Source organism: Carassius gibelio, chromosome B16 (genome assembly GCF_023724105.1).
Source record: "Carassius gibelio isolate Cgi1373 ecotype wild population from Czech Republic chromosome B16, carGib1.2-hapl.c, whole genome shotgun sequence".
In the NCBI taxonomy this organism is placed as follows: Eukaryota; Metazoa; Chordata; class Actinopteri; order Cypriniformes; family Cyprinidae; genus Carassius; species Carassius gibelio.
This window is the reverse complement of record NC_068411.1, coordinates 20,094,312-20,233,096: the sequence shown is the minus strand read 5'-3', so window position 1 is coordinate 20,233,096 and position 138,785 is coordinate 20,094,312. Positions and strand designations below refer to the sequence as shown.

The following is a 138,785-nucleotide window of genomic DNA, read 5'->3' as shown; positions in this document are numbered from 1 at the left end:
ATATTTGATAAATATGACACACCATCTAAAATGATATTTCAAAGTTGTGAATAAAACAACTATTAATGGAGTCTGTTTTTACAAGAAAATATTTTGTCAGTTTTTCTACTTCAAAATGTCATGTTTAATTCAATGTGTAACTTGCCATTTCTTTGTTAATATTTGTAAGATTTATTAGAGATTTCTGTTTATAAACTGATTTAAAGGAAAGGGGCATTCACACCAAAAATGATAACTATAAAGCAGCGCTATCCAAGGGACAGATTCGATGTTGTGGACACACCTGGGGGCCGGACACTATACAGTATATATAATATTTGAAACTAACATTTGAAACCAGTGGCACCAGCAATATTAATAACATTAAATGTGTTGTCTCTTGGACAGTAGCTTTAGTTGAAAGTAGCAGTAGCTTGAGTTGGGATGCAGATTTTGTCTTTTTTTTTTTTTTTCATTAATACATCTATTTAAAAAAAAAGTAACCTTTTTAAAGGGATAAATATGAATAATCTTACTGAGGCAGGACTCTAATATCATTAAAGGGGACATGAACTGTCTTTGTTTTTTATTTTGTACTGTTCTTTGAGGTGTGTTATCAAGATTTTAACATTTAAAAAACCCCATCATTTAGAAGTAATAAGCTATTTTCTGTCCTGTTTTTTAACCCTCTTATCAGAACGCTCTGTTTGAACAGGCGTGGTGGATTGTAGACTCAGAAGTATACACCCACTGATACGATTGGCTAACAGTCGTGTAAGTTTTGACAGCGTACATCCCTCACAGACATAAAACATATCAAACAATCTGTAATAACAGACTAAGCAAAAGTGACCAAATTATAAAACAGTTACACTTGTGTATTGCGACATTACTACTGGACCCAATATATTCAGCACAGCATCGTCTTTGAGTTTCAATCTTTTTGAAAATCTCGTGTTGAATTGTGCCTCGTTTGTAAACAAATCCGCTGTAAAATAAAGTGGACGAACGGCGATTTCTTGCTGACATGGTCTGGATCTTCATTAGAAATAAAGTTCATCCCCTCTTTCCTAAAGATGGGAGCAGAACGAAAGCAAAGCAAAGACTATTTTTTCGACAACTTGGCACTGCACAGCGTCTTCTTGTCTTTAGAGCCATCTTTATCATTTGGCTTCTGTGTAGACCCGCGTTCACCACTTTCTTTATTTACTTTACATGCGCAAATTGGTGGGCAGGGCTAAACAGACAGCGATGTAGAAGCAGGTGTTGATCTTCTTCTGCAGAAGCCCACTGCTCTGTGTTTTTGTGTTCACATTGAGTGTGTGTGTTCACTGCTGTGTGTGTGCACTTTGGATGGGTTAAATGCATAGCATGAATTCTGAGTATGGGTCACCATACTTGGCTGTATGTCCTTTCACTTTCACTTTAAAATTAACATTTGGTCTTCCACAGTATCATACACGTAGACCAGGGGTGTCAAACTCAATTCCTGGAGGGCCAGAGCCCTGCATAGTTTAGATTCAACCCTAATTAAACACACCTGATCCAACTAATCAGGTCTTTCAGGCTTATTTGAAATCTAAATGGTATATGTGTTGGAACAAAACTCTACAGGGCTCCAGCCCTCCAGGAATTGAGTTTGATACCCCTGACTTAGATCATGACAACCACGGGTAAAACCACACATGGTAAGAATACCAAAGTTGTTTCAGCTGTCTTTACATTAGTGTAACTCCCCATGACATTTGTGACATTTTTCAATTTAGGGCTAATTATACCTAAATCATTGTAGATCCATCCTTGGTATGAATAGGCCTTTTAAACACTACACAATTTTTTTCCCCCAGTGTAATGAATCGGCTGATGTTCATTGTAACCTCTCCAGAATCATATGACTCATGGTTCTTCCATTGAACTGAAACTTGCTGAGCAACTCAGCTGACAGCAAATAAAACGACTGCAATAAGTGAAATCTGTAATACCCTAACAACAGTGACAGCAGTCATTATTTTATTCTGACAACTTACTGTGTCTCTCCCTCCTGGCAGGTCTTCACAGCTGCTTGTTTGGACTGACTGATCAAGCTGTCCATCTTTTTCAGGTATTCCACTGGTGACAGATCAGCATTCGCTTCACATCTAGAGTCTACTTGGCTTTTGGGGATCTCATTAGAAATCTCAGTGTGTATTTGTGTTGGATCTGTCTCGTCCTTGGTCAATTCCACTCCATTTGTGAAAGACACAGACTCTGTTAGCACGGGGATGAAGAGGGACTCCTTTAGGAATATTGAATCATTTGTGTACAGTCTGTTTGCCCTTTTGATTTGCTCCATCTGTAAAGGCAGAAAAAAGGATTAGAACGTACATTATGTAATAATTAAGTAATTACCTCCACCTAAAGTTTTAAAAGGTCAAATTCCTTAAATGCCTTCTCTCTGTTTACTTACAGACACGCCATATTTCAGTGATAGTCCTTGCAAGGTCTCACCGGGCTGGACTTTATGCTCAATTCGTCTTTGTCTAACGGGTGATAATGAAGAGGACACCAGGCTGCCGTAGGACCGGGTGCGTTGGCCGCGTAGGAGGCCGTGACTCCCGGCCAGTGAGGCTGAGTGATCCGCAGACATGACCTGAGCTCCAGCGTTTATCTAATAATGACTTGAGATGAACTCCAGCTGACCATCTGCGGCTGCTGAACGCATGACGGCAGGACAAAACATAACAGCTTCGGTTATGAGTCGAATTAACGGGAGAAATAAAGTCTGCAGCAAAAAGTAAACAATCAATTTAATTATCACGTTCTTAGAATAATCTGCTCAGCGCACGACATTACGAACCGAACGAAACATTTTAACGCCATATAAACTGTAACGTTAGATAAATAACACTGCATACACATTGAGGTTTTAAAATATTGTACTCGTTAACTGCTCGAACGTCGTTAAAATAACAGTGGCGCCCCAAAACTGAACAATTCAGATATATAATAATATATCAATTATACAAATAGTAGAGAAATATTACCGGTGACCTTTACATTTTAAGTTCAGACGGTCTTAAAACTTATTTGGCCCAAGACCTTAACAGTTTAGCTTAGCCTACGTTGCCATGGCGTCAGCTAATGTAAGATCCGCCCATGTCCGACTCATTTCAGCGAATCGATTCTTTGATTCGATTTTAACAAATGAATTTGTTAAAAATTATTCATCAGTTCTTTTACGTAATTAAGTGTTTTCTGCGGTTTGACGTGCATTGAACACGAATAAATCGTATTTCAATACGAAACCAGGGAGAGAAAAAAGAGTGGTTTAGCTTTAAATGGATCAGTCCGATCTTCAGACTCGATTCGTTCATGAATCAGACATCACTACCCATAATTCCAGAGACCAAAACAGGAAGAAAGGGATGTCTTTAGTAAGCCTGCTTATCGGTGAGAGTGAAATAAGAAATTATTTGCGTTAATACCTGAAAGAAGAAAAACTGCAAGTGGCCAACCATGTCTTTCAAAAGGGAGGGTAATGATCAAAGTCAGCTAAATGTATTGAAGGTATAATAAAACGACAAGCAAACTAACGTATGTTTTTTGTACACGCGCACAAGTAAATTTTACCTTTTCTCACTGTTTTTTTTCTCTCGTTCTCTTACAAGAAACGACGCGTTGCAGATCTTCTGTCGAACTTCATCCCAGATGATGAAGCCACTCTGATGAAAAACGGAAGGTGGTTATTTAATTGAATTGTTTGGATTGCAGAAAGAAGTCCGTGTCTGACCCATTTCCCATTCACTAAGGACCATGTGTTCTCCCCACTGTAGATATAGCTGCCTTGTGTGTTCTCACCGTCCTGTGTTTGACACTGTTGATATGCTCATGGTGCACAGGAAGGGAAAGAGACACCTCGAAGGTCAGATTCTGCCTATGCATTTACTCAGCTTCTCTATAAACCAGAATTCAGTTAAGTCCTCTTTGGTCTATTAATTTGTAGGAATGAAATGGTTCTATGGCAAAAAGAATCAACTTAAACATGAAATTGATAAAAGGCGACATCAAGATTATGTGAAAGCAGAAGATGAGCGACAGGTAAGTGGATTTGTTTTCTTCAACCAGTTTATTAATCAGTAAAATTGTTTTTTCATTGCTGCATCTTATCATATCATATGATTTATATAACAAAGAAAGTGAGAAATGTTAACTTATTTGGCCAAAAATTTCAGCATATTAAATATTACTACTTCATTTTCCATCATAATATTTATTTTTCATTTTACATCATAATTGCATCTTTAGGATTTATTTTTATTTTAAATCAGTTTTAGTGCATTCTCACTTTAAAACCATGCAGCACATACATGTATAATTAGGTCATATTCTTTTTTTGATATATTATTACAATATTGCATTGTCACTTGTCCTCAGGAACCCTCCAGTTCAGCTCCTCTACTAAGTGAAACACGTAAAATTACCCATCATGCCCTACTCAGAACTGCTCCCTACAGTAGCTGCCACAGAAAGGCCAGGTAACGTCTGTGAACTGAACCATCTACTCTCACACGTCTGAATTATTTTATAAAGTCCTCGCTAGGCTGTTTGTGTCTTTTTAGTTTCATTGATTAATTAATACCTTTTTTTGCACATTTATTTGATCTATTTCTTCATTCATAAAGTGAACGATTGGAATCATCAGGATGTGGCCAAGAAGACAAAAAAGATCAAATCAACAATATCAACTCCTCAACTCATTTGTCCATTAGGACAGGAAGTATTGACTCCATATCAACAAGTAGCACAACAGGTACAACAAATATCTATTTACATGAAGGCAGTACACATGCTGTGCTTATGCTTTTAATTTTCCATATGCATTGTGTTAATTGTCATTTGTAGTGCATCAGGAACAGACTCAAGGGAAAGAAGAGAAAAAGAAGGGGAAGAAGGGATCCAGTATTGAGTGTGAGCCTATAACAGAGCAGAGACGCAAAGAACTGGAACACTACCTCAAATTAAAAAGGTATGACAACACTTGACACAGTGACTCACATTTATCTCACATTCTGATTATAGATCTGATGCTAACATCCAAATCAATATTAAACCAATAGTTCACCCAAAAATGAACATTTGCTGAAGATGACTTGCCCTCTCAGGCCATCCAAGTAGATGAGATTTGGAGAAATTTAGCATTACATCTCATTCTCGCAAATGGTTAAATAACTGTGTGCTTCTCGTAGATTATCTCTCAATCAATTATACCCCTTTTTTTCCTCACTTGTCCGTTCCAGTTCGGGATGGCTGCAGGACAGAAGTGGTAAATGGGTTAAAGATGAGAACGCTGAGTTCGACTCTGATGAAGAAGAACCGGATCAGTTACCTCCTAGCAGTGAATCTTCATAGCAGACTCCATACTGTTCAGCAACTGCCAGTGCTTCAGGATGCATTTAAACTGAACTGCATAGGAGATGATATTGTCTTGATAGGCACAGCTCTCACATGACACCTTTTATGTCCATGTCTCTGTGACATACTTTATATACAATAAGGTGAAAACTTCAAGACATCCTTTCTGGAAAAGAGTTTGCAAATTGTATTAGTACCATGTACTACTTGGCATCTTGTTGAAACAGTTTCTGAACTAACATTGTCATATTTATATGTGAATAAAGTGAGGAGGTTGTGACCTCATTGTGTTGAATCAAGTGGAATATTTTCACAAATGTCTCTATCATTTTACATTTGTATGATGAATATCTGTTCCACAGAATGTGGAATGGATGCTTCGTTCTGTGGATCCTTTGCCAAATGCCATTAGTTTTCCACATTCTGAAGCATGCCTGTAGAGTTAAAGACAGCCACCAAAATCTTCTTAATTAACTTCTACACCTGTCACACATCTGTAAAATATATGGTGGTATATTTGGAGCTTTGTAACACACAAACCCATGAGACTGGGTTTCATGACCGAGTGGTTTGTGTTTAAGAAAAAATTGAATAGTTCCATTTGTTTTGTTCCTCTGGTTTTGGGTCATCATATAATTAAAGTTATAACATGAATCATACATTATTTCTATTAATTCAATAATGCATCACCTAAATCCAATCTAAACTGTTACAGAGTCCAGATATACAAATTAAAATGAAGCAGTTTTGTACTGTCAGTCTGCTGAGAGCATCTGCTTTGAAATGACAGTACTGTTCAAAAATATGGGGCAGGTAAGACTTTTTAAAAGTTGCTGAAAGAAGCCCTCAGCAAAGCTGTATTTATTTAAGAAAAATGGTACAGTAAAAATGTTAATTTTGTGTGTGTCGGGGGGTATTCCAGTGATGGTAGAGCTGAATCTTCAGGAATCATTCAGTGTCATATGATCCTTCAGTAAACATTTTAATATGCAGATTTGGATTTTAAGAAAGCATTTCTTCTTTTTATCAAGGTTGAACATTAGCACTGCTTACTATTTTGTGGAAACTGTGATGCGTTTTTCTGTTTGATGAATAGAATGTTCAAAAGAACAGAATTTATTTGCAACATTAGTTTTCTGTAACAATATTTAAAAATGTATTTGCTGTTGTTTTTGATCAGTATAATGCATCCTTGCTGAATTAAATTACCTTAAAAAAAGTAGTGTATGTCAGTGTTTTGATAGTACAAACCTGTATTAAATGATGATATTGTAATTTTATGAAACTTTGAAGTCTGATTAGACAATATAGAATGTAATATTTTATTTCAAATATTTACAAAAAAAAACCTTTACGGGAGCACCATATTACCAGAAAATGAACTGAGCAACTGGTGTCTTTTTCAAGTTTGCAAACTGAGGTATTAAGGAGCAGGTCAATTTTATTAGATCAGAGCTTTTGATTTGATGAAATCCACAGAAAGCAATGAAGTCTTATCAAGCTGGCAGTGATGAGATCCACAGTGGCCGATGGCGAATGGTAAAAGCATATCTGTAGAGTTTGTCCTGGCTGTTACTGGAGCGTCTGTAGGACTCCAACTCTGAACATGGAGAACTCTGATATCTCCTAAATGAAATAAACTCCATCCTCTTTTCAACTTACTCTCTGCTGACGAACTGGAGATGAGATATACACAAAAAAATATCAAGTTTAATGTAGCAACAAACACCAAAATGAATGATTTTTTTTTTCCTTTTTCAGCTACAGAAAAAGACAAGCTGCAATATTTGAGAAAAAAATAGGAGAATCCACTCACGGATATCATTGTTTCTGGTGATGGCCACTGCAGCTCTTGCACGTGGACCCTGCTGAGTGAAGTGATAACCAATTTTTATGATGCTAGGGTTGTTCTCCAACATGGTTGCAATCTCCATCTCAACTGAGTCGCCCAGTGTCTGCCTCTGTAAGAAAACACACAATTTCATTATTAGTTTTTTTAGTTTTCATTTTTTTTAGTCTAAACGCATGCCATCCGATTGTTCTAGCAGGAGAGTTTTTGTCTCTTACTTGGTTGTCGATCTTAATCTCAGTCAGAGTGGAGTTTTGTCGCAGTGCCTTGACGATGGCCATCATGCCTTGTGCAGTAATGAAGTTGGACTCAATGTTGAGGCTCTGTAGGGTAGTGTTGGACTGTAACATCTCAGCTATAGCCTAACTCAGAGCAAGAGAAACAACTGACATCAGCTCTCCATCATTACCACAATACATATAGAGGAAAACGGTTGAAAAATTATTTTTTGAAGAATATTTAGAATAACTATTGATTAGTCAAAAGTTTGGGGTCAATTCTGTCTCTTATGCTCACCAAGCCTGCATCACTCAAAAATACAGTAATATATAGTGTGTACGGAAAGTATTCAGACCCCCTTACATTTTCACTCTTTGTTGAATTGCAGCCATTTGCTAAAATCATTTATGTTCTTTTCTTTTTCTCATAAATGTACACACAGCTCCCCATATTGACAGATATATATATATATATATATATATATATATATATATATATATATATATATATATATATATATATATATATATAAAACCTCCATGGTTTGAATCTATAAAATATATATTTTACTATTATTTACAGGATTTACTAAACTTACCATAGGATAAGATTTTAGATTTTATTTGACCTAGACACACTTCTTCAGATTTGCATGCAGAAATATATGAAACTGAAGCAAAGAAGCAATGAATGAATGAAATATCAAAAGCACAGGCTTCAGGTCTTACATAGGCCACGGGGTCATTACTGCGTGTCCCAGCAATGCTGAGGATTAACACGTGTGTGTTACGCTTCATAGCCTCAAAAATCCCTTTCAGGGTCGGGATGGGAATGTCCTACAGCAACACAAACAGTCATTACTACCCCATTCTGCTCATGCACAGAAATGCATCAATTCCTGTGATGCTTGAAAGAAAACAAATACTAGAAAGTGTAATTATGTCATCTGTTTAGAATATTGTGTCTAGTCTGTAATGTGATCATAATTACGCTGATTGAGGTGTGAGTACAGTTGTCATGTTTACCGGGATGTTGTTGAGGTTGACCTCTGTCAGCTTATTGTCATTTTTCTGGATGCAGCGAAGAGTATCCTCCACATCTGTGTCATTAGGAGGCTCGTCGGGATAGATCTTATACACATCTGGTTTCACTACACCTAAAAGAGTATAGAGCAACTTATGACATGGAACAATTGTATATGCTGAATTGACATTCAGTAAATTCAACAAAAATGGAGAAATCTGGAAAAATGGAAATTGTGTGGTTTAAATGTGCTGTATGTATACATACTGTTGATGCCTTCTGTGTTGGCAATCTTGCCAGTGGTGTTCAGGGCATCATAATATTGCTTGTTGCTCATGAGTGTGTACATTCCCAGGATGGCTGTGAGGATACAAGAACCTCATTAGTTAACGACATAGCAATTATCACTTTTGGACTAATCTTAATGGGATGCCAGTGTATTAATAAAAACATATTAACAACTATACAAATATAAAACCCTTTATTAATTTTAATGAATGAATAAATGATTAAAATAATAACAATTACAATAACAAGAAATATGAAATAGTTATAAAATAATTAATATTAATGCATTTTAATTTAACAAATAAAAGTAATAATTATTCATGTAAATACATGTATAGATATTTATAAGAATCTAAAAGACAAACTAAATATTATTTTATAATTTATATTAGTAATATTACAAATAGTTTAAAATAAAAATATCCTATTAATGACTAATATGTATTATAATGAATTTATAATGAATTAATAGTTAATACATTTTAATACTGATACGTTTCTACTTATACATCGAAATATATTACTATTTAATATATATACAGTTAAATAATATGTCAATTGACAATTAATAATTCAATTAATTAATTAATATTGATAAAACAATAAACAATCTAATGTTATACATGTAAATATAATGTTTTTTAATGAATCATTGTTTAATTATTGAGAAAAACTGTTAAACTGTAAACTTGCATTTGAACAGCAGGTGGAGCTGACTAACCAGTAAATCCACTATGAACGCCCCCTCCAAGTTTCAATTAACAGTGGCTGGACTGGTGAAAAAATACAATAGGGCAACAGTGGATAAACTGGGGATTGGGATAGACGAGTTCTTACCTTTGTCCAACAGCGTGAATCCCATATTCAGACAATAACTAGATTTAAACCCCCAGCACCCTTTAGAAATCCATTTAGCTACCCTGCATCTCAGCAAAAGCAGACTCATCCATTAAATCACCAACGGCAAACCCCTATTGACAGTTTAATCCAGAACTGGATGTGTTCCAGAGGTAAAACTGTGTTCTGAATGAGGGGCTCTGCTGGGAAATCTGCAGCTAGTGACACACTCCAAAACTCTACAGCTTTAAATGTCCTTAAGGGCAAAAGCTTGCTATTAAGTGCTCAAGGACAATTAGACTATTGACCGGTTTCCATCACTTTAGAGTGCTAAATCAAGAATAATATGAATTCTTTGTGTCACATGTTGCATTTTTAATTGAAGCCGTAAGATAAGTGATATTTATGTTTGGCTAAATGTTATATATATATATATATATATATATATATATATATATATATATATTTTTTTTTTTTTTTTTTTTTTTAAGTTGTGAATATAGATTACATTAGAAAGGGTTTGACTGGCAAATGTTATGCCCAAGGTATTGTGATCTGCTGTTTACAATAGCAAACAGAGGATTAGTCCTTAGTCAAGTATCAAAATTGGCTTTACAGTCAGAGCTGTTTACAGGACATTACAGGTTTAAAGTGAGGCTTTGGTTTGGAAGAGTTTAATGCAAATCTCTAGAGCATTCCCAAACGGATATCATAAGTTCCTTTATATCATGTGAAAAGAAACAACAGGAACTGAGCAGAAATGTGATGCCCACCTGCAATGTCACACATTTCAGCATCTGTTGCGTTCTTTAATGCTTCCTCAAGCTCAGGTTCCAGAGTGATCTGTTCCTCCACTGGGATTTGTCCTGATCCTGGTTTAGGGACAAAGGTCTTTCCTACAGACAGTGGAGGGAAAGAGAAATGTTCACTTTACTCACAGCTATTATACAAACACAAGAAAGAAACAAATGAACAAATTATACAATTAGAATTAGAAAATGATATATAGTATAATAATGCATGAATAATTTTGAATTCTATAAAAGTTCAGAATAATGGCTAATAAGTGGCAAATCTGCCTTTAGCTGAATATTTCAAAACACATTTGTTTACAAAGGCTTTTCAGATTTTAGATTTTAGAAGCGGTATGTTTAAAAGAATCCAGTGTTGGTGTCACCTCTCTTCTCCCCTGTAAAGGGCACCAGGTCTTCTCTGTCCTTTTGTTCCATGGCCTGCTTCTCCAGGAAATCCATCAGGGCAAAGCGATCAAAGTGGCCTGTGGGACTTTTCTTGGTCTGGTCACGCTGACGGAAACCGGCTGGAAGGATGGCATTCTGAAAGGTCATGAAAATCATTATGCTTAAAATGATTTCTGCAATCAGAAATCTCCCATTCACACACACACACACACATTTGATAGCATCATTCTCATAAAATCATGTTTTAAACAAAAAAAAAATCTGTCATAGTTCTTTTTTTTTTTTTTTTTTTCAATGGGACATAAGAGTTACAGAGTAGTCAGAACTGCTTTTTCTGTGAAAACAAAATGCATTCTGAGCACTGCCAAGTACAGCAGCAATTATGCTTATTTATAACACAGCTCTCTGGAATACTTGGTCAATCAGAGCATTCAGCTGTCATATATTTTCAAATATTTGCTGTCGTCCATGGCTATGCTTTGTATCCACTCCACTACTTTCATGTCTCTCACATCATATTCATACATCATTCATAGAAATAATATTGATGCCATCTTGTGTCTAGACTGAAATGAAACTGGCTTCAGACGGACTTTTATTTTGCAATAATTGACCAGCTTACTGTACATTATTATAATTTTTTTCATGTTTTGCATCACACACTTGCCGACTTTGCAAATGGCTACAGATAAAAACTAGCAATATACCCCAAACGACTGAAGATCACACACTATCATACTTTGAAGCTGTTCTGGACAATAGAAACTCACATGTTAACATGTCCCTCATAAATAAAAAAAGTCCTGGCTCTTTATAATGTCAGTGAATGGGGGTTAAGATTTTGAAGGCCAAAAAAGTGCATCCATCAATATTAAAAAGGATTTCATATGTATGATCACAAGAGAGTTGCATTCCAGTGGATGATGCAGGCTCCGGTGAGAAGTGGCGAATGCAGAACAATTATAGTTTATAAAGTTTTAAATATGGATATTTTGTCTTACACAAACGCATCGCTTTACTTTAGAATGGCTGTACTTTCCATGATGGATGCATTCACTTTTTTGGGCTTTGAAATGTCAACTATCATTCAGTGCTTGAAAGTGAGTAAATCATGGGGTAATTCAGATTTTTGGGTGAACCAAAAGTTGTGTAGTGTATTCCAGCCTTAAATTGACTACTACTGCTGTCTCCTTAAATGAAAGTGCATTTCAAAGTCTACTCAAGTGTAACCTATCCATGATTTAGTTTCAGACAGTTATACGGCATAGTACCTCAGGGTCCATCTCCTGTAGTTCATACTCCAGCTGGTCCAGCTCTTCGGCGCTGAGGCCCCTGAGGATGGCATCCTCGTCGATGTCTCGGGGATCGCTCTTAGACATGCTTGCTGCACCGTGGTACTCTCAATTCACACAGCTCGCCCAGAGACAGCGGGCCCTGAGAGAGAGATACATTTTAAGCCAATAACTTGTACAAAAAAATCTTGTCTTTTGGACAAAATAATGGCTGCTTGCTTTATTCGGTCGCTCAATGCTTTCTGTAGAAGTTGGGAATGAATGGGGAAACCTTTCAAGCTTTCCAGTCCAAGTCACTTTCAGCCTGGCCAAAAGAGCCAGCCACTGAAAGGGCACGATAGAGAACTGCTTACATTGTTAAATGCCACAAAGCCCAGTTGAATTAAAAGGACAAGGCTAGCATTTGTGTACAGGAAGAGCTTTTGGGGGTCTGAAGGTACAGTGTACTTGGGAACAGAGATAGGGCTTTCTGACAACACAATGTAATTACAGTAGACTTGCTGATTATATGGGACATCTTTCATTCCAAGGCAGAGAAACAGAGAATCTTGTCTATTTTTAGTCTTTGAACAGTAACGCTTGGGTTTTGGGTTACAGTACGGAAGAGAAGGTTAGAACTGTGAGGAGTTATCACTGGCTCACACACATGTGAAGGTGGCCCATGCTGCCGCCCGCCCGCCTTGTGAGACAGACTGATAGAGTCATGGGCTAGTCACCAGTTTCAGTCCACCACACCCAAACCGGATCTACAACACAAACTCCAAACAATCCAACCTGACATGTTGTGTAACTGACCTCAACTCATCCGTCTGCAACTACATGTTGGAACATTATCTTATGTAATATCTTAGATACTTTTACAGAGAAAAAAAGACTACTGATACTGAAAGATTTTTGCATGTTTGCACATACAACTTTAAAGAGTTTGAATTGCATCTACCACATATGCTTTCAATCAAACTGAGATGGCTTTCCATAACACAAAGCTAAAGCTCTCCAAAAATGTCTGATTGTAATCTTTCAGATGCCTTTGATGTGTATTTCAAATCAAAGAACTATTCGATTTTGAGTCAAACTTCAACTTTGTAAGATGGGTGATCAAGATTTCAATAAATATCAATAAATAAATAAATCATGTGGTAAAACCATTTGGAGACCAGTAATGGTCTATTAATATATGCTAATGAACTTTACTGCTACATATCACCGAATGAATCACAAGCGTCTGTCATGCTCTGCACTCTTCATATACTCCTGATGCTTGCAAAATAAATCATTAAAATAAATCAAATGAAATGTAATCGAATAATGCTGATTATTAGAGTTAGCGCTGACTGGTTTTACATGATGTGTGTTTGGTTTGGGTGTGTATTTGTGTTGTGCACATATCCCAGGAAAGAGCGGCTGTCTGCCCGTTCTTAACACCTACTCTCACAGCTCCCAAAGGACACCAACTCAAGCTTTTAAAAAGTATTAGCTAAGTTTCACCTGTTCAGCATTATTAGTTGTGAAAGGGTTCTTAAATTAGTCCTTCAACAAGGAATCCTTGTTATTTCACTGTTGCAAGGCAGCAGCCAACATCTGACCTTTTCAAATTGAGAAAATATTTTTTTAACTAAATTTTTTTAGTCAGAATTTTTTGTATATTGAACAGATCATTTTAATAATTTTATATTTATTTGATCATTTTAATCAGAATAATTAAAAAAAAGTCTAATACATTATTCTGACTTTAATAATTATAATGACTGAACTGCAAAAAAAAAAACGAAAAGAAAAACACTGCATATAAAATATAAAATACTGACAGAACTAGGCAGAAATTCCACACTCTTAAAAATAGAGGTTCCAAAGAAGAACGTTCATCAGTAAACCATATTTAAAATAATAAACATATTTTTTTAGTGTGAAGAACATCCAAAGAAAGTTACTCCACTATAAAGGAGCTTTTGTCAACTGGAAAAGTTCCATGGAAGTTAAAGGTTCTTCATGGAACCAAAGATGACAATAAAGAATCTTTATTTTTAAGAGTGTAATGGTCTTTTACATCCATGGAAACTTCCCATAAAGTGGAAAAAGATCTTCAGATTCTTAAAACCTTCTTTACTCTAATCAAAATAATTATGTGAACCCAACATGGTCTTCTATGGCATGTCTGCGAGAAAATAAAACATTTGGAACCTTTATTTTTACTTTATTTTTCTTCTGGTACTTCAGAAGGACATTGAACAAATATTGGGCAACAACACATCAGATACCGTATCATTCACCAGAAACTGACTTTGCCAAGTGTCCAGAAATCTCCTAATGTGCAGCAGGAACCAAAAAAACAACCTTTTTATTCAGATCCATAGCTCAGTTATTGAGTTTGATCATTGGGAGCATTTTCCAGCTGACACACAGCTCATAAGACTTCACACTATTTGTAGGTGGACTTCAGCAAGTCTAACCACCCAAGTGTACAATTCCAAATCAACCCTCAGATTAATTTTAGCTTCACAAGTCAGCTACTTCCAGCTGCGTAAATCCTCTCTGCTTGCAAAGCTGCAGTGTGCAGCACTACTGCAAGCAAGACTGGCTGGCTGGGAAAATAATGGCTGTTTTGATAAGAACATTATGCCAGCAAAAAAGGATGACAATCAGCAGGTATAAAAAAAAAAACTGTCATTTGAAATAAAAGAAAGATTATTTAAAGATTGTTGTTTTGACAAGCACTCATATCAACAGGTGCATCTGCAGGCAGACTCTGCAAAACAATGTTCTCCATAAAGCCTTACTCTAAAATAATAATAATACATCCTGGTCCTGGTGCTAAAAGATACACACAGACAGATTACAGAAAGAGAGTGAGTGTGTTACCTACCCTCACTAGGACTCAGAGCTGCTGGGATCTTCTGTACAGCAACTCTATGTTTGAAATCAGAGAATATCCCCTCACTCGCCCCCCTCCCCGGTAGTGGTTCCCCCCTTAAGCCCTCCCTTCTTAGCTTGCTATCTGGGTTGAGCTGAGACAGGGACAAGCTATTCTTCATGAGGTCAGCATTTCATTATTTTGGCTTTGAGAGATTAAGGACTATGAAACAGAGGGACACAGAGAGAAGGCTGACACTGACACTGCAGAGAAGGTCCATGTAGTCATATGTTTGAGTAACTCATGTTTACTCATTAAACACCTCATTCTAATTTTAGTAGAGAGGAGTGACCTCTAGGGTATAGAGGTGGTACTGCAAGTCAGAGAGACCCCTTAATAAAGATCCGTTTCGAATTTAATGTCGATGTTTATACATTGGCTGCATTGAGTACTAAGTGGGTTCTTTCCAAAACAAAACAACTTTATAGATGGCCCACTTTATATATATATATATATATATATATATATATATATATATATATATATATATATATATTAAAAAAAAGGCATTTAAAAGGCTACACCACAGCAATCTTTAATGCTGTTTTAAATAATACGGACACATTATAAATAAATACACATCACTACATAATCAATTACATAAAACAGTGCTTTAAAAACACAATAAATAAAGTTACATTAAGCATTTATGCAAAAATCACATTCAACTATGAAGCTTATTGCACTTACAAATACACTAGACAGATTCGCCAGTAAACATTATTATCCAGTTGTACTGTAATGTCACCAGGTAGATAGATAGATAGACAGATAGATAGATTCCATCTTGTGTATTGTTCTACATGCCTTGTTTAATAATGATCTTCTGGCGCAGATTCTTTGCAGTGGTGTCAGCTGGAGTCGCTGTGCCAGTGGAGGGCAGGCCGTGGGCCGCCACATACTTTTTATAGGCTTCCCGGATGATCCGAAAGGCTTGTACATTAGCGTAGGGAATGTCTGTGATGGGGTCTCGGTAGAGCGCTGGCTTATGGGTAACAGGGCAGATCTCCTGGACAGGAATTCGAGGAGGTGGGGACTGGGGAAAGAAACGCTGGAAGGATTCATCATCACTGAATGTGATGTAGGTGCGGGAGCATTTGGCAGGCCCTGAGGACAGGAGAGGGTTTACAGCAGCTGTGTTAGCGGATATGACACTAGGTGGCGCAGCTAGGGTTGATTCTGACTGGGAAAGAGCTTGTGGAGGGCGAGGCCCTGGATTCTGTTGGGCGTCTTGGTCCAAACTGTTAATGAGATGTGAAGATAAAATATATATAAAGATAAAAATATACAGATGCACTTATTTTTTTCTCATTAAAATTTTACACAATTTTGAAAAGATGTGAATTAATTGTAAAAAAAAAAAATCTATATATAATAATAATAATAATAATAATAATAATAATATATATATATATATATATATATATATATATATATATATATATATATATATATATATATATATATATATATATATATATATATATTATAAATAAATTAACATTTAACGTAATTAATAAATAAGTTTCATTTATTTTTGAACGAACTGCAATGGTAACCTGAGATTGTAAACTTAAGTAGTAAAGCCAAAATAATTATTTATTAATAATAATATTTATTTTATTGAGAAATGTGTTTTTAATTGTTAATTCTATTTATATTATACTTAAAGCATGTTTAAATACATAAAAAAAAAACAGTTGTTTTAAAAAATGCTTAAAATTATGTCTGTACACATAAGATTACTCAAAACAAAATGGCTCTAAATAGAAAAAAACATTTGATTTTGTATTTTTAAGTCAAATTAATTAAATCAAATATTTGTAAACATGAGAGCACTTCAGAGACTTTATCGATATATTTTTAAGTGCCATGCAATATAAAGGTTGTCAAAGACAATAAAAGCCTAAAAAGCAAGAGAAGTAAAAAGTAAACATTGAGTAAGAGATGAGGAACCAGATGAAATACCCCTCTACATCCACATTTTCCTCTTTAAGAGTGACGTCAGACACCAGTGGCATGAGCACGGAGTGATATCGGATAACAGATCCCACACACTGACGCTTCATATGAACCTGACGTTTCTTATCTGCCTCCAAACGCTCATAGTTTTCTGTCAAAAATAAATAAACAAATCACAAACAGCTAAAGTAGTAGCATTCAAGTTTAATAGACAGAACAATTAGCAGTTATCAGGTATCAATTCCTCACCCAGTGATCGAAGGTTAATCTGTGCTGTGACCTTGGCCTCTGCTAAAAGTTCAGCCTGGGTCAAAGGTCGCTCATGTCTCGTACCCTTTCTTCGACGCGGAGCAACCTGCCTCTCCTGCAGCCTCAAGTACGTCAGCCGCGTGTGTTCTGTTGTTGACTGACGCACCGACTTCCTGTCTAAGACAAAAACAATTTCAAAGTTTACTAACAATTACTATAACACCCTCCACAGTTTATGATGTAGTCGCCACATGCTTAAATTTTGGCCGTTCAAGGAAGAGATCTAAACTTGACTCATTGACTGCTTACCAAACAAACACATTTTATTGCACTGGAAATCAATTAACGTGAAGAAGAAAGAATAACTTTAGAACCTGATGTTGTTTTCTTTGTGGTTTATGAGTCTATTGTAAAATTGTAATCAAAGGTTAACAGGACTTGTTATTAGTTTTGTAAATCTCTGTTATCATGAACATCTACTTTTGCTATGTCAACTTCCTGTTGGATAATGTTGTTGATACAATACTGTTTGCTTATTTTTAATTCCTTAGAAAGAGGATGGGTAAAAAATGAAAAAATAAAAGATAATAATACTGTTTGTGTGTCATTGCGTAAAAATAATAAGGAAAACTAGTCAGATTTGACAGATTTAACTAAAAATAACAAACTAAAAAAAAAATGTAAATCAGAAATACTAATATATTTCCGCATATACATTAAATTATTTGAAAATATGAAAATATACAGAATAATATATTGCATTAATACAATATTAGCACTGAATCTATCAAGCTAAACATGTAAAATCTAATTTTCCGCCCACCGTGTTGCCATGATTTAACAAGATATCCAACTTTCTTATCAGTAAACACTTTATTTCTGATATACCATTACTTATATTTCCATATATGACGTGTAACTATGCAAACAATAAAATGAGACAAAAGTTCATAAATATATAACGCAAGAAAGATAAATTAATTAATTTAATGTTTCAATTAAGATACTACATGCACTAAAATGTAGTACATTATATTTTTTATATGTATCAATATATAGCAAAACAATATATGGCAATATTGTGGTATAAGCAAAAGTTTTCATATATGGAAATGTATTATTTTATATTTTCCATTTTTTTCCCATATACTTTTGCTTCTTAAGGTTACACAAATTACAAACTTCAAAACTTAACCTTTATGTATGCTTGGTTATGTCACATGTGCATGTGTAAATAAAGTGTGAACGTCTCACTCTTGTTGATGTCCTCCTGCAGTTCTGGAGGGTTGTATTTGTTGATCTTTGTCTTGACTGTCCTCCTGGGCAGTTCAGCCAGTTTCCGTTGTTTTGGTTTTTGCCGCACCACTTTAACTGGCTCCTGCACACAAACAAGGTTCTGGGATTACAAGTGGCATAAATATGAAAATTCTGTCATTATTTGCTTTCTGTACAGAATGTCCTGGTCAATATTTTTCACGATACAAATCGTTGCAAAGTACAGCTTTACAGAAAACTAAGTTTCTACAATATATTTTGTAGTAGCTTAGCAGTGGCAACAGCAATTATTATAATAATTAAAATAGATTGTAATAAATAAGGATTATAAAAGAAGGATAATAGAATAAGGACTGAAACTTCAAAAAGGATGCAAAAGTACCATAAATGAATCATAAAACTAGTCCATACGACTCATGCACTATATTAACAGTCATCTGAAGTTATTTATGGTAGCTTTTTATGATGGTTTTAAGGCTCTTTTTCTTAGCAACCCTCCTGTACCTTGTAAGCTTTGGTCACCACTCTGCTCTTGCGACGCGGCCCATCCTCCTCCTGCTCGCTGTCGGGTTCATCCCCTTCATCAATGTCAAAGTCACTGTCCACCTCATCCTCCGTTTCAGACAGGTCACCCTTATATTCGTCATCACCTGATTCCTGCAGAAATCACGTTTTCAGGACTCAAAGTCACAGAGGAGACACTAGACAAAAGCATATCATTTTCATAATCCATTGATTTCATTCAGTTATTAGTTATCAGATTATATAATGTATACAATTTGTGAACCTGGACCACAAAACCAGTCAAAAGTAGCACTGATATATTTGTAGCAATATCCAAAAATACATTGTATGGGTCAAAAGGTTAGATTTTTCTTTTATACCAAAAATCATTTGGATATTAAGTAAAGACCATGTTACATGAAGATATTTTGTAAATGTCCTATCATGAATCAAACAAGTATATTTTTTTTATTAGTAATATGCATTGCTAAGAACTTCATTTTGGAAGTTAAGCATTTTTCTCTTTTCTTTTTGTTTTTCAGGTTCCAGATTTTCAAATAGTTGTTATCTTGGCCAAATATGGTCCTATCCTAACAAACCATACATCAGTGGAAAGCCTGTTTATTCGAATAAATCTCAATTTATATATATATATATATAATTGACCCTTGTGGTTTTGAATAATGCATGTTTTAAATTAACATTATATTACCTTTTTGTATAAATCTATTAATGTTTTGTCTAAATTTGTTGAAATAAATGTCTGCCCTATTATTGTGTTCTTAATAGAGAGAGAGAGAGAGTAAAATACCATATGAGGATATTTCCACAAAAAAAAGGATGAGCAAATGAACAAATACAATATACGTAACCTTACACAAAAATACATTTCCATACATATTCCTTGTGTACTAATGTATATAATAATTATGTATTGAATATATTGTATTAAATATTAATTAACAAAAATATACAGAACAATATATATTCTGTTAATATATTACAACGTACTGAATAATACATTATTCAATTATGTATTGAATTGCAGCTTTACATGTATAGAAAATGTGGCTAAATCTATATATTTATAATGTGCATTCTGGTAGAATAAATAATTTATACAATATGTACTACTACATCTAATTTATTAGAATAATAGATTTGGAAAGCTGCTATACAACATGAATTGTCAAAATCTCTACACATTACATTGAGTTTAGCACATAACATACATCACAACTAAATGTGAAAATCAAAATGTAAAATAATATACAAACACACACACACACACACATATATATATATATATATATATATATATATATATAAACATACATATACATATATATACATATATACATACATATACATATATACATACATATATATATATATATATATATATATATATATATATATATATATATAATACAATATAATATAATATAAATATTGTATACTGTGTATACATTTGCACTAAATAAAAACACAATGACTCCATAAAGTCATGTGATAAAGATCTCCTGACAGTCTCAAGACAATAAAATCAGAGTGACTGGGCATATTCTTACAGGTTCAAGTCCAAACGTTCATGCTGAAGTATGCATGTATTACAGCTGCGGAAATGTGTCAACACAAGCCCATAACAAGCTGCACAGGTGATATTTCATCACTCACGTCGTGAAATCCTCCATAGGTGGTCTTGTAGAACTCATCCTCCTCCTCTGCATCCAGCAGTCTGGACATGCGGTTTCCCGCAGTCTTTCGAGGAGCCCTGCTGAAAGCTAAACTCATCCTGACTCCTAAATCTATTTCACAGATATGTAAAGACGATAAGATTGGTATTTATCATTTATAATGACATGACAAGTTAAAATAGAGCAGGGGACCAGATTTCAGGACAGGACGCAAATCTGTTGCGTAAAACAGAATATCACTGCATCATCAGGAGCGCATCTGGAGGTTTTTTAATTTTTTATCAGAACATACCAGCTTGACAGCTGAATAAATGTCAGCCTCACTAGCCTAATGTGGTGTTAAGAGAGTAATCGATGTACAGATCTAGCTCCAGACCAAACTAATAGAACGAGGATATTCATCCGCAGCCGCCAGGAGGAGACAGACTGCAGTGAAGTACGCTCGTGTCCGGAAATGGTTATTCAAGTTCATCTGCTGAACTCTCGCGTAACAACAGATGTAACGTAACGTAGCCAAGTAAAATGACAGAATGAAATTCTATGAAACAGGTTTTTCTCATTTTCACAAAATGATTTGATCTGAAAATCTTTCCATTATTTTTCCAGGCTTTTGGAGCAGTAGGCTACTGGATAAAGAGTTTTTAAAACTAATTTGATTAAAAAAAAATATATCCACTCACAAAAAGCAGCATTTACCAAATTAAATTATTTATTAGTGGACATAAACTGAAACATGTAAACTAAAATTGATTAAAAAATAATATTTTAGTTTATTCTTAAGTAAATTGTGAAAGCATGTGGCTGCTGTTCTTGTTGTTGTCATCTAGTTGTCATCATGGATCATTAGCATCCAAGTGTCAGCACTACGATGTTTCTATAAATAGTAGAAAAATAACCAAACACTATTTTAACTGTTTATGTTATACCATATGAATCTGGTGGAGCATAAAAAAACAAATTATGACTGCTAATTTAGAGTAGAACTTGGCAACCTTTGAACTTGGCTCTTCTGAAAACTGTGTAGTGCACTTCATCAAATGCTATAAACTCCTGTCATGGAATTACTCATATATATATATTTTTTGAAAATATTATTAAAATAAATATTATTAATTTTATCTTTTTAATGATTTGGCAATGCCATTTGTGCATAGCATTTAGTCAAAACGAAATTAAAACACTCAATGAAACCCTAAAATAAGTATTCACATATTTCAGATATGTATTATCTTAATCATAGATGTTGCCATCTATGATTAAGATAATACATATCTGAAATATGTGAATAATTTTTTTCCATGGTCATTGTTTTGCACGCTGTCTTGTCATGACGTCCAAAAATGCATGCAGACCATTTTTCCCAGGCCAGTCACTCTGAAAGAGACTGATTCTTGTGGAGATGGCCACTCATTTATCTAATCCCTACAGAGTAAATGAGAGACATACTTCAGATTAGCCAAGTAGCTCCATTTTTTATATATACACAAGGATTTGCTGCCAGTCAATTATTAAAGGCATGTGAAATTTTGAAGACCAGTATTTTAAGCATGAATGAATGTGAAAATTGGCTGTGGGCCATTGGTCGTTCAAATGCCTAGGGACTTACCTTTGTGGGTTTGAGGGGGGAAATGCCAAACGCAAACCAATTCAACGGTTAAAAAAAATTAGCAAAAGTACATGGGAAAAACCTTGAGACAGAGAACCACTCATTTTACAGGAAAGTCTAATTTACTACAAAACAACAACACTGTTTCAAACTGTAATTCTTTAAATGAGACAGGTACTCATTACAGGACTAAAAAGTTAAAGTCTACCTTAATTAATTGCATCTTGCCAATGATTAAAATATACCATTCTTTGGTTGTGAGAAGAATTCCCCAAGTGGTGAATTCCATGGTTCCGTATTTGCTTTGCCTTTCCCGGTCTGTGAAAGGTTAAAGTACACATCTATCGCCAACCCTGCAGTTCTCTCTTGTTCATCCAGCCACACATATCCAAATTTTCTTTTGATGACCATTATGCAGGGATTTCAAAACAATAAATAAAGTGTAATATACCAAAACGGTGCTCATTGTATTTTTAATCTCTGAAGTTACCATAGACAATATGCTTTTGCAATTTTTTTCTGGGAAAGTATTGCATGCAGCACTGACAGAACCCAATTGTCCTCGTAACAAAGCTGCAGTGTGTGTTTTAAGCAAACATTCAATGTCATTCCATCTCAAGCCATTTACATTCATTTGAAAACCAAAGGTAAAACATGTGCACACCCATAAACCCCATCCTACAAAGTTTACATACTTTATGCTCGCTGTGTTACTGAAAAAGCATTCAGATTTGTTTTGAAGGTTGTTAAAATGGTCTAAATTCCTACTCTGTCATGCATTCACTTCCTCCCACGCCAAAGGTTATTTACAGCAGAGGTGTGCTACAGCATTTAAGTAAGGAATAAGGAAGAGGTTGGTTCCAAGATATGGAGATGTAATGCTTCCCTCTGCCAGTTTAAAACCATTCTTTATTCAGAACTTGAAGTTCTAAAACAGCCCTAAAAATCATGTGAACCAGCTGATTCTAGAATGCCTGTGGAGACTGAGCGGGTTTCGGCATTTAAAATAATGCTTTTGTCCTCAATGAGCACTTTGGCATTTGGCTTCTTTTTTCTTTGATGTCTGGCTTTCATCTCCTTTTCTTTCTCTTTCTCTCTCTCTCTCCCTCCCTCCCTCCTGCAGTCTCTTTAGAATACAAAAACATTGGTGAAACTGAGAAGGGGTATGTTCATTCACAGAAGAAATTTAACCTCCCCCTAACTAATTTGAATTATACTGCACTGACAGTGCTATAGTGTTTACAGACTGGAGTCTGTTTATTGTTGTTGTTGTTGTTGTGCGGTATAGCGCTCAAAGGGTCTATCGTGGGTGGCACGATTGGTACCATATGAAGGATGGTGTTGTTTGGGGCTCTGAACACAGATATCATTCAGGAGAGAGCTGAATTGGAATATGATCTCACAACTCTGGAATGTGAAAAACATGCTGCTGCCGGGAAACAAGCTTTGTGGGGGTGTAACATATCCCCCTTTAGGCCAGTTTGGTACATAGACCACACACCACTGAAATGAGAGGCTAGATTAGATCAGCAGGAAATGATAAATAACAGGAATGTTAGACATCAGACAGAAATGGTGGATAAATGTTTCCTTATAAAGGTTTGTTATCCAGTGTTATCCAGTAATTAGTAAGTGTAGAGAAACACAGTGTACTGAGAACAAAAACTAGTCCAGTTTGACTTGTGCTTGACCCAGTTAGCAGTAATCGGTAGAGCAAATCTCAAAGAGACATGTATGTTTAAAGGTATTTCTGTTGTATAATGTTGTTGAGTTGATGAATTAGGTTTAGTTTACTTTTGTTTGGGCTGTCATTCCCTTCTGCATCATTGTGCATGGCAAAAGCATTCCATCGTAACATTACATAAGGCCACTGGTTCTGTTTGGGCATGTTCAGAGAACGGACTTGTATTTTGACCTGTTTTGTCTGAATCTATGTTGACGTAATGTCTCAGATGTCCAGCCCACCACTCACTCACATCATGACTTCGTTTTTCCTGAAGCAGAGAGAAGAATAGCAGATAAAGACTAAAGCATCCTTCCTCATGAGCATGCTTTTGAAACTTAATTTATCTGGCATGTTTTCACAAATAAGGAACAAAATAGGGCTGGAACTCTCAAAAATGATTTATGGTTTGCATAAGGAAATGTGCTCAACCCTCAGAAGGTTAAACTACCTACATTTTGTTTTTAGTTTTGCCATTTTTGTAAAACTGTTATCCATTTAGAGCATCTAAATGCAGCTTAAAACCCATTCAGCATTGATGTACTGTTGTGTAATAGTTAATTGTACCAATAAATATTAAATAAATAAAATTAAATAGAAAAATTCAGCAGGTAGCAGGGTTGAAAATTTTGCATAACTAAGCTGTCACTCAAGAGAAGCTATAGTTCAATGGTTAGTTTGTAGTTATCATGTAAGATTTAAAAATAATAATAATTCGCACCAAGGCTGTGATCATTTATTCAGAAATACAGGAAGCAGACTAATATTGTGAAATATTATTATACTTCAAAATAGCTATTTCCTATTTTAGTATATTTTAATTAATAAATTCTTGTAATGGCAAAGTTGAATTTTCAATAGCCATTGATTCAATTCAGGAATCTTTAATGAATAGAACGTTTAAAACAGCATTTACGTGAAATAACAGTCTTTACCGTCACTTTTGATCAGTTTGATGCATCCTGTGGGACAGGAAAAACTAAAGCTAAATGGCAGACACACGCTAACTATTATATTAACAATTATTAAAGGCCACTCTAAACTGAAAAGATTTGCACACTTATATATAATATAATACATATAACATCTCTGGAAAAGTTTATCAATGCAGATATTTGAAACTTCCAAGCAGGCAGTAAACTCATTTACCAACAGCATCACCTTTCTTGATTAAATCTACATTTAATGATATACCAAAGTGTGAAACTATGCCATAAATCTGTTTAAAAGTGTCCAGTATCAGAGTGCATACAGAAGTAAACACCACAGCAGGCACAGGTGACTGAAAGGTGGGTAGTTAAAATGACAAGGAATATCTCATCCAAACATACACTGATATACACACCCCTTACCGACAATACAGCTGCTGCATGTGTCAAGCACATGATGTTCTTAAATACCCAACCTGCCAGGCTATGTGTGAGGAACAGTGATGGGAATAACGGCAACGGCATTACTTTTTCCAGTAACGAGTAATCTAATTGATTACTCTTCTCATCTTAATAACGCCGTTACCGTTACTGCCAAAAAATGCAGCGCGTTACTATAACTGATGATGCTGTTTTTTTTTTTCTCATCAGACCAAATAGATCTCTGAGCGAGAGACACTTTTTTACTGTTCTACCTTGGTTAATGGGCAGAGCACGAGACAAGCGCATAAATGCTGACGATTGGCTGAGGTAGAGTAAAATTTCATTGTAAGCCAATCAGAGGTAGAGTTGGGCGGGTGTTCGAAAGCACGCATGATGGGTTTTCGTTTCTTTTGACTCAGCTCACTGGAAAGAGCCGGCTCTTTTTGCTCACAAACGGCTCTTTAAATGACTTTGACTATAATATTTCAATTTTTATTACATAATTATTTAATTTCTATAGGCTAAATTAGTAAAAATAGAGTCGGCTCTTCAGATATGCGAGCCAGCTCCCGACGTTCACCTAAAAGAGCCGGCTCTTAGAGTCGGCTCATTCGCGAATCGCGAACGACTCATCAAAAGCTCATTCGCAAACGACCCATCATCACTAACGCTCATGAATTGCGAACGACCCATAATAACGCATAGTTACGGACAGGACAGGACACACAAGGAGCAACACAAGCCAGTCATTCAACGAGAGACAGGTATGGCGACGAGCCCAAATAATTCAAAAGTAGCCTTCTCTTAATGGAAGTATAGACATTACTTTTTCCTTCAAGAAATGAAAGGAACAATAAAAGGAATTATCAAAAGTTCCAAAACATCTATTGTGTTATTTGCATTGATCCACTATATAAACATAATATTTACATACATGGCATTTGATTGGAGGCTAGTCTCACTTGTCCCACAGCAACATTTTTTTTTAGATGTTTACAATGTTTCATGTTTCTGTTAATGATGTATTGTATTAAGTGTCCATTTCATTATAATATTCAGATTTATCATAAATAATTGAACATGCACATGTATTTTAAGTTCCGTTAAAGAGGGGTAGAGGTGGGGTCACATTTGAGCATTTAAAATTTAATTTTACTTGAAAGTAACGCAATAGTTACTTTCTTAAGTAACTAGTTACTTTTAAAATTTGTAACTGAGTAACTAATTTAGTTACTTTTTGGAAGAAGTAACTAGTAACTGTAACTAATTACTTTTTAAAAGTAACTTGCCCAACACTGGTGAGGAAGCAGAACATTTTCAAAGTTGATTGTGCGAAGACACAAGCTAAAACTAACAGTGCAAATGTAGCTTTCCACCATGTACAAAAGTGATCAACTGACTCATTAACATTGTAGTGTTTATTTTGGTTAAAATGTGCATCAGTTCTTTTAAAAGAAAGAAGTCAACGTGTATTCTCCTTCAGGCACGTAGCCATCAAATCCAGATTCGTTTGAAGGGTGCGACACATACATACCAGTCATAGTACCTGGCTGAACACTCATGGTTAGAGGCATGTAGACTGTTCTGACTAACCTCATCAAATTACATCCACGTATCCTTCATCGCCCACACAACGAAACTATTAAAGTTATTAACAAGATAACCTTTACACAGGCCTCTACCTCCACTTATGAATCAGTTTGCTGTGTCTGTCACCTTTTGATATAAACAGTCTCTGAGATTCCTTAAAGCTTTGTGGTTGCCATTTGTCATGTCTACTGAAGATGCTGTTTGTTTTCACATAACATTGCCAATGAATGTGAATCAGAATGGATGTATTGATTTGGTAGGAAAACACAGAAGTGAAATGAACAGTCTTTTCTTTTCCTCTAATGAACAATGCCAAAATGTGTCCTTAATTGAAAAAAAAAAAAAGTAGGCCTGTACTAAAAGTAAATTACGCAGAAGACAATGACAAAGTATTCACAAGACTACGCAAACAATGACAATGAAAAAAAAATCAAGACAACAGATAGAATGAAGAGAATGTTGCAAGTCACACAGGAAGTACATACAGAAACTGTAAAAAAAAGCTATTTAGTTAAAGCAGATTTGGGTTTTGTGTTACATTTTATGTTGTTAAATGAATTCTTTTCTGGATCATTTTAGTCTTGTGTGTTACCATGATAGTGTTTTGTATTTGTTTGTACGAATTTCATATATTTACCTCAACTTGTGGGAAAGCTACAGTATGTATGATGCGCTTTGATTCTACTTGTGACTTCCTTATTTTACAACCTGTTTTTGGGTTGTTTCAGTGTAAAGGTACGAAACTGGTTTTAGTACTTCAGTAGGTATTTAACATTATATTGGTTAATAAAATCCTCTTTTTTTTTTGTACATCTAAGTTCAATCTGTAAAATCACAACGTTCTGGCAACCACAGCTACTAACTAAAACTCCAAGGTTGAAGCAGCCAGCTTTCATTTCCCAGAAAGGTGTGGGAAGAAGACCAATGAATGCCAAACAACAAGGACATCAAAACATCAGGCCGTCATTGCCAAACAGATCAGACTAGGCCAACCTGGTATCTTCAAACGAAACAGGACAAGTTGTGTCATGCTGTAGGTGACATCACAAGAACTGTACAGTGACAGAAGTTGTTTCACCACCGTGTACATGGTACATTTCTGTGAGGTTAGAGCAGCATTCGAAACTTCAGGTCTCCATTGCAATGAATGTACTGAGATATTGAAATGCTTCAGGTGAAAATGACAACAAAGCCCTGCTTGGAAATGTGTTTGTAAGTAACTAAACCCTGCATGGGAAAAAAGAAAAGGGATCAACTGAAATAAGAGTCGGTCGTGGGAAAAGAGCAATGACAAGCTCTCACGTGTTTACAGTTACTGTCAAGTTCTCGCTCAAGGTCAGAGTCCTGTTAGTGTATAAATAACATGAGCTCAATGTTGCTTGGGCGTAATTTTTGCAACATGCTGACAATTTTAAGCTTGATTACTTTGCAGACTGTAAAACATGAGAAAGCCACCTGAAAACTTCAAGGAACTATGCAACCTGATCTGATAAATTGAGGAATATGCAGACATAAAGCAGTCTATTCATTTGGGGTGAAATTATTATATAATTTTGCCTGTGTATTATCTTTGGGTCTGCATGAATTAGTTTACTTTGCTAGTGCATTTTACTACATTACTACTGTAGTCTTGTGGTAAACAATTGATCTATGAAAGTGAATCCACACACACACACACAAAAACAATATCTGAAAATTAGCTTATACCTACAGTACTTAAATGTTGTTTCTTTTCTAAAGAAATCAGCTTGAGCAGAACATCCTTAACCGTTTCATTTGGAAATACATCACAGTACTGAAGCTGGTCACAACTTCTGAATTGCATGAAGAAAACATGGTTTTACAATGTACAAGATAATATTTTGTGCAACACAGACATTTCAACAAAGTTATAAGTAACTTTCATGACAGTCAAATGGGATTTGATGGAGTTTATTCATCTGAAAATTTTGGAGAAATCTGCAATCTCATCACTGGCTCCTCTGCACTGGATGGGTGCCACCATCAGAATGAGAGGTCAAACAGCTGAATAGATATAAACAGCTGATAAAAACATCCCAGTAATCCACAAGACTCCAGTCTATCAATTAACATTTTCTGAAGCAAAAAGGCGCACCCTTGTAAGAAATAAATCCAAAATTAGGGTATTTTTACTTCAAACCATTGCTTTCGGCTAAAATATGAGTCCTCTATCCAAAATATTGCTTTCTCTAGTGATAAGGGCACCTCAGATGAATCAGGAGAGAAATATACACAGATCAAGCAAAGTCTGTGGGGTGTTATGACTGACCAATCAGAATCACACAATCCAGAGAGCTGTGTAATAAATTTGTATAGTTTCATTTACTATTAAATTGATATATTTGAGTCTCTAAACCTAACCATTCCTCAACAAAACAAGAAAAGTAAAAAAGCAATAGGCAAATAAGTTTACAATGAAGGCCATGTTAATTGGAATATACTAAAGATTTACCACCACACTTTACATACTGTAAATAATAGTGAGATCACGTTGCAGGATGAACATTTAACTTTTTTAATCCAGCAATGCATCTGAGACTCTAAGGTTATCGACCACCCCACTCAAGTTGATAAATTGCATAAGGGGAAAAAACTGTTTAAACCTGATAAAAAGACCATTTGGAATGTATTATTTATATATACATAGAATACTGTATATGCGTCTGATAATTCTCTTGAACACTGTTCTCTCATGAAACAAAAAAAATAATTTACACATATCTGAACCTGTAATAGCAACTTTTTTTAAAGTAAAACAAAGCCACGTTTGATTGGAGTACTTTTGCAACAGCAAAAAAGTAATAATAAAAATTAATTCAAAACTCTAAAAATTGTGCATAAAAGCAAGCTTTATATTGATTATATGTTCATATGTTGAGTAAAGAAACAAAGGCACCTGCATGCTGCTGACAACCTTTGGCCTATTCATAATATTGTGCAGCACATGCAAAACATCTGACGGGTGAAAAATGATCCCTTTATATTTATCATGCCTTGCATGTGTTTACATTTTATCATCTGCAACATAAAACTTCTGAGGATTTATTAGTTAGAGTGAAATGTTTCCTCATTTACATTTCTTCTCAGGCAGAGTTATCTTACACGCCCTAGAACAAACATGCTTCAGCAAGACACTCCTTGTCAACACCTTCTGCAGACACGACACTTTGCATTTAGGCTGCTTTTCAAGACATGCATTTTGACATTGGGAATATAATAAAAAACTGAATGCAGAACACAACAAACATAAAACTTTGCATCATGCAAAATAATGACAAATATAAGTAAAGGGGAATACTGGTTTACTATGACCTTCCTGGATGTAAATAGGTGTGGTTCGGCAGTTTCCTTGTACACATTCCCAAAGAAGAGTTTAATGATCTCTGTTTGTATACACTTGTATACATTAGATTTAATAGTGGGAAAGAAAGAAAAGAAAAGAAAAGAAAAGAAAAGAAAGAAAGAAAAGAAAGAAAGACAGAAAGAAAGAAAGACATAAAGTTTACCTAGTTCTCCACAAAAAATGACAACATCTATTTCTCGATTTTCATATGACAGACAGCATGTGACAAAAAATCCAGACATCACTATAATAATCAGCTTTTAAAATTCCAGAAAAGAGAACTCAGCTGAAAGAAGAAAAATTCCATAAAACTGTATTTGCAATTTCCCCTTGTCACATGATCTCAAAACAATACAAATCCATTACATAATGATTACCAAATTTTGATTGGATGACTTGTAATAATTGAAGAGTTTCAGTTTTAAACACCTCATTCTGGGAGACAGATAAATCTTACATATCAAAGTACAAGCCACATAAGAGTGTGTGTTCAGTCTATGGACCGATCTTGAACGTCATCCTTGACACGTGTCAAATTCCAGTCCTGTCCCGCAGATAGCTCCAACCAGCTGCAAAAAAACCAGCCTGCAAGCTTCTAGCAATCCTGAAGACACTGATTAGCTGCAGGTTTGATTAATTAGGGTTGGAACTAAACTCTGCAGGACAGTGGCCCTAAACAGAAACTGACAACAGCTGGCATGACCGTCTATCTGTATTTTATCTTCATTTGTCTGGAAGAGCTTTTATTTTATATATATTATTTGAAATGTTCAAATATTATAGTTAGTTATATTATAGTTATTTTATTGTATTATAATGCATAGACTACAGGACTGTTGTCCTTTCTTTGAGCATTTGAAGGTTTGTACCGAGAAGCTAATCTTACTAGAATCTTAAGCAAAAGTGAAAGTAAATGCTTCGTGAAATAATTTACCTACAAGCATTTAGGAAGAAAAGAGAAAAGACAGGATGGCAGCAGACTAAGCTTTTATTATATATGTGACCCTGGACAACAAAACCAGTCTTAAGTCGCTGGGGTATATATGTAGCAGTAGCCAAATAAAAATTTGGTCAAATTTATCAATTTTTATTTTATGCCAAAAATAATTAGAATATTAAGTAAAGATCATGTTACATGAAGATATTTTGTAAATTTCCTACCATAAATATACCAAAACCTAATATTTGATTAGTAATATACATTGCTAAGAAATTCATTTGGACAATTTTAGAGGAGATTTTCTCAGTATTTTGAGTTTTTTTTTTTTTTTTTTGCACCCTCAGATTCCAGGTATTCACATTGTATCTTGGGCAAATATTGTCCGATCCTAACAAACCACACCTAAATGGAATGCTTATTTATTCAGCTTTCTTGGGATGTATAAATCTCAATTTCGAGAAATTTCTCATTTCATAAATTGCGGTAATACATCACCAAAAAGCTGAAAAAAAAAATTTATTCCTCAAAAAAACTGAAATATATATGGTTAAAAGCTAGGCTATACATAAAAGCAGATTTTTTTTTTTTTAACAGTATTTAATTTCTTATGTCATGCTATAAACTCAAACCTGGTGGAAACCAAATTTCATACAGTTTCTAGAGGTATATAATAAACCATAACAAATACACACATTTTGACCACTACCTTTTTCCCAACAACAGTCAGTCTCATATGTTCTGAGTTTGAGTCAGTAAGTTATTTTGACAATGAATGTGTGTCATAGGTCAACAAACCTTTGTCCTTCTTCACCTCAAACATTTTACAGCCTGAACAGAATCAGACCAGCCCAAACTAGAGCAGACCAGACCACATTACCACTAAAGACTAGTAAAGACATGCTGCCTGTCAACCACACATCATAGAATAAAGTCAGCAGGTTTACAGTGATGATGAGGATTTAGAGGAAAATCTCTCCACAAACATGCTGGCGTCTAAAACTAAGAATTACTCCTCCATAATGGATAAACCTGGCACTTCTTCTATGTAAACAGTTCTTTTAACCCCTTGCTTGGAGTTCTATAACAATCAAAACACTGTTACATATAAGAACACATCATATATTTTAAACTCTTTTGCTTATTTAAAAGATTGCGTTTCATTGAAACCCCAGCATTGATGGCATAGTACAAAATGTCCAGTTGCCTCACCAATGTAACATAATTCAACATGTCGGATAAACCAAGCACATCCTTCCAAAAAAAAATCACATTCTTGGGCATCTGTATATCTGTTTGTATAAATACCTTGGTATAAAAGCTTTAACAATGGAAAGACATAATTTGTATGACATTTACATGTGCTTGGAATACATGACCCAGGACGGAAGTCTCCATAAGATAAAAAAAAACGTGATCAAGAGTCAGAATAAGGGAAATCAGATGAGATAAGATGAATATATTTACACCATGTATGCTGTTCGACAGCCTACCACATGTGCCTTGTGAGTTTTACCTCATGCGTTTGTGTACACAGTAAATAAACCAAGTAACACTTCAATCCAAGCATAAGTCAGGTGACTCAAAGTTAACAGTGAGTCAGAATAATATTTCATAGACCACTAGGAACTGTTTAACCATTTAACCAGAAGATTAAATATTGGAAATGTTTATTAAATACACAAATTACGCATAAAACCATCACCTGAGGGGTCAGAGGGTGGCACACTTTTTCTGATTTTAGAACGGTTATCTTTATGACAGCATGTGGAAATGACGTGTTTTCCGTGTGGAATAATGCTGTAGAGGAAAGGTCACAAATCTGATTATCCAGCAGTGGCCAATCATGATTATGAATTCTTCTATCAGCAAGATTACCAGAACATGAAAGCTAAATACTAGGAACTACATACAAAAAAGAAAATAACAAAAACTGGGATAAAGGTAAAAACGTCACTGTTTAAGCAGGCCAACCAACTTCCCTGCAAAACATGTGAGTTTGGCCAAAGCAGATAGTTTGGTATGATATTTAAAGATTAAAATAACTGTTATTTAGGAAACAGTGTGTTTCACACAACAAGCAATGCACGCAAGCAGAATTAAATAAAACAATTAATAAAATGTATGTTCCTTAAGATAACACAAGCTTGATTAAGCTTTTTAAACACCAAAGGTTTTCTACTAAGTGCTATTTATGTCTTTTCTGCCTGCTTTTCTCTTTACAAAATAGTGAATGTTCCTCCTCCTATTGTTCCACATTCAGTGAAATCAATAGACAATGCATCTAACAAAGTGGTTTCTAATATTACATGCAGTCCGGATATGCCCATTGTTTGTACACTCTTTACACTGGATTTTTTTCCCACACTAATTAGTCCATTGTATAACACAGTCTAGATTGCTTGTTTCTTATTGGCTGGAGGCTGTTCTAATGTTTTTCAATAACTGCACTGTTGAAGTAGTTCCAGTTTTGACCACATTACAGTTCCATATCGCTTCACAAATTTATTCAGCTTTAAATTTATTTATTTAAACTTTGATGAAGTTAAACAGCTCAATAATGGGTAAATGATCATGCAGGGCCACCGGAATTGTTTCATATCACTTTGCCAATTTATTTCAGTTATTTTAAAAAGCCTAAGAGCCTACAACTGCAAGAACACTGGCCAAGCAAGTAAATCAATCACAAATGGCTTTTAACCTATTACTGCAGATATCTGTTGTGTGATACTTGAAAATTAATAATAATTGAACAACACACCATAGATCAAGATTGTGCAGATTAGTACATTTGTTGTCACATGGCTTTACCTGTATTCCACTGAGTTTAACAGCCATGTGTCACCTGGCTCAGGTAACCACAGCAGGTGCTGCCGCAGTGAGCTGGAGGATCAGGTGAGGCCCTGCGTGTGCCATTACCATAGTCCTCATTAGACCCCACGGATGGCCTGTAACCAGACACAAAGCCAATCTGAGCAAACAAGAACACTTGCACAAATATTGTCAAGCTTAGCCTGAAAAAACAATACAGACTTCTTCCTAATGAAGGATTAAACTGTGTTCTGTCAGGAGATTCTTTTGCAAATCAGTTTTTTTTATTATTATTATAAAATAAAATACCAGTATAAGATGTTTTGATAGACAAATTTCCGGCTTCAAGAGTTAAATGGGCAATCCACCCAAAATTAAATTCTGTCATCATTGCTTCTGTCATATTTGATAGTCTTTCACAAAACAAGATTTTTTGGTTGAACTGTCCCTTTAGGGCATTCATTTAGCTTTTTTTTTTCTAGCATTAAGTTGTCAAACGTGAGAATGCTAATGAAACAGTTTAAGCCCAGTGAAACCCATGGAAAACTATTTCTACCACCAGCATTGGGCACAAGTATTATAAACCAGGAAACATACAATGTGTCTCAAGCACATCTCTTTTTCTATAAGCCTACACAGGCTGTATTCCTAATTAAATAGGTTCTCTGGTAGATGTTCATAGACTGGACCATCACTGGAGTCCTGCTGCCTTCATGATATTGCCTTCTTTACCTGCCCTTTCCTTATCAAGGGTATGAGGTACACGCATGCAAAGTATTTAAGATATCTCCAGAATGTCAATGCATTATGAATGCCATTCTACTATGGAGATATTTCCTGTGACCTCTAATAGGCAGTGGATGCCATTAACTAAGGAAGTGGACATTGCCATATAAGCCACAAACATCTGATTTCATTCACAGTAATTTTAAGCCAGAATTTTGACCCTGAGGTTTCTTTCAGCCTCATGTGATTTTAAAACTATGTCCATTCAGCGTTAAAAAGTGACTCACTGTACGAAAGCACAGAATCAGTTAAGTTAATCATGAAAACCATGTGACAGTCATGATGTTAGCAACCATTACTTCCACATAAAAAAAATAATCAAGCCAAACTGGCTACATTCAGCAGCTTCAGGCTAAAAGTAGAGCAAACAAATAGATTAAGAAATCAGTTGACGAACTTCCTCTGAATAAGAACACAATGACATACTGATGTCATATTTACAACGTCATGCTTCCTGCTAGACACTGAGCAGCTGGAAAGGAATTCATTTCTTGGGCTATTATTTTTTTCTCAGAAAAAAATAATTTAAGACAGATTATAGGTGACAAAAATATATTTTGAGCCAGGATTACAGTCAAGATACTCAGTCGTACAGATAATCATAACATCAGTGGCTGGTAGATTTGATTACAAATAATTTATGGCAAAAGCTAGAAAGATGGTAAGGGGGATGTATATTTAGTATTAAGATGCGTGGGTCCTACAGTTGGTACAGTGTGACTTAACAACATGACTAATCAAACAATATCAACTCTTTGAAATAAGATACAGGAATTCCCCTCCTCCCACCTTGAATTGTGTTCGAAGTGAGTTTCTTTGGGACTCTGATAAACTTCCTAAAATTTATCCACAGCACAGTGCAGCCTTTTTCACAAAGCCTCAATAAGAGCATACACAGAAACTGTAAACTCGTTAACCATTTGCACAAGTTACATAGCTACAGATGAAAAGCTAGCAAACCTTTGAAGCTACAGATGATTAGCTAAAAGCACATACAGTTTGGACTTTACCTAGCCCACATTTAACTGTGGTGAGGGATTCATTAACTAAGAATATTAAAACAAGGTTTAATTTGCAGTTAGGAAAACATTATTCACAGAAAAGGATCAATGATCATTCTCAAATCAATGGCCTTCTCAAACTTCAAGTGTATCTAAAATGTCTATCTGCAATGAAAACATTTAAAACATTTAGCAGCCTTGTGGTTGGCTATCATAGTCCTAAGCTTAGGACTCAAAAACAGAACCACCATAAGCTTTTAGAAAAAAAAGCTTTAAAGCTTACTTCAAGCCAAAGCCAGCACCTAAAATTATCTGTGCTATACATGTGCACTATAATCGCAAAAGAATATTCCTGAAACTAAGTGAAATTGTGAAGGTGTTGTACTAAAATGGCTCATTACACTTTTAAAGAATCGGTTGCATCAAATAATTGTGACTTTTAATGTACAGCTTTTTCAAAATTCCCGATTTAGCCAAGTATATCATTCTCTAGCATACAAAACACTGCTGGATGTGTAATGACAATTTAACATGTGATTCTGGTGTAAACTGCACAAAACAACTGGCTATAAATGTGTTACATGCACATCAGCAATTGTGATCTGAACATTTTAAAGTTTACGTTTTAATAAAAAAATAGTTTTTGATTTGAACCAGTTTTTATATACATTTGAGATCCAAAAAAAGACAAAATATTGAAACTAAAAAGCAAACTGATTTCTCTTCGATGTTTCCAAGAAAACCAAAAAAAAAAAAAGTTCACTTTGAGTCCTTTGTTTTTCAATATCGGTCACAAAGTCCTTTTGGATTCACCGTATTAAATAAGCAAGTGCAGCTCCTAATGTTGCAACACTTCCAATGGCCATCAATGTGTTTCTCACAGCTCCCTCTGTATCCGGGACATGAAAAAAATCCACAAAGCCATCCTAAGGGATAAAAATACATACACAAGGTCAGTACAGGTTACAAACAAAAGGAAAACTCAAAATAAGGGCATATGCAGTCCTGTCATTAAAAAAAAAAAACTCACCCATGCTTTGTTTTTGAGCAGCCAGTTCTGTTGGTCTGTGAGAAGATAGGAAGAGATCTCTTCCCCCACCAGAGTCACACACTTGCTAAGTCCTCTATCATTTTGAAACTTGGATACCAATGCCGCAAAAGTCAGCAGGCTGGCAATGCGACCCCAGTTTGTGATGCCATCGCTGAAGAGTTCTGTTGCCACGGTCTTGACAAAACTCACATCTTCTCCTTTCTGCTCCAGATTCAGCCGTGCAAACAAACCTGAAAGAGTGAAATGTTAAAGGCAACTGCTGGCTCACAAATGTAGAAATACGTGGCAAGAAGTGGCGCAACCTGCCAGGCCAGGTACGTGGGTTGAGGGTGAGGCTGCCATAAGACTCTTTAACAATATTTGCCTTGCTCTTATCAACCCATAAACATAATGGAACAAAGCGAAATGGAAGCCGTAGAGCGCTACTTGCTAAAAGGAAGTAACGTTACTTGTGAAATTACCTTTGTAAGCCAGTTCGTGCTTCACAACGAGACTGTCCACAACCCGCTTCATCGTAGACAGAACATGTTTTTTCCCATTTTTAGAATGAGGGAGTCCTGTAAAGCTTTTTAAGAAACTGTCAATAATCTGTCGCGTGTCCATTTCCAGAGCGGTGTAGCTGGAAGTGTAATCATTTATTTCCTCGCATTCCGTCTCAGGCGAGGATGGTACCGATCCCTGGAGAACATTCCCTGTCAACTGGTTCTGGGCTTTCGGTTCTGGTATTACCAGTGGCTTGCGACCAAACCCGCTCGAGCTGCTGTTGACGTTGAGAGCTGCTATTCCAATGCATGGCCAAAGGCCGTTGTCGTTTGATACTTTACTCCCAGAAAACATTTTCTCTAATTTTGTCTAATGTTTTTTATCCAATTTTTAAACGATGTGCTTAGAAATTGTAACTACACTCAAATCTACTAACGTTACATTTTACTTTGCAAGGCGGAAGCGTTTGGGAGAAGCTTCCACTATTTAAATATATATATGCCTAGAGGGGCGGGACTTGATGATTTGCTGTGTGTTGACCAATCATTGACGCAACACGTTCAGCACAGCCTGCGCTTTTGGGAACTTCTGGTACACGACTGTTTCTGCACGTAAAATGCACCCCGCTCGTAAAGCGGTCACAGTGAGAATGTTAACATTCTCTTCGTAAAACGCCACCGGGTTTGTATCAGCAGAAGCAATGATATGCTATTTAAAATGTATTTTGAATGTCAAAATGTTTCAAAGCTAGGTTTTTGGTAGGATTAAAGAGTATTCGGTTTATGAACGACCAGAGGTGTTCATGAAAACAAGAAAAACATAGGGTGGAATTTTTAAACCAAAACATAAGAATGTTTGGGTTTAAAAATGTCACCCTATGATCTGTATTCTTATGTTTGGGTTTAAAAACTCCACCCATGTTTTTTTCTCTCGCGCATTTCCGCTTTTAGAGTGTCTCCCCCTAGTGAGACATAGTTGTAGAAAAGAAAAGCAAATTGCAAGCAGCCAAAGCTTCAGACATTCGTTTTTATTTTACAAAGAGCCCCATTTAATTTTGCAAACAAGATAGGAATGGGCACATTGGCAACTAGTAGACACGATTTACTTACACTATAATATAAATTCATTTTAATGCCATAAAAGTACACATATGGACGTTTAAATTTCGTTAGAAAAATACAAAAGTACCACTCAGTGGTTTTGTTATTAATGTAAAACTTTATTTGAAGTTCAGACATAGCTCCAGTATTCATTTTAAACATCTAGCTTTACTGCGTCCTTCCATGTAAATATAATTGTAAGAGACCAGATGACTCTGGAAAGTTCCGGAAATCCACTTTGAAACACAAAGTAATTCAGGCAAAACAACTGAAACAATAAAGGATATATAAATGGGGCACAAAAATAAAATATTTAAACACCAAAAGCTCCATGAAGTATGCAAAGAATACATCTTTGTGTGTCTAATAGAGAGCCCCTTAAGTTGTAGATTTAGAGTTAATATGTAGTTACCATGAATATCACATTGCAGTATTGTGGAAAGGTTTTCAGTTCAGATTTGTCTGAATTAAGTCCACCCAATTAAAGTGGCTTTATTTAATTACAATACAAGCATCCTAATCCCCAATATTTACATTTCTCACACTAGAATTGATGATATTCTTGTCAATATGTCTCAACAAAAAGCAGAGAGATTCAGACACACAATATTAACAAATAAAAGATAAAACACAAACTTGGTGTATATTGGAAAGACAACCGACACAGATAATGCAAGACAAAATGCACAACTATGACACCAGATGCACAGTTTGACTATTTACAATTTGGCTGCAGCACAAAATAAGATTATCTCCTAGCATTGTGCAATAACGCATTCCTCAAAGGAAACATTGTACGTCCACACATACCATCAAGTGACAAAAACTAAGTCAAGACCATCATATTTCCCTGATGTATTGCCAACTGCCACCAGCTCCTCAACCATACATGAAAAAACACATTCAGTCCCTTACATGTAATTCACCTTTTAGTGAGATTTACATAGTGATAGTACAGTATTTTATTTTTACCAAGAATAATATGCATTAATATACATGTTTTTGTTTATTCACATGGCTTAACACACTTTCTTTTAAATCTTCAGGCCACATGTAGGAGAGTATGTGGTTTTAGAAGGGGCAACTTTATTAGACTATGCAAATCCTGATTTAGACACCTGGATTGACTGCCTAGGTTGAGTCTAGATTTGCTCTGTAAAGTATCTATCCTCAAACTAGGACTCTTTAAGGAGTGTACAAAGTTTTACAGCCTGGAATAAATTAGATGTTAAGATCCACTACAAAGTTTCCAATGATTTAAAACAGCCCTGCACAGACTTCCTCAGACTTTGAAGAAGCTACAGAGGTTAATCAATTCATGCCCTCTGAAGAAGGACACTTTGCTAAATAAAAGGAAAATTGAGGAAACAAATGGGTTACAGGATATAATATGCCCTAAAGTCATCTGTATAAATGCTTTTGATTTGAAACCTGGTAATAAGCGGCACGTCAAAGCAATCTATGGTTAATGTTTTCCAATACTTTTTATATGGTTTAAACATGTTACACTGTCCAAGTTTAACTATTGTACTGTTTAGATCTAAAATATTTTACAAAAGTGAACCAAGGGTGCTGCTTAATTCTGCAAATTTCCTTTAGTGTACATAAAAGCTGAATGACTCCAGATGCCCTAATTATTGAACACATATAGCCACTACTTTCTATGAACATACTTTATCTTTTAACGCATGCTTTGTGCGATGACGAGATCATTTTCTTTAGCCCCTTTTGTTATCATGCCACATTAAAAGACCATTTCTGCTCTTGGCTATTATCAGTGAATTACAACATTCTCGGTTTACACCCAAAAACTGCGATTGCAATAATCTAATCAGCCTGATTGGAACCGCTTGCTCAGATCCTAACATGGAAGGTGAAGGCTGAGAATAGTAAAACGATCCAGTCCTAAGCAGCCTTTATTTGGTTCAACGGAGCCATATTTAGAGAGTGAGAGGTAGAAGAGCGGACGAAGGCTACACAGCTACCAGCCACTCTTTACCAAAATTTGCTTTTTTCAAAGAAATTCTCATAAAACATTCATTCATTTGTCATTATGAATGAAAAAGAGGGCTGACAATGTACATCTGGGGCCAATGGCTATCAAGTATAATCTATTTAGGAAACAATGCCTTTTAAAACAATCTTAAATCATTTTCAAATAATTGGACACTTTTAAAAGCATCTTTTGAACAGCATTTTCTGAAGTCTTCAGGGTTTTGTTCATAATTTCACTGATGTACAGGGTACACAGAGTAAAGTGCATCATGCTCCACCGGGGCCTGAAGTACTGAGGGTTTTGTTTATTCCTACTCTATGTGGGACACTGAAGAGGGTAACAGAGCTGGGTTGGTTAGACCTGCTGAAGTGAAACAAAAATGACGGCAAAATTCTACACCCAAATGAAAACAAATAAAAACAAATAAGTCGATAACCAGTCCTGATGAAGCTGGTCTGGAGGGGCTGGGGAGTTTTTGGAAGTTTGGTAAGAGGGTTTAGTCAAAAACCTATGGGTGACGTTAGCCTGCCAGTTTACTTGTTACCAATGAGGATTTTCTCTGCGGAAGGTCTTGAGGGGTTGGAATGTGATCCCCGGTGACGATGTTCTTGTCTGGACCGGCTGCGGCAGGCAGCTGTTTGTTCTTCATCTTTGCCTTGGCCATGTTGTAATCTCCTGAGTCAAAATACTTTTGCTGAAGACAAAAAAATGCATTGAAATTGGATGAAATAATAAAAAGGTCTTGTTTGTTTTGGCTATGTTGCAAGCACCTGGAACTACAGAAATCTGTATGAATGAATGCCTTTAAAAACATGTTGTTGAAATGTTTGAACTTACCCCTTTCTGCAGTCTCTTCATCAGGAAGTCAGAGCCACCTGGCTTTTGACCCAAGCTGGGATACTTTGCTTTCAATTTGGCCTCCTCTGTCCGCACTGGGTTTGAGTTTGTGTCCTGGGATTCCTGAAAAAAAAAAAAAAAAAATGCGATTACATTTCAGGATTCTTTGAATGGAAAGTTCAAAATAACAGCATTTATTTGAAATGGATTTTGTTTTTTTTTTAACAATTTAATACCGTCACTTGATCAGTTACTGCATCCTTGCCATTTACAAGTATTTTTTTTAAAGAGGTATGAGATGATTTTGAATGTAAACAATCTTTATAAAACAGAAAAAGTTGTTTGCTTTCATTTAGTTTTACTGCCATGACTATAAAGAAGATTTATACGCTATTTCAGCATCAATGCTATTTTCATAGCGATCTCTGAAAAAATTATACATGGTATACAACTAACAAAAGGTTATAAAAGACATCTCAGGTGTACTACACTAGACAAAAATTCTAAACTACATTCAAGTACCGTATTTTTCGGACTATAAGTCGCACCTGAGTATAAGTCTGCACCAGTTCAAAAATACGTCATGATGAGGAAAAAACATATATAAGTCACACTGGACTATAAGTCACATTTATTTAGAAACAAGAACCAATAGAAAACATTACCGTCTACAGCCGCGAGAGGGCGCTCTATGTCTTCAGTGTAGACTACAGGAGCACTGAGCAGCATAGAGCGCCCTCTCACGGCTGTAGACGGTAATGTTTTCTATTGGTTCAAATCTCTTGGTTCATTTCTCTCGGTTCATGTCAAATTAATTTTGATAAATAAGTCGCACCTGACTATAAGTCGCAGGACCAGCCAAACTATGAAAAAAAGTGCGACTTATAGTCTGGAAAATATGGTAATACATTTTTAAATAAATCAGTTAGACACACCTCCGAATAAAAGCTTTGTCTATTTACATTAAAAAAACATTACAATCTAATAAAATATGTTTCACAGTCATTTTAGTTTGGCAAGTAAGGCATGATGGTGATTCTTCACCTTTTAAATAAATATCCACTATAAAGAGGAAGAAAGAGCAAACTAATAATCAACACTCAGCTAATAAATCTCACACCCACGATATAATAACACAACAATAAAACAAAACTGCTTTCATCATGTTATTGTTCCTTCAGTAATTCCCATAAGGTGCGGTCACCTTTAATCACATTTCAGGGCAAGGTCCAGCAAGACTGTTTAGCTTGGCTTTCAATTCCCAGGTGTTTTCAGACTTCCCTTTTTGATAGGGAAACGCAATTTTGGTTTCAATCTGAATGTCTGGAAATTCTGTCAATCGGGTTTAGACTATTTGTAAACATCTTCACATTTCTGTCTCGTGGTGTAAGATGAGATAATTGTTTTGAACAGTAAAACAGCCAAATTGGTCTTCAGGTCTTGCACAGGGCAGCAAAACATAGCAAGATTACAGGAGGTTACACAAAGACAAATATTTGAGGACCTCAGTTGTCTGGTTCCATTTTGAATCATCCTCTGTTTCGCCCTAAGCTTAGGAATCATGTGGGGGTGTGTTTAGACTGAGGCCTGGATCATTGTAAACAACAAAAAGCAGCTTTTACAGAAGACTAATGATATAGACTTCAGTATAGATGTTTGAGCATGCCTCCATTATGACTGCATGATAAATACCATTTTTGCAAATGACTAGCCTGTGTGTCAAGTGGGGCAGATCTTTAATTCTTGTTATGCTGGCTAAAAGACACATACATATGCATGCAGTTTTAGCAAAATGATGACTGAAGAAAAACAGGTTTGTAAATCATCTTGACAGTAACTAATTCTACATGCTACACCCTATGAGTCTCTGTGAGTCAAAAACAATTCATAAAACAGCAAATTAGAATGTTTCCTTTTTTTAATTTTTAGTTTATTTAACTCTACAAGGACCCAGAAGATAGCATTTTATTTTTCCCCCATGATATTGATCCAAGGTTTTTGATTGGGTCTAGGGAACAAAAAGAAAAGTAGTTTCTTGTAAAAGGTTAAAACTGTGGTTTATCATTATATTTTTTTTTCCTCCACTGACAGCAATTTTTACACAGTTTTGCATTAGTAAATAAAAAAGATCTGAAGAGGAAACATACTCTTCTGATAAAGTCAAAAATGCTGATTCACTAGGATCTATAACAAGTAATTTATGAGCTGCTATATTAAGCACCACCTGGAAAAAGCGCAAATAAGGCGATTATGTTCAAAACTACTCTTAAAAACTCCAAGTACATTACTGAGGAGTTGCGGTCGTGTCCCGAATCTCAATTTCTCATGTTTGCATGCCATTTTAGCACAATATTGTCAATAAACATTGAATTTTCTATGAAGGTTTTCTGATTTTTAAATAAACTGAATATGGCTTGTTCAAATACATAAAGATTAGAACCTGGTTATCATAGTTTTGCTTGACAACTTGACAACATTATGCGGAAACATGAAAAATGGGCGCCCCAGTTATTTTTGTTCACACAACCCAACTGACACCATCAGGTTAAAGTAGGCGTGACAACATCCAAAGTGACACAATGAACCAATCAAACGCTGTTATTTCGTGACGTCTGAGCTCCCTGGCCAATCAGAATGAGGCTCAATGCTTGTGAAATGTTCGTCTATCACCTTGTTCAACTCCTGCAGTTGACAGTTCAGAAATCAAATTACAAAGAGTCAGAAATATCTGTGATAAAGGTGTCAATGGTCAAGAAGCAAGCAGCCATTTCAATATAAAACTATTTAGGCGTAAATACATAATAGTGGATGAAACTGACAGACACCACAAGAGACTGAACCGAGCGAGGCGCAGCCCGAGTCTAATCCCCACCTGAGTCTCGTCCATCTGCTCCGATTGCGTCTCCGTGTCCTGGTTATCTGATGACATGGCTGCCCTGCGTTTGCTGATCAATTAATCAACGTGTTTTAGTGTAAATTTTGCAATATATTCGTGTCCGATCTGGTCCACCCACGGCGTTCTATTTCAAAATGGCGTTCGCTGCAGTGACGTCATTTTTGGAGGACGGACACGCAGCTGAAGAGCCAATAGGAATCTGGATTGATGTTTGAGAGACAGGAGAATCAGCCTGTAGATTTCCAATAGTCTCATCAAAATAAAAAAAGTGACCAATGGTAGGCTACAATGCCTTTGCTAGCTCACACAACAATAAACATTATGGGGCGATTTAAACTGTTAAATGTTAAATCTCCAAGAGACGTTGATAAAAATTCTCAATAAAATACAGGTTTTTAATATGGATCATGCCTGCGACAATACTGTTACATAGGAGATACCTTTTAATTACTATTTTTGAAATAGTAATTTTAAGGCCTAGGCCTAAATTGACCATTTACCATTAACTATTTACAATTTATCAGTCATGCAGTGAGGTTTAAATAAGTAAATCTGCAATCCCTTACTCTACATGTATTATATTTTCCCAAAGCTGTCATACCTTAGGTAACAATGACATTTATATAGACCAGAACCTTTAGTAATTTTAACAATGTGCTATTGATAAAATTATTGTATTTTTAAAAATGTTTTGTCTCCATTTCTAAGATTTTTTTAAAGGCTTTCTTATCACAAACGGTCAAAGTTTATAAAAATGCTTATGTCAATACACAAAAACAATTGAAAAAATGTATACAAAAATAAAAGAAAGAACATATAAAGAAAAGAGCAATATATACATAAGACACAAAAATACATCAAACCAAGTATTAGTCACGGTACAGGACAGATCTCATCAACTCCTCAAAAAAAGAAATACATTTTTGTTATAAATTAATCTTAGCGAATTAATTAAATGTTCTACTTCACATAAGAAATCTCTAAAAGTTTGTTTTCTTTAAAAAAAAAAGTGTGCATAATTATATGGTACTGTCAGCTTTTCGGCATGACGTCACGTAGGAGTTTATGGCGAGGGGGAGATTAGCGTACTCAATTTTTCCAAAAGAATGTAAGTTTATTTTTGCTCTTTTATGTATCAATAATACTATAATTTTATATGCAAATCCAGAATTTATTTATTTATTTATTTATTTATTTTGTGGAGTGTATTTATATCTCGCTTCCCTGTGTTTTTGTATGATTGTAAAAGTTTTCAATAAAAAAAAGAGAGACTCGCGACGCGTACTCGATCGTATGACGCGCGCGATCGACTGATTGACGGTTAAAAGTTGGTTGAGACGGTACAACGTAATTATCGCTTAATAGTATATTTGCCATTATTTTATGGTATAACCGTCCATCAGAGTCACCGAATATTTTTACTGTAAACTTTATCTGGTAAGAGAATTATATTATTTCACTATCTATGTGCTTTTGAGTGACTGAAAATCGACCGCCTTTGTTCGAAAACCAAAGGCAGTAACGTTAACTAAAATTGCTCATTATATTTGCTGTTGCTAATTTTAGGAGTTTGTTACAGTCATCATGCCTTGTGAACAGAAATTGCGCCCTGTTCAGGTAACATTAAATATTTGTTTGTTTGTTTTTTCACATCCAGCACAATACCACGTAACGTAACGTAACTGTGTGCCGTAAAATTACTTTACCTTTAGCTTGTCCAGGCGCTTACTAGCCTGTCCGTTAGCTGTAACATACATTTAACTGTATGTTTATTACTGAATGTGTGTGTGTGTGTGTGTGTGTGTGTGTGTGTGTGTGTGTGTGTGTGTGTGTGTGTGTGTTTGTGTGTGTTTCAGAGCTGTCAGATGCTGCCAGATGTGGTGTCCACCGAACAACAGTCACTGGTGCTTGTGAAGAAACTTTTAGCCATTGCGGTCTCAAGCATCACTTACCTCAGAGGTCTTTTCCCAGAAAAGGCCTATGGACACAAATATGTTGGAGGTAAAAGCGATTCATTAGAGTGGAAACAGGTAACAGAAATCCTGATCAACTTAATTTCTTTCTTTCTTTTCACAGAGCTGAAAGTCCTAATACTGCGAGAGCAAAGCTGTCCTGGTGCTCAGCAGATTGTGCAGTGGTAGTATTCCCTTAATAAAGTACATTTAGATCATTTGGGAGTATAATACGCTGCTTTGAGAGTATCTTACCTTTACTATTTCAGGTTGCAGGGATGTTTTGATGCACTTCAAAAAAGATACGTAAGTCTGTGCTCTTGCCATTTTCTGTATTTTTGTAGATTTTTTAAAATGGGAAATAACCAGTTTAGTAATCAGATATATACTGGTCATCACTCAGTAACCTTTAAACCTTTTGCATCTGCTTTACTTTATCAGCTGCGCATGGTTCTTCTATCAGTGAGTATTAACAAATGGATTTTAAAACAAACAGTAATCAATTTATAACCAGACTTTACATGCAGAAGTATAGTAGTTTATATGCTGTATAATATATATGTATAATAATATTTTTTAAATGAAAATGTTATTTTTACTTTTAGATTTACTGTGATCCAGACAATCCACAGGTGACCAGACACCATGCTTGAATGTTAATTACTGTTTGAATATAATACAATAATAATGAAATTAGTGCATGATAACATTGTTTATTTAAGACTCTGAATTTCCATTTTTACTTTTCTGTTTTTGCTTTTGTTGTAGAAAGTGACTGAATGCTACCAGTTTAAAATCAAGTACACAGAGAACGGACCTCAGATGGACTTTGAGAGGTGGCCTATCTGTCTGAGCAGTTATCAAAACTAGCCCAAAATACATAACTTGTATTTGTATGGAATGTCCTAATAACATTTTTTTACAGCATTATTTTTTAATACCATGTGTTTGCATATTGACTATATATTAATGTTGCACTTTTGAAAATTATTGTCCGTGTTTCCAGCAAAAATGGGCAGATTGAGAGTAAAATGGCCTGTGACAATACCCAGAAATCCAGTATGCTGCTGGTGCGCAAACTTTACGTGCTGATGCAACATCTCGGCCCGCTGCCTGACAACATCTGTCTCAACATGAAACTCTGCTACTATGATGAGGGTACATTTACGCTTGCTATGTGAGACAGACAATTTCAAGGAATGTTTTTTTTTTTTTTTTTTTGTATGTAATAAGTTATTATTGTTATTGATATTTATTCAAGTTATTTAAAAGCATGCGGATCTTCACACAACATACAGATGCACAAACAAGAGCCTGTAGCTCAAATTTGGTGCATGATGACCTTAAATTTGACCTGCCATATCATACCACGAGAGGAGGGGAAAAGTCCCTTGAAAAATATTTATTTTTCTAATTTATGTTTTTAGCATTTTTAATTTTTACAATTACCCTCAATATAATTTAGTTTTCACCTTTTCAGTGTGTATTTGTGTTTCAGTGACCCCTCAGGAGTATCAGCCCCCTAGCTTCAAGGACGATGACAACGAGACGCTGTTGTTCGAGAGGGAACCAGTAAATCTGACCATGGGAGAGGTGGTCACACCTTTTCATAGCCTCAGAATGAATGTCACCACTGAGCAAAGGAGAATCGAGACGGTGAGATAAAGAAGCTAGACATCTACTGATCTGTCTGGAAGAAAATATCAAATCAATGATGAAAAGCAGTGATCAATGTCTTTCATGTGTGTGAACAGTTTGATGAGGAGGAGGTAGTATGTGTGAGTACAAAATGGTCTTTGAACACATTTGAGGATGGAGTGATGTCTGAGACCTCAGTTCAGCAGGTGGGGCCTTTTGAATAAATAGCAGATATTTTCTCATTTCCTTTTTTGCCTTACCTTTACCAAATGTGAGGATTGATCTCAAAAGATGGATATTTTTGCTTGCAGGAGTGTACAACAAAGGCGAATGTAATCACTGATAGAGGCATTGAATACTCAGGTGAATATTAGACTCTGCTTTGCCAGTTTAATGAGGTCAACATGAATCTAAATGAAGGAAACTGCAACCAACTACCAGCAACTGTTGCTCATGGTCTGTCACATTTACAGAAACCCAGGAGAACTCACAACAGGGTCACAGAAGTAGCAAGGAGGATCTTAATCTAACAAATGCAAAGGTAGTGCTACACAACTCATCACACACACAAGTAAACTACTAGTCTACTTTAATGACTGTGGCTGAGAGGAAGTGGTTTTAAATTATGTGATGCATATTTTAGATGGACAGTCTGGTAAAGAAAACTGCTGACCTTAAGGTGGATGCAAGGAAGACCAGGAGCGGACGCATCCTTGACCCTCACGTAAGACATACACTGCCCATGATCCATATCTGTATCTTGTCATGTTGGTTGGATTTGTATCACGTATTTTGCCGGTATAATCACTAGAATTTTGTTTACAGTTTTAAAACTGTAAATACAATGTGTCATTCTGATGACTCTGTCATGCAATCCGAGCCAGCAACAAATGTAAAATAAACAAATGAGTCACATAAAAACAGGTTTTTCAAGGGATCTTGTTTTGATTAACTAATTTACCACAACTAAACACTTCCTCTGTCTCTGCAGATCTCTCAGTTAGAGTTCCCGCTGAGCCAAGATCCCCAGCCTTCAGCCCCGAAGAGGCGCAAAGTCAGTGTACCTAAAGAACATTGACTTGTACACTCACAGTATTTCTAATACAGCCACACAACAAGCATGCTGTTGATTTGTTTTCGTTTTTTGGATTACTATAGTTGCAGAAATGCATTGTTAAGTTTTATGGTTTAAGGGAATGTGATAACATGAGTGCATAAATTAATTTTGTATTTTGTAATTTATGTTAGTTTTCTAACAGATAAATTTGAAATAGTTATATTTTGCTTTTAGTGCCAGGAAATGTTAGTAGCATGGCAAGATTTAGTCACAACAGTTTACAGTACGTGCCGATGTAATGAGTCCACTAGATGGCAGCATACACTGTGCCTGATTTTTTTTGTATTAAAACAGTGATTCCATAAAAAATATATAACGTGCAGTTTTCTGTAGGAAAGCAGTTTTATGGATGTACTTGAACCTGAGTGATATAATTTAATGAGTAATGGGTTTTAGAGTTTATGTCTAGAGAAGTGCAAATATTAGACTACAGATGTTTGAACAGAAAACTAGATCTGGCTTTGTTTTCTAATGCCAATCTATACAGTTGAGCAACATTACATCTTCCAGCACGATTGGATATGTTGGTGAGTTGTTAAGATGTATATATAAAATTATTATTAGTATTATTAGTAAAATTATCATTAGCAGTAAATGTAGGCTTGTAAAGTCAAGGCCTGAATCTTACTGTATATTTGCACCTGCTGACAGTCAACTGTCAACAATCAGCTATTTAAAATATGAGAGATTCATTATTACTTGTAAATATCTTCTTTTCTTTTTTTTTATCTTAAGTCTACTTAAAAAAATGCACAGCAATGGTTTTTTGCAACCATATTCTAGAATTTCATTGCAACAATAGTGTGTAGTAGTCCCTGTTTACAGCTGCATTCACTTTATCTAGTTCCAAAATATTTGTTGGCTCATTGCCTGAGTGTTCTAAGTTGGCTAGAGACAAAAGCATCTAAAAAAAAAAAATCCAGATATGCAGTTTCAGGCTCGGCTGAAAAACACTGTCTTTGGGATTTGATTTGTCACTGATCAGAAACCTCAGAAGCCCCTTTGCCTATACACACAAAAGCTTTTAGTATTGACATCAGAGTTTCAACCATTTAGCATCTTCTCCACCTAATTTACAGCAGATGCTAGAAGTCACGTTTACCTCACACTGATGACGCAAACATATCTCAGTTTGGACCCGAAAGTACAATGTAAAAAGAGCTTTGGGGGGAGGGTAGCGGAGTGGAGTTTGGACCAAGCAATCGAACTAGTTAGCTGCTGTCAGGCTGTGTATCTGTGTGTGGGGGGTGATATTACCCCTCAGGGCATCAGAGAGGGGGGGCTTCAGACATTTAGCAGGGGACTGTGATCCCCTGACCTTGCCAGAAGGGTAGAAAATGTTTTGCTGCTGATTAGCAATTCTTCAGCTTAGCAGCTTGGCTAAACTTTTAGTGCAATTTAATTTTTTTCCTGTTGTAAAGAATGCTAACAAAAATGATATGTAAGTTTTCATCGTAATAAAAATACAGAAGATAGTTTCAGTTTGATTCAACCTAATACACATTGCATGTAGTTAGTGACCGTGTATTGTTTTTCCTTTCTTCATTCTCTAATCTCAAGTGTTTAAAAGAGTCTCATTTAATTAACTAGACTGTCCAAATTTTTTAGACCACACTCTCTCAGAAAAAAAGGTACAATGCTGTCGCTGGGGCTGTCCCCTAAGGTACTTTCTACTTTTGTACCTTCGAGAGGGTGGTATCTTGTATCTTTGTACCTTATTTACTCTTAAAAAGTTCATATTAGAATGTGTACATGTTAGCACCTTTTGAAAGCTGAGAAACCACTTATGAACTAAAATTGCACATTTATCTATGACCAAGCAAAACAGCATACAATCTTTTAGAGTGGCTTCCATTTTTACCGTATTGATTAGCATCCAAAACATAAAATGAAATGTGTCACAATCAAGCTGATTTCATGCTTGGCATCTCTCAACATGACAGAGTGTTTTACACGTGTGTTCCCTCTGAAATAGCAGTACCGTACACTTGACCTTGGGCTGGATATATGTGCCTGTGAGCTGCGGACCATCACTCCTGTCAGTGTGGAGTGTGTGTCCGACCTTGGGCTGTAGTTACACACTTGGCACTGACTAATTTCAGCACTGGACTTCATATCGACACTGCAATTGCTAATATGTTGGATGATAAATAACTATTGACTGTGAAGTGAATGGAGCTCTGGACAGGACAGAGTGGTTCGCTAACATGGACCTCGAATTGAATACAGAAACTGGACACCCATAGATTCAGGACCAGTGCTATCTGTCTTACATTTGACTACAAACAGAATTTAAAAAACAAAACTGATTTTGAGTCGGTATCTAATTTTCATTCTTTTTTTTGTGAAGGATTTCATCTGTAGTCTAGATGTTTAGGTAGATAATCAATAACTTCTGTTACAAAAACAAAACATATTTTTTAATAATAATTTGTATGTTGATCATATAATAATAGTAATTTAATAAATGATTAAAATTATATTACAAAAATGAAAATTATGTCATTTATTAAATTTAATTTTGGCTTTCTTTCAAACACCACTAGATCCCACTGACCACTCTATGGACAAATAACAGATTTTTTTTTATATATATATATATATATATATATATATATATATATATATATATATATATATATATATATATATATATCTTCTTTTGTGTCCACCGAAGATAGAAAGTCATACAGGTTTGGATTGACCTGAGGGTGAGTAAATACAAGAATTTAAGTATCTTTTAAATGTTAAAAGTGGTTATGTAAACATTTGGCACCTAAATTTACACTGTTTACCCAAATGTGTTCACCATCAACTATGATTAATCTGAGCGCTTTGAGAACAAAGCGAACCCAATGAGAAAGCGCTCTTTAAACAAAATGTAGGCGAGCAAAATCTTATATCGGCGAGCCAAGAATTAAAAAAAAAAAAAAATTTCAAGGCACAGCGTCTGAAAAATCTCAAGAATCCCATATCAAGACAGCTCATATTAGGATGCGGTGTGCATGTCTGCTCCATAAAGTTTTGAAGTGTGCTGCCAAGTTCACTGCAGGCTCTCACTCTCACAACATATGCAGAGCGCTCGAGGCAGAGAAAACTTTCCCTCCATCACTCCTCTCTCCCACATGCCTGGCCCCACCGCGCCTGACTTCTGCCCCGGTAGCCTCTGTGCCTCTCCGAGTGGATGGGTTTTCATCTCCCAGGGATGCGAGGGCAGCCACTCCGCTCCCCCTCACACTCCGTCCCCGTGGAGCACAGATTTACATTTGTACCGCTGCACAGAGCTCAGTACTGCAGGCGAGCAGCCAAATCCATGCAACACTGATAGAAACACAAAAACAGCTTGAGCGACTTCAATCGAGTCTCTAGAGATCAAGGACCTCTCAGCCTGGCATGACGGAAGTTTATGCATGTAAAAAAATTATCAGTGAATAACGCTCTTAGGAAACATATGGAGCTGGTTTTGCTTTAGCGCACATAGTGCTAATGGTTTGAATGTAGACTATGCAAAAACTTTTTTTTTTTTTTTTTTTTGCAATTTTATATGATAGTATTAGTCTATAAATAATTAATAATATATAACTAATTTTATACGTTCTCTCAAGAATCATCTTTAATGCTTCTTAAACTCACACTAGGGTGTTGCTGGGGAGGACAGAGGTAAAAAGAAAGATGTAACCGACATCTCAATCATTTGAGTAATTTTTCTGAGCAGTGGCCATAAGCAAGGAAAGGGCCTTTGTCCTAGACTGCCTTTCATTTCCAGCACTGCAGGAATTGTGATGGCTGTGCCTCGGGGCAACAGAGGCACCTTAAGGAGCCCCACCTTTAAATCCAGTACGCTGTGACTCCAACCGTGACCCCTAGCTGGAGGGATCCCTCAGGCCAGATTTAAACGAGCTCCCGCAGGTCCTTCTCCGTGCCTCGCTCTCCTTCACAAGCTCTTGCTGAACCGGAGCAGCCTGGTCTTCCTAGCCGTTCTGATTTGTGTAACAGTCAAAGCAATGGCAAGACTAAACGGCCTCACATTAGGTAAATGGCATGTGGCTGTTCGCATATGCAGACCGGCAAGATGTGCGGAAAAATCAGATGTGACATTTTCTGTGCTGGTGACACCGAATTCTGTGTGGGACGCAGTAAAGCGCATAAGCAAATAACACAGGTAAAGTGTCATGATGGCTATCTATTGTTTTTAAAAGCGTGCCTCTCAGTCCAAGAAGAAAGTGTTTTTTTTTCTTTGCATTTGTGACAAAATAGACCCAGCTGTCTTTTTACTATTGTTTCATTCTCCTTCCTTTTCTTTTTGCTTCCCTCTAACTATCATTACCACTATTATGGAAGCCATGAGAGACGCAAGGCAAAAGAGGCATACAATATCAGGTATTGATCCACACCCATCACCACACAGAGAAAAAAAGTGGGTTCAGGGGCTGCACAATTCAGACTGGACAGTGCGATCGATAGGATGCTCTATCAGCCGTTGCCATGGCAACTCACAGAGCAAGGACAGAGCCCCGGCGTTTATTTACACCTGTCTTTTACTCCCTGCCACCTTGTGCTAGTCCCTGGCAGCTTGTGTTGGTTTAAGTGCCCCCCAGAAATGTTATACACCGTTATACCTATTATCTATTGTATTTATGATTGTTTTTTTGTCATAGTGCAATTTGCGTTTGCTTCCTCAGAAAGCATACGGGATTTTTTAGGTGTGCATAATATCTGTGTCTCAATGGTCACTGTTTGTCTGCATTCTTTGCACAAGTGTAGAGGTCTTTACTTTGCGTTGACCCCAATTTGCAGGTCAAAGAACAGAAGAAGAACAGGTTAAGGCTGTTTTCAATGAGCGCAAGAGTGAGCAAAACACTGCAACAAAGAGCGGATCAACAGACAACTTAACACAAGAATCCTGTTAGACCCAATCTATGTGAATATGGATCGCATTTAAAGAAGTCATACGGTTAAACAAGTCATTACATAGAATGTTAGTTCATTTTTACAGTAAAGTGAAATAACGCGCTTAGTGAAGCTGTTGTATAGTAATGTATCAGTCAACACTCACACTCCACGCTGACAGGAGTGATGGCTCAAGGACTTTTTTTTCCAATTCTTTCCACCACTCTATCCAACTTAGCTTCCTGTTTCCTGTCCCTAAAAAAAAATAAAAATAAATAAATATATATATATATATATATATATATATATATATATATATATATATATATATATATATATAGTGTGAGAAACTATAGACTCAAAGGCTTTTACTCACTTAGAGTGTGTTTTGAGTTATGATAGAAAGGTACCGGCATACCGGCGTGTGTGTGTGTGTGTGCACATGTGTGTTTGTGTTTTAGTGTTTGTTTTAGTGTGTAAGCATTACCGAGGCCTTTTTATACTCCCAATTGCAGTGTTAGTAATTGAGGTGAGCCCCATAACCTCACACACAAGCACAGCTCTGACCGTCAACGCTCTCCCTACCCCCTTCAATCAATGGTAGTTTCATGTGGCCTCTCAGCCCTCCAGTGACGCGCGTGTGTGCGTGTGTGTTTGTGTGTGTGTGTGTGTGTGTGTGTGTGTGCGTGAGTGACCTATTGATTTATTGACTGTCTGCCTCAGCCCGGCCCATGGTACTGGACAGCCTGGAGCTGTGGATCATTGGACCTTCGGTTGCTGGGGTACTTTAGCCAAAGTAGCTGCAAAGCTAAATGACATAGGTTTGCAGTCAGGTGATAGATTATGTCACAGTGCTTACAAGAAAATCAAATACAAGGTGGAAGTCATGTGGCCAACTAAAGTGGGTCATTGCTAACTTGCTAATTGTCTCTCTGTGGGGTCTATGTGTGCCAGAACTGCTTCTTTTTTTTCCTCTTGGTTGCAATTGCTCTCATCAACACCAGGCTATTAAGCTTTTCTCTCGCTCACGTGTACCCACACACACTAGGACACCCCCTGAGGAGGCAGGAGAGTGGAGAGTGTCCAGCTGTCTTCCATCCCCACCCCATCCCAGCCTTTTCACTGGTCACTGTTGGCAGACTGAGGGGGCCTAAGGTTGTGTGCGTATGTGTGTGTTTGGGGAGGTGCCATTAGCACAGAACTAGTAGCAGCTGGCCTGAAAGTAGGGATTGAGTGTCACTGACCTGGCCATAGTGTCCAGCTGAGGGTCACTGCTCTACCCTCCTTCGGGCACGTGCTGACCAACCATCTGTGTGTGTACAGAACCACCATTTATTTTTGAATGGAGTGACAGTTGCCTAATCTCAAGCTTGTTTGTGAGCAGCTGGCCTGTTTGGCCTTCATAAGATGTCTGAAGTAATACTGGGGTCAGCTTTTAGAAGGAAACATTAAGGTCTGTTTACACCAGGAAAGATAACTATAACAATAACTTTACTTGCATCCACACAGACAGATGATAACATTCTGTTTATTATAATCGTGTACTGCAATTACAGTATGTCAACTGCAACTTGGAATGCTCTTAAAAATTCTCATTGGCTGTCAATAGCTATGTTTCCATCCACCTATTTTTATGTGCACTTTGGAATATTGCATAAAAAACTGCCAAGATGCGCATCAATTCTAAAAATGTGCATAAAAAAATTTTTTTTTAAAGAAATTGCATGCACTGTATGAAGGTCCTAATGATCATGTAAATTTCAAAGCTTACAACTTTCAGTGCTGTTTTATGGAATGTTTTTTAAATAGATTTGGGTGTCCCGAGTTCGAATCCTGGCTCGCAGACCTTTCCCGATCCCACCCCCCACCCCCTCTTTCTCTCCCACTTCACTTCGTGTTATCATATCATACTATCATAATGAATCCAAACGCTCCATGATTGGTAAAACCAAACAAGCGTTGCCAATATATACTCACGGCGTTCTGTCATATTCCCAAAAAATCATGACTAATTGATCTTTTATGAACCATTCAAATTTTCTCCTGGTCTCTGTGAGCATGTGGAATTTTTGTGGAGTTTTTAAATATTTATTTATGGCATTTTTGCCTTTATTATGATAGACAGTCCATGGTGTATGAAGTACCTGAAAGCCATACTCAAGTAAAAGAACAAATATCTTACCAGAAAATGACTTTGGTAGAAGTTGAAGTCACCATTTAGAATATTACTTGAGTAAACGTCTTAAAGTATGTGATATTTATTGTACTTAAGTATGAAAAGTATTTTTTTTTTATCTTAAACATACTTAATTATTGAAAGTAAAGTACAAGTACATGCAAAATGGAAAAGAAGCAGATACATATTAAAATGTTCATGCACAGCTTGAATAGCAAGATTGTGTTCAGTTGAACTCTTTCTTCCATTTTGCATTTTTGGGTAAGTGTAATTAGCACTTCATCTGCTACTAACTGTAGTGTCTTTCATTCTAACATAAGAAAACATTTCTGGAATACGCATCTGAAATAGCATTTAAATGTATTTACACGCACAGTTTAATGTATCTCAGAGGAGACATAAAAACTTGTAAACTTGTATATTATATCCATTCATTACACAAAAACTGATATATTTCAAATGTTTATTTATTTTAATTTTTATGATAATAACTGACAACTAAGGAAAATCCCAAATACAGTATCTCAGAAAATTTGAATATTGTGAAAAGGTTTAATATTGAAGACACCTGGTGCCACACTGTAATCAGCTTGTTAACTCAAAACACCTTCAAAGGCCTTCAAATGGTCTCTCAGTCTAGTTCTGCGTACACAATCATAGGGAGGACCGCTGACTTGACAGTTGTCCAAAAGACTACCATTGACACCTTGCACAAGGAGGGCAAGACACAAAATGCCATTGCATAAGAGGCTGTTCACAGAGCTCTGTGTCCAAGCACATTTAAATAGAGGTGAAGGGAAGAAAAAGATGTGGTAGGAAAAAAGTGTACAAGCAATAGGGATAACCGCACTCTGGAGAGGATTGTGAAACAAAACCCATTCAAAAATGTGGGGGAGATTCACAAAGAGTGGACTGCAGCTGGAGTCAGTGTTTCAAGAACCACTATGCACAGACGTATGTAAGATATGGGTTTCAGCTGTCGCATTTCTTGTGTCAAGCCATTCATGAACAACAGACAGCGTCAGAAGCGTCTCGCTTCAAGAAGGACTGAACTGCTGCTGAGTGGTCCAAAGTTATGCTCTCTGATGAAAGTTAATTTAGCATTTCCTTTGGAAATCAGGGTCCCAGAGTCTGGAGAAAGAGAGGAGAGGCACACAATCCACGTTGTTTGAGGTCCAGAGCAAAGTTTCCACAGTCAGTGATTGTCTGGGTGCCATGTCATCTGCTGGTGTTGGTCCACTGTGTTTTCTGAGGTCCAAGGTCTACACAGCCGTATACCAGGAAGTTTTAGAGCACTTCATGCTTCCTGCTGCTGACCAACTTTATGGAGATGCAGATTTATTTTCCAACAGGACTTGGAACCTGCACACAGTACCAAAGCTACCAGTACCTGGTTTAAGGACCATGGTATCCCTGTTCTTAATTGGCCAGAAAGCTCGCCTGACCATAACCCCATAGAAAATATATGGGGTAATCTATGGGGTATTGTAAAGAGGAAGATGTGATATTCCAGACCGAACAATGCAGAAGAGCTGAAGGCCACTAACAGAGCAACCTGGGCTCTCATAACACCTGAGCAGTGCCACAGACTGATCGACTCCATGCCACGCCGCATTGCTGCAGTAATTCAGGCTAAAGGAGCCCCAACTAAGTATTGAGTGCTGTACATGCTCATACTTTTCATGTTCATACTTTTCAGTTGGCCAAGATTTCTAAAAATCCTTTCTTTTTATTGGTCTTAAGTAATATTCTAATTTTCTGAGATACTGAATTTTGGATTTTCCTTAGTTGTCAGTTATAATCATCAAAATTAAAAGAGAAAAACATTTGAAATATATCAGTCTGTGTGCAATGAATGAATATCATATGAGTTTCACTTTTTGAATGGAATTAGTGAAATAAATAAACTTTTTGATGATATTCTAATTATATAACCAGCACCTGTAATAGTGAGTAAACAGTTGTTGAGTTACTGTAGTAATCTCAGTTGAAACGCACTGATGCTTCAACCTGATGCTTAACACTATTTCTTATGTCATGACTTAACAAGCGGATTAGGCCTTCAAGGTCATCATTTATCATAATGTCGGAAATGATGATTTAACTTCTCTAGGATGATATCAAGCTGAATTTTCATAACATTTTACCATCAGATTAAAAACAGCACAGATGGATTCGAGGTGGATGTGCCTTTCATTCTTCTGGTCTTCTCCATTCAAGGTGCTGCAGGGTCTGATCAAGGCAAATATTCATGCTGCATCTGCACCCATCCATTCTTCGGTCCCTTTCTCCACCCCCCTCTTTTCATTCCCTCTTTCCATCCTGGACGTGCTGCCTCTGACTGTTTAAGGTGATTGGATCGTGCCCATCCTCCTCTTGTGGTCAGCTGGGGTCAGAGGTCAGTGACCTTTTCTTGATTGGATGAAATGGAACGGTCATCGTTGCCCTTTGTTGTTATTCAGTGGAAAACAAAGAGGTTTTCGTGTCAAAAGTGTGTGGGCACACTTTTTCATCCCTAACATTTTTTTATTTTCATGCTTAGAGGCAGATTTTACTTCAGTGTTTCCTGTGCATGCGTGGCATTTGATTTACAATGGTTTACTTGACAATGCTTAAATGGAGGTTTAATGTAAAGTATACAGTATAAAATGATGCAATGACATAATTCTTAAAATGTCTGACTGTAATTCTGGGAATCTATGTTAACGTTTCTTGGAGTATGTGTCATATCTGCGATAGCCCCTGGTCTTTGACCTCTGACTACTAGGCCTCTGTTGCTAGGTGACTGGTGCATTTCTGATGGAGGTTTGGGTTGTGAGGTGACAGTATAAAGGGGGGGTCAGGGGGCAATGGTCACTCTAAACCTCCCTAGGGACGCTCACTCGCACGCCACATTCGAAGAGAGCCGTGAGCTGAAACACAAGCTTGCATCAGTGCCAGAAATATGATAGGGCTTCTGTCATATCAGAGATTTCTGGAACATGGCACTTAGGCTTTTTCAATTAGTCATTAATAATTCCAAGCATGTAAATAATACACATTTGATGGGTAAAGCTTAATGATACTGTATATGATACTGTATATTTTTAAATAAGAATGTTTGCCTTGTACCTCTTAATTAAATGGATGGTTGACACCAAAATTAAATTCAAAATGTAATTTACTTACCTTCAAAATATATTTTCTCACCTTTCTATTTCCTTTTGTGTTCCACAGTAGAAAGTAAGTCATATAAGTTTAAGAACGACATGAGGTTGAGTAAATGATGACAGAATTTTCATTTATGGGTAATATTCTGGGTTACACAAAATTGACTTGTCTTTAAAAAAAAAGCTTCATTTTGAGTTACATAAAGATGCCATATGTAAACAAAATGCATTACTACCTTCACATTTAAAATTATATTCCTTTTCCTCCAACTTTTGTTGCCGTGACAACAAAATGCCTGTTAAAACATAAGAATACATACAATTTATATATTTTAAAAGAATAATTTTAAGTGCCTTTATAAAATATAAGCTTGACATTTCTGGTTTAAATGGCTCCCATTCACTTGCATACCATAACCATGATTTTATTTTCTTCTAAAAAGAGGGATGCATCAAATGTATTTATTTATTTGCATTAATCAATATAATCCGGCAAATGCTACTGATTAAAATAATTTACACTGAACACAGAAAATTCCTTTTGCACAATCCTTGAATTTGGCCCTTTATCTAAAAAAGGCTTGCATGTTTAAAATGTAAAAAACCTTTATCTTTAAAAGAATGTACAATCTAGTTTCTCTGATCTGCCAGCTCAACATGCAAACAGTTAAGGTCAACCAACAGCAAACATAAGAGAACTTTGCTATGTACACTCTGCGAAGAAACTACAATGAAGTAAAAGCATGACTGCAGGTCTGCACACTGTCAGCTCTAAAGGCCATTCTGTTTGCATGTGTGTTTAATGTTTTTCTCCCCCAAACACTTTCTTCTGAAAGGGAATTCTCTTTATCCTCTGCCATTTTTCTCTTTCCATCCTGTTGGATTTGGCCATTTGTAGAAGAAGACCTTACCCTGGGGTGAAGAACACACATACTTACTAAGAGATATTTTTACTCTTGGTGTTGATATTGGAAAAAACCATCCCTTCTCTGTGTTTGCGGATCCCGCACATTTAATAAAGCAAATGCTTAAATTCCATCTGAAATATCCATTTCAAATCTACTCCACACTTCAGATTCCTTAAAGATAACAGTATCGGACAGATCACTGTTGAATGATCCAACTTAAATGAAAATGATTAGTCTCTCAATGTTGTTATATAATATATTATATATATATTTCTGTTTACTATTTAGCTTTTCTGCTCATAGTGTGTATGTGTGTGTGTGCGTTAAAGAGAGAGGGGAGGGAGGCTGAGATGGTATCAATCGCCAGACCATTGAATGTATTGATTAGTTACCTTTCTTATTAACATGCTGATTAAAAAGACCAGGAACAGAAACCGCATCTAGCCACACACACACTGAGACAGGGAAGAAGCCACATCGCCGGGCAGGAAAGCAAAATGGATAACGGGAAAAAATTGTGATGAAATAGATGGATGCAGGACACAGAGGGGACTCACAAAATGGGAAATTTCTAGGGACAGGAAAACACTGTCTTATGATAAAACTGAAGATGGGATGGAGGACGTGGATGCTAGCTCCAGCAGAGAGGAGCGAAGAAGAGAGAGGGGAAGAGGACAAAAATGGAAGAGAGAGGGGCAGGGAAAAGGATGCTAACCGACAGCGGGGCGATCTCAGACCCTCCACCTACCCACAGAGCATCTATTAGATGGGATGCAGAACACAAGCTCTTATAAACATAAACAATGTGAAGGTTCACTTCACACTCACAAGCTGAGTTCTACATGGACAAAAAAGCTGATTTTTGTGTTTGCAGACGTGTATTTATATTGTGCAGTGCATGTGGGTGTTTGAAGTCCTCTGCTGTTGCTGTTGTTATTTTGTGCAATGAATGTGCAATGGAAATGTAGGCAGAATCATAGCAAAGTGTTTGTATGTTTAGTAGCCCATTGTTAGGCTGAGGATTTTTTAGCATTGGCAATTGGAACTCTATTTAATGCTGCTATAGTTTTGATTTGGAGAAGGCCTTGTTCCTTAAATTATTTTAGTGACAACGATCTAATGCAATTTTATTATTATAATTTTAGGACTTTAAATGTTGTTAAATATGATTCAACAGTGCTTTAATTCCGGAAGGATTAATCTGAATTGCATCATCTTGTTTCATTGACGATTATGTCGTTCAAATTTGAGCTGAAGACTAAAATGCTGAACTTGTTTTACTGCGTAATTTAATCGTGTTCAGTCGAATTTAAACGCTATGCAGTAGCATGTAAAACGTTAGAAATCGTTTAGCAATATATATTAAACATGCTGTACTCTATATATGTGGCCGGTTGTTAGACTCCGATTGCTAATAATTCACAATGGTAATAATAGATTGCCATCCTGCATGTTGGCAGCACTCCCACGTTTCCCAATCGATAAACAGAACCAAATACACGGGCGCGCGCCCATTTGAATGCGGCTGAACACTTGCTGTGGCTCAGAGGTTAAATCGTAAAATCATGGAAAATATTATCCTTTAACATTGTGGTTACGTTTGTGAATGTGACTAGTGAAACGTTACTGAAAGCTGTATATGAGCATGACCTTCATAGTAATTTAGCAGACTCCCCTAATACAGTGTTCATATTTGTGAAAATAATAAACCTCGCTCAGGGTTTGTCTGAAAAAAGTGTATAAAACATTTATATTAAATACCTTTACACAAATAAAATAGGATACCTATATGTAGGCCCGTGGTTAGGCCTGTGATAGATTTGTATATTTTATGTAATTGTAAATTATTTTGAATAATTCAACCTCCTGATGCGGTGCAGGGAAAAAAGCATTTCGTGATATGGCCTAAATGAACAAAATCTAAAATCTAAAATTATTTTTCAACCAAACATTAAAGCCAGTGCAAACAGCTGTACTGTATGAAGATGCTCTTAGACATAAGATCGTGTGTAATGTATATAGCCTATTTAACACGAACTTATTATAATTTTATTATTATCTCTTTTTTTTCTTTTTTTAATGTTAAAATCTATGCTTTACACTTCAACCTGAGTATAAACGCTACAACGTAAATAATGTTAATTGTACCTTGAGGTTCATGAACACTGAGGTTTATGAATGAATTCCTCTTTTTTCTGATGCAGTCCGTTAAAATACCTACCTCAGAATGTTAAATGTTTAAATATATATATATTTTTGTTTATATTTATAGCCTATATAGCATGTATTGATGGATGTATTTTTTAACTTTTTCAATTGTTATTCCTCCGTTTAACATTTGTATAATTGTAACGTTAGAGTCAGGCGCACAAAGTTTTAATTTCATGTGATGTTTCATGGGCCTGCTCTCCGTGAGGTTCGGGCATGTTAATGGAGTTATTGACTTTTTCATCGATCGATTTCTTTTTATTATTCACCATGCGTACTATTATTTTTGTACGAAATTAATTTGTTCTAGCCCTTTTATATTTCGAATTTGAATGCACGTTTTAGTTAGTAGTAGCCTACGTATCATTTTTAATTCATTTCTTTTTGTGCTTTTAGACACTTGTTAACGGAGCCAAATTATTAAGACCGATATAAAATATTAAGTATAATATAAAATATTAATATCAAACCTAAGACAAAAAAGCATGTATACATATGAATCTAATAATGTAAATAATCTCAATAATGTAAATGTGTTAAATCTGAAAGGAATAAGTGACAGTTGTAGGTTAACAGTAGTAAAATGTTCGTATTACAGTTTAAGCTTGCAGCACAATTTCTTTTTGCATTAGCAGATTTGTGTTCGTTTTTTTCTATTTTGTTATATTGCTTATGGTTTTTAATAAGTCTTTAACTGTAATATTTTGTTAGGCTAAATAGCTACGGTCAAAAGACAAACAGATAAACATTGATGAACACGAACAGTTAGATTTAGGAAATTATAGGCTACTGCACAAGTCATTTTTTAAAACAATATTATTTTAAATAATAATAATTCCATCGTAACTCTTATGAGGCTACAAGTACAAACAGTGATTAGGCTACTATTAATTTTCTAGATGTTTCTATAAATAGTATTGGGCTGTATGAAACCTACCGTGTTTCAACAGAAATGTTTTTCGCTTTGTATGTCTCCTGACAAAATAAATGCACATAAATGCTATTCTGACACAAAGGTTTCAAGATACCACACAAACAAGACTGTTTCCAAATCTGATCAATAACATTTATGTCTTTGAGATTTATCAGAAGGCCGGTAATATCAAGGGAAAACAAATGTGTAATGCAAATTACTTTTGAATTGCATTGAACTGTGAAGTTATTCCGTAAATAGACTACCAGAAACACATTTTATGTACAGAATAATCTGTAAACTTTGCGCGTTCAGTTTATACTAGAAATCTGTTTTTTTTTTTTTTTGTTGGTAGAAGTACAAATGTCTTTCTGCAAAATCTGAGGTTCTGTCCCCATATCCATAATTTCCTTTATTCAGTTTTACTCATTTAGGGCACTACATAAAATATGCCATTTAATTGTTATGTGCTGAGTGATATGAGCTATTTAACACCATCTCTATACGGTCTCAAAGACAAGATAGTAACATTATGATGTGAAAGAGTTAAACTCTTCAATAACTTTCAAAGAACACACACTGTTCTTATCTGTCTGCTTAGCTTTGCTCGTTTAGTCTCACGTAGGCCTACGTGTTAACCTGCAGGCCTCTTGATAAACTCCACTCGAGGAGGACGTGGCTCGACTAAAGGCTCAAAGAACTCTATAGACAGGTATAAATAATTTACTAACTCGCTGGCCGCTGTTTTGATTTCCACGGTTTGTTTTGAACAATGTTTGATCATTGATACGTGTCCCAGATAGAAAAGGAGAATTGGTGAATAATATTCTGCAATGCCTTACATGGTGCCGAACTTGTAGCTCTCAGATAACCTCTCTCTAATTCGTGCAGAAATCTCAAGAGTGGTATATGGACTTATATTGAGATAACAATAATAAACCATCCTGATGCACCGGGAAAAATAAAATAAATGCATGTCAGAAACGAGACGTAGCCTAATTGTTACACAACCATCCATACTGATCATTACTTTTGTTTATCTATATTATAGGCTATTTTTTAATATTTTGAATTTACCGACGCACAAATTCCAATTCAATCCACATGCTATTCTGTATTTTCTAGATGGCTTTAAAATGCACAAGAAAAGTAGGCTATTAAAAGGTTAAAGGAAAATTCTTGTGTTTTATTTATAAGAATTTCACATTCCAAAGGGTGTAAAGGGTTATCAATGCACTCTGAATCGGATTGTCCTTATTCGAGTGTTCTATCGTCTATCGAGCTCTCCAGCCGCAGTGAGTGAACTTTCACCTCGACCCTCAAACAGACCCCTGTTTTTGCGGTAAGAGCTGACCATTTTACCTCCAGCCACAGACTCTCCGCACGCACACGCTCACACACATATGCACGCACACACACACCCCTCCTCCCCTCCCTCCCTCGGCCCTGCTTGGCGCGGATCGATAGTGCAGCATCTGCTGCGGGAAGACAGCAGTCCCACATCGCACTGGAAAATTTTTCAAGCGCTAGAATTGCTCATCTCTAAAAATTAAACTGACAGACAGATATGATTAATATTCCAAGTTTCAAACACCTACCCGCATCAACTCCCACCTCTCTCTCTCACACACACTACTCTCGCGCTCACTATCCGACGCACACATACTCGCGACGCAAAAATGCCTTTTTTAATGGGAACATGACAGCAGTGTAATTTTGTTGATTATTAGATATAGCGCTCTTTAGGAAAGGTCGCGTGTGCTCTTGGAAAGAGGGTCATAGGTGCGCGCGCACCGGATAGATCAAGTGCATTGATCTTGTTTAGCACTTCTGTGATTGAGGAGCAAACTCTTTATGTTAACTGTCCTCTGAAAGCTAACAGCTGATAAGAACAGCTCTCTGTCACTACGCTTTGTTGCTTCAGTTAATTGCCCTTAGCTTGAGAAAATAAAACGGTAATAGTACATAAACGCTTTGGCCTTCTGATTGGATTACACAGTTGTTGTTGTTTTTCCATAGGCCCACATTTAAAAAACTTCCACATTTATAATATATTCTCAACAAAAATATGGCCTAACACAATTTTTAAAGAGCTGTAGATTGAACTAAATAAATAAAAATTACATCAGTATCACATTTTATACTAAGACTCAAAATAGGCTATTGCTGCGCGTTTTCAATTTTAGCTAACAAATGCAAAATCGCGTTGGCGTAAGGAGGTAACCATAGCAACGCTGAACACTTTTCGTTAAATTCCTTAAGGGACCGAAAACTAAACAACATTATTCATTACTTTATTTAAAGATTTACATATAACAAGCAGCATATAGCCTATGACAAAATAATTGCATTTTGTTTACAAACTCTTTTAGATAGGCAACCGTTATTTGGTTAGCTAACTATGATTAGGGCATCAGAAGACAACTTGGGTTGCGCGAGAACCTCAACAGAATAGTGCTCCGTGAAAATGTTCTTATTGAATTATATATATATATTTTAATATAAGTAAGTCTCCTTTTCTGAAACTCTGTAATTTGAACACTGTCACGAGCCCCACCTAAGACAATGGCTTCTTGAGGTCCACAGGAGGGAAGGAGTTAACGAGGGTTGTAAATTCACCCCACATCTGTCAGATTTTAAGAGTGTGACGTACTGAGCAGGGGGGCTGGGGAAGAGACAGAGAGGAGAGAAAGAGTTGGGGACGAGATCGATGAGGATACAGAAGGGCAAAACCACAGAGATAATGACAGCGACGGAGCGCGATGCTTAGACATACATCGGCGCTCAGTTTGACACGGTTGCTTGCAGCATAGTCAAGTCCGGACATCGGATAAAATCGTACGGCCTTACGCGTCATTTGTGTTGCATCCTCGACAGTCGTGGTCCAGCGAGAATCTAGCGGATAACGGGAGTGAAGGACCAGACCGTTGCTTTTTTTCTTTTTCTTTTTTATTACCCTCTTTTGTTTTGAACACCGAAATGTGCTGATGAAACACAAAAGTCGTGGTTACGTAAAACCGACTGTTGTGTGATGGTAAACTCGGGGTTTCTGCAGGTGTATAGAACAACCAATTATAGGTTTTTGATTGTGTTTTGGAGAGGCTGTTTCGCTTCTCTCCATCCTGTCGGATAAGCTACGTTGCGAGGTAAGCAATTCTTTCTTAATTCTTCTCAACCTGTTTTTAAACCTCGATAGGATTGTTAAAGTTAATTTATGTAATTAATTTTAAAAACAAAATTAAACAAAATATGGTTGCTATTAATAAACAAAACAAAAAAAGTAGCTTGTAACTGAATTAATCATCATGGTGGTTAAACTATATTTGCGACTAATCTATAAAGCTGAATTAGCCATCATTAACAAATCAGTGATCATGGTCCTCCTATCTCTTTTTCAGTTTTGGTCAACAAGGCAATAGCAGGACTCACATGGATAAATTCAGAAGCATTTATGGAACACAGAATTTGCTTGCATGACCAAAGATGGTTTCACTGTGATGAAATGTCTCTGAGAGTACACTGAAATCAGATTTTGACATATAAACAGCATCAGGAACTGTTTTTAGATCAAATTACAGAAACCACACTCTAGAAGGCTAGAAAAACACATCAGCTGGAATTTAAAGAAGAAAAGAAGCAAGGAAGGTACAGATATGGATGGTAATATGGGTGAGATGTCTGTGCACTGCCACGTAGAGCTGGCACACAGTCAGGACAGCAGAGCCATGCTGCACTCTCGGGATCTCACGGCTGCTTTCCCTCGTCCCTCTCTGGGAGGCCCCGCCATGGGCCTGGAGTCTGACCACCAGAGCCCCGCGTATGACCACAGCATGGCAACTCTGGGGTACAGCAGGGACCCACCAACCAGCTGTGGAAGCACCTACACCACACTCACACCCCTCCAGCCCTTTGATGACAAATTCCACCCTCATCATCACCATCCCTGCCTGCCTGTGAGCAACGTCATTGGCAGTTTCACTCTCATGCGAGAAGATCGAGGCCTGGGAGGAAACTACTATACCCCGTACGGAAAGGACTTTGGTTTGGGACAGGGTCTGTCTCCACCGTTGGGCAGTGCAGGCCTGGAGACCGCCATGCATGGCTATGGCAGCTTGGGAAGTCAGAATGGACACAGTGGCCAGATGCTTCCAGGTGGCCATGAGGTCCACATGGGCAACAATGGGGGTAACATCTGTCGAACCCCACCAGACTTTGGGAGAGAGATGTCACCGCCCTCTCTGGGGGGTGAGCATGGGGTCAGCCACCAGCTAAACAAAATGGATGCCCATCAGCTCACTTCCACCTACCACCCCCATATATACAACCAAAGTTATCAGCACCACCTCCAGAGCCAACAGGCTTCCAAACTCGGGGATCTCCCCTCTTCTTCACCTTCCTCGTCCAGCTCCAGCTTGGGGAGGGAGGGCATGCTGGCCAGCTCGCAGAATGGCGGTGGAGGGGAAGAGATCAACACCAAAGATGTGGCTCAGAGAATCATCACTGAACTGAAGAGGTACAGCATCCCACAGGCCATTTTTGCAGAGCGAGTTCTGTGCAGGTCTCAGGGCACTCTGTCAGACCTGCTTAGGAACCCCAAACCTTGGGGGAAACTCAAGTCTGGCCGCGAAACCTTCAAGAGGATGTCCCACTGGCTGCAGGAGCCAGAGTTTCAGAGGATGGCCTCGTTACGTCTGGAAGGTAAAAAGCTTGTGCTTGTATAGTTGAATTTGAAATGGATTGTTGTTGTGAAATAGAACATATCCCCAAAATTTGTAGTAAATCTGGACAAATATTGTTAAAAACAGTGGCAAGTTGTACATATGATTAACTACAAAGAAAAATTTCAATTAAATTATTCAGTCCCAATACATTAAAAGTACCACAGATACAACAGTGTCTTTGGCCAACAATTGCTTAACGTAAAGTAAAATATTGGCACTTAAATGTTTTAATTATGCAAAATGAACATTGTGTGTATTATTGAGAAAGAAGTCATATTTCATTTCAAATCCAGTGAATCTTGCCGTGTTACAATGTTTTGACATTAAAGAGGCTGAAATATTAACTGTTGTCCAAAGCACACAAAGAGATCCAGAGAAAAACAGTAACATGAGAATGGATGAAGGTGGGGGGGGGGGGGGGGTATTGATGCAGGGATGGGGCGGTTTTCAAAATGTCGGCTGACGTGCTGCAGCAGCCACTGAGGATTGTGGGGTGGGAGACAAACACAGACACGCAGATTCTCCCGAAATCTTTCCGAATCCCAAGTGATCAGTTACTTAAGCATGAAATACGCTTCAGAATGAATTATTCTGCTTGCATTACCACTACAGATATTGATTGGTGACCACTGTGCCCTCAGTCGTAGGGGTGTTCCATGCAACCAAATACATGGAATCAATCAATGCCCTGTTGGCCTGAGTGGTACCATGTCCTGCTGTTGTTTTCTGTGGTAGTCGCTAAACATGCCATTCTGGAAATGTTGATTGGCAGTAAATGTTCATTTAGGATGATGAGCGGTGCTGTGATAACGTAAGGCCTGTTTATTTATGACCTTTTTCTATATCTATATATAAATATATATATATATATATAATGCATAATTTAGGCTTGGATTATTAGTTGGAATATTTTTCATAAATTTAAATTGATATTGACCGTGAATTTTCTGTTGGCCAGTTACCATCTGATTTTTCTGAAGCCTTTTTTCACAGCTTCTGTGCACAAAAGCATAAGTGGACACCTCCGTATTTCCCTATATAACCCACTTTCCATGAGTGTTGACTTTTCTCACCATGCCCTTTGTTTAATTACTAGCTAGTATTGATTTCCTTGGGAAAGCAATGCAGAAGGCTCCAGCACACACCTCCTGTGAATAAGACGGCATGAGCAAACATTAGAATGCATGCGGCTACACGCCTCCTCTCTCAGAGACAGCAGGAGTTCAACTTACCAACACGTTTAATGATGATTCAGCTTAATGCAGTGATTTTTAACAAGCATTTATCCTACAAAAACCCATCCTTTAAAAATCCATCAGCACTTTTTAGATACTCACTATCGTTATTAGGGGGGGAAATCATGACACTGAGATCACAATGCATTTTTTTGTACAAACTAAATTTGTATCCTGGTTTTCCTAGATATCCTGAATTGTTTCTCTCTTTCTCTCACAGAGTTTTTCCTGAGGTCTTTTGTGTGGATGTGTTCTGTTGGTTGTTTTCACAAACTGGCTGAGCTTTGATTGGGAGAGAGATGAACAGAGAGAAATTCAGTCGCAGGGCAGGGTAGAGATCATTACTCTAAAGCTCGGCATTCGGACAGCATTGGGATTTCACACACAAGCACTGAAGCCTAAAGCTCTTGTCTTAAAGAATCACAGAGATAAAATCAGCTTAAATAGCAGAGGCTTTTTCACTGATGCTGCTACTTTTACATTTTCAGCCCCAAATTATTTTTTATAAAAATTGCATTGTTAAGTTGAGATCCCTGCCACCCTGCAGAGATTGACCATCAATGTGGTGTGGCACGCAGAAGCTCCCCTTTCATCCAGCACTAAAGGGGTTAAAGCTCCTCTATAGGTCGGGGAGTCTGAGCAGCACAGATTTAATCAATAATTTCTATCAGCCCCTGGCCGAAAAAAAAAAAAAAATCAGCAGGGGGTGGAGTAGGCAGGGGGAATTGGGAGGTGGGGGTGGTTTATGAAAAAGGCTTTCGATCACGTTTCAGCTACATGAGACAAGTGGTATACATCATGATTAGGGCCTGCTCCCACGATCATAAGAACTCTGTGGGGGGATGTTTATGTCTGGGAGTGTGGTGCGGAGCGCAGGATTTATAGCATGGTAATTCCTACCTTTTACACATGATTACAACATCAGGAAGCATTTAGTTAATGGTCGCCATTGCATTGGCGAAAGCAAGTGGGCCCTATCAAGAGAATCAGGAGTTTGAATATGATACAGACATTAAGCATTTTAAGGACAACAGACGTAACATTTTGTTTCTTCTGGTTTATTGTATTTGATATAGATCATTATTGTTCAGCACGTTTACAGTCTTTCTCTTTATCTCTTAATCTCCCTTATCCTGAATTTCCACTCGGGGATCAATAAAGTACATTTATCTATCTATCAAGTTGGCAGTTGTCTGATAGAGACTCTCTCTGGTTTCTGACAATAGTCTGGTCTACACCCAGTGCAGTATTTAATTAAGCCGTATATTATAGAACATTAATAGCGATGTATGATGAATACTTTTTAAAAAAAATAATGCAAAGTATTGACAACATTGGTTCTAACTGAACTGTTGCATCTTTTTCTACTGCACAGGACTGCTGTTTCATTTTACATGCAATGTTTTCCTTTTTTATCATAATTTTGATCATAATTTCCTGATCTGTTTCATATTTTAAGGACTTATTCATGAGCAATGTTTAACATTTTAAAATGGTGAGATCTTTCTCTTTTTAGCTTTTAACTGTATTTACCTGATTATTTACATATTTTTTACTTAAGTTAAAGTACGTATTCATTATCTCTCAAACTAGTTCCACTTCAGATGTAATCTTGCAACATTTTAGCTTTCAGCTGTAATTTTCAGATTTTTGTACAAAAGCAAAGAACTTCATTATTATCCCTTAAACTACATATACTTCAGATTCAGTGGTTAGCATTTAAAAATGTTGATCTTAAAAATCAGAAAATATTTCAGCCTTTGACCGTAATTTCCTTTATGGAACTGTCAAACATTAGTACTGTCATTTTTTTTTTTTCTGCTGTTTATAGTTTGAAACTTTTTAAATTATATTATTGTTTATTATTATAAGTCACACTTAAAAAATCTACACTGAATAGACCTTTATCAAACAATATTGATTTTTTCTGCAATTAAGTGTGGAGCCTATTAAACAACAAAGATAAATTGCTGATAATAATGGAAAGACCAATTAAGGTTTTTAGGTCTTGTTTGTAGACAAATGTTTTTTTCTCTGTGTGTCTATTTCAGCTTGTAAGCGTAAGGAGCAGGAGCAATCCAAGCTAGAGCGCAACCAGGGGCCCAAGCGTACCCGGCTAGTCTTCACAGACCTGCAGCGTCGCACTCTTATGGCCATTTTCAGAGAGAACCACAGACCGACCAAAGACCTGCAGATCACCATTTCTCAGCAGCTTGGCCTTGAGCTTTCTACAGTAAGCAACTTCTTCATGAACGCTCGCCGCAGAAACCTCAACCGCTGGACCGAAGAGGGCCGCCCATCCTCCACTGGCTCGTCGGGGTCTAGCACTGCATCTCCAGCAGTGACCTGCTCCACGGCATGATGGGAAAACAAGCCGTTTTACGCTCTGCACAGCACAGGTTTACCTGTAGCTCCTAGAGTGTGAGATTTTGAATCAAGGGTGTTTTTGTATACAAATCAACAGCATATGAAACCAAAGATGAAGTCTGATGTTCGCAATGTCTAGATGAGACAGGATTTGATTGTAGTTTTAGCATTGATTATTTTAGATTTAATCGCAAAGGATTGGCCCGACACATCAGGGTTTATGAAATCACTCACAGATCAACATACTGAGGGTTATGAAACGCTACTGAATAGATATTGAATCTATTAATTTAGTAATTCGTTCCAGCGTCTAAAATCAGTGCAAATGTTTCTGGTTTTTCTTTGTTGATCATGAGAGTCAAAATGATATTTTTAGAGTTCTCAAAAGAGAGAGAGATGATTTTGCAACAAATGGAAACTTAATGACCAAAGAAGAAAAAAAAAAGGATGCAAATGAATCTTTCTGAGATTCTTTTAAAGGGAAAAACTACTGGATAAAGAAGCTGAAACCAAAATATGAACATATTTGAGAGCTTGATTTCTTTTTTTACAACTTCTTTACAAAAAGCCAGGCCTCATAGTCCAAAAAAGGCATCTGCTGTGGGACAACTACAGTCTCAGCACAGGACTGAAGTCGAATCCTCTCAGACAATATGAGGAGGAACTCAGCCATGACTCTTTCATGTTTGAAACTTCTTGGTGAGTTTCTGCTGACAGAACGGCTGCAGAGAGGAATCCAGGACGCTCTTGCATATTTTCCATCTGATTTCAAATGATTTCTTAGACACTGAGGATGGAGAAATTCATTTGTTTTTGTAAAAATTTCAAGCACACAACCTGGCCGATGGCTGTTCGTACAGGAAAATCTCAAAGAACCTGATGAAAAATACTTACAACAAGCTTGAATTGAACAAGAACTGAGAACCACTTTGTCTATTTATAATTATTTATGTATTTATTTCCAATCTTCTAGCTATTTATTTTATTTATTTGCTAGTTACCATCAGTATTTATTTCACCAGTGTTGATTGTGGGTGAAAAATGATAGGAGACCCAGTACCAAAGATGAATATTTGTCCTCCCCGAATGTCCTCATCTCTTGAACTCTGTGTTAGTATTTCAATAGCCAAGCTAGCGTACTCATCCATGTTCATCGTTCACATGTGCTGCATGTCTAGACCCTTCAGGCCACAGCCTAACCGAACAAACCGAAACTCAGCGTGGTTGTAAACAGCTCACATGTGGCTGTGAAGTCGAGATGATTCTATATTTAGGCTGTTGAACTGTGATCTCCTCACTGCGGTCCACACTTACTGTACGATGTGATTGTACGTGCTGTGCCGTGGTCTCTCGGGGTGGGCCGTCGAGGGAGAGCTTTTTCAATGCTCTTTCACGTTCCCCTGTGTTTAACCTTTGCAGGGCATGTTGAGGCCCCTTCACAGCACACACTTGAAAGAGGGCCCATGAAAGAGGCCATCGACTTTTGCCGACTTCAAAGAGGCCCTTTTTATCTGTGTCCTCTTGGCGGCTGAGGCTGGCGCTCTGCACTTGGTAGGCCCATGGGCTTAGGGCATTCATTACCAAATCACGGAGAGGAAGGGGTGGGGGGTGGCGAATGGGTGTTTGGGGATGTGAATTAAAGTTTAATGAGAGACAATTGTAAGCGTGCTGCGCGAGGGGCAAAGGGTGTCAGCGTGTGTGCGTCTCAACTCTCCAGGTCACCCTGTTGCAGCACTGGTGGTTAGCCGGGCCTCTCTTTTTTTTTTAGAGATGTAATGATTTAGGTTATAAAAATTTGCCAACTTAAGCTGTAGATGGTTAGAGATCACTCGACGAGCTGTAGCGTCCGGTTTAGCAGATCAAGACAAACGCGTCTAACGTTATTTAGTATTTGGCGCCTCCAAGTGGACGCATTGTTCACATGCTTACTGAGAGGAACAGAAATCATGCCATATTCTCGTAGTGTTTAACCTCTTCAGATAAATGTGCAAGAGTTAGTACAGTGTGTAAATCTTAAGTGATATTTCCATTTCGCCGTCCCACTGAGGGGAACCCGTTTGGCCATTTTTGTTCTACCCGACCGATCTAATTTCATCTACCTCAACTGTGTGTGATGTGTCGTGTAGCTGAGATGTAACTGTACCAAAGATCCCATCCATTCAGGGAGCGTCTGTGCGTTACTAAGTTTTATAGCCAAATGTGCTGGAATCAATCCGTGAACACAACAAAATCACAGCCCTACCTGCAAGCAGAGAGAACATTGTGTGTGCGTGTGTGTGTGTGAGTGAGAGTGAGAGAGAGAGAGAGAGAGAGAGAGTGTAAAATGTGAGAACATTTATCAATATAAAGACCAAATGGGAATGACAATCGGAGCAAGAGAGGGGTCTTGCTGATCTTATGATTGCTTATCCCTCCAAAAAAAAAAAAAAAAAAAAGCCTAAAAAAATGTGTTACCTTGTAAAAGTGAGGAAAGAGACCAAAATAAATGTTAAGTATGTTTGAATCTACAAATATGATGCAATTATGTTTTAGCCGTGTCTCATGAATCATCCGAATAAAAATATGATTTTAGCGAACTTGATTGTTGGATCATAACATAGGCTTACAGAATTCATTTTTTCGATGTATTCTTGGCATCTGGAAATCCACTTATTAATGGTTCAGAAAAGCAGACTATAACGGTAGCAAGTGTTGTTGTTGTTTTTCTTTTACCTATCACTTATTTGAAATCTATTTCTGCTGGTGTGAACATCTGTGTCATTTTATGTCATTCTCTCCCTTTTGTTACCTTATGAATGTGGCTAATCAACCAAAGGTGTAAAAATCACAGCAATCTAAATGTCAATCATAACTGGACATTCTGTGCTGATCTTGAAAAATCCTTTAATACCTCATGTGAAACTGTTCGTTGTGATGTTGCACTGAATAAAACCAAGTCATTTGTAAACATACTGAGTAGCGTGAAAGCAATTTTTCTTTTAAAGCTTTACAAGAGAGAAAATATTTCATATTTATAATGTACGACATTCTTAAAATACATTTAGATTTTTTTTTAAAGACAATGGAAATTTGACAAAAAAAAGTATATAGAAAACTCATTTACAGGTAAGAAATTTACATATTTCTTATGTATATTCCTAGATTTCAGCATGTGTTTCAGTTACATAATCGGATAGGAGGCGTATGAGGCGATGCCGCACATGTTGTCCTTGTTTCTGGCCATACGGATGTAGCCACCATCTCCAAATCCAGTACCCCAACTGTTCGAGCAAAAATAACAATTAGCATATGTATTTATTCATCTTTGTTTGAAATAGATGTTCTCTTTTTACAAGACTACACTGGGTATATTTCAAAAAACAAAATCAGATCCAGTAAGTTCATAACAATCATTCTGATTGTACCTGTTTTTGACCAGCCAAAAGTCCTGTCCAGCAATCGCACCGTATCCCACAACCACCACAGCATGGTTTATTATTTTGCTGCAAGATGGATCATTGTAAACTCCTGTGGAAGGATGTGAGATTATAATATTATTTGATTATAAGATTATAATAGCAACCAATGAAACATAAAAATAATTTTGATCTTCAGTTTGCCACCTGAAAACTTTGTAATCAGCCTGCCTGAAATTTGATGAGAGAAATACTCACCACTGTGGTACATGATAAACTGAGGGCGGGTGGCATCAATGGCCACTGAAATTGGCCCAATGTTGGCAACAGCCTGCTTCAGGGCCTCCTCATCTCCTTTACTGACAGAGTAGTACTTGCTGCAGCTTGCTGCACGCTTGGATGGATCATATCTGCAAGGCCCTTGCTGTAGGACACAGTTATTTATTAGATTATATTCATAATAATGGTTTGAAGGTTTTTTTTTTTTTTAATGAGCGATGCACTGACAAATCCAGCTGTATACAATCTTGCAGTGACAGTTCCTGATACTTGTAATATAAAATGTTTCTACAATGTTTTGTAATTATCACTTTGTGGAGGCAGAGGCGTGGTTTAGCGAAGCCTGCAGTGGGAGAGAAAGTCGGGAGACGAACTGTGAGTGAGCGGGTTGAACGGAAATAATCAACACCTGTCTCTTGTTTCAGTAATTGGCGTGAAGAGAGTATTTAACGCCAGGGGAAACCGGAGTAGTAGAGAGAGAGAGAAGGACTGCTGACGACCGCACGAGCCGGAAGCCACAACCCGGAAGTCTTTAGAGTTTTTGTTGTTGCCGGTGTGAGTGACACCATTAAGATAACTGTTTATTTAATAAAACCGTCAGCAGTCAAGCTGACCCCTCGTCCTCTTCCTTTCCATCCTTGAACCTTTGTACACTGGTGCCAAAACCCGGGAAGGAAGAAGGACCTCCACGCCACTCGCGGACATCATTGCGTCCCTCGCGGTCCTGCATCGCGAACAACATCAGGCCCTGCTGGACTTGAGGACCGACCAGGAAAGGGGGTTCCAGACCATCATATAAGCCTAGCAGGAGGACCGCGAGAGGTTCCGGAGCTGGATCAACCTGGAGGTCCGCGCCGAGGCCACCGGGCCACCCACGGTTCCGGTGCATCTGCCGTTACACAAGATGGGGCCCCAGGACGATCCGGAAGCGTTCCTAGAGCTCTTCCAGAAGTCAGCGGAAGCATGGGGGTGGCCCCACCAACAGTTGCCGATGCGCCTCATCCCCCTGCTCTCGGGCAAGGCCCAGGTGGCTGCGCAACAGCTCTCGGTGGCGAATCTCCTGATCTTCGACGACCTGAAGAGGGCCATCATCCAGCGGGTCAGCCGGAGCCCCGAGCAACATCGCCAGCGCTTCCGGTCCCTGGACTTGGGGCAAGACGGTCGGCCCTTTGCGATGGCCCAACAGCTCCGGGACTCCTGCCGCAAGTGACTGCTGGCCAAGGGAAGTGACGTGGAGCACATCATCGACCTGGTGGTGCTGGAGCAGTTCATCGCTCGGCTGCCAAAGAAGACTGCCGAGTGGGTCCAGTAACTGGGCGAGCCCGATAGTTTTGGTTCCGAAAACGGATGGCTCCATCCGTTTCTGTGTGGATTACCGCAAAGTGAATGCTGTGTCAAAATTCGATGCGTATCCAATGCCACGGGTTGAGGAGTTGCTTGATCGGCTCGGCATGGCTCGTTTTTATTCGACGTTGGACCTAACAAAGGGATATTGGCAGATCCCCTTGTCTACTTTATCCAAAGAAAAGACAGCTTTCACAACGCCGTTTGGTTTACACCAATTTGTTACCCTTCCGTTCGGGTTGTTCGTGTGCTCCGGCCACCTTTCAGCGGCTCGTGGACAAGATCCGGCGACCCCATGTTGCATATGCGGCTGCCTACTTGGACGATATCATTATATTTAGTAATGATTGGCAGCGGCATATACAGCATTTGAGGGCGGTCTAGAGGTCGCTGAGAGGGGCTGGACTCACAGCCAACCCGAAAAAAGTGTGGGGTTGGGCGTGTGGAAGTAAGGTATCTGGGCTTCTACTTGGGGCATGGGCAGGTGCGTCCCCAAATTGACAAGACAGCCGCGGTTGCAACCTGTCCACGTCCCATGACCAAAAAGGAGGTGAGACAGTTCTTGGGGCTGGTGGGATATTATAGACGGTTTGTGCCTAATTATTCGGACCTCACCAGCCCCTTGACTGACCTCACTAAAAAGGAGGCACCAGATACAGTCCAGTGGACTGAGCCGTGTCAGCAGGCCTTTATCCAAATAAAGGCTGCTCTATGTGGTGGGCCGTTGTTACACGCTCCTAATTTCTCTCTCCCTTTTCTGTTGCAGACAGACGCATCGGACAGGGGGCTGGTGGCAGTCCTGTCTCAGGAGATCGAGGGAGAGGAACGGCCGGTGCTGTACATTAGTCATAAGCTCTCTAGGAGAGAGACTAAGTACAGCACCATTGAGAAAGAATGCCTTGCCATCAGGTGGGCCATCCTCACCCTCCGCTACTGTCTCCTGGGACTGGAGTTCACCCTCTGTTCGGACCACGCCCCTGCAATGGCTCCACCGCATGAAAGATACCAACGCGCAGATCACTTAGTGGTATCTGGGTCTACAGCCATTTAAGTTCAAAGTGATCCACAGACCGAGTGTTCAGATGGCTGCGGCCGACTTCCTCTCCAGAAATGCGGGGGGGGGGGGGGGGGGGGGGCTGAGTCGGGCGGTGGGGGTATGTGGAGACGGAGGCGTGGTTTAGCGAAGCCTGCAGCGGGAGAGAGAGTCGGGAGACGAACGGTGAGTGAGCGGGTTGAACGGAAATAATCAACACCTGTCTCTTGTTTCAGTAATTGCCGTGGAGAGAGTATTTAATGCCAGGGGAAACCGGAGTAGTAGAGAAAGAGAAGGACTGCTGACAACCGCACGAGCCGGAAGCCGCAACCCGGAAGTCTTTAGAGTTTTTGTTGTTGCCGGTGTGAGTGACACCATTAAGATAACTGTTTATTTAATAAAACCATCAGCAGTCAAGCCGACCCCTCGTCCTCTTCCTTTCCATCCTTGAACCTTTGTACACACTTGTTTCTCCTTTACTTTGACAAACAAACAACTTACCACTCCTTTATAAGGGTAGGACGACTCCGAGTCTATTCCTCCATTATCAATAACATAATGGAAGGCATCATTCATCCAACCACCATTGCAGCCCTGGGGGCCGTAACTGGAGGAACAGTCCACCAGATTCTGAGGACTGAGTTCAACCAGCTTTCCTGTGGTGTTCATCAGCTGACCTTCAAGAGCCCCAACAGCGCTGAATGCCCAACATGAACCACATGCACCCTGACAACAGAGAGAGAATTATGATTAAACTACTAAAACGAGGAAACACAAGAACTATGGAACACTATTTAAACTTTTTTTTTTTTTTTACTTCAAGGCAAGCTAAATATAAATGCATTATAATGTGAATCTGAATTTCTTAAAAATGCTCTTGTCTCAGGTCAGGTCTATCAAATGAAGCAAAAAGAGCTGTCCTGAGAAATAAAAAAACTACTCAGTCAAAAATGTAAATGACAAAATCAGTTTTTGTTTTTAAAAAACAACAACAACAAATGGTATAATCATACCTGGTTCTTCACACTGGAGACATATCCCTTCTCTCTCCAGTCCAGAGAGTCTGGGACAGAAGCCCCAGGAGAGGCCACAAATTCTGGTGCTTGCGTCTTAAAGCCAAGGGGGACACGAGTTGTGGCTAACGTTTGCAGGATCTCCTCTGTTGTCTGTGTATCAACAAAACAAAGAGGAAAATTTCAGTTTCAGAAGATGAAATTGTCACTGCACCTGATTTAGCCGATTTCTGCAAAAGTGTAAAACTTTATGGCTGTGCAATTTCTAGACACTATATTAACTTGAATATCTAGAAGCTTTTGTAAAAAAATATATTGGATGAAAACAAATAATGTTCCCTCACACAAAATAGGTTCATGCAAAAAAAAAAAAAAAAAAACAGAAAAAAGGAAATAAAGCAGAATTGTGTACCAAGATTTTTTTTTAATTATTTTATTTTAAGCAGACTTGATGCACATGCATGCAAACCACATACAAAGAAGTGCAGTGAAAAAGGGAAAAAGGGACACTAGATTCATGTTTTTACCATGTCTCCCATGTGGTTCATGCCCAGGTCATATGAATGCAGACCCATGGAGGCCTCCAGGTTGTGAAGGGTGATAAGTTCAACGTTTCTCTCCCACAACTTCCTCCTGCCCAGTTCTTCAACCTGTCAATATAAACAAAGTAAATTCCACAGTTTAATACAGCAACATATACAACTATTGATTTCACTGATCAGAAATTTTCAGTTTCAAATGAATACATTATTATTTCTATAAAAAATATGCCCATGAATCAAGCATTACCTGTTTGATAAGAAACAAGGAAGAAATAGAGTTTGCATTCCTGACAGAACATTCTTTTGGATCATCTGATAGATTAATAAGATTCATATTCTCACCTTACTGGAGTAAATCTTGTTATGTGTCTTCTTCCACAACTCCCAGTGTTGGTCTAGATTTGTGTTGAAATGGGCCAGTGCTGCACTACAACACACGGCAAACAGCAAGCTCCCAAACATCATGGTCTGACAAGAACAAAACACAGGTTATAATTACTGCCATGCATTCAAACATGGATATTTTGCATTAATGTATTCTCATTGCATTATGTTGACAGGTGGCCGACATATAAGCCACAATATTAAGAGATAATTTCAGTGAAACTATATATAGTAACCTATCCATTTATATGTTCGTATCCATGTAAAGAAATCAGGGAAATTGCTAGGGTTGGTTAGTGTTTGGGGCTTTGAATTAATAACGATTTACTGAAAACGGGCTCTTAGTCCCACCTACTGGCCGGAACAGGTACTTCAAACGCCATTCACACGGAACGCATTTTCTGCTTTAAATATGCAAAAAACGGAAGAACACAAGACTGTCGAGACACATTTTTAAACTTGAAACAGCACTTTAAAACCGTGGCGTGAGAGGCTGAAAAAGCAGAGACGCGAGGCGCAAGGGTCAAAGACGACTTTTGCCTAATGAAGTTTACAAAGCAAAAAAACAGTTTCTCTTTTTCACCGCTAGTATAGAAGAAAGTGAAATAATTTAATTTAAAATCTATATTATCTGACGTTATCTTAAAAAGATTAGAGTCTTTGGGCAATACACACTATCATTACAAATCACTGCAATTATAAACCCAGGCAATGGCTTAATTAAAACAGAAAGTGATAAGAAAGTGAAAAGAGAAAGTGTTTTGATAGAAAAAAACCAACAAAAAACACTTATTGAATAGATACAAGTGATGATAAAAGTAACTGATGTATCTCTCACCTGTGTACTCCTGTTAAGCTGCACTTCTGGAGACTGCACTGTGTAAAGGAGGTGATGATGAACGAGTTCCTGGTTGCTTTGCTTTTACTTTGTTCCATCACGTGCTAATATCTGCCTATTGTCATTTGACACAGCTGCCAACTACCAAGTGTTTTTTGAAACTCTTCTAAACTTTTTTTGTTTGAGTGAACATCTGAAAAATGCACTTGCTCAAAAATGTGGGCAACTTTGCTTAGGCACGTTCCCACTATCAAATCGATGTGCTATATTATTTGAGGTTACAATGGTACACACAAAGTTTGGTGACATTATGTCAAATCTTTGCAGAGATACAACCTTAGAGTTATTTTGGCATCATGCCTCAAGCTTGTTGCAACACAATACAAAAATGTTTTTGTCTATAAACACAAAATCCATGACTTTTTGTCAGCACAGTCTAAAGATGATCTGACTAAACTTTGGTGAAAATCGGAAGAATAGGAGTTTGAAAAAGTAGGATTTCAACAAATCAAAATGGCAAACATTAATGTTCGGCTGACTTTGGCTAAATTTGTATCTATGTTCTTGTCATGACCCAAGTTTCATTACAACAAGCTAATGTTATGACAAGTTATAATCATTTTGAAAATGTCATTACTAATGGTCAATGGTTTATCACTTTTGACAAATAGGTGGCGCTGTGCCGAAACTGTGCAGGCAGACCAAAATAAATGTTAAATATGTTTGTCTTTACAAATATGATGGAATTATATTTTAGCTGTCTCATATGAAAGACACAAACAAAAATGTGATTTCAGCCAACTTGATTGTTGGATCATAACATTGGCTGACTAGATTAATTCTCTCAATGCATTCTTGCTGGAGATCCACTTATTAATGGTTCAGATAAGCAGACTATAACAGTAGCAAGTGTTTTTTTTTTCTTTTACCTATCACTTATTTAAAATCTATTTCTGCTGGTGTGAACATCTGTGTCATTCTCTCCCTTGTGTTACCTTATGAATGTGGCTAATCAACCAAAGGTGTAAAAATCACATCAATCTGAATGTCAATCATAACTGGACATTGTGTGCTTATCTTGAAAAATCCTTTAATACCTCATGTCAAACTGTTCGTTGTGATGTTGCACTGAATAAAACCAAGTCATTTGTAAACATACTGAGTAGAGTGAAAGCTTTTTTCCTTTTAAAGGTTTACAATAGAGAGAAAAATATTTATACTGTACGACATTCTTAAAATACATTAGTTTTTTTTATTAAAAAGACAATGAAAATTTTACAAAAAAGTATATAGAAAACTCATTTACAGGTAAGAAATGTACATATTTCTTATGTATATTCCTAGATTTCAGCATGTGTTTCAGTTACATAATCGGATAGGAGGCATCTGAGGCGATGCCGCACATGTTGTTCTGGTTTCTGGCCATACGGATGTAGCCACCATCTCCAAATCCAGTACCCCAACTGTTCAAGCAAAAATAACAATTAGCATATGTATTTATTCATTAGTGTTTTGTTTGAAATAGATGTGCTCTTTTTAAAAGACTACACTGGGTATATTTCCAAAAACAAAATCAGACCCAGTCAGTTCATAACAATCATTCTGATTGTACCTGTTTTTGACCAGCCAAAAGTCCTGTCCAGCAATCGCACCGTAACCCACAACCAGCACTGCATGGTTTGTGATTTTGCTGCAAGATGGATCATTGTAAACTCCTGTGAACAGATTTGAGATAACATTATAATAGCAACCAATGAAACATAAAAAAAACTCTGTTTGCCACCTGAAAACTTTGTAATCAGCCTGCCTGAAATGTGATGAGAAAGAAATACTCACCACTGTGGTACATGATAAACTGAGGGCGGCTGGCATCAATGGACACTGAAATTGGCCCAATGTTGGCAACAGCCTGCTTCAGGGCCTCCTCATCTCCTTTACTGACAGAGTAGTACTTGCTGCAGCTTGCTGCACGCTTGGATGGATCATATCTGCAAGTCCCTTGCTTTAGGACACATTTATCTATTAGATTATATTCATAATAATAGGTTGAAGCATTTTTATTTTTTTAAATGAGCGAAGAACTGACTAATCCAGCTTTCTGTATACAATCTTGCAGTGACAGTTCCTGACACTTCTAATATAAAATGTTTCTACGATGTTTTGTAATTATCACTTGTTTCTCCTTCAATTTGATGCACAAACAACTTACCACTCCTTCATGAGGATAAGATGATTCTGAGTCTATTCCTCCATTATCAATAACATACTGGAAGGCAGCAGTTATCCAACAGCAGGAACAATCCACCAGATTCTGAGCACTGAGGTCGATCAGCTTTCCTGTGGTGTTCATCAGCTGACCTTCAAGAGCCCCAACAGCGCTGAACGCCCAACATGAACCACATGCACCCTGACAACAATACAATGTGAACCTGAAATTCTTAAAAATGCTTTTGTCTTGTCTATCAGCAAAGCAATAAGAGCTGTCCTGAGACATAAAAAAAATAGCCTACTAATGAGAAAATAATTTAGTTTTTTTTTTTTTTATAAAAAAAATCTCTATATATAAAATATAGATTTTTTTTTTTTTTTGTATAATCATACCTGGTTCTTCACACTGGAGACATATCCCTTCTCTCTCCAGTCCAGAGAGTCTGGGACAGAAGCCCCAGGAGAGGCCACAAATTCTGGTGCTTGTCTCTTAAAGCCAGGGGGGACACGAGTTGTGGCTAACGTTTGCAGGATCTCCTCTGTTGTCTGTGTATCAACAAAACAAAGAGGAAAGTTTGAGTTTCAGATGATGAAATTGTCACTGCACATGATTTAGCCGATTTCAGCCAAAGTGTAAAACTTTATGGCTGTGCAATTTCTAGACACTATATTAACTTAAACATCTAGAAATGTTTGTAAAGAAAATATATTGGATGAAAATAAAAGTTCCCTCACACAAAATAGCTTAATGTTGAAAAATAGAAACAAGGAAATAAAGCAGCATTTCGTGCCAGGAGTTTTATTCAATTTTTGTTTAAAGCAAACTGGATGCATATGCATGCAATCAAAAACCACAGACATGGAAATGCAGTGGAAAAGAAACAAAAGGACACTGGACTCATGCTCTCACCATGTCACCCATGTGGTTCATGCCCAGGTCATATGAATGCAGACCCATGGAGGCCTCCAGGTTGTGAAGGGTGATAAGATCAACGTTTCTCTCCCATAAATCCCTCCTGCCCAGTTCTTCAACCTGCCAATAAAACAAAATTAATTTCACATTTTAATACAGCAACATATACAACTATTGATATCACTGGTCATAAATGAAAACATTATTATTTCTACAACAAATAAGCCCATAAATCAAGCATTACAAGTTTAATGAGAAACAAGGAAGAAATGGATGCATGAATGAATGCATTCCTCACAGAACATTCTTTTGGATCATCTGACAGATTAATGAGATTCATATTCTCACTTTACTGGAGTAAATCTTGTTATGAGTCTTCTTCCACAACTCCCAGTGCTGGTCTAGATTTGTGTTGAAATGGGCCAGTGCTGCACTACAACACACGGAAAACAGCAAGCTCCCAAACATCATGGCCTGACAAGAACAAAACAAAGGTTATAATTACTGCCATGCATTCAAACATCAATATTAGTAATAATATATTATTCTCATTGCATCATGTTGGGGACATTCTAAAACACTTAATGTGAAAAACGCTTAACGTAGCTTACATTAAACCATGTTAAGCTTTTTAGAATGTCCCTTATGTTGACAGCTGACCGACATATTAAACACAATATTAAGAGATTATTCCAGTCATTGACTTCTGAAACTATATATAGTACCCTATATGTCCATTTATATGTTCATATCCATGTAAAGAAACCAGGGAAGTTGCAATGGTTGGTGTTGGTTATAGTATTTGGGGCTTTGAATTAATAACGATTTACTGAAAACGGGCTCTTAGTCCCACCTACTGGCCGGAACAGGTACTTCAAACGCCATTCACACAGATTGCATTTTCTGCTTTAAATATGCGAACAAAAAACAAGAATTTCGAGACACATTTTTAAACTTGAAACAGCACTTTAAAACCGTAGCGTGAGAGGCTGAAAAAGCAGAGACGAGAGGCGGAAGGGTCAAAGACGACTTTTGCCTTATGAAGTTTACAGTGCAAAGGAAGTTTCTCTTTATCACAGCGAGTAAAGAAGAAAATGCAAGAATTTAATTTAAAATCTATATTATCTGACGTTATCTTAAAAAGATCAGGGGCTTTGGACAATACACCATATCATTACAAATCACTGCAATTATAAACACAGGCAATGGCTTAATTAAAACAGAAAGTAAAAAGAGAAAGTGTTTTGATGAAAACACACACAAAAAAAAACCGTATTAAATACATACAAGTGAGGAGAAAAGTAACTGATTTATCTCTCACCTGTGTACTCCTGTTAAGCTGCACTTCTGGAGACTGCACTGTGTAAAGGAGGTGATGATGAACGAGTTCCTGGTTGCTTTGCTTTTACTTTGTTCCATCACGTGCTAATATCTGCCTATTGTCATTTAACACAGCTGCCAAATGTACCAACTACCAAGTGTTTTTTAAAACTCTTCCAAATCACTTTTTGTTTGAGTGATCATCTAAAAAAATGCCACTTGCTCAAAAAGTTGGGCAGTTCAGTTCAGCATTGTTTTGTACTGAAGAATAAAGTAGCAATAGTAAAAAAAATAAAAAAATAAAAATAAAAACTCACTGGATGTAAATAACACAAATGGCAGTTTTCGGCAGAAGGTGACTAGTTTGCTTCCTTGTGAGCAATCTCCTCAGTTTCTAAAGCTTGTAAATCAAATGATCAACAACAAACATATTGTGACTTTTTTCATTTTTGGAGCAAGAGAGGCTCAGAAATTAACTTGACATTAATCACTCTGCCCTTTTTGGCAACAATGCTAAATGCTGAATGACTTCATAAATAAATAATAGTTATAGGGTGAGTTTATAGGGTAGAGTGGAGGAAAACGCCCCCTTAAAGCGGTCATATAATGCGATTTCAAATTTTCCTACAAGCTCTTGGTGCATAAAAAATATATGTAAAGATGCAAAGACTAAAGTCGCAAACCTAAAGAGATATTCGTTATAGAAGTTAAGACTTGTTCACGCCCTCATAAATGCCTTGGTTAAACACAACCCCACATGTCTACTTCACCATGTGGGAAGATTTGCATAACGCAGCCCAAATGTTCACACAAAGAAAGAAAGCATAACTCTGATTCTCACTGTTGCAACCGTCGCCATGTTGTAGAGATGCTGTTTCGTGGTGAAAGTGAAAATACTTTGTTTGGTCTTCCAAAAGAGGAAACAACTAGAAATCCGTGGTTAAGCTGTATTTACAACACTGTTCCAGAACAGTTCAACCCAAATATTTAGCTGTGTGCAGCACATTTTATAGAGGACTGTTTCCTGATCCTGGGAGAGAAGACTACAATGCCGGCTGTTCTGACTCACAGACTGTAAGAAATGAACATGTAGAGGATTTGCCACTGATGATTCAAATGTGAGTTTTGAGCAGTGCAGAGCAGATGTTCTCAATTCCAGATCTTGCACCTCCATGCTCTGCACATTTTGTATGTTTCTCTTACGGCATCAGGTGTTTGTTCTATTTTACACGGGACGATGCAACACAATGTGTAAAAAAAAACAGTATTAGTCATAATCTGTTATTATGACCCCACCACTGGATGCAACAAATGGCACGTTTGTAATGGATTTTATTGTTTTTGTCCTGTCTCACCAGTGTTCTGACCAGGACAAGCATCACAGTATGTAAAGGGGAGTACCATTTCCGTCACACACTTGAGTCATTCGGCCAATCACAAAGCACTGGACAGCTGGCCAATCCAAGCACACCTTGCTTTTCAGACCGATGAGTTTTTGTTAAAATCAATGTACAGTTGTCACGTTAGTGTTACGGGAAACACAGGAGAAGGAACCAATTTGCAGGTACGTCGTTTATTAAAGGGGTAATCCAATAGAGTAAACAGTCCAGGCAGGGTCAAAACCAGCAGATCAAAGCAGACATAAACAAGACACTAACGCAAGGCAAGACAAGGATGACGGGAATGAATAACGGTAACATTTAAACAAGGACTCCGTAACACAGACTAAGACAGACTGGGTATTTATACACAGAAGGATAATGGGGAAACAGGAGACAGGTGGGGGAAACAATCAATTACGTAACAAGGAGGAAGGTGACCATATAAGGATACAGGAAGTGCTCTGGGACAGACACCGTGAGAAGGAGGACATCTAGTGGAACCCCGGGGAACAACAACCCAGACACTGTGACAGTACCCCCCCTCTACGGAGCGGCTCCCAGACGCTCCAAGACAAAACACAACACAGAGACCAGGAGGGAGGCGGACAGGTGGAGGCTCAGGGGGAGGGACGGAGGGCCGGAAAAGGAACACATGGGGGACAAACACCAGAAATGAAAACATAAAACAGGGAGACCAGGAGGGAGGAGGACCGGAGGAGGTACAGGGGGAGGGACGGAGGGCCAGACAAACTGAGGGGAACAGACGGAAAGATAACAAAACCCAAAACAACCCACAGAAATCCCTGAAGGACCTGTTGAGGCGCCCACCAGGACGGAGCGGAAGACCACCACAGCCTTGTGGTCAAAGTCAAAGGCCTCCCGGGCGGAGAGGAAGACCACCACAGCCTTGTGGTCAAAGTCAGAGCCCTCCAGGGCGGAGCAGAAGACCACCACAGCCTTGTGGTCAAATTCAAAGCCCTCCAGGGCGGAGCAGAAGACCACCACAGCCTTGTGGTCAAAGTCAGAGCCCTCCAGGGCGGAGCAGAAGACCACCACGTCCACGTGGTCAACGTCGGAGTCCCCCAGAACGGAGCAGCAGACCACCCAGTGACTTGACTTGGCTCTGGAGGGTAATTGGTGACTAGCCCTGGCTCTGGAAGGTCCTCGGTGACTGGCCCTGGCTCTGGAGGGTCCTCGGTGACTGGCCCTGGCTCTGGAACAGCCTCGGGCACCGCCTTGGCATCAGGCACCGCCTCGGCCTCCAGAACTGGATTGGGCGCCGCCTCGGCCTCTGGAACAGCCTCGGGCACCGCCTCGACCTCTGGAACAGCCTCGGGCACCGCCTCGACCTCCGGAACAGCCTCGGGCACCGCCTCGGCATCGGGTGCCACCTCGGCCTCTGGAATAGCGTCGGGCACCGCCTCGACCTCCGGAACAGCCTCGGGCACCGCCTCGGCCTCGGGTGCAACCTCGGCCTCTGGAACAGCAATGGGCGCTGCCTCGACCTCGGGCACCACCTCGGCCTCTGGAACAGCGTCGGGCACCGCCTCGGTAACTGCATTGGGAACAGCCTCGGGCACCGCCCCGGCCTCCAGAACTGGATCGGGCGCCGCCTTGGCATCAGGCACCGTCTCGGCCTCCAGAACTGGATCGGGCGCCGCCTCGGCCTCTGGAACAGCCTCGGGCACCGCCTTGGTAACTGCCTCGGGAACGGCCTCGGGCACCGCCTCGGCCTCTGGAACAGCAATGGGCGCTGCCTCGACATCAGGCACCGCCTCGGCCTCCAGAACTGGATCGGGCACCGCCTCGGCCTCCAGAACAGGATCGGGCACCGCCTCGGCCTCTGGAACAGCAACGGGCACTGCCTCGGCCTCCGGAAAAGCATTGGCCACCGCCTCTGCCCCCGGGACAGCATCGTGCACCGCCTCTACCTCCGGGACAGCATTGTGCACCTTATCTGGAGACTCAGGCTTTGAGTCTGCCATCTTGTGCTGTGGCGCTGGGCTGGCGGCCATCTCGTGCTGTGGCGCTGGGCTGGCGGCCATCTTGTGCTGTGGCGCTGGGCTGGCGGCCATCTTGTGCTGTGGCGCTGGGCTGGCGGCCATCTCATGCTGTGGCGCTGGGCTGGCGGCCATCTCGTGCTGTGGCGCTGGGCTGGTGGCCATTTTGTGTTGTGGCGCTGGACTGACGGCCATCTTGTACTCTGGTGCTGGACCGGTGGCCAATTTGGGCATTGGCGCTGGGTTGGCGGCCATCTTGTACTGTGGCGCTGGGCTGACGGCCATCCTGGGCAGTGGTGCTGGGCTGACGACCACCCTGCCGGAAGAGACAGGAGTGGCTGGGGCATCCCACCGACACCGAAACTGCAGGTAGCGCACGAATTCCCAGAACTCCAGCGTCTCTAACTGCTCCATCTCTGCCTGAGGCACTGGATCATCCAGGCCGCCATTGAAGTGGTCCTTAAGGGCCGCATCATTGTATCCCAGGCCTTCAGCCAGGGACCAGAACACTTGAGCCAGGGCACCCACTTCGTTGCCCTCTTGACGGAGGGCGGTCAACCGAAGATACTTGACCCGCCTCTCCGCCATCTTGGCTGGGGAACGGAAAATTGACATACCGCTGGTTCCTATGTTGACGGATACCTTCTGTCACGTTAGTGTTACGGGAAACACAGGAGAAGGAACCAATTTGCAGGTACGTCATTTATTAAAGGGGTAATCCAATAGAGTAAACAGTCCAGGCAGGGTCAAAACCAGCAGATCAAAGCAGACATAAACAAGACACTAACGCAAGGCAAGACAAGGATGACGGGAATGAATAACGGTAACATTTAAACAAGGACTCCGTAACACAGACTAAGACAGACTGGGTATTTATAGACAGAAGGATAATGGGGAAACAGGAGACAGGTGGGGGAAACAATCAATTACGTAACAAGGAGGAAGGTGACCATATAAGGATACAGGAAGTGCTCTGGGACAGACACCGTGAGAAGGAGGACATCTAGTGGAACCCCGGGGAACAACAACCCAGACACTGTGACAACAGTATGTGAAAAATAATTTGTTTTTTAACCTTAAACCCCATAAACACATTTCATTACACCAAATAATGTTATTTTTAGCAACATCATATGGCCCTTTAAGGAATATGTAATTTATTTCTGTGATTTTTTTTTTTAAATGTGTCCAAAATTTTAGTGACAATGACATGATTTAAAAACCAAGTATGAAAAATGTCCAGAGTTTTCATGATACTAGATTTTTAACAAAAAATACATTTGTATCAAAGGGGCATTTTGCCCCACAGGTGAGGTAAAATGCCCCTATAGTCTGACAAAGCAATTTGCTTTATACATTTACAGCAAAATCAGATTAAAGGCAGTTTTACCTTAAAATGAAAATAATAAAGTAATTATGAACTACTAAATTATAATAACCTATTTGAAAAATATTGTTAGATAAACCTAACTGGGCAACTAACTAGCTACACTATATGGACAAAAGTATTGGAAGCCCTACTAATGAACAGGTTTGACTATTTTATAATTTCCATGAGTACAAATTTTAAAGGAGCTGTTTGTAAGAAATCTATTTCAATTAATCATAAAATGGCCCTGATGTGTCACTACACATTAAGAAATCAGGTTCATTTCAAATACTTATATCACTGACAACAGCAGTCCGGCCAGGATATTGTCATTTAAAAAGTGGACTTGCAGCATTCAAATGATGTTGCTGTTGTCATTTTGTGTTTTGGCCTGACGCGCCTCCCTCCACCTATCTACCAATCACGAAGTCAGTAGTGTTTCGGGATCCGTGTTGCCAGCTTTGCTGTAACCTACCCTAACTCCAGTCAGATAAAAATGTCTAATGTTACTAAATCAAAAAGACCTCGTTATAATTCAGAAATTCGTCGTGACAAAGTCAGAAATAAAACCAGAATTTGTATTGGAGATGCTTTTGAAAGATGGAGACGGCTGAAAACGGAGAAGAATTTGAACACAGACGCCAACGTTGCTAATTTTCTCCTGGACAGGTAAGATTCATCTATGCTTGGCTAACTTGTACTTGATGTAAATGGACATTTCATATATTCATGACAGTCGAACAAAGTTATGCATGTTTGTGCAAAGTTACATAACGATAGCTCACATGGACGAATGATAACATTAGCAATGCATTACAGGAGCCCGTTTCTCTGTCATTATGCTAAGACGCTGAGGAAAACAACATCAGCACTCCCATTATGGCAATTTGAAACGGAATTGAGACAGTAGCCTAATCTTACCTCAGTAAAAATGATTCATCATTTGTTCTTCACGTATATGGTGGACAAAGTTACAAAATTAAAAAAAAAACTTACTTTGTACATCTGTTCATCACTTGCCATTGGAAGCTTATTGAAGCAGCCTACGTTTCTGCTGAATCCTGCAGCTCATCTGGCAACCTCTAGTGAGGGGGTAGGGGGAGGAGATACACCGCTCTACATTATTTTTATAGTGATTGCAGTACCAGTTTAGGCCACAATCCTACATACGGCTCCTTTAAAGTTCAGGCATATCCTAGGGAATTGTGTGCTTCTAATTTTATGGCAACAGTTTGAACAGGACTTAAGACTGGTTCAGTCAGTGTGAAAGAATTTGACTGGTCTGTAGAAAGCTAAATCCTAATCCCAACTCAACATCTCTGGTGTGAATTTAAATGTAGACATTGAGCCAAAAACTCATCATCAAACACCAATGACTTGTACATACACTATATGGACAAAAGTATAAGTATACCCCGTTCTATAGAACAGAAAAACGCACTACCAATCTGTGGCAACAAAGATGGAAACTGAATGAATGTATTTACAAAAAAAAACAAAAACAAAAACAATAATCTAATCTCTGTTGCAACAGTTTTGGAAGTGTCTCAAATGACTGTACTCATATGTACAAGTCATTGGTGGTGTTCGGAGATGAGTTTTTGGCTAATGATGATTACCCCTGATTACCCCTGGCTGATTGATTAAAGGTGTATTTGTTTAAAATAAACAAAAATAATAACTTAACTGACCAGTTGACATTTGTAAATATACAAACGAGTAATCGCATTCTTAAATTTAAAATGTCAACACAAAAACAAGATAAAAAAATGTTATATTTATTTTGTTAAATTCGTAAATACATTTTGATTTTTAAAAGGCAATGGAAATGTAAAACTATACAGAACACACATTTACAACTAAGAAATTTGACTATAAAACAGTAAATTTCTTACGGTTCGGCTTTTACAAGCCTTTGAGTGGATACATTTTAAAAAACAAAATCATACCCAGTCAATTTATGGTCACAAAACTTCACAATCACTCTGATTGTTCCTGTTTTCTGGTCCCGCAATCACTGGTTCACATTTTTTGTACAGGTCAGGTCATTGTAAACTCCTGTGGTGGACAGATGCGAGGCTTCATAAAACCACCACTGCAGCCCTTGTTGCTGTAACTGGAGGAACAGTCCACCAGATTCTGAGGTCAACCAGCTTTCGTGTGGTCTTCATCAGCTGACCTGCAAGAACCTCGACCGAGCCGAATGCCCAACATGAACTGCCCTGATAGAAGAGTGAAGCATGAGAAAGCTACTAAAACAGGAACAACTTCATGACTTTTGAAGGTGCAGAAACAGCATTTTGACCAATCATTCTTTAGTACTTGGTTTCTGAATTTCCAACTCATCACATAGGAAGTTACAGGAAAGGGGAAATAATTTCCCTCAAACACTGACTGGACAAATATATATAAAGGAAGTGAAATGAAAGAAAAAACGATGATGGCAAGTGAGACTGTGGTCAGTTTACTTCATGAGAGCTACATCAAAACAACATCTAAAATAAAAATAGACACAAAGCTTGAGCGGCTATTATTTGGCATAGTTTCGAACAGACCTGCATCATCATGCTTCATATCCCGCTACAATCCAGAGACTCTGGCCCAGGAGCCCCAGAAGAGCCCACAAAATTCAGTCTTTGACTCTTGATACTAATATTTTATTATTAGGCTATATTAATTAAACAATTTGTTGTCAAATAGAACAATAAACAATGATTAATAAATATTACACTAAATATAGCTGGAAGTAGCAATGTAGGGGCCAAGCACAAAACAGGTAGCACCATTATCAAATCGATGTGCTATATTCTGTGAGGTTACACTGGTACACACAAAGTTTGGTGTCAATATGTCAAATCTTTGCAGAGATACAACCTCAGAGTCATTTTGGCATCATGCCTCAAGCTTGTTGCAATGCAATACAAAAATGGTTTTGTCTGTCAACACAAAATCCATGACTTTTTGTCTGAAGATGATCTGACTAAATTTTGGAGAAAATTGGACCAACTGACTAGGAGTTTGAAAAAAAGTAGGTTTACAACAAATCAAAATGGCAAACAGTAAGTTCAGCTAACTTTGGTGAAATTTGTATCTATGTTTTTGTCATTACAATAAGCTAATGTTATGACAAGTTATAATCATTTTGAAAATGTCATTACTAATGGTCAATGGTTTATCACTTTTGACAAATAGGTGGCGCTGTGCCGAAACTGTGCAGGTAGACCAAAATAAATGTTAAATATGTTTGTCTCTACAAATATGATGCAGTTATATATTAGCCGTCTCATATGGATGACACAAATAAAAATGTGATTTCAGCCAATTTGATTGTTGGATCATAACATTGGATGACTAGATTTAATTCTCTCAATGCATTCTTGCTGGAGATCCACTTAAATAATGGTTCAGAAAAGCAGACTTAAACGGTAGCAAGTGTTTTCTTTTTTCTTTTACCTATCACTTATTTAAAATCTATTTCTGCTGGTGTGAACATCTGTGTCATTCTCTCCCTTGTGTTACCTTATGAATGTGGCTAATCAACCAAAGGTGTAAAAATCACAGCAATCTAAATGTCAATCATAACTGGACATTCTGTGCTGATCTTGAAAAATCCTTTAATACCTCATGTCAAACTGTTCGTTGTGATGTTGCACTGAACAAAACAAAGTCATTTGTAAATATACTGAATAGAGTGAAAAAAAAATATTTTTAAGCTTTAAAATAGAGAGAAAAAGATTTCATATTTATACTGTAAGACATTCTTAAAATACATTTAGATTTTTTTAAAAAGACAATGAAAATTTTTTAAAAAGTACATAGGAAACTCATTTACAGGTAAGACATTTCAATATTTCTTATCTATATATTCATAGATATCCGCATGTGTTTCAGTTACATAATCGGATAGGAGGCATCTGAGGCGATGCCGCACATGTTGTCCTTGTTTCTGGCCATACGGATGTAGCCACCATCTCCAAATCCAGTACCCCAACTGTTCAAGCAAAAATAACAATTAGCATATGTATTTATTCATCTTTGTTTGAAATAGATGTTCTCTTTTTAAAAGACTACACTGGGTATATTTAAAAAAACAAAATCAGACCCAGTCAGTTCATGTGATGGCTACGGCCACACAGGGTAACATCACCTCAATTCAAAACATTTGATTATGGGTTTATTCACCTCCTTAGTTTGTTGCACTTATTATTTACAGGCATCTAAACTATGTTATTTAAATAAGGAACACAATACAGTTTTGATTTGGTTTATGTTGCTTTACCTTGATCTTTATTTACAGGGAGTGCACTAATTCCATATTTCTTTGTGTTGCGTGACCTGGACCAGTTGGGGGCGGTCCCTTCCTGGTTGGGTAAAAGGAGTGGCTAAGGGCTGAGGAGACCTATATCTGGGAGCCAGCTCATTAGGCCATACCATGTCTCACCATGTGCCAGGGGGATTTTGTCCTTCGTTAGCTCTCAAGTGCCCAAGGTTTAGTGTTGTTTACCCCTTCAATGTTATTTGGTTTTGTCAACCTGTTATAAAAGCTTTCTTCTGTGTCTTTTGGGGAGGGTCAGTGTTTTGTTTAGTTAACCCTGTGTTATGAGTTGATGTATTTGAGTTTATATTCAGTTATTTTTGTGGACCTCTTTTTAGGCCTAGTTATTAATTTTGGTCTTTATGTAATTTTTCAATACTTTGGGTAATAAAAACCCACGTTTTTTGAAAAACCTCCTGTGTCCTCTTGCCTCACTGTCTTGGTCCCTGACAATTGGTGGCAGCGGTGGGATCATCCAGTGACGGACACAGGATTTTTTTTTTTTTTTTTGAGTTATTGCCCAACAAGAAGAAATGAATCGTGGTGGAAGAGGTGGCAAAGGCAGACAGCAAGGGGGAGCTGAAAGCCAAACTGTATCCGACAAGCAACCTGTTAGTGAAGAAGGAGAAAATGGAGTGGAAAACACTGAAGATGAAGGAAAGGAGCCAACCCTGTCTGACCTGGCAGCCATTCTTCGTGCACACATGGGACAGCAGGAGGCCCGGGATGAGAAGCAGAAGGAAGCAACTACAAGACAAGAACAGCGGTTTAAAACACTTCAACATCAATTTCAGATGCTGCAGTTGGAAGTACAAGCCAGAACATCTCCACTGTCAGAGCCTCCACCAACAGATTCTGATCAAGATCTGGAGACCTTTCCACCCAATAGAACTCGTTCTCAAACCCAAATGGATCCTACTGTTGGGATTGATACAACTACAACAGCTACAGGTCAAGTCCATCCACACCATGTGCCCAGACTAGAGAAATTTACTGATGAAGATGATATTGAACACTTTCTTGTTGCATTTGAGCGTATTGCCTTAGCCTGCAGATGGCAGAAGCCAGACTGGGTTTTTCATTTAATGCCATTGCTAACTGGTAAAGCTAGAAGTGCTTATGTGCATATGGACATTGATGACTCCATTGATTATGATAAGGTTAAAGGTGCCATTCTTTCCAAGTATGACATTAACCCTGAGACCTACAGGCAAAGATTCCGTTCCCTAGAGGTGAGCCCTGATGAGAGCCCAAAGGAATTGTATGCAAGAATCAAGGAGCTGTATGGAAAGTGGATCCAGCCAAAAGGTAAAACAACACAAGAAATTGGGGAAATTATCATGCTAGAGCAATATTTGAGAATGGTGTCCCCTGAGCTGCAGATTTGGATCAGAGAGCACGACCCAGGTTCTGCCATGGAGGCTGCTAAACTAGCGGATGTGTTTGTGGCAGCACGGAGGAAAGGACAGCCATGGAGCTATAACTCATGGGAGACCCCAAGAGACGGCCGTAAAACCCTGCAGCAGTATCAACCCATCCAGCAGTACCAACCAAGACCAGAGGCTAGCAGGGGTAAGGTTCCTACAGGGGAGAACCAGTTGTTTAGCAGACCATCGCAACCCTCAGGTAGAAAACCAATCTGCTATCTCTGTGGAATAGAAGGCCATACAAAGCCCATGTGCCCTAAAAATACAGCAAAGTTGACTCAGATGTGTGTTGTACCGCGCCCTCATGGGGATGCTGTTTTCAAGAATGACCAGGCTGTAAAGATGGCTGATGTTGAAGTTAATGGAACTGCTCTCAAAGCTTTAATTGATACCGGGAGTGATCAGACACTTGTGCACAGGAAGTTCGTACCAACCAATATTATCAACCCCAGAGACACCATCCCTATATGTTGTGTGCATGGTGATGAGAAGAGTTATTCAACTGCTGACATGTATATCAAAGTTGACAGTCAATCATATCTTTTGAACATTGTGGTAGCTGATAAATTGCCTTATCCTGTTGTTCTAGGACGAGACCTCCCAGTACTTTTTGATTTGTTTGAATCGGACAAAATCAGAAAATGCTATGCTGCTGTCACTAGGGGGCAGGCTAGGAAGTCTAACGAGCACCTGGAGATCCTCAGTACCTTGCCATTCTACAGCGACGAGGCAACACCCAGGAAGTTGCGTAAAACTCGAAGGCAGAAAAGACAGGATAAATTCCTTCACACAGTTGTGACGTCACAAACTAACATCCAGCCAGAGTTGCCTTTAGGATTTCAAATGCCAGCCAGTATCATAAACATGCAGAAATCTGATCCATCTTTAGTATCTCTTTTTCAGAAGATCAAGGAGATAGGAGATGAGCTGGACGTGAGCAAAGAGGAGTACATCTTGCAAAATGGCATTCTCTACCGTCAACAGGAATCCGTATTGCAGCTAGTGGTCCCCAAAGCAGTTAGAGAGGCTATACTAGTGTTGGGGCATTCCGTTCCCTGGGCTGGCCACCTAGGTAAGCACAAAACCACAGCCCGCATTAAACACCATTTTTACTGGCCTGGACTGCGTAGAGATGTTGCTGAATTCTGCAAAAGTTGTCCTCAGTGTCAAATGACATCTGCTAGCCTTCCCTCCAGAGCTCCACTCCTACCACTCCCCATCATTGCCACTCCATTTGAACGCCTTGGGATGGACATTGTTGGTCCTGTTGAGAAGAGTAAAGCTGGGAACCGTTACATGCTGGTTATAACAGACTATGCAACCAAGTACCCCGAGGTGTTCCCATTGAAGTCCATAAAAGCTAAATCTGTTGCTTTTTGTTTAGTTCAGTTTTTTTCAAGAGTGGGTTTCCCTCGTGAAATACTGACTGATCAAGGAACTAACTTCATGTCAACTTTGTTGAAGCAGGTCTATCAATTACTTGGCATCAGGAGCCTGAGAACCACCCCTTACCATCCCCAAACGGATGGGCTGACAGAACGTTTCAACAAGACGCTAAAGCAGATGCTGCGCAAGTTTGTGAACAGCAGTGGTACAGACTGGGATCTCTGGCTGCCATACCTTTTATTTGCATACAGGGAAGTACCCCAAGCCTCCACTGGTTTTTCTCCCTTTGAACTTCTTTATGGACATGATGTCAGAGGCCCTCTCTCTCTGCTGAGAGAAAGTTGGGAGGGAGACCAGGGGAGAGGGGATTCTGTTAATGTGGTATCCTATGTTGTGCAGATGAGAGACCGATTGGAGAAAATGAGTGAGCTTGCGCAGTCACACATGGCAGAGGCCCAGAAACAGCAGAAGTCCTGGTATGATCGCTCAGCCCGCCATAGATCTTTCAGCCCTGGACAGAAGGTTCTAGTGCTTCTTCCTAGCGATGACAACAAGCTTTTGGCAAAGTGGCAAGGACCATTTGAGATCCAGAAGAAACTTGGGCCTACCACCTATCAGATATCGACCACAGGTCAGTCACGTTCAAATAAAGTACTGCATGTGAACCTTCTGAAAGAATGGGTGCAACGAACTGAAAGGAAAACTGAGGTGATGCTCGTCAGAAGCATTCTGGAAGAGGAGGAAGTGGATGAGCAATACTTTCCTTCAGAAGGTCTTCCAGTGAACTTTGATCTCAGTCATCTCTCTGAAGACCGACAGCAGCAGGTGAGAGCTATCTGTAATCTTGAAGTGTTCCAGGAGAACCCTGGGAGGACTGACCTTGTTGAACATGATATTGTCCTTAAAGAAGGTGCGGCTGTGAGACGACGCAGTTACAGGATCCCTGAGCGCCTGTTGACTGCACTGAAGGAGGAAGTAGATCTAATGCTGTCCCAGGGTATCATAGAGGCTTCAAAGAGTGAATGGTGCAACCCGGTAGTCCTTGTACCGAAAAAGAATGGTAGCATAAGATTCTGTATTGATTTCAGGTATTTGAACTCAGTTTCTCAGTTTGACTCCTATCCAACACCAAGGATTGATGATCTGCTTGAACGGCTGGGGAAAGCAAAATTCCTGACCACATTAGATCTTAGCAAAGGGTACTGGCAAGTACCCCTGACTGAGCGATCCAGAGAGCTGACCGCTTTCCGGACTCCATGGGGCCTATTCCACTTTACGGTGCTTCCATTTGGCCTTCATGGAGCGCCAGCAAATTTCCAGAGGCTTATGGATCAGGTACTTCGTGATTGCTCTCCATTTGCGGCAGCCTATCTTGATGACATAGTTCTGTATAGTGACAGCTGGGAGCAACATCTGGAACATCTGTGCACAGTCTTGGGCTGTCTTCACGCTGCTGGGCTGACTGTAAATCCTGCAAAGTGTGCCTTTGCTGCATCTGAGACGGAGTACCTGGGCCATATCATTGGGAATGGGATGATACGGCCACAGGTTAGCAAAATCCAAGCCATTGAGTCATGTCCTTTACCCCAAACAAGGAAGCAACTCCAATCCTTTTTGGGCATGGCAGGTTTTTATCGTCGCTTTATTCCGCAGTTTTCAACCAGGGCAGCTCTGCTCTCAGACTTGACCGGGTCCAGAAGTCCCAATCAGATCCAGTGGACCGAGGAGGGAGTGGCAGCTTTCCATGATATCCGGCAATCAATGAGTAAGCAACCAGTGTTGTATGGTCCAAACTTTAATGACCACTTCTTTGTGCAGACTGATGCTTCCGACAGGGGTCTGGGTGCTGTACTTCTTCAGGGGCCCCCTGAGAACCGCCACCCTGTGGCTTACATTAGCAGAAAGTTGTTCCCCAGAGAGGTCCGTTATTCGACCGTGGAAAAAGAGGGACTGGCTATCAAGTGGGCCCTGGATTCCTTCCGCTACTACCTCCTGGGTAGAGAATTCACACTGGAGACCGACCATAAAGCGCTACAGTGGATGGAAAGGATGAAGGACACCAATGGAAGAATCACCCGGTGGTACTTGGCCCTGCAACCATTCCGCTTCAGCATCCAACATATCCCAGGCAAAGAGAACCAGACAGCTGACTACCTGTCTCGCTGTACCAGCGAGAGTCCAGAAGGGGGGGAGTGTGTGATGGCTACGGCCACACAGGGTAACATCACCTCAATTCAAAACATTTGATTATGGGTTTATTCACCTCCTTAGTTTGTTGCACTTATTATTTACAGGCATCTAAACTATGTTATTTAAATAAGGAACACAATACAGTTTTGATTTGGTTTATGTTGCTTTACCTTGATCTTTATTTACAGGGAGTGCACTAATTCCATATTTCTTTGTGTTGCGTGACCTGGACCAGTTGGGGGCGGTCCCTTCCTGGTTGGGTAAAAGGAGTGGCTAAGGGCTGAGGAGACCTATATCTGGGAGCCAGCTCATTAGGCCATACCATGTCTCACCATGTGCCAGGGGGATTTTGTCCTTCGTTAGCTCTCAAGTGCCCAAGTGTTAGTGTTGTTTACCCCTTCAATGTTATTTGGTTTTGTCAACCTGTTATAAAAGCTTTCTTCTGTGTCTTTTGGGGAGGGTCAGTGTTTTGTTTAGTTAACCCTGTGTTATGAGTTGATGTATTTGAGTTTATATTCAGTTATTTTTGTGGACCTCTTTTTAGGCCTAGTTATTAATTTTGGTCTTTATGTAATTTTTCAATACTTTGGGTAATAAAAACCCACGTTTTTTGAAAAACCTCCTGTGTCCTCTTGCCTCACTGTCTTGGTCCCTGACAGTTCATAACAATCATTCTGATTGTACCTGTTTTTGACCAGCCAAAAGTCCTGTCCAGCAATCGCACCGTATCCCACAACCAGCACTGCATGGTTTGTGATTTTGCTGCAAGATGGATCATTGTAAACTCCTGTGAACAGATTTGAGATAACATTATAATAGCAACCAATGAAACATAAAAATAATTTTGATCTTCAGTTTGCCACCTGAAAACTTTGTAATCAGCATGGCTGAAATGTGATGAGAAAGAAATACTAACCACTGTGGTACATGATAAACTGAGGGCGGGTGGCATCAATGGCCACTGAAATTGGCCCAATGTTGGCAACAGCCTGCTTCAGGGCCTCCTCATCTCCTTCACTGACAGAGTAGTACTTGCTGCAGCTTGCTGCACGCTTGGATGGATCATATCTGCAAGTTCCTTGCTGTAGGACACAGTTATTTATTAGATTATATTCATAATAATGGGTTGAAGCATTTATATATATATATATATATATATATATAAATCCAGCTTTCTGTATACAATCTTGCAGTCACAGTTGCTGACACTTCTAATATAATATAATATAATATAATATAATATAATATTTTTTTAATTATTACTTGTTTCTCCTTCACTTTGACGCACAAACAACTTACCACTCCTTCATAAGGGTAAGACGACTCCGAGTCTATTCCTCCATTATCAATAACATACTGGAAGGCATCATTCATCCAACCACCATTGCAGCCCTCGTTGCCGTAACTGGAGGAACAATCCACCAGATTCTGTGGACTGAGGTCGACTAGCTTTCCTGTGGTGTTCATCAGCTGACCTTCAAGAGCCCCAACAGCACTGAATGCCCAACATGAACCACATGCACCCTGACAACAGAGAGAGAAGTATGATTAAACTACTAAAACAAGGAAACACAAGAACTATGGAATATTTACACTTTCTGACTTCAAGCTACAAATAATAGCAATATAATGTGAACCTGAAATACTTAAAAATGCTTTTGTCTCGGGTCTATCAAATAAAGCAAAAAGAGCTGTCCTGAGACATAAAAAAAAACTACTAGTCAGATTTCTTTTTTTATTATATATATATATTTGTATAATCATACCTGGTTCTTCACACTGGAGACATATCCCTTCTCTCTCCAGTCCAGAGAGTCTGGGACAGAAGCCCCAGGAGAGGCCACAAATTCTGGTGCCTTCCTCTTAAAGCCAGGGGGGACACGAGTTGTGGCTAACGTTTGCAGGATCTCCTCTGTTGTCTGTGTATCAACAAAACGAAGTGGAAAATTTGAGTTTCAGAAAATGAAATTGTCACTGTAACTGATTTAGCCTATTTTGCCAAAGTGTTTACAACTTTATGGTGTATAAACAAAGTATTAAAACGTTATACAATATTTTAACTTAAACATCTATAAATGTTTGTAAAGAGAATATATTGGATGAAAATAAAAGTTCCGTCACATAAAATAGCTTCATGTTAAAAATAGAAACAAGGAAATAAAGCAGCATTTTGTGCTTTTTTTTTTTTTTAAAGCAAACTGGATGCATATGCATCCAAACAAAAACCACAGACAAAGAAATGCAGTGGAAAAGAGAAAAAGGGACACTGGACTCATGCTCTCACCATGTCACCCATGTGGTTCATGCCCAGGTCATATGAATGCAGACCCATGGAGGCCTCCAGGTTGTGAAGGGTGATAAGATCAACGTTTCTCTCCCATAAATCCCTCCTGCCCAGTTCTTCAACCTGCCAATAAAACAAAATTAATTTCACATTTTAATACAGCAACATATACAACTATTGATATCACTGGTCATAAATTAAAACATTATTATTTTTACAACAAATAAGCCCATGAATCACGCATTACAAGTTTAATGAGAAACAAGGAAGAAATGGATGCACGGATGAATGCATTCCTCAAAGAACATTCTTTTGGATCATCTGACAGATTAATGAGATTCATATTCTCACCTTACTGGAGTAAATCTTGTTATGGGTCTTCTTCCACAACTCCCAGTGCTGGTCTAGATTTGTGTTGAAATGGGCCAGTGCTGCACTACAACACACGGCAAACAGCAAGCTCCCAAACATCATGGTCTGATGAGAACTGCCATGCATTCAAACATCAATATTTAGTAATAATAACGATTTACTGAAAACGGGCTCTTAGTCCCACCTACTGGCCCGAACAGGTAGTTCAAACGCATTTCACAAAGACAGCTTTTGTGCTTTAAATATGCAAACAAAACATGCAAAGAAAACGGAAGAACACAAGACTGTGGAGACACATTTTTAAACTTGAAACAGCACTTTAAAACTATGGCGTGAGAGGCTGAAAAAGCAGAGACGCGAGGCGCAAGGGTCAAAGACGACTTTTGCCTCATGAAGTTTACAAAGCAAAAAAAAAAACAGTTTCTCTTTTTTACCGCTAGTATAGAAGAAAGTGAAATAATTTAATTTAAAATCTATATTATCTGACGTTATCTTAAAAAGATCAGGGGCTTTGGACAATACAAACTATCATTACAAATCACTGCAATTATAGACCTAGGCAATGGTTTTATTAAAAAAGAAAGTGAAAAGTGTTTTGATGGAAACACACACACACACACAAACACACACACACAAATTATTAAATAGATACAAGTGAGGAAAAAAGTAACTGATGTATCTCGTCTCACCTGTGTACTCCTGTTAAGCTGCACTTCTGGAGACTGCACTGTGTAAAGGAGGTGATGATGAACGAGTTCCTGGTTGCTTTGCTTTTACTTTGTTCCATCACGTGCTAATATCTGCCTATTGTCATATGACACAGCTGCTAAATGTACCAACTACTAAGTGTTTTTTAAAACTCTTCCAAATCTCTTTTTGTTTGAGTGATCATCTAAAAAAATGCCACTTGCTCAAAAAGTTGGGCAATTCAGTTCAGCATTGTTTTGTACTGAAGAATAAAGTAGCAAGAGTTTTAAAAAAAACTCACTGGATCAATGTGAATAACACAAATGGCAGTTTTCGGCAGAAGGTGACTAGTTTGCTTCATTGTTAACAATCATCTCAATTTCTAAAGCTTGTAAATCAAATGACCATCAGCAAACATATTGTGACTTTTTTTCTTTTTTTGGAGCACGAGATGCTCAGAAATGAACTTAACGTTAATCACTTTGCCCTTTTTGGCAACAATGTTAAATGTTGAATGACTTCATGAATAAATAATAGTTATAGGGTGAGTTTATAGGGTAGAGTGGAGGAAAAGCACATTTTATGGAGGACTGTTTCCTGATCCTGGGAGAGAAGACTACAATGTGGGCTGTTCTGACTCACAGACTGTAAGAATATTAACATATGTAAAGGATTTGCCACTGATGATTCAAATGTGAGTTTTGAGCAGTGCAGAGCAGCGGTTCTCAATTCCAGTCCTCACACCTCCGTGCTCTGCACATTTTGTATGTTTCTCTTATGGCTTCGGACGTTTGTTCTATTTCGAGGACTGGAATTGGGAACCACTGGTGTAGAGTAGAGCTTGTTGTTTGTCGTTTCTCTGATCAAAAAAATGCAGACATGGTTTTGTTTACATGGCGCTATGCAACACAATGCTTAAAAAAAGTATAAGTCATTATAATCTGCAATTATGTTTCCACTGGATGTAACAAATGGCTTGTTTGTAATGGGTTTTATTGTTTTTGTATGGAGTCAATATAATGCCTTATATATACGCAAAAAAATAAAGCTTTGCAAAAGAAAATAAAGTTTTGCAACTGAAAATTAAGGTATTGAGGAAAATAAATTTGCTTTTTGCAAACAAAAATAAAGACTTGCAAAACATAAATGAAACAGCGCAAAAGCAATGATTTTGCAATACATATTTTACATGGTAATTTCTAGTAATTTATTTGCAATGCTGCTTTTATTTTGCGTGTCAGCCTAGTTTGAGTTTGCGATACCATTTTCCCTTCCTCGTGCGCTTCACCTTCCTTACGCGTCTGGCTTTGTGGCACTGTTTTGACGTGGGGGTGGAGTCAAGGGACAGGGGCGTGTACAACATGCCTCCCTGGAAGTGACATCATCGGCCCGAGACGCAGCTCACTGATCCAGGTACTGTCATGATGAGCAGAGGCTTGCGAGTGGATCGTTTTTTTTTTTATTCAGTAGCATTAAAACATGCATTTTTTAGTTTTATTAACTTTATTAACAAATGTATATGTGTATTAGCAGCGTTGGCTCAAGTTAATCATTGCTTTTGCGCTGTTTCATTAGTTTTTTTGCAAAACTTAGTTTTTCTCTCCCAATAATTTATTTTATTTTGCAATTCGTTATTTTTGTTTGCAAAAAGCAAATTTATTTTCCTCAATACTTTAATTTTTGTTACCAAAACTTTATTTTCTTTTGCAAAACTTTATTATTTTTTTTGCATATATATATAAGGCTGTAGCAAAGTTCGTGGGCTGGAAGGAAGAGGACAAAGGGGTCGGCTGGACTGCTGACAGATTTATTATAAACAAAAATAACTAAAAAGTACAAACACCCAAACGGTGACTCTTATTCTGACACTTCAACACTACTTCCGTTTCACTCTTTCTGGTTTCTGTTTCCAGCTCGCGTCAGCAGTCCGTCTCTCTCTCGGTTGCTTCCGTCTCTCCTGGCGTTTTATACTCTCTCCACGCCAATTACTAGAACAAGAAACAGGTGATGATAATTTTTGCCCAAACCACTCACTTACCACTCGTCTCCTGATTCTCTCTCCCGCTGCAGACTGCAGACCATTTCTGGAGAGGAAGTCGGCCACCGCCATCTGAACACCCGGCCTGTGGATCACCTTGAACTTAAAAGGCTGAAGAGCTAGATACCAACAAGTGATCCGCGCGTTGGTATCCTTCATTAGGTGGAGCCACTGCAGCGGAGCGTGGTCTGAACAGAGGGTGAACTCCCATCCCAGGAGATAATAGCGGAGGGTGAGGATGGCCCATCTGATGGCAAGGCACTCTTTCTCGATGGTGCTGTAGTTAGCCTCTCTCTTCGAGAGCTTCCGGCTAATGTACAGCACCGGCCGTTCCTCCCCTTCTATGTCCTGGGACAGGAATGCCCCCAGCCCCCTGTCCGACGCGTCTGTCTGCAACAGAAAAGGGAGAGAACAATCAGGAGAGTGTAACAACAGCCCGCCACACAGAGCAGCCTTGACCTGAATTAAGGCCTGCTGACACGGCTCCGTCCACTGGACCGCATCTGGGATCTCCTTTTTAGTAAGGTCAGTCAAAGGGCTGGTGAGGTCCGAATAATTCGGAATAAACCGTCTATAATATCCCGCCAGCCCCAAGAACTGCCTTACCTCCTTTTTGGTCTTGGGACGTGGGCAGGTCGCAATAGTGGCTGTCTTATCAATTTGGGGACGCACCTGCCCATGCCCCATGTGGAAGCCCAGATACCTTACTTCCACACGCCCAATTGCACACTTCTTTGGGTTGGCCGTGAGCCCCGCTCCCCTCAGCGACCTCAGGACATCCCTCAGATGCAGCATATGCCACTGCCAATCATTACTAAATATAATGATATCATCTAGGTAGGCAGCTGCATATGCAGCATTGGGCCGCAGAATCCTATCCATGAGGCGCTGAAAGGTAGCTGGGGCCCCGAACAAGCCAAACGGAAGGGTAACAAATTGGTGTAATCCAAACGGCGTTGTGAAAGCTGTCTTTTCTCTGGACAATGGAGACAAGGGGATCTGCCAATAGCCCTTTGTTAAGTCCAATGTCGAATAAAAACGAGCCGTGCCTAGCCGATCAAGCAACTCGTCAACCCACGGCATTGGAAATGCGTCGAATTTCAACACAGCATTCACCTTGCGGTAATCTACACAGAATCGGGCTGAGCCGTCCGTTTTCGGAACTAAAACTATCGGGCTGGCCCAGTTACTATTAGATTCTTCTATTACCCCCATGTCAAGCATAGCGCCTAATTCAGCCTGAACTACTTTTTTCTTGTGCTCAGGTAAACGATACGGCCGGCTGCGAACTACCACACCCGGCTCTGTCTCGATATGGTGCTGAATCAGGTTAGTATGGCCCGGTAGGGGCGAGAAGACGTCGGCAAACTCTGCCTGCAATTTCGTTAAATCAGTGAGTTGGGACGGCGAGAGGTGATCTCCACCAGTAGCCAGGGCGAGGGATTGTGGTTTGATATTCGCCTCTGGCCCGAGATCATCCTCTGCGCCAGTCACCATTGCCAACATCACTGATTCCGCCTCATTCCATTTTTTAAGGAGATTGAGGTGGTAGATCTGACGGGACCCGTTCTTATCGGACCGTATTACTTCATAATCAAGATCTCCGACCTGTCGTGCGACCTCAAACGGTCCCTGCCACTTAGCCATTAATTTGGAGCTCAACGTTGGGAGTAATACAAGTACTTTCTCTCCCGGTGCAAATTTGCGTAACCTAGTTCCCCTGTTATACAGCTGGCTCTGGCGGTCCTGGGCTTGTAACAAATTCTCCATTGATAGCCGCCCCAATGTGTGGAGTTTTGTTTTCAAGTCCAGCACATACTGAATTTCGTTTTTGCCCTGAGATGGTCCCTTCTCCCAAGTTTCTCTCAGTACGTCGAGCAGCCCCCGGGGCTGGTGTCCATAGAGAAGCTCGAAGGGGGAAAACCCCGTGGAGGCTTGCGGGACCTCTCGCACAGCGAATAACAAGGGCTCTAGCCACCTATCACAATTTTTGGTGTCTTCGTGAACGAATTTACGGATCATGGATTTAAGTGTGCAATTAAATCATTCGACCAGGCCATCGGTTTGTGGGTGATAGACGCTAGTTCGAATCGATTTAATGCCCAACAATCCGTACAGTTTGCGTAGCGTACGTGACATAAACGCCGTGCCCTGATCGATGAGGATTTCTTTTGGAACCCCCACCCGGGAGATAAGACGAAACAGGGCATCCGCAACACTTTTAGTGGAAATGTTGTGGAGGGCCACCACTTCAGGATATCGCGTTGCATAATCAACTATGACTAATGCAAAGCGATGTCCTCGTGCCAATCGCTCTAATGGCCCGATGAGGTCCATACCAATTCTCTCGAAGGGGACCTGCATTAAGGGAAGAAGGCGCAAAGGCGCTTTTGGGGCGGCCGGTGGGTTTACCAACTGACATTTCGGACAACACACGCACCACCTGTGCATGTTGTCATGAATGCCCGGCCAAAAGAAACGGGCCATGAGGCGATTCACTGTTGCGGCCTGTCCCAAATGGCCCGCCATAGGATTAGAATGAGCCACCTGGAAAAGCATTTCCCTGCGGCCCTTTGGAATTAACAACTGGGTTGTATTCAATTTTGTCCGAGTGTCTTGGGTCACTCTATAAAACCGATCTTTTAAAATGGCAAAATACGGATAGGAGAGCGGGAGAGCAGGTTGGAGAGACTGGCCATCGATGGCGCGGACCTGTTGAAACGCATGTTTTAGTGACTCATCTTGAGACTGCTCCAGAGGAAAGTCATCACGCTCTGAGAGAATTAGTCTCCCGATTTCGTTCGGTTCCCCTGAAGCAGACCCCCGCGGCCCTGGCTCAGTTTCTCTGACCTGTACCCGTGTGGTTTCCTTTCGTGCCTTATTTCTCCAAGAGGCATCCGCACATAACGACCCCAATAACACCGTAAACACGGGCCAATTCGTTCCCAAAATTATCGGATGCCGGAGGTGAGGACTAACTGCCACCTCTACACTATGCTTTTGTCCCCTGAATTAAATGCTTATTGGGACAACCGGATACTCCACCACATCCCTGTGTACGCACCGCACCTTAACCACGCGGCTATTATCCAATGCCCCCGGTTGAATCAGGCTTTGATGGACTGAGGTTTGGTTATATCCTGAATCCACCAAGGCCGGATATGTACCCCCCTTGATACTCACTGGTATTTGGTACTCGCCAGCCTGACCAGGGGTGACCTGTGGGACGTCCGGGACCCAGATCATCGTCCCCACCTCCATCACTGGACACCTGTCCACGAAATGCTCCGGGTCCCCGCAACGCCAACAGGCCAGCCCAGACCTACCCGCCGCCCCAGTGGCAGGGAGTGGATTGGAGAATTGGCGCGGAGAGAGCGGAGAAACGGAAGCACTGTCCCCTCCGGCAGCCACAAAGGGCGGGGCCCTGGGACTCGCGAAATGGCCTTGGTCAGACCCAGGGCGGGACACGAGGAGGGCCGGGTGGACGGGACCTAGGGAGAGGGACAGGGCGAGAGAGAGAGGGGGGAGAGAGAGAAGGAGAGAGAGAGTTAGTAAGTGGGGGTGTGCCGACCCCTGGGCACGCCACCATGTGGTCCTCCGCCAGGTGGATGGCGACGTGGGGCGGTGGCACTGGACCCACTCGGCCGTCTTTTTGGGAAGCAGAGCGATGAAATGCTCCAGCACCACCAGGTCGACGACATGCTCCACATCACTTCCCTCGGCTAGTAGCCACTTGCGGCAGGAGTCCCGGAGCTGTTGGGCCATCGCGAAGGGTCGACCGGCTTCGCCCAAGTCCAGGGACCGGAACCGCTGGCGGTGTTGTTCGGTCAACCGGCCGACCCGCTGTATGACGGCCCTCTTTAGGTCATCGAAGACCATGAGGTTCTCCACCAGAAGTTGTTGGGCAGCCACCTGTGCCTCTCCGGAAAGCAGGGGAATGAGGCGCACCGGCCACTGCTCTCGGGGCCAACTGCAGGCCTCCGCTGACTTCTCGAATAGCTCCAGGAAGGCCCCCGGATCGTCCTGGGGCCCCATCTTGTGCAGCGGTAGATGCATGGGCTCGGCGGGGCGGCCCATCGGCCTCGGCGCGAACCTCCCGATCGAGCCAGCTCCGGAACCTCTCGCGGTCCTCCTGCTGGGCCTGGACAATGGCCTGGAAAGCCTCTTCTGATCAGTCCTCAGTTCCAGCAGGGCCTGGTGTTGTTTGCGGTGAAGGACTGCGAAGGAGGCGATGATGTCCGCAAGCGGTGTGGCAGCCGGACTTTGCATGGCGGCGGCGACGGTCCTACTTCCTCCCGGGTTTCAGCACCAGTGTAGCAAAGTTCGTGGGATGGAAGGAAGAGGACAAAGGGGTCGGCTGGACTGCTGACAGATTTATTATAAACAAAAATAACTAAAAAGTACAAACACCCAAACGGTGACTCTTATTCTGACACTTCAACACTACTTCCGTTTCACTCTTTCCGGTTTCTGTTTCCGGCTCGCGTCAGCAGTCCGTCTCTCTCTCGGTTGCTTCCATCTCTCCTGGCGTTTTATACTCTCTCCACGCCAATTACTAGAACAAGAAACAGGTGATGATAATTTTTGGCCAAACCACTCACTTACCACTCGTCTCCTGATTCTCTCTCCCGCTGCAGACTTCGCTAAACCACGCCCCCCCTGCCACAAAGGCATTATATTGACTCCATATTGTTGTCTTGTCTGACCAGTGTTCTGACCAGGACAAGCATCACAGTATGTAAAGAGGAGTAGCATTTCCGTCACATGCTTGAGGCATTCGTCCAATCACAAAGCACTGGATAGATGGCCAATCCGAGCACACCTCGCTTTTCAGACCGATGAGCTTTTGTTAAAAATCGATGTGTTACAGAAAGGCTGGGCATTAAAGAGAAGCAATAATGTAAAGTTTTTGGAAAATAATGTGTTTTTTAACCTTAAACCGCATAAACACATTTTATTACACCAAATACACAAATTATAATTAAAAAAAATATTATTTTGTGTAAGGGGTAACATCATATGTCCCCTATAAGGAATAAGTAATTTATTTCTGTGATTTTTTTTTTTTTTAAATGTGTTCAAAATAGTTGACGTTTTATTGACAATCACATCATTAAAAACCAAGTATGAATCCAGAGTTTTCATGTTACTAGATTTTTAACAAAAAATACATTTGTATCAAAGGGGCGTTTTGCCCCACAGGTAAAAAGGTAAAATTCTCCCATAGTCTGACAAAGCAATTTGCTTTATACATTTAAAGTAAAATCAGAGTAAAGGCAGTTTTACCTTAATATAAATATTACCTTAATATAAATATATATAAAAAATAATAAAATAATTATGAATTACAAAATTATAATAACCTATTTGAAAAATATTGTTAGCTAAACCTAACTGGGCAGCTAACTAACTACACTATATGGACAAAAGTATTGGGACACCCCCTACTAATGAACAGGTTTGACTACTTTATAATTTCCATGAGTACAAATATTAAAGTTCAGGCATATTCTAGGGAATTGTGTGCTCCTGATTTTATAGCAACAGTTGGAACAGGACTTAAGATTGATTCAGTCAGTGTAGAACAATTTGACTGGTCTGCAGAAAGCAAAGTCCTAATCCCAGCTCAACATCTCTGGTGTGAATTTAAATGTAGACATTGAGCCAAAAACTCATCATCAAACACCAATGACTTGTACATACACTATATGGACAAAAGTATAAGTATACCCCGTTCTTTAGAACAGAAAAACATACAAAACTGTGACAAAAAAGATGGAAACATAGTTCATGTATTTAAAAAAATATATTATAATAATAATAAAAATAATCTCTGTTGCAACAGTTTTGGAAGTGTCTCAAATGACTGTACTCATATGTACAAGTCATTGGTGTTGTTCGGCGATGAGTTTTTGGCTAATGATGATTACCACTGATTACCCCTGGCTGATTGATTAAAGGTGTATTTGTTTAAAATGAACAAAAATAATAACTAACTCATCTCACCAGTTGACATTTGTAAATATACAACGAGTAATCACATTCTTAAATTTAAAATGTCAACAAAAACAAGATAAAAAAATGTTATATTTATTTTGTTAAATTCGTAAATACATTTTGATTTTTAAAAGGCAATGGAAATGTAAAACTATACAGAACACACATATACAACTAAGAAATTAGACCATAAAACAGTAAATTTCTTAAGGTTTGGCTTTTACAAGCCTTTGAGTGGATACATTTTAAAAAACAAAATCATACACAGGTCAATTTATGGTCACAAAACTTCACAATCACTCTGATTGTTCCTGTTTTCTGGTCCCGCAATCACTGGTTCACATTTTTTGTACAGGTCAGGTCATTGTAAACTCCTGTGGTGGACAGATGCAAGGCTTCATAAAACCACCACTGCAGCCCTTGTTGCTGTAACTGGAGGAACAGTCCACCAGATTCTGAGGTCAACCAGCTTTCGTGTGGTCTTCATCAGCTGACCTGCAAGAACCTCGACCGAGCCGAATGCCCAACATGAACTGCCCTGATAGAAGAGTGAAGCATGAGAAAGCTATTAAAACATGAACGACTTAATGACTTTTGAAGGTGCAGAAACAGCATTTTTACCAATCATTCTTTAGGACTTGGTTTCTGAATTTCCAACTCATCACATAGGAAGTTACAGGAAAGGGGAAATAATTTCCCTCAAACACTGACTGGACAAATATATATAAAGGAAGTGAAATGAAAGGCATAGTTTCAAACAGACCTGCATCATCATGCTTCATATCCCGCTACAATCCAGAGACTCTGGCACAGGAGCCCCAGAAGAGCCCACAAAATTCACTCTTTGACTCTTGATACTAATATTTCATTATTAGGCTATATTAATTAAACAATTTGTTGTCAAATAGAACAATAAACAATGATTAATAAATATTACATTAAATATAGCTGGAAGAAGCAATTTAGGGGCCAAGCACAAAACAGGCAAAATGAGGAGCTAAGCATGGCACAGAGTGTTAGACCTACTGCAGCAATGAGTAATTAAAGCCATTCATGGTGATCTTAGTCAAAATGGCTGGAAAATCACAAATTCAACCTCTAGTAATATTTTAATGGGTTATCACTTTTGAGCAAACAGGTGGTTTTGACAGGTGGTCAAATTGAATGCTATATTCTGTGAGGTTAAAATGGTACACACAAAGTTTGACATCTTCGTAGAGATACAACCTCAGAGTCATTTTGGCATCATGCCTCAAGCTTGTTTCAACACAGTACAAAAACGGTTTTGTCTGTCAACACAAAATCCATTGCTTTTTGTCTGCACAGTCTGAAGATGATCTGACTAAACTTTGGTGAAAATCCGACTGGGAGGAGTTTGAAAAAGTAGGATTTCAACAAATCAAATAGCAAACAGTAAGTTCGGCTGACTTTGGCTAAATCTGTATCTATATTCTTGTCATAACCTAAATTTAATTACAATAAGCTAATGTTATGACAAGGTTATAATCTTTTTGAAAATGTCATTATCAATGGTTAATGAATGGTTTATCACTTTTGACAAATAGGTGGCTCCGTGCCAAAAACGTGCAGGTAGACTAAAATAAATGTTAAATATGTTTGTCTCTATAAATATGTTGCAGTTATATTTTAGCTGTCTTATATGAATGACACAAATAAAAATGTGATTTCAGCCAACTTGATTGTTGGATGACTAGATTAATTCTCTCAAGGCATTCTTGCTGGAGATCCACTTATTAATGGTTCAGAAAAGCAGACTTAAACGGTAGCAAGTGTTTTCTTTTACCTATCACTTATTTAAAATCTATTTCTGCTGGTGTGAACATCTATGACTTTTTATGTCATTTTCTCCCTTGTGTTACCTTATGAATGTGGCTAATCAACCAAAGGTGTAAAAATCACAGCAAAATCTATATGTCAATCATAACTGGACATTGTGTGCTGATCTTGAAAAATCCTTTAATACCTCATGTGAAACTGTTCGTTGTGATGTTGCACTGAATAAAACCAAGTCATTTGTAAACATACTGAGTAGAGTGAAAGCTTGTTTCATTTTTAAGATTTAAAAAGACAAAAAAATGAAAAAGAAAGATTTAAAATTCTTTATTAAGACATCCATATTATGACATTTTAAAGACAATAGAATTGGGTGGAAAACATATTTAACAAATTTATAGTTAAGAAATAAGATTATAAAATAATACATCTTGAATCTTATTTTGATATATTCATAATTTTAACAGGATTTCAGCTACATAACCGGATAGCATGGGTATAAGGCAATGCCACACATGTTGTCCTTGTTTCTGGCCATACGGATGTATCCACCTTCTCCAAATCCAGTACCCCAACTGTTCAAGTAAAAAACAACAATCAGCATTTGTTTTGTTTTTTCCATCTTAATGTTTTGTTTGAGACAGATGTTCTTTTTACATGCCTTTCTGCATGTACATTTCCCAAAACAATATCGGACCCAGTCGGTTTATGAACACACAATTTCAACAAGTCAGCCTGTACCTGTTTTTGACCAGCCAAAAGTCCTGTCCAGCAATTGCACCGTATCCTACAGCCAAAACTCCATGGTTTACCTTTTTGGTGCAGGATGGATCATTGTAAACCCCTGTGGACAGATGTAAGATAATGTTATAATAGTTGTCAATGAAAAAAAAAAAAAAAACATTTCAACCCTAAATTTGTAACCTGAATACCCTGACATGGTAATCAGTCTGAAATGTACAGGAAAGAAATTCTCACCACTGTGGTAAAAGACAAACTGAGGGCGGGTGGCATCAATGGCCACTGAAATGGGCCCGACGTTGGCAACAGCCTGCTTCAGGGCCTCCTCATCTCCTTCACTGACAAAATAGTACTTGGTGCAGTTTGCTGCACGCTGGGATGGATCATATATACATGGCCCTTGCTGTAGGACATATTTATTTATTAGTACAATATATTTATTATGATAATGGATTGCAGCTTTTTAAAAATGTACCAAACACTGATAAATCCATCAATGTAGAGACCTGACTGCATAAGCATCACTCAAATCTCACAATAACAAGTCCTGTTACTTCTAATATGTGACCTTGGACCACAAAAATGTCTTAAGTGTCAATTTTTCTAAATTGAGATGTATACATCATCTGAAAGCTGAATAAACAAAGCTTTCCATTGACATATGGTATATTAGGATAGGACAATATTTGGCCGAGGTAGAACTATTTGAAAATCTGGGGAAAAATACTGAGAAAATCACCTTTGAAAGATGTCCAAATTAATTTTTATCAATACATATTAGTAATCAAAAATAGTTTTTATATATTTACGGTAGGAAATTTACTAAATATCTTCATGGAACATGATCTTTACTTAATATCCTAATGATTTTTGGCATTAATTTTTTTTTTTAATTTTGAACCAGAATTTAGTTTTTTAGGCTATTGCTAAATACATACCCCAGTGACTTAAGACTGGTTTTGTGCTCTAGGATCACTAATGGAATTTACTCTCATCATTTTTTTGTTTGTTTGTTTGTTTTTAAACACATGGACCCACAGAAATAACATACCACTCCTTTATAAGGGTAAGATGATTCAGAGTCAATTCCTCCATTATCAATAACATACTGGAAGGCATCAGCCATCCAACCACCATTGCAGCCCTTGTTCCCGTAACCGGAAGAACAATCCACCAGATTCTGTGGACTGAGGTCGACCAGCTTTCCTTTGGTCTTCATCAGCTGACCTTCAAGAGCCCCAACAGCGCTGAACGCCCAACATGAACCACATGCACCCTGACAGAAGACAGAAAAGCATGATAAAACTACTAAAACAGGAAACATTTAGCATTTATGCTACATATAGATATAACAGATTTTATTCAAAATATGCAGTATAATCATACCTGGTTCTTCACACTGGAGACATATCCCTTCTCTCTCCAGTCCACAGAGTCTGGGACAGAAGCTCCAAGAGAGCTCACAAATTCAGCTGTTTGCCTCTTAAAACCAGGGGGGACACGAGTTGTGGCTAATGACTGCAGAATCTCCTCTGTTGTCTGTGAATCAACATAACACAATAAAGACAATCTGAGTTACTGGTGATTAAATCGTCAATTGTTTTTCAGGGCATCTATTATAGTCTATGCAGGTGCTATTGAAAAGTAAAAATTCTCTAAGAAAGTACCTAAGAAATCACAAAGAAATGCAGTGTAAAAGGGAAAAGGGGACACTGGACTCATGCTCTCACCATGTCTCCCATGTGGTTCATGCTCAGGTCATATGAATGCAGACCCATGGAGGCCTCCAGGTTGTGAAGGGTGATAAGTTCAAGGTTTCTCTCCCACAACTCCCTCCTTCCAAGCTCCTCATCCTGCCAACATAAACAACAGACAATGAAAAAAAAAAAAAAAAGGCAACTTCAGCAACATTCAAGCAGCAACTTTCTGTGTGCGCGAGATCTCTTTTTTATTTTGTGCTTGAATTGTTTTAAATCACTTTAATGTTTAAACCAACAAGACTCAAAAGACATGAGAATGCTAAACTTGGAGTAAGCTTAACTGGCTCGATCATTCAGATAAATTATTATAGTTTTAAGGGTCTAGGGCCCACCTAAAAAGAGCCAAGAACTGCCCTGGAGGCCTGTTTTATAAAATACACAGGGATTGTCTGCGTTGATACTGCCATACATTGAATCCTGATTTGAGGACCTTTTCTGATCCCATCCCCGTCTCTCTCTGTCAGTTCTGATCTATCCTGTCATAATAAAGGCAAAAATGCTCATTCACCTGCATATGCCTAGATTACTCCTGACAACAAAATGTATATATTTGAACGACTTTCATTTACAGATGAAGAATATAGCTGTCATACGTCATTTATGCACTGAAGAAAACAACGTCTCAAACAGATTCTTTCTTATTCCGTTGACTCCACAAAGGAGCATAGGGCCTCAACAATTTTTTGGGCAACTCGACAATCCAGCTGCCTTTTTCCTTTTCTTCCATACATCGTCTCTAAGTCTGTTTTGGCCTACACCCACTCTTCTCTTTCCTTGTGGGTTCCACTCCAGTGCAGTGCCGGTTTGGTGACATTTTCAGGGTTCTTGCGGAGAGTGTGACCTATCCAACCCCATTTCCTCTTTCGTATTTCTTATTCATTTGGGGCAACTGATTTGTTTCCTCCCACAATCTGGAGTTTTAGATCTTTTCTGGCCATCTGATATATAATATATAACACAGGCAATTGTTAATGAAGGTCTGCAGGTTGTTTGTGGCTGTTTTTGTTAGCATCCAGGTTTCAGATCCATAACGAGACTGCTTTAACGTTTCTACTGAAGATGCAGACTTTGGTCTTCCTGGAGAGAACTGTTGATTTCTAAATGGGGTGTAGGGTGTTGAAAACATGTCTGGCTTTGTTGAAGCGGCTCGTAATGTCCTCATCCGCTCCTCCATCTTTGCTATCCACTCTACCAAGGTAGCTGAACTTATTTACATATCTGATGTCCACACCATGTAGTTGAATTTGCTCCTGTTGTTTGAAGTTAATCTTCATGGTGTTTATTTTGAAGCTAACTTACTTTTCTTTCTCAGAGAGCCAGATTGGGACCAACGGATCCCTGTGTTGGGTTTTTCTGTAAAACTTCAAAAGCACTTCAAAAGATTCTGTTAGTTTTCCTTTATGTAAAACCTGGCATGAGGAGTAGCTGTACAACTGCTGGATAATGGAGACAAAATTTGGTGGAATCCCATGGTGTGCTAGTCTTATTGTAGCGGATGGTGAAGCATGTTGGTTGTTATTTAAACTACTGATTTCAAGGACTCTGGTGGTATGCCGTCTGGACCTGCTGCTTTGTCTGCTGTCATACTGCCTTTGTGATCTCGATTTGATGGGTAGTTTGGTGTTAAAATCTAGTAAGCAGTCTGCTGGAAATATAGATGGGGTTTGCTCCGGAGGAGATATAAGGAGAGTTTCTTCTAAACAGCGAAAATTTACTCAGTGTTTGCCATGGTGGATTCGATTTAATCTATGATTGACGTTAAGGGCTGCTTAAATTTGTGAATCAACTTATCTTGACTCATTGAATTTGGATCTAATTAGTGAGATTGTGTGAACTTAAATAGTCATCTATGGAACTGCTTAAACCCTGATTTATTTCTTATTTCAAGTCAGTTGCTGGACTTTAATCACTGCTTTTCTTATCGTATTTTATGAAACAGACCTCAGGTCAGTTTCCAAGCATACTTTGCCACAGTAACTGAACTCAACTGAACTTTGGAGTAGGCGTGGTTTATATTGTGCAAGAGCATTGGAAGGAAAAGATTCATGAAGTCTTGCAATTCCAATGTTTCACAAATTAAATGTGTATAAATCCGAAACAAGATTTCATCTTGCAGCAATTTCACGTCGTCGACTGTAATGTGAAAGTTCCTGTTAATAATCTCTCACCAAAGTTTGCCTTGTGAGAATTTTTAATGTGTGTCACTGAAGACCGTGAGCGTTATTTTAAACTGTTCATCATATTGTTTTTGTTGATATACTGCGAAGTTATATTTTGACTAATATAGAGTATGATATCAAATATTGTGCTAAATTTGCCAAGTATGATCACCATTACAGAACTGCCGTGACTCAACATTTTTCCTTTGAGCTGTTAGCATTAATTTCACATTTTGTACTATTACTAATTAATATTATTTGCTGTAGAACCCCAGTCAAGAATTATACACACCACACAAACAAGATCCATTTGCAGTAACAAACATTCATAGACATTTTGTGGACCTCTGCATTTATTCTCATCATTCAGTGTGCATCAGTGGACCCGAGAATACAGCTCAGTGCACAAGTTCACATTTAAACAGAAATCTGAATGTTTCCTGCGACTGTGAAAAACAACCAGGACTGTTGTAATCATTGTTTCTCCATGCATAATTGCAAGATTGTGTATCCTTGAAGTCTAAATCTGTGGTAACCATTAGTGTTCAGTTATTATTTGTGTAAGCCTACATCCTTATATGGACATTTTATTTGCATCTGTAATATCTTTAAATCAGGAGTATGTGTGTATATTAAGCTGATCTCTTGATACTAAGCCTCTAAAATAGTAAATCGGTAAGCCCAATATACAACTGCCTGATTTATTACTCTCTTGGTCACTGGACATCACTTTGTCTCTAATACAAATTTCATGCAAAATATTAATTAACTTCCACTTAAGAATGATCTATTCCTAAAATACCTTTAACATCCCATTTTCTTCCTAATTTGCTCAACATTTTCTTTGCATTTAAAATCTCACATTCATCTGTGTTCACTTTCCTCTTAAGAAATAATGTTTTATTAAGTTGTGCTTGTCCTAACCGTAGTCTTTTATAACTGAATTCTTCTGTTTTGTTTTTATAGTTTTAAATTTACTTTTTGAATGCTGTAATATTAGTTTTTCCTTTATTATCTGAGTCCCAAATCTTTTGCCATTGATTATTAATGTTGATTTTAGTTAATGTTTTCCCTCCATTTTTTAAAGGGAAATATCTATTTTGTCGTTAAGATTTAATACTTTTTCGCTAATTTGTCTTCTGTTTCTTTCCCTTTAATTCCTTTATGTGCTGGTATCCAACAGAATTGAACATCTATTCATAATTTGGTTAAGTAGTGCGGTGTATATTTCTATTAGAATGTTATCTCTAGTTGTTTTGTTGGTAATAATATTCTGTAAAGCTGCTGCTAAGTCTGAATAAAATACAGTTCTGTCTGGTTTGACTTCCTCCACCACTGTAAACCATTTCCTGAATCTTTAGGTCCATCAGTATAGTTGTAAATATCCATAACAGTTTTTATTTATGCATCGTACCAACCTATACTGACAAAAAAAGGTATTTTTTAAAAGATTTATTTTTAAGGTAAGTGGTTGCAATCAGTTTATTTTAGCTACATTTAAATAAACAAATTTAGTTTTTTTTTGTTTTTTTTAAATGTAGCTAAAATATATTGTTTGCAACCTCTTACCTTAAAAAAATAAATAATAAAAAATTGTGTATTGTAAAAGTGTATTTCAGTGTATTGTAATTTTTCATTCTCTAACCATTCCTTTTTCTTTTCAATCATATACATGTTCTGGGAATATCCATGGTGGAATTATACTTATGATATTTGCTGAAACAAATGTATTTATTCATTCCATATTCTTTAACTTTCTTATACATGCATATATTCCACCCAAAACCTGTGTTTAATTTTTTTTAATCACAACGATTAATCTCATTCTCCAGTTGTAACCAATAAGAAAGAGGTAGTTTAGTATACCTTAAAGGGATAGTTCACCCAAAAATTCATTCACATCAAAAATCATTTACTCACTTCATGTCACTCCAAACCTGTATCAATTGCTTTCTTATGCTGAACATAAAAGAAGATATTCTGAAGATTGCTGGTAATACAGGTTTGGAATGACATGAAATAATTACAGAATTTTCATTTTCGGGTGAACTATCCCTTCACAAACTGATCAGCTCCATGCCACACCGAATTGAGGCAGTAATTAAAGCAAAAGGAGCCCCTACCAAGTATTGAGTACATGTACAATAAATGAACATACTTTCCATAAGGACAACAATTACTAAAACTAAAAATGTTTTTATATTGGTCTTATGAAGTATTATAATTTGTTGAGATTGTGAATTGGTGGGTTTTTGTTAAATGTGAGCCCAAATCATCACAATTGCTTTAGAAATTAGTTTATGTAGGGTCTTATTTTTATATTGATTCATTAAATTTTTTGAATGCTCCTGCTAAATACACTATTGTACCTGAAAATAAAGCACTGTTTGTTTTATTTGTATATTATGTGTAGTTGTAATGCGTATCCTTGTCATTCTTCTATCTTTATTATATATAAAAATAAAAAATAAACAAGAACAATGATTTTTATCTTGGCCCTCTTTGGCTTAAATATCTGCCATTCTTTTATTTTGTTACCTTGAAAGGCTTTGTCTTTATAATAGGGAAATTAGTTGGGCTCTAGACAGCTCAGACAGCTTACAAAATAGTAAAACCAACATGACAAAGAATTGTGATAAAATCATGAATCGTGATATTTAAAAAAAAAAAACGTGCTATGATATTTGTTCATTTTTTTCCAAGTATTACAAATATATTTAAGTTTAAATTATTATATAAAAGTTCTTAAATAAGCCAATGAATCAAAGAACAAAGGCCTTCTGTAGCAAATTGATGTGTTTTAGTAAGAAAAATATCCATATTCAAAATGTAATAATCACTTTAATCTAGCTTGTGCTCACTGTGGTAAAACTGAAGCAGTTCTGGGGAATGACGTATGAGGTCGGCGCTGCACTTTTGCTATAAGACGGTTTCATAAAGCTTTTAAAAACTAAAACTAGCTTCTAAATCTGTGAAACTTTAGGAGTAGTGAAGAGGACTCCCAAGTTACTAAGACCGAGCAACAAACTCTCCAAAAATGGCTGTTGCTTGCAATCTTCCTAAGAATATATACATTTAAGAAACATTTGATGATAATGAACTTTTCAAAAGGTATCACCTTTGGTTATCCCATGTAACGGATATGCAGATCATCGATTCATGTGTTTAATTCAGATTTTCCAAATGAAACTCTTTTTGCACTAAATGCCTGGGCCTGGCGCCAGCCTGGCTGGACTTAAATTATTTTACGACAAGAAATTCCAGAGTCACGTGGGCGAGCCTCAAAGAAGAAATGAAAACCCCCAACCCAAATTCCTCCAACACACTGGAGACAAAGGAAACCTTTCGTATAAGTTCCTTACTTTCATTTTATTATTAATATGTATTTTAAATATGTTTATGGATTGCATAAAATGGTTAATCCTTGTTATGTGAAGAGTATAAGTTGCTAAGCTTATACTTTAGGAAATGTTCTCCTCAGCCTGGCTTTTTCTCAAATAGTCATGTGTATGTAACCCCCACTTTTGCAGGTCGTAAAACTTTACGACCACCCTGGACAAACAGGAGAGGAGAGAAGCCAAATCACTGGTTTCTTTTCCCCAATGCATTCTATGGAATGTATTCATTACCTTTTTGTTTTTATGTTTTATAAATGTATAACGTATTCCCTTTTGGTACATTTAGATGTTTCCCATATAAATTGGGACTATTTGCAGTGTTATCATGTGTTAATCAAATCTTTAAATATGTGTAATTCTGCATTTGAATGTAACTTCATGTTTTGATCATTTATACATATGTTTAGTATCGTTGTGATCGTCATGTTCTGACAAACCCATTTATCTAGAGCAAAGTAATGAAAAATGTATGTAATCTGAATTACAAACTTGCTAGAATAATCCCTGGAATTTGGACAAGCCCTAGATCTCCAGGGGGTTGTCTTCACAGAGACAAAGGAACTTTTCCCTCCGCTTCAGATCGCGGACTTTCATTGGCTGTTTACGCGAAAAAGGGGCGTGAACCATTTCAAGCCATAAGAACGACCGAACAAGGTCCGCCCTCTCTCTTCTTCTCCGTCTCCGTTCTCGGACACGCTGCTCTCCTGTGCTCCTAGAGGCCGCGCTCATAGCGCAAACCCCCTCAGCACAGGGGCTGAGAGAAAAAGCCATTTTAATGGCTCCTTTGGAAGCTTTCGTTCTTTTCTTTTCTTTACTAAGTTTATTCAACTATTCGCCTCTCCACGCAAGGAAGACGAATTCTGGAACATTGTTTGTTGAACCTTTTAAATAACGCGCGAGGACAGAACAAAAGACCACGTGCTCCAGCGTGCGCCGGTCTCCAGCACGCGCACGCCGGTTTCAAAAGATCCAGCGCGCCCCGATGTCCAGCTCATGCACATTGGACACTCTGCAAGTATCACTTTCTCTATGGAGATTTAAATGCTGCTTTAAATTGTTGCTATGATCTGATTTGTTGTTGGCTTCCAAAAGTTACTGACTATGATTTTCATACCTGAGCTCCTTATGTGATCTCATTCTATTTTCTCTCTCTCTCTCTCTCTCTCTCTCTCTCTCTCTTTTATTTGGATTCCGTTATGTATTGTATAAAGCTTACTGTTTGTATTGTCGTACGCATATTTACTCTGTGTGATTCGTAGTTTGATGTATTACTAGTTTAATTATTAAAAACCCATATACTGACGATTGGCTTGGACTCCACCCCACTCACATTACGAGTCACTGAGATGTCTGATCTTTAGCTACAAGCTTTAAATTTAGAAACTAAATTTATCATAAGGATAGGATAATGTTTTCATGGCCAGAGAATATTTTTCCTTGAATTATAAGGCGTGATAACTTTATTGCAAATTTATGGGTCAACAGTGGCCTGCTGGACAAACCGCTGTTTGATTTGCAGTAATTTACAGTAAGAGCTATCACAACAATTGATATGAAGAATGGAATATTGACATATTAATGAGTAAATTACAATGCCTTGTAATTATTTATTGATATAGGCAAATTGAGCTATTTTTCATAATCAATCAAATTTAATGTAACTGTCATCTGAGATCTAAATTAATCATATTCCTGATTAATTATTCAAATTCCCTATATATCATTTGAGTTAATTATTCTGTAAAACTCATTGTTGCTACACCCAACTCCAAATTTTCCTTTGATTATATCCTTGTTTCCCTTAACCAGCTGGGCAAGAAGTAACAGCTGTGCTTGTGTCCACTTTGATTTTCTTTTACGTTTGCATGTCTTACTATCAGCCATGATTATTCTACTCTGCTAATTAAACAGCTGCTTACATTCAGATTCACTAATTATTAGAGGCACACATGTAGGCTGACAATTAGCTGAACATATAATTGTTTAATAAATGACACATAGCCTGCATTTTTAAACCTTTATTTGAAAATGGCAACATAATGTTGCCCTTGGTCCTTACTGTTAGACTTCTCTCTATTCCTTCGTGAAAGTTTGTCTCAGCAGCTCTGTGAATAGGTTTTAAGAAAAACCGCTTAGCTAAAAACTTACACTAATATTTAGGAGAACTGTTAGTTGAAAGACAAAACGTTTTGTGAATATGGGCCCCAGATTTGGATCATCTGACAGAGGCTTGTGAAAATCTTATTCTTACCTTACTGGAGAAGTAAAACTTGTTATGTGTCTTCTTCCACAACTCCCAGTGCTGGTCTAGATTTGTGTTGAAATGGGCCAGTGCTGCACTACAACACACGGCAAACAGCAAGCTCCCGAGCATCATCATGGTCTGATGAGAACAAATCGCAAGTCATGCATTCAAACATCTGTATTATTTTCTAATATATTCTCATTGCATTATGTTGACAGGTGGCTTTTAAGTCATCAGCCACATTATGAAGAGATTATTTCAGTGTGTGAGACAATACATACACGCACATAACTAGACCGGTGAGCGTGATTTACAACATGTTTCTGGATCAACATCCTACATTCCAATCAACCAATCAGAATTTAGATATAACTTTTCAGGAAATATCTGTTTAAGGCTTCATTGCCCACCGATTTTAGGAATAAAGTATGGGTAAGGTTAGGCTTAGGGGTAGGGATTGACTTAAGTCTATATTTTCGGACAATAATGTTGATCCAGGAAAGTGATCAAATAGACTACTGTATCTCCCACCAGCTGGATAAAACCGATATCGTTCAGTGTGGATTTAAAACTGCAGTGAGCTGAACGAACGAGACGTTCACACAGAAAGCATTGTGCTTCAAAAAGCAAACAAAATGGAACAGAGCACAGACTGTCGTGACACATTGTTTAAACTTGACAGCATTTTAAATACGTGGCGTAAGAAGCGGAGTAGCAGAAAGACGACGCGTATAGAAAAACAACCTTTTCTCTTTTTTATTCACAAGTACAGGGCGAAGAAGGTACAAGCAGCTATATTAAAATCTACGTTGGCCATCTCATGGTTATAACATTAATCCTCAGAAAGATCATGGACTTTGGACAACCCAAAAGAGTAGCTAATACAAATCTCTTAGAAAAAAAAAAAAATACATTGTCCAGATGAAAAGAGAAACTTTTCTTTAGGGAAAACAAAATAAATACACGTCAAAGGGGTAGAAATTAGTTGACGTCTCAAATGGAAAACATTTACAATCTCTTTTACAAGTTCTCAATAGAAGCAGTAACCACTTTAATTAAAAGAAAACCCAAACTTTCATTAAAAAGATTATATCCATAAATGTGGGGAAAGAAATAAACCTGATGTGTCTATTCTCACCTGTGCACTCGTGAAGCCACACTTCTGGTCGTCTGTGGTGGCGATTATGAACGATTTCCGGGTTGCTTTGCTTTTTATTTTGTTCCATCACGTGCTAATCTATCCCTATTGTCATACGACACAACTGTCTTTTTGCATTGCAAAACCGAATACACCACCCATTCTAAAATCTCATTCTGCTAAAGGTGAACATCTTTTTCCCCTTCACAGAGTTGACCATGATAGGCTGTGGATCAGAAAATGGGTCTCCTTAGCCACATACACACACAAAACCCACACAACCCAGCCTTTTAATGTAGTTCATTTAATATTTCTACAGCAAAAAAAGGGATACATTTTTTTCCAAAGAATAAAAAAAAAAAAAAGAAACCCCACACAAAAAAACAAACAAACAAACACTAAGTTAAAAATCATGTTATGGTCACTTAAACAATTTGGGATTACCACTTTGAACACATGCTTCCATGTGCGATGTTAAACCAGGATGACACCGTGGCTTCTCTTCTGATGTGACCAGGTAGGTGGATGGCATGGTCCACATTTATCCAATAATTTAGACTGTTACCATTCAGGTTACATTAGTTATTGCAAACATTTCCAAATACTACATGTACTCTTTCCTCTTAAGTTAAGCCAAACAAAACAATTTTGTAAGACTCATAAAACACATTTAGACATATTTAAAAAGACAACGTAAAAACCATATATAAAACATGCATTCAAAGAAATTAAACTACAAAACAATGAATTTCTTGTTTTTGAAATGTTGCAGCTACATAACTGGAAAGCAGGCATATTCGGCAATGCCACACATGTTCTTATTTCTGGCTATACGGATGTAGCCACCATCTCCAAAATGGGTACCCCAACTGGTGAAGTAGAACAAAACAAATCCGTTTTTGTATTTTTCTTCAATTTTGTTTGTCATAGATGTTCTGCTTTTACAAGCCTTTGAGGGGCCATACTTTAAAGTCAAAACAAGTCAATTTATTATCACAAATCTTAATTGTACCTGTTTTTGATCAGCCAAAAATCCTCTCCAGCAATCGCACCATATCCTACAGCCAGAACTGCATGGTTTACTTTTTTTGTACAGGTTGGGTCATTGTAAACTCCTGTGGTGTACAGATGGGAGGTAACAAGGTAATAGAACACCTTACAAGCCCCAATTATAAACATTTGAGATCTGGTAATCAGTCTGATAGAAATGCAACAAGAAATGCTCACCACTGCGGTACAGGACAAAGTGAGGACGGGTGGCATCAATGGCTACTGAAATGGGCCCGACATTGGCCAAAGCCTGCTTTAGGCCCTCCTCATCTCCTTGAGGAACAAAATAGTACTTGGTGCAGTTTGCAGCGTGAGATGGATTGTATCTGCACTGCCCTTGCTGTAGGACACATTAGACCCATTAAGGATTACTGTATTTGGGAGGAAAAAAAAAAAAAGCCACACCTCATACTCAAAACTTAAAAGTACAGAAATGCTCCAAATCGGTATGGCACAGACTGTGGAAACAGCCTGGTCACTTCTAATGTGATGTCAAACAACTGTGCCCTTAATATTTTCCTCATGTAATTACTTGATATGCAGGTTTTATTCACATGGACCCCTAACACACAACTTACCACTCCTTCATAAGGGTAAGAGGACTCAGAATCTATTCCTCCATTATCAATAACGTACTGGAAGGCAGAACTCATAAAACCACCATTGCAGCCCTTGTTGCCGTAACCGGAAGAACAATCCACCAGATTCTGTGGACTGAGGTCAACCAGCTTTCCTGTGGCCTTCATCAGCTGACCTTCAAGAGCCCCAACAGAGCTGAACGCCCAACATGAACCACACGCACCCTGACGGAAAAGAGAAACATGGTGAAACTATGAAAACAGGAAACAGGAACTTAACTGCTTGTGAAGCTACAGAAACAACATTTTGACCAATCCGTTTCTGGTTGCTGGTCTATGAATTTCCAAATCAGAGGAAGTTACATAAAAGGGGAAATAAGCTCCTTCAAACACTGACTGTACAAACCAAATGAAGGAAGTGAAATTAAAGCGAAAGAACAGCAATGTTTTCTGACAGAATGTGGTCAACTCACCACCTGACATCATAAGAGAAACATCTGAAACAACCAAGCCATTTTACTTCGTAAACAATCAGTCCACCGAATATAAAATTTGCTTCATGCTAGATAGAAATACACCGCTAATTAAGCGGATCGGTTAGCATAGTGTCAAGAGGATTACATTCACACCTGCATCTTCACACTGGAGACATATCCCTTCTCTCTCCAGTCTAGAGAGTCTGGAACAGGAGACCCAGAAGAGCCCACAAAATTCACCGTTTGCCTCTTATAGTTAGGAGGGACACGAGTCATGGCGAATGATTGCAGAATCTCCTCTGGTGTCTGTGAATCAAAGTGACAAAAGGAAAATCAGGGCAGGATGAAGTTGTTATAGTTGCATAGTTTACCAGTTATAAAATAAAGCTAATGTTTTCAGTAGAGAAAACATGAAAAAATATAGCCCTGGTGGCTTCAGGTAAGTGCAAAGTGGGCACAGGCATTTAACCCCCCTCTTACAGTCTGGTTGTTAGTCTTACAGCAATGAAAGGGTTACTCTAGAACATCAAAAGTGCAATACACAGAAAAGGGATGACATCCAAAACATTTAGTCGGCTATACAGTGCCTCTCAAACGGGTCCTGGAGGACCCCCTGCCCTGTACATTTTGTACGTCTCACCAATCAAACACACCCAATTTAGTTTTTGCGGACTCTAATGAGTGGAATCAGGAGTTACACAAGGAGACATTAAAAAGTTGCAGGGAAGGGGGGCCTCCAGGACAGGTTTAGGAAGCACTGATTTAGAGGAATTCTTATACAGTAGGTCATAATGGTAATTTAGAAAGTCTTAAAACAAATGATAAAACCATACTGACAGTAGAGTACGCCAATTTTAGCTATGCATTTGACATTATAATTGATAGAAACAGAAAAAGGATCAGGCTTTGAATTTATCCTATGACCAGAGGACAACTTTAGTATTACAGCCTTCATCTCGTTCTCAGTGTCCAGAGATCATGTTGACAGTATGGGAACTGCATGAAAAAACCAGGGTGTGCATATAAATACACTTTTTTTTTTTTAATAACCCAAATTAGCTTAGCTCCGGTTGGGCAGAACACTTACACGAAATGTTGCGCTACAGAGCTTGTTGAAAACTTTAGACTAATTAAAGGGTGTACCGCAGAATGATAAGGCAATATTGCATGCCAGAAGCAAAACTGGAAGCTGCTGCATGCAGATAATCAGGAAAAAAAAAAAAAAAAACCCCAGACACACCATGTCACCCATGTGGTTCATGCCCAGGTCATATGAATGCAGGCCCATGGAGGCTTCCAGGTTGTGAAGGGTGATAAGTTCAAGGTTTCTCTCCCATAACTCCCTCCTGCCCAGTTCTTCAAACTGCAACAAACATTCACATCACAGGGATCACACGTGATATCCTTCACTGCATTTAAAACAGAGTCGTAAATATACATTTCAATACATGGACACCATCAACACCACTTCAAACTACACAGTAATAATGAATCCATTCTTTAAAAAAAAAAAAAAAAAAAAAAAACGGCATTATGAAAACGAATCCAGAAGTAAACAAAGATTAGCTTTTGGATCTTATGGATGCTTATGAAATTTAGTCTCACCTTAGTAGAGTAAAACTTGTTATGGGTCTTCTTCCACAACTCCCAGTGCTGGTCTAGATTTGTGTTGAAATGGGCCAGTGCTGCACTACAACACACGGCAAACAGCAAGCTCCCAAACATCATGGTCTGTCAAGAACAAAACGGCCCATTAGTTACTGACATGCATTCAAACAAACTGAGAAAAAATTAAAAAAAATAAACCACAACCCACCTGATTTTTCTATACAAAAGGAAACGGGAAAAGAAATGGAGTAAAAATAAGTGAATAGAATAGAAAAATAGAAGTAGAACAAAAAGAAAGTCAAGTGTTGTAAAACTGGTTGAGGAAACCTAATAAGTGATAAGACTTCATAAATTCAGACATTTACAAACCCCCAAAATGCACTGTACTTATGTAAACTATGATTCTTCCTGTCTTATGACAGGAAGTATGCCATCATATCTCGGGTCGTTTTACAAGACCAGTTTTAATCCAAAAAAAAAGCATAGATTATATAATAATAATAAATAATAAGTAGATAAGAGCTTAAGTAGATCGATTAATAAAGGGAAATGCCAATTCTAAAAGGCTGACCACTCAAACTAGACAAGAGAACACACTGGCCAGAATAAGGAAGAAACGAAGTCAAACTAACACTGGTGTTTGATCGACTTCATCGGATCCTTTATTCCACGACACATACACGACAATTAATATGATTTTTGAGCGTTTTCGCTTTAAACCTAAAGTTACTACAGACGATTAATAATACGCTGGAATTCATTTTAAAATCGCTTTGAGGAAGTGTTCTCATAAAACCAGTCCCCACCTGAATTAAAACCGAAAGAGAAACTTTTTTGGGAGGAAAACCCGACACAAGGAGACAAAAGATTAAACAAAAAAGAGAACAAAACAAAAATGAACTCGTGGGTTTCTTCTTACCTGTTCACGAACTTTAAACAGTAGGCTACTTCTGGTGGTCTCTCGAGGAGGTGATGATGAACGTCTTGGGTTCCTGCTTTTATTTTTTTCTATCACGTGCTAATCTCTGCTAATTGTGATATGGCACAGATGTCTTTGAAAAAACCTTTAGCCTATATTTAATGTAATCAAATATAAAATTGGAATAATTTTTTTAAATGAATATAGTAAATAAAATATCATGTATTTTTTTATGATAAAAAACAATATTTCAAAAATATTAAGTTATTAAATGTCAATTAATCAAATGATAAAACATAAAAATAAATAATTATATTAAATAGTAAGATACATGGAAAATTGCAGTAACCTAAACATGTATCAGAATTTGATTTAGCTATAGTCTATTTTTGTAAATTTATATTGTTCAATAAATAAATAATAATAAAATATACAGCCTAGTTTTTAAGGGGATTTTCCAGCGCAGTTATTCTGTAACTGTAAAGAATCTACCAGCAGCAGTTCACAGCTGACCTGCTAACTGAACTGTTAAAGACAGATGTCATAAATACACCTCAATTTCAAGAAGTTGTGTAGGTAGGCACTAGGTTCTGAGTTTCGCATGTATCGGAAACCGAGAACGTTGCTTATCTACGTCCTTTTTCATATCATGTGTTTGGGTCGCCATCTAGCGGAATTTATACTAAACACGGAGGAAGATATTCTTCAAGCGAAGTTTTTTTACTATTTTTACTTTTAGACGAAATATATAATACTTGATAACAACGTGATAGTTGAAACCTACATCCGCAAATACATTTTTACATGATATTTTAAAGTTTACAGGAAACAGGAAGACGGCCAGAGGAAATCATGTGGTTAAACATTAGGCTACTCAAGCTCGCGCCCACATTTAAATATAAAACACCCGCTTGGCTTGGTATCTAGCTTTGGGTTTAGGTCTTAAATGAACATGTTGTGTATAGAATGACATTTCTTACCACTGGGCAAAAGATATAAAGTCCATGTAACCACTGCGGAACTGAAACAACTGGCAGCATGACCTAATTTTTCCATTCATGAAGCATTTGCTGTTTACTTATAAAATGAGTCATCATCTCGAGTTGACAAATATTTGTGCTGACCTGGTGCTGACTGAAATAATATAGTTGCATTTAAAATGATCAAATGTGTGCCGATAAGGGAATTTCCGAGTTAAAATACAAGTCATGCAGAGTGATAAATCATAATTATCTTTTGTCTCTTAGAAAAGAGAATTTTGTGGATTCTGAATATGGTGTTTCCAGAACATCCATCATTTCATGTCACACATGTCACACTGATGGAAACAAAAGCTCTGTGAAACATTTATCTACAGCTTTTCAAAAATTCCAAAAGTACACAAACAAACATAAAGAACCGAAAGTGGAGTGTTCAGCATTGTCCATTTTAAATAGTCATGTTACATTTCACAACATGCAAAGCTTTCTGAAATAAACTCTTATTTAATCGATAAATGTCAGTTAATGCATCTGACATCCAGAGGCCTCGAACAAAGAAGCCTACAGAGAACTGACACTCAAAAACTGCATGTGTAAAATTGTATCTAGACAAACTATACTTAATTGTGATTGAATTACTGTTGGAAAAGTGTGAAGTAAATACAAAAAGAGCCATTTGTACCAGGCATCTCTTTAGCACTAATAGTGGCTAATGAATACATTGCTGAAGTTTTTATTCATCATCTTTAATTTTGTACATGTGCAATTTAAAGTTGTTTGCTTGCAAGTGTAATTTTGATATAAAGTCAAAGTTCAGAGATTTTAATGGACAGCTATTGAATGTGAAGATATGGGTACAAGATACAAGAGAAAAAAGGGTAAAGCTGGGTCATTCATCTGGGGAATGGGGAAGTGGTTCAGTTATGGTCATATGATTTCATACCACTGAACGCATAAATGTAATGATTTTTGCTTAAACAGCCTAGACTTACACAGTTTTGGTTTTATTTCAGCATCTTGGTTTCAGCTTCCAAAAATATAGGCTCTGATGATTTCTCTTCCACCTCAAGACTTCATGCCCACAGGTGCATCGTACAGATACCATGGTTTAAAGACAAGTTACATAAAGGTGGTTTGGCATTGCTGTTTTATTCTCTGAATGTCATTTCTTATATATAACATTTCTGTACAGAGGTGTGATATTGACTTGGTATTAGCTGTATTAGTTTGATAAACATATGATTGAGCCTCATTGAAGTAAAACATTTATGAAAATGACATTAAGATACTTTTACACAAATAATGATGTACTCAAAATTAAGCATTTTATTTAATATTGCCACACAAAAAACTTGGTAATCTATATAACCAAAACATCATAAAACAAGTGTTTCAAAAATCATATCCCACCAGGGGAATTTAAAAAAAAATTGTTTAACAGACTGTATACACAATATCAAAATTTCCCTTTTGAATTTCAAATATTGCACAAAACAGTTTCAACTGCACAAATTGATAAGATTAAGAACAAGACATCTAAGACACAAATACACTTAACCTTGTGGTATTCAGATCTGCATCTTTTACAGAGTGTTTCCCCAATCATTATTTAATGCTGTAGCAAACTGATAGTGATCGAGTCCCTTTTGTTATTGGTCAGCAGCAGACAAGATTGGTCCCATGTGTGCTCCCTGCTCTTCCAGCTCTCACATGACAGGGAAACTGGCCAGGCTGGCAATGCCACATGCATTGTTACGGTTACGAGCCATCAGGACGTACCCCTTCTTCCCCCAATCTTCACCCCAACTTCAAGAAGAAGAAAAAAAAGGATAATGAAAATTTTACACTATTACATGCTGAATATGACTAAATTGATTTTTTTTATAATTATTATTTATTTATAAAAAAAATTATTAACATTCATTTATTAACATTTTTATTAATTGTTTATTTTAATTATTATGTTTTCTATTTAAATGTACTTTTTTTGTGTATTTTAACCATGCTGCACTCTGCTTCCAGAATATTTTCCTTACCTGTTCTTCACAATCCAGTACTTTTTGCCTTTTGGTGTGGCTCCATAGCCAACAGCTAGAACTGCATGGTTGACATCATCCTTGTTGCAGTTGGGATCATAGTACACACCTAGAAATGGATTTTGGACATAGTAGGGGGTCAAGGTTTTAGTCTTATCCTTCACTGTAAAAGTTTCAGCAGAACAACAACAACAAAACACATTATAGATAATGTAAAGATATGTTACCGCTTTTGTAGTATAGGAAGGTGGACTGCATGGCATCTATACCCACAGACACAGGTCCCACCTTTGCCACAGCGGCAGTCAGTGCCTTCTCATTACCCTGAGGAATCTCTTTATACCCTTTACATGTGGCCGCTCTCGCTGAGCTGTTGTAGGCACACTGCTGGTCCTGCAGGGGGTAGTAGTGAGATGAAAAATCATGACTATCAACATTGGGGGGGTTTTCTGCTAGGACACATTTCTTAAACCTTAGTTCACTTTTTCCAAATTCTCCATGCAGAACACCCTTACCAACTGGCAGCTTAAACTGCATATCCAAAATGCACTAAAACAACCAAATTACTTCATATGGGTCTAAAATCAAGTCATTCTTCTGTAAGAGTACCTAAAGTGGTCACCCAACAAACGCTGTTTGTTTGTCTCTCACTAAACAGTGTACTTTGAAAGGCATAGTCACTAACTGCATCTAGTGCCAAAGCAATGGAAAAACCTAATTTGCCAAATAATATAAATGAATCGCTGCTAAAAAAAATAAAACAAAACTTAGTTGTATAAGGCTGACTCTTACCGTTCCAACATAGGGGTAGCCCTCCTCTGAATCAATGCCTTGGTTGTCTTTGACGTATCTGAAGGCATTTGTCATATATCCTCCACCACAGCCATCATTGTCAGTCACACAGTCCACTAGGTTCTGAGGACTGAGGTCCACCAGCTGACCTTTGGTCTTCTTCAGCTGACCTTCCAAAGCCCCAACAGAACTAAAGGCCCAGCATGAGCCGCATGAACCCTGAGGAGAGTGAAAAAACAAACAAACACTGAAGACAGCCTAAAATGCTTGTATACTGGTGGAGAAATCATCTTTTTGACCACTGGATGGCGCTTAAGTATAGTGATAACTATAGTTGGCTTGAAACAACAGATGATATGGATCATAGTTAGATTGTAACCCTCATTCTGTGGAAATTTGTGTGAAAGCACTTGAGGATGAGGAAAGTGTTGATCGTGTGAGAGTTTATTAGAATGAGGAAATATTAACGCAATATTACTGAAACATTTTGTTATTTCCTCACTTGGTTCTTGACAGAAGTGACGTATCCCAGTTTACGGTAATCAATTGATTTGGGCAACCCCACTGTGTCATCAGGCATAAATGTGTTAGTTTGGTCCTGGTACATGGGCATTTGAAGTCCCATGACTTTCTCTGCCACTTCTTCTAGTGTCTGCAGAGAGATAAACATCAGACAACAAAAGTTATGAAGTTGGATCTAGTTTCAGTAAACATGCCTTTGTAATACATTATTGATGGAACATTGCATTGTTGTCATGTATACTCTGCAAACAGGTTTAGCAAGATTGTGACATCTTAAAATAAAAGGGGCAGGATCCCACATGCAGATGTTTTCCAACATTAAAGACTGGTAAATGTTGGTAAAGCAATACATTAAACATTTTACAGCAGCAAAACATTAGCAGATCGAATTAGGGCACTTACCATATCTCCAAAATGGTTCATGCCCAGATTATAGGTATGAATCCCCAGTTCGTACTCTTTGTTATGAGCTTCAATAAACAGCATGTTCTTCTCCCAAATCGCCCGTCGAATAGACTCTTCATCCTGGCCACCATAAAACACATGTAAACACTTGGCTCAAGTGCTTGGTTCTCTTGGTGTATGTAAACCACCAGCTGATTATACATTGCACAAACCTGAACATTATATTAATTTGAATAATAGAGAGCTCGTATTTTAGCAAGAAGCAACGGTTTGAAGTTTAATTAAATTTGGATTTAATTATTATAAACATGTAGCTTTTTGCTTTACAGATAATTAATTGTTGTGCTGAAGTCATGTGGATTAGTCTTCCCAGATGATTATCGTAATGTTTTTATCAGTTGCATAAACTTATTCTGACAGCCCCCATTGACCACAGAGGATCCATTGATGAGGAAATTGTGTAATGCTTAATTTCTCCAAATCTCTTTCAGTGAACGAATAAACTCATCTAAATCTTGGATAGCCTACGGATGAGTACATTTTTAGCAAAGTTTCATTTTTTTGGTTGAAATATTTATTTAATGCATCTAATCTTTATAAAGCATGGGTCCTTTTTGGATTTAGGTGGAATTATTTGCCCCTTATACTCAAAACTCTAAAATAATTTACCAATCCTAAAGCTGTGAGATTTTCTTCTACCCCCCTCTTAATATTCTTAATATTGAGCTGCAGTGCATGTAAAAGCACAGGCCTCTTAGAAAGGGACTAAGCCAGTACATTCCAATCAGTGTAGTCATAAAAATACAAGCTAGTTTTCCTCCCTGTTTACTACAGATGGGAGAAACAGATGGTTTTTTTTTGTTTCATGAAAACACTAACCACTCTAGATCATTAACTCTTTTTGGACCCCTAAGGAAACTAATATTATTGTATTGTCTTCTGTTACTCACCAGGCCATTGTACTCCCTCTTATGTGTGAGTTTCCAGCCCTCCCATGCCTCATCCAGTGTGAGATTCTCCAAAGTGTGAGCTAGTCCACACAACACCACCACGAGCAGGCTGATTCCACCAAACGCATACATTATGCCCTGACAAACAGACCTACAGTCAGAGGTGTAAAGCCACACTGTACGCTATATCACGCGAGCGGCGCTCGTGCAACGTACGTGGCGTGATAACTGAAACCACAAACAAGAACGAGTGAAGCTTCACCGCAGTGAAACTTATTCAGTCATTTCAGAGAGATAAGGATTAGCGGTGATTTCTGAAATGAGCTAATAGAAATTGACCATAAAAGTTTTTAAAGTTTTCTTGAAGAGTAAAAAGAAAACGAAATTGAATGCAACTAAGCTGCACCAACAACTTTTTACAAGTAGTCCTATTAAAACAGGCATTTACAACACTTTACATATAAACTATGAAAACAACTTAAGACGAGTTAAAAAGAAAAACAGCGGAACCTCGGTTACCTGGACGTTTTCCAGAAGTTCAGAACAAAAGATGAATGCTGGTATGGATCTGGGTTAGTGGACGACCTCTTTATATGCCGAAGTTTTGAGGAAGTTGTTGCTGCGGGAAAAGCAGGAAGACCCGTTTCATCTGGAATCGTTTAAACACCAGCTCAGAGCGATGATGTCAGGAGTCAGGTTACAATTTTAGGAAAAGTGGGAAGTTGAGAATAGTGTGAAAGAAATTTGTATTAAAAATTAAATGTAATAAAACCAACTGTACCAACAAAATAAATGATAATAGGCTATTTTAGAGATACCTTATATTATTTTTTTTAACTTTAGGCTAAATAATGTGAATTCATGTGCATATACAGTTGTCAGGAAAACTAATTTGCAAACTGTAGTAATTCATCCATTAGTTTTACATATCCATTAGTTTTACATAATGCATTTGCTGCAGGTTTTCCTTTATGTTCCAAAACTGCTTAAATTATCTATAAAGTCTTGGGAATTGCTTACTGAAAGCAGTTTTTGATTCTTGCCATTGATTTTGATTAGCATATAAACCTTTGAGCAGGCTAGATGGTCATAGTCACACTAACAAAAGAAACAGTCCACCCAGCTTTTCAGGCAAGTTTTTGTTGTGATCCTGCAAAAGGATGGAAGATATTAAGTGATGGACATTTTCTCATCTTGGAGACTGTAACCTTCTGTACATTCATCAGAGCACATTCTTTTAGCTTCAATTTTTTCTTCTTTTTTTCTGACATAAATAAAGGACAATCAGTTGTCTTCAAACTCAACTGATCTGACAGTATCAATAAAAAGCATTTATTTCTAAGCTTCGTTCTCCTACGGCCATGCTAGCTTGTCATGAACACTTCCGCTTGTTAGTCAACAACCCTATGCAGTTCCCTATGCAGTGTGTCACTGCATGAGGTCTATCTGAAAATTGTCCCATGATGTCTACAGAATAGGTATGCGGTCAGCACTAAGATATAAATGTATAACGAGGGAAGTACCCTAGTGTTAGTTGTTCACACTATGTGCAGATTACTCACAAACATACAAGCAAACCCATAAATATCACAGGCCGAAAGCAGCACAGCCTGCTGACATGGTGACAAGCCTGAAAGACTAAATTTAAGAATGTATTCAGTTTTGTTGATGGGAAACAAAAAAAAAACTGTGTTCATTTTAAAAACTGGGAATGGATTAGTCAGACTTGCACAAATTGTTTGTGGAACACAGTTGCTATTTATTGTAATTTATTGTACATTATTTACCAAATGTACAAATAATACCCCAGCACTTTAATAAACTCAGCAAATGTTTTTCTCCCCAGTGCAGCAAGAAAGATACTTCAGATACTTATGTTGTATCTCACCTACTGCAGTTTCTCAGTAAAACACAATGTTTACTGGTATTAATTTGATATTATTACATATTAAACTGCAATACCTAAAAAGAAGGATTTACTTTGACCGGATACATTAAACGATTGAAACATTTTTTGGGGGGTAATACACACCTGCTCATTCATGCTTTAGAAAACTTTTGGCTATTTTATCATTCATCTGATCCTGATCAGAGCCGGCATTGTGTGTGTGTGTGTGTGTGTGTGTTCAAGTGTGTTTTTGCTACAGCATTAAGGATTAAGCCTTATATACTTTTAAAAAAATTTGAAATATGAAAATATGAAATATCACATATAAATTTTTTCTACATTATTGTTTTATTAATATACATTTAAATAGATCCAGCAAGGCAAATGTTCAGTCACATTACAAAGCAGCAAACTCTACATCTGTTTCCTGTTACTTCACAATCCAGTCTAACCCCAAAACTGAAGAAACTCAGCATGCCTTGCTGGATTCATGTGTCTGCTCCCATGACTGTCACGAGACTTCTGATTCAAAGTTTTTTTTACAGTTTTTTGTTCAGACTCAGAACTACAGAGCCATGCATCAAAACTTTTCTCTTTTTTTTTGTGGGCACTATTGTATATGTCCTAAACACTACCTAGTCTGAAAACACTTACATTTTAGTGAAACACCTTTTAATGAAATAGTAAAGTCATCAAAACTATACAAATAGCACAAATTGCAGGCGACCGAAAGAGGTTGAACATAGTGAAAGTGACGTGACATACAGATAAGTATGGTGACCCATACTCGGAATTCATGCTCTGCATTTAACCCATCCAAAGTGGCACACACAGCAGTAAACACACACACACAATGAGCACACACCCGGAACAAATCAAGGTTATTAAATGAATTTAACACTCTGGATTTTTTTTTTCAACAAGCCTCATTATGTGCTGAAGCAGAGGCACTCCATTCATAAATCCAATCACAGGAGCTTTTTTCTGTTTTCCCAGTGTCACCACCATTGATGCACAGATGTCCACATGCTAGGGATTAGAGTTGAGACACATAGAGCCTGGCGAACTATACATTATTGCAGTGTCTTTGAAGAGCAAGAGCACATTCACAATTTCAAAACTGTCCCATCTGCCACGTGCACAGGGATCTGAGGGTTTGTGATGGCAGGATTTGACCAATACAAATCAGTTTGCATCCCGTCTTACTCTAAGCCAAGGTCAGTAAGGCATTTAAAAAGGCAGTTCAAGAGATTGTTGTGTCAGTGGACACTCAGAAAAATATAGAGAGAGAGATATTCAGCTTGTAATGATTTAGTAGATTTCAGAAGGTTGTGCTGGGACATGAGATAAACAACCTTTGACAATCCTTTTTTAAATGTACACCACACAGCAGTAAGACATTGTTTACAACATTGAAGAAGAAAAAAAAATTCAAAGCAAATAATCCCAATTTCTGGCTTTATACCACACCAAGCTCTGCAGAAGACATTTTATTAAAAAAGAGAGTAAGGGTAAGTAAATGCATTGTTAGCACATGAATAATTGTTACCAGTTAACATATTATAACAATTAATTGTTACCCTATGCATTTTAAATTTGGTTATAATTATTAACAACAAGATATAACAAGTGCAGGTTATAAATAATTATAATGCACTATACCCTTTAATAACACTTCCTAATGCATTACATACAAAGGCTTTAAGAAACGTCACTCATTCACTCTAAATGAGAAATAAATCATTAAAGAATTTTTTGACAAAACAAACTGTCAGACAGTGGCAACATCTATGGTTAAAATATTATATTTTATATGGATTAATGAATAAGGTTTAAATATTTTAAGGCTAAATATGCACATAAATATCTAAAGATTGGTACATATGATACAGTACATTCAAAGATATTTTAAGAAGTGCTAGCTTAAGCTTAACATGGAAACATGCAAGGACAAATAGTTTCTGAAACAAACATGTGCAACACGCATAGCCTTTTTAAACCTACCAAGGCCCAGTCTTTATCTCAGTTAGTTTATTTTAGATTTTTTTTTGATAAATAAATCAAGATTATATTATATTATATTATATTATATTATATTATATTATATTATATTATATTATATTATATTATATTATATTATACCACTGGTAACTAGACTACAGTACAATGAAAAGACAAAGGGTTTGTCAAAATAGGCCAGTCTTGTTGTGATGTATTACTTTCATGAAGTTTAAAGAACTTAAAGCTATTAAATGAGGATAAAGTTGAATGTTTCCTATATTAGAGAAGTTTCTGCTCTCAGTCCCTTCCTTCATTTGAAATGTTTTCCCTCTAGTGGCCAGATTTAATTAAAATCCTACAGGCAATGTGGAGGGTGTCTCGTTTCTCCCAAACCTCTAATGTGTGCTACTCCAGTGCAGGTATCTCTGTTTCCATTTGACTTGTTCTACCAATGGGTTGTAACAGGTGTAAACAACCATGTGGCAATAAATCTGTTGCCATTAGGGAACATCTTTATGATGATTGTGAGCAAATGGATGCAGTGTCTACGGTATATTTGCCTGATTCATTGTTTTTGAGACTAAATATCACACCTTTGTTATTCATTTGTACACTGGGGCCAGAATTAACATTTAGTTCGTCGGGTGCAATATCTGTCCTTCTTACACAAAAGGAGAAAATAAAATACAAGATGCTTTTACATTAAAAGTGCTGGTTAAAGGGATAGTTCACCCAAAAAGCAAAATTATGTCATAGATGACTCACCCTCATGTCATTCCAAACCTGTAAGACCGCCGTTCATCTTCGGAATAGAGTTGAATATATTTAAGTCAGAGAATTTTTGTGTCCCTCCATTGAAAGTGTGTGAACGGTTTACTGTCCATGTCCAAAAAGGTAAGAAAAACATAATCAAAGTAGTCCATGTGACATCAGAGGGTGAGTTAGTATTTGTTGAAGCATAGAAAATACATTTTGGTCCAAAAATAACAAAAACTATGACTTTATTCAGCATTGTCTTCTCTTCCGTGTCTGTTGTGAGAGAGTTCAAAACAAAGCAGTTTGTGATATCCGGTTCGCGAATGAATCACTCGATGTAACCGGATCTTCTTGAACCAGTTCACCAAATCGAACTGAATCATTTGAAAAG

At 38.2% G+C, this 138,785-nt stretch overlaps 16 protein-coding genes across 32 annotated transcripts in view; 3 read left to right on the top strand and 13 right to left on the bottom strand.

Annotated features, from left to right (window-relative positions):
- The window catches only part of lysmd1 (LysM, putative peptidoglycan-binding, domain containing 1), a 4,035-nt gene extending 923 nt beyond the window's left edge, over window positions 1-3,112 (bottom strand). Inside the window, exons 1-3 of one of the 5 annotated variants that reach the window (XM_052578302.1) lie at window positions 3,003-3,112; window positions 2,426-2,670; window positions 2,007-2,311 (exon numbers count right to left, since the gene is read on the bottom strand). In XM_052578302.1, the coding sequence (XP_052434262.1) occupies window positions 2,007-2,311; window positions 2,426-2,605 (485 nt within the window). In that variant the 5' untranslated portion in view covers window positions 2,606-2,670; window positions 3,003-3,112. Of the gene's footprint in view, window positions 1-2,006; window positions 2,312-2,425; window positions 2,741-3,002 lie in introns of those variants that run through there. The other 4 variants (XM_052578301.1, XM_052578303.1, XM_052578304.1 and 1 more) reach the window with 4 other exon arrangements.
- Window positions 2,053-5,665, top strand: scnm1 (sodium channel modifier 1). 2 transcript variants are annotated; one of them, XM_052578299.1, is made up of 9 exons: window positions 2,053-2,080; window positions 2,428-2,543; window positions 3,627-3,697; window positions 3,792-3,880; window positions 3,962-4,056; window positions 4,393-4,493; window positions 4,641-4,768; window positions 4,861-4,984; window positions 5,256-5,665. In XM_052578299.1, the coding sequence occupies exons 3-9, from the start codon at window positions 3,684-3,686 to the stop codon at window positions 5,365-5,367; spliced, it is 663 nt and encodes a 220-aa protein (XP_052434259.1). In that variant the 5' UTR covers window positions 2,053-2,080; window positions 2,428-2,543; window positions 3,627-3,683; the 3' UTR covers window positions 5,368-5,665. The 2 variants fall into 2 exon arrangements, with proteins under 2 accessions (XP_052434259.1, XP_052434258.1); XM_052578298.1 differs by lacking the exons at window positions 2,053-2,080; window positions 2,428-2,543 and adding an exon at window positions 3,331-3,525.
- A 1,128-nt stretch (window positions 5,666-6,793) lies between these two features.
- On the bottom strand, window positions 6,794-12,206 carry LOC127974781 (tropomodulin-4). The gene is made up of 9 exons (XM_052578296.1): window positions 12,057-12,206; window positions 10,764-10,920; window positions 10,360-10,482; window positions 8,729-8,821; window positions 8,464-8,594; window positions 8,167-8,274; window positions 7,438-7,581; window positions 7,187-7,331; window positions 6,794-7,046 (listed from the first exon to the last, which is right to left on the bottom strand). The coding sequence occupies exons 1-9, from the start codon at window positions 12,162-12,164 to the stop codon at window positions 7,024-7,026; spliced, it is 1,032 nt and encodes a 343-aa protein (XP_052434256.1). The 5' UTR covers window positions 12,165-12,206; the 3' UTR covers window positions 6,794-7,023.
- vps72b (vacuolar protein sorting 72 homolog b) lies at window positions 12,072-35,240 on the bottom strand. Of its 3 annotated transcripts, XM_052578294.1 has the most exons (8): window positions 34,059-35,240; window positions 20,656-24,275; window positions 18,979-19,131; window positions 18,454-18,577; window positions 17,200-17,376; window positions 16,957-17,101; window positions 15,796-16,229; window positions 12,072-12,219 (listed from the first exon to the last, which is right to left on the bottom strand). In XM_052578294.1, exons 2-8 carry the CDS (start codon window positions 20,770-20,772, stop codon window positions 12,191-12,193), a joined length of 1,179 nt encoding a protein of 392 aa, XP_052434254.1. In that variant the 5' UTR covers window positions 20,773-24,275; window positions 34,059-35,240; the 3' UTR covers window positions 12,072-12,190. The 3 variants fall into 3 exon arrangements, with proteins under 3 accessions (XP_052434254.1, XP_052434253.1, XP_052434255.1); XM_052578293.1 differs by lacking the exon at window positions 34,059-35,240 and having other exon boundaries at window positions 20,656-28,713; XM_052578295.1 differs by lacking the exons at window positions 12,072-12,219; window positions 34,059-35,240 and having other exon boundaries at window positions 15,581-16,229; window positions 20,656-28,713.
- Window positions 35,241-35,379: 139 nt separating this feature from the next.
- Window positions 35,380-37,860, bottom strand: mcl1b (MCL1 apoptosis regulator, BCL2 family member b). Its single transcript, XM_052578300.1, has 3 exons — window positions 37,358-37,860; window positions 36,876-37,126; window positions 35,380-36,771 (listed from the first exon to the last, which is right to left on the bottom strand). Exons 1-3 carry the CDS (start codon window positions 37,731-37,733, stop codon window positions 36,655-36,657), a joined length of 744 nt encoding a protein of 247 aa, XP_052434260.1. The 5' UTR covers window positions 37,734-37,860; the 3' UTR covers window positions 35,380-36,654.
- Window positions 37,861-38,391: 531 nt separating this feature from the next.
- On the bottom strand, window positions 38,392-44,353 carry ensab (endosulfine alpha b). Its single transcript, XM_052578307.1, has 3 exons — window positions 44,185-44,353; window positions 41,313-41,435; window positions 38,392-41,169 (listed from the first exon to the last, which is right to left on the bottom strand). Exons 1-3 carry the CDS (start codon window positions 44,239-44,241, stop codon window positions 40,996-40,998), a joined length of 354 nt encoding a protein of 117 aa, XP_052434267.1. The 5' UTR covers window positions 44,242-44,353; the 3' UTR covers window positions 38,392-40,995.
- Window positions 44,354-45,250: 897 nt separating this feature from the next.
- On the top strand, window positions 45,251-49,235 carry hormad1 (HORMA domain containing 1). Of its 2 annotated transcripts, none has more exons than XM_052579134.1 (15): window positions 45,251-45,316; window positions 45,775-45,825; window positions 46,065-46,209; window positions 46,285-46,345; window positions 46,430-46,466; window positions 46,602-46,622; window positions 46,766-46,792; window positions 46,929-46,996; window positions 47,167-47,318; window positions 47,659-47,816; window positions 47,915-48,004; window positions 48,110-48,161; window positions 48,272-48,339; window positions 48,442-48,522; window positions 48,790-49,221. In XM_052579134.1, the coding sequence occupies exons 2-15, from the start codon at window positions 45,793-45,795 to the stop codon at window positions 48,874-48,876; spliced, it is 1,080 nt and encodes a 359-aa protein (XP_052435094.1). In that variant the 5' UTR covers window positions 45,251-45,316; window positions 45,775-45,792; the 3' UTR covers window positions 48,877-49,221. The 2 variants fall into 2 exon arrangements, with proteins under 2 accessions (XP_052435094.1, XP_052435093.1); XM_052579133.1 differs by lacking the exon at window positions 45,251-45,316 and adding an exon at window positions 45,469-45,645 and having other exon boundaries at window positions 48,790-49,235.
- A 16,608-nt stretch (window positions 49,236-65,843) lies between these two features.
- On the top strand, window positions 65,844-74,433 carry onecutl (one cut domain, family member, like). The gene is made up of 3 exons (XM_052578972.1): window positions 65,844-66,305; window positions 66,558-67,857; window positions 71,167-74,433. The coding sequence occupies exons 2-3, from the start codon at window positions 66,813-66,815 to the stop codon at window positions 71,475-71,477; spliced, it is 1,356 nt and encodes a 451-aa protein (XP_052434932.1). The 5' UTR covers window positions 65,844-66,305; window positions 66,558-66,812; the 3' UTR covers window positions 71,478-74,433.
- LOC127975153 (cathepsin S-like) lies at window positions 74,225-102,261 on the bottom strand. Of its 4 annotated transcripts, XM_052578977.1 has the most exons (10): window positions 91,452-92,948; window positions 90,499-90,584; window positions 83,780-83,905; window positions 83,429-83,551; window positions 82,912-83,064; window positions 82,520-82,717; window positions 82,147-82,312; window positions 81,923-82,025; window positions 81,408-81,773; window positions 74,225-74,372 (listed from the first exon to the last, which is right to left on the bottom strand). In XM_052578977.1, exons 2-9 carry the CDS (start codon window positions 90,523-90,525, stop codon window positions 81,674-81,676), a joined length of 996 nt encoding a protein of 331 aa, XP_052434937.1. In that variant the 5' UTR covers window positions 90,526-90,584; window positions 91,452-92,948; the 3' UTR covers window positions 74,225-74,372; window positions 81,408-81,673. The 4 variants fall into 4 exon arrangements, with proteins under 4 accessions (XP_052434937.1, XP_052434941.1, XP_052434938.1 ...); XM_052578981.1 differs by lacking the exons at window positions 90,499-90,584; window positions 91,452-92,948 and adding an exon at window positions 102,166-102,261; XM_052578978.1 differs by lacking the exon at window positions 90,499-90,584.
- Window positions 74,349-102,264, bottom strand: LOC127975154 (cathepsin S-like). Of its 3 annotated transcripts, none has more exons than XM_052578984.1 (8): window positions 102,166-102,264; window positions 79,431-79,556; window positions 79,074-79,196; window positions 78,547-78,699; window positions 78,035-78,259; window positions 75,136-75,301; window positions 74,887-74,989; window positions 74,349-74,742 (listed from the first exon to the last, which is right to left on the bottom strand). In XM_052578984.1, exons 2-8 carry the CDS (start codon window positions 79,551-79,553, stop codon window positions 74,643-74,645), a joined length of 993 nt encoding a protein of 330 aa, XP_052434944.1. In that variant the 5' UTR covers window positions 79,554-79,556; window positions 102,166-102,264; the 3' UTR covers window positions 74,349-74,642. The 3 variants fall into 3 exon arrangements, with proteins under 3 accessions (XP_052434944.1, XP_052434943.1, XP_052434942.1); XM_052578983.1 differs by lacking the exon at window positions 102,166-102,264 and adding an exon at window positions 84,753-84,866; XM_052578982.1 differs by lacking the exon at window positions 102,166-102,264 and adding an exon at window positions 80,311-80,467.
- LOC127975147 (calphotin-like) lies at window positions 86,742-88,763 on the bottom strand. The gene is made up of 2 exons (XM_052578970.1): window positions 87,483-88,763; window positions 86,742-87,452 (listed from the first exon to the last, which is right to left on the bottom strand). Exons 1-2 carry the CDS (start codon window positions 88,746-88,748, stop codon window positions 86,751-86,753), a joined length of 1,968 nt encoding a protein of 655 aa, XP_052434930.1. The 5' UTR covers window positions 88,749-88,763; the 3' UTR covers window positions 86,742-86,750.
- Window positions 93,100-102,298, bottom strand: LOC127975150 (cathepsin S). 3 transcript variants are annotated; one of them, XM_052578973.1, is made up of 8 exons: window positions 102,166-102,298; window positions 101,456-101,591; window positions 101,105-101,227; window positions 100,587-100,739; window positions 100,120-100,344; window positions 99,737-99,902; window positions 99,505-99,607; window positions 93,100-93,493 (listed from the first exon to the last, which is right to left on the bottom strand). In XM_052578973.1, exons 1-8 carry the CDS (start codon window positions 102,261-102,263, stop codon window positions 93,394-93,396), a joined length of 1,104 nt encoding a protein of 367 aa, XP_052434933.1. In that variant the 5' UTR covers window positions 102,264-102,298; the 3' UTR covers window positions 93,100-93,393. The 3 variants fall into 3 exon arrangements, with proteins under 3 accessions (XP_052434933.1, XP_052434934.1, XP_052434935.1); XM_052578974.1 differs by having other exon boundaries at window positions 101,456-101,581; window positions 102,166-102,279; XM_052578975.1 differs by lacking the exon at window positions 101,456-101,591 and having other exon boundaries at window positions 102,166-102,231.
- Window positions 102,299-104,039: 1,741 nt separating this feature from the next.
- On the bottom strand, window positions 104,040-108,780 carry LOC127975148 (uncharacterized). Its single transcript, XM_052578971.1, has 2 exons — window positions 107,385-108,780; window positions 104,040-104,591 (listed from the first exon to the last, which is right to left on the bottom strand). The coding sequence occupies exons 1-2, from the start codon at window positions 108,468-108,470 to the stop codon at window positions 104,040-104,042; spliced, it is 1,638 nt and encodes a 545-aa protein (XP_052434931.1). The 5' UTR covers window positions 108,471-108,780.
- A 3,524-nt stretch (window positions 108,781-112,304) lies between these two features.
- LOC127975152 (cathepsin S-like) lies at window positions 112,305-123,574 on the bottom strand. The gene is made up of 8 exons (XM_052578976.1): window positions 123,434-123,574; window positions 122,302-122,433; window positions 114,464-114,586; window positions 114,120-114,272; window positions 113,785-114,009; window positions 112,971-113,136; window positions 112,734-112,836; window positions 112,305-112,567 (listed from the first exon to the last, which is right to left on the bottom strand). Exons 2-8 carry the CDS (start codon window positions 122,428-122,430, stop codon window positions 112,468-112,470), a joined length of 999 nt encoding a protein of 332 aa, XP_052434936.1. The 5' UTR covers window positions 122,431-122,433; window positions 123,434-123,574; the 3' UTR covers window positions 112,305-112,467.
- Window positions 123,575-123,718: 144 nt separating this feature from the next.
- On the bottom strand, window positions 123,719-128,229 carry LOC127975155 (cathepsin S). 2 transcript variants are annotated; one of them, XM_052578985.1, is made up of 8 exons: window positions 128,065-128,229; window positions 127,143-127,268; window positions 126,778-126,900; window positions 125,691-125,843; window positions 125,062-125,286; window positions 124,661-124,823; window positions 124,446-124,548; window positions 123,719-124,302 (listed from the first exon to the last, which is right to left on the bottom strand). In XM_052578985.1, the coding sequence occupies exons 2-8, from the start codon at window positions 127,263-127,265 to the stop codon at window positions 124,206-124,208; spliced, it is 987 nt and encodes a 328-aa protein (XP_052434945.1). In that variant the 5' UTR covers window positions 127,266-127,268; window positions 128,065-128,229; the 3' UTR covers window positions 123,719-124,205. The 2 variants fall into 2 exon arrangements, with proteins under 2 accessions (XP_052434945.1, XP_052434946.1); XM_052578986.1 differs by lacking the exon at window positions 128,065-128,229 and adding an exon at window positions 127,354-127,502.
- Window positions 128,230-130,174: 1,945 nt separating this feature from the next.
- ctsk (cathepsin K) lies at window positions 130,175-134,432 on the bottom strand. The gene is made up of 8 exons (XM_052578968.1): window positions 134,269-134,432; window positions 133,750-133,887; window positions 132,797-132,919; window positions 132,375-132,524; window positions 131,873-132,091; window positions 131,308-131,473; window positions 131,081-131,189; window positions 130,175-130,850 (listed from the first exon to the last, which is right to left on the bottom strand). The coding sequence occupies exons 2-8, from the start codon at window positions 133,879-133,881 to the stop codon at window positions 130,751-130,753; spliced, it is 999 nt and encodes a 332-aa protein (XP_052434928.1). The 5' UTR covers window positions 133,882-133,887; window positions 134,269-134,432; the 3' UTR covers window positions 130,175-130,750.
- Window positions 134,433-138,785: the final 4,353 nt, after the last annotated feature.

What these genes read in the sequence shown, in the direction of transcription:
- scnm1 (XM_052578298.1), top strand. Translation starts at nt 3,475, where the DNA reads ATGTCTTTCAAAAGGGAGGGTAATGATCAAAGTCAGCTAAATGTATTG. An exon ending in ACTCTGATGAAAAACGGAAG is followed by an intron (nt 3,698 to 3,791) that starts GTGGTTATTTAA and finishes TCCCCACTGTAG; the next exon opens with ATATAGCTGCCTTGTGTGTT. An exon ending in ATCAACAAGTAGCACAACAG is followed by an intron (nt 4,769 to 4,860) that starts GTACAACAAATA and finishes TGTCATTTGTAG; the next exon opens with TGCATCAGGAACAGACTCAA.
- LOC127974781 (XM_052578296.1), bottom strand. Translation starts at nt 12,164, where the DNA reads ATGTCTAAGAGCGATCCCCGAGACATCGACGAGGATGCCATCCTCAGG. An exon ending in TACAGGAGATGGACCCTGAG is followed by an intron (nt 10,921 to 12,056) that starts GTACTATGCCGT and finishes ATGACCTTTCAG; the next exon opens with AATGCCATCCTTCCAGCCGG. An exon ending in GTAATGACCCCGTGGCCTAT is followed by an intron (nt 7,582 to 8,166) that starts GTAAGACCTGAA and finishes GCTCTGAGTTAG; the next exon opens with GCTATAGCTGAGATGTTACA.
- vps72b (XM_052578294.1), bottom strand. Translation starts at nt 20,772, where the DNA reads ATGAGTTTAGCTTTCAGCAGGGCTCCTCGAAAGACTGCGGGAAACCGC. An exon ending in GAAAATGTGGATGTAGAGGG is followed by an intron (nt 16,230 to 16,956) that starts GTATTTCATCTG and finishes TCTCATTAACAG; the next exon opens with TTTGGACCAAGACGCCCAAC. An exon ending in GAAGATCATTATTAAACAAG is followed by an intron (nt 12,220 to 15,795) that starts GCATGTAGAACA and finishes TCTCTCTCTCAG; the next exon opens with GGCCCGCTGTCTCTGGGCGA.
- mcl1b (XM_052578300.1), bottom strand. Translation starts at nt 37,733, where the DNA reads ATGTTTTCTGGGAGTAAAGTATCAAACGACAACGGCCTTTGGCCATGC. An exon ending in GCACGAACTGGCTTACAAAG is followed by an intron (nt 37,127 to 37,357) that starts GTAATTTCACAA and finishes TCACTCTTTCAG; the next exon opens with GTTTGTTTGCACGGCTGAAT. An exon ending in TGCTCAAAAACAAAGCATGG is followed by an intron (nt 36,772 to 36,875) that starts GTGAGTTTTTTT and finishes TTTATCCCTTAG; the next exon opens with GATGGCTTTGTGGATTTTTT.
- ensab (XM_052578307.1), bottom strand. Translation starts at nt 44,241, where the DNA reads ATGTCATCAGATAACCAGGACACGGAGACGCAATCGGAGCAGATGGAC. An exon ending in AGCAGATGGACGAGACTCAG is followed by an intron (nt 41,436 to 44,184) that starts GTGGGGATTAGA and finishes TTTTTTTTTCAG; the next exon opens with GAATCCCAGGACACAAACTC. An exon ending in TGAAGAGACTGCAGAAAGGG is followed by an intron (nt 41,170 to 41,312) that starts GTAAGTTCAAAC and finishes TTTTGTCTTCAG; the next exon opens with CAAAAGTATTTTGACTCAGG.
- hormad1 (XM_052579133.1), top strand. Translation starts at nt 45,793, where the DNA reads ATGCCTTGTGAACAGAAATTGCGCCCTGTTCAG. An exon ending in GCTCAGCAGATTGTGCAGTG is followed by an intron (nt 46,346 to 46,429) that starts GTAGTATTCCCT and finishes TTACTATTTCAG; the next exon opens with GTTGCAGGGATGTTTTGATG. An exon ending in TGCGCATGGTTCTTCTATCA is followed by an intron (nt 46,623 to 46,765) that starts GTGAGTATTAAC and finishes TTTTACTTTTAG; the next exon opens with ATTTACTGTGATCCAGACAA.
- onecutl (XM_052578972.1), top strand. Translation starts at nt 66,813, where the DNA reads ATGGATGGTAATATGGGTGAGATGTCTGTGCACTGCCACGTAGAGCTG. An exon ending in GGCCTCGTTACGTCTGGAAG is followed by an intron (nt 67,858 to 71,166) that starts GTAAAAAGCTTG and finishes TGTCTATTTCAG; the next exon opens with CTTGTAAGCGTAAGGAGCAG.
- LOC127975154 (XM_052578984.1), bottom strand. Translation starts at nt 79,553, where the DNA reads ATGATGTTTGGGAGCTTGCTGTTTGCCGTGTGTTGTAGTGCAGCACTG. An exon ending in ACAAGATTTACTCCAGTAAG is followed by an intron (nt 79,197 to 79,430) that starts GTGAGAATATGA and finishes TTATATTGACAG; the next exon opens with GTTGAAGAACTGGGCAGGAG. An exon ending in CCTACCCTTATAAAGGAGTG is followed by an intron (nt 75,302 to 78,034) that starts GTAAGTTGTTTG and finishes TGTGTCCTACAG; the next exon opens with CAAGGGCCTTGCAGATATGA.
- LOC127975147 (XM_052578970.1), bottom strand. Translation starts at nt 88,748, where the DNA reads ATGTCAATTTTCCGTTCCCCAGCCAAGATGGCGGAGAGGCGGGTCAAG. An exon ending in TGCCCGAGGCTGTTCCGGAG is followed by an intron (nt 87,453 to 87,482) that starts GTCGAGGCGGTG and finishes GCTGTTCCAGAG; the next exon opens with GTCGAGGCGGTGCCCGAGGC.
- LOC127975153 (XM_052578977.1), bottom strand. Translation starts at nt 90,525, where the DNA reads ATGGCAAGTGATGAACAGATGTACAAA. An exon ending in TCTCCAGTGTGAAGAACCAG is followed by an intron (nt 82,718 to 82,911) that starts GTATGATTATAC and finishes TATTGTTGTCAG; the next exon opens with GGTGCATGTGGTTCATGTTG. An exon ending in CTTATCCTCATGAAGGAGTG is followed by an intron (nt 82,313 to 82,519) that starts GTAAGTTGTTTG and finishes TGTGTCCTAAAG; the next exon opens with CAAGGGACTTGCAGATATGA.
- LOC127975150 (XM_052578973.1), bottom strand. Translation starts at nt 102,263, where the DNA reads ATGGAACAAAGTAAAAGCAAAGCAACCAGGAACTCGTTCATCATCACC. An exon ending in TGAACCACATGGGTGACATG is followed by an intron (nt 100,740 to 101,104) that starts GTGAGAGCATGA and finishes GTTGATACACAG; the next exon opens with ACAACAGAGGAGATCCTGCA. An exon ending in TCTCCAGTGTGAAGAACCAG is followed by an intron (nt 100,345 to 100,586) that starts GTATGATTATAC and finishes CTCTGTTGTCAG; the next exon opens with GGTGCATGTGGTTCATGTTG.
- LOC127975148 (XM_052578971.1), bottom strand. Translation starts at nt 108,470, where the DNA reads ATGCAAAGTCCGGCTGCCACACCGCTTGCGGACATCATCGCCTCCTTC. An exon ending in CTGGCGAGTACCAAATACCA is followed by an intron (nt 104,592 to 107,384) that starts GTGAGTATCAAG and finishes TTTCTGTTGCAG; the next exon opens with ACAGACGCGTCGGACAGGGG.
- LOC127975152 (XM_052578976.1), bottom strand. Translation starts at nt 122,430, where the DNA reads ATGATGATGCTCGGGAGCTTGCTGTTTGCCGTGTGTTGTAGTGCAGCA. An exon ending in CTTACCCTTATAAAGGAGTG is followed by an intron (nt 113,137 to 113,784) that starts GTATGTTATTTC and finishes TATGTCCTACAG; the next exon opens with CAAGGGCCATGTATATATGA. An exon ending in TTTTGGCTGGTCAAAAACAG is followed by an intron (nt 112,568 to 112,733) that starts GTACAGGCTGAC and finishes TTACTTGAACAG; the next exon opens with TTGGGGTACTGGATTTGGAG.
- LOC127975155 (XM_052578985.1), bottom strand. Translation starts at nt 127,265, where the DNA reads ATGATGTTTGGGAGCTTGCTGTTTGCCGTGTGTTGTAGTGCAGCACTG. An exon ending in CTTACCCTTATGAAGGAGTG is followed by an intron (nt 124,824 to 125,061) that starts GTAAGTTGTGTG and finishes TGTGTCCTACAG; the next exon opens with CAAGGGCAGTGCAGATACAA. An exon ending in CTTTGTCCTGTACCGCAGTG is followed by an intron (nt 124,549 to 124,660) that starts GTGAGCATTTCT and finishes TGTACACCACAG; the next exon opens with GAGTTTACAATGACCCAACC.
- ctsk (XM_052578968.1), bottom strand. Translation starts at nt 133,881, where the DNA reads ATGTATGCGTTTGGTGGAATCAGCCTGCTCGTGGTGGTGTTGTGTGGA. An exon ending in TCACTTCTGTCAAGAACCAA is followed by an intron (nt 132,092 to 132,374) that starts GTGAGGAAATAA and finishes CACTCTCCTCAG; the next exon opens with GGTTCATGCGGCTCATGCTG. An exon ending in CTTCCTATACTACAAAAGCG is followed by an intron (nt 131,190 to 131,307) that starts GTAACATATCTT and finishes ATCCATTTCTAG; the next exon opens with GTGTGTACTATGATCCCAAC.